Source organism: Moschus berezovskii, chromosome X (assembly GCF_049115385.1).
Source record: "Moschus berezovskii isolate FMDL1 chromosome X, NW_MosBer_1.0, whole genome shotgun sequence".
In the NCBI taxonomy this organism is placed as follows: Eukaryota; Metazoa; Chordata; class Mammalia; order Artiodactyla; family Moschidae; genus Moschus; species Moschus berezovskii.
In genome coordinates this window covers 38914181-39058359 of record NC_142488.1, presented here as the reverse complement: position 1 = coordinate 39058359, position 144179 = coordinate 38914181, and the positions used below count along the sequence as shown (strand labels likewise).

The 144179-nt window shown below is 40.6% G+C and overlaps 1 long non-coding RNA gene across 1 annotated transcript; it reads left to right on the top strand.

Moving 5' to 3' along the window:
* Window positions 1-57362: 57362 nt before the first annotated feature.
* On the top strand, window positions 57363-110672 carry LOC129535065 (uncharacterized). Its single transcript, XR_008681530.2, has 3 exons — window positions 57363-57598; window positions 99587-99714; window positions 110113-110672. It is a non-coding gene; the product is annotated as an uncharacterized LOC129535065 (long non-coding RNA).
* Window positions 110673-144179: the final 33507 nt, after the last annotated feature.

The window sequence follows — 144179 nt, the reverse complement described above, 5'->3', positions numbered from 1 at the left end:
AAAAGTACTTTGTAAGCAGTACTGTGTACTTCCTGTTGCATCATATCAGGAGGCCTGTAACATCTGGCTGTCCCATTTTTAGTGATGCTAAGATTAATCGTTGGATTCTGTTGTTGTTAGTCCCTCTTTTAAAGTTTCCATCAGCCTTTTACCTGATGGAAAACATTGCCTTGATCCATTATTTCATTAGGGCTTACACATTTGTACGATTCTAATTTTGTCATTTTTTTTACCTTAGTGGACATTTTTCTATAATAAGGGGCTTCCCTTGTGGCTCAGGTAGTAAAGAATCTGCCTGCAATGCGAGAGACCTGGGTTTGATCCCTGGGTTGGGAAGATCCCCTGGAGGAGGGAAAGGCTACCCATTCCAGTATTCTGGCCTAGCAAATTCCATGGACTGTATAGACCATGGAGTCGCAAAGAGTTGGACACGACTGAGTGACTTTCACTTTCTATAATAAAGAACTTTCTTTTATCTACTGTTTGTATACCCTGAAGTACAGTTCATATAAGAAAGGCAGAATAAATGCTTGATTCCTTACCTTTATTCATCAATATTGTCTAAAGATGATCAAAGAGCTTTTTTTCCTTTTTAAAGAAAAATCATTATGAGCCTGTGGGTTTTTAGCCTATTTGATGTATTTCATTACATTCATTTTTTAATTCCTTACTTAGTTTCATGGAGATATAATTCACATACCATGCAATTCACCATTTAAAAATGCACAATTCAATGGTTTTTAGTACATTCACAGAGTTGTGCAATCATTACCATAGTATACTTTTAGAACATTTTCATTCTGCCAAAAAGAAACCTTATATGCATTAGCAGTCATTCTTTATCCGCCTAAAGCTCCAACAACCCTACGCAACCACTGATCAACTTACTGTTTCTATTGATTTGCCTATCCTTGACATTTTGTTTAAATGGAATTGCACAACATGTGACCTCTGGCTTCTTTCCCTTAGTATAATGCTTTCAAGGTTCATCCATGTTGTAGCATGTGTCTGTACTTTTTATCACCAAAAAATATTCCATTGTATGGCTGAGCCATATTTTGTTTATTCATCAGTAGATGGATTTAAGTGGCTTAATCATTACCTTTGGAAACTTAACATCTCTAGCATTTTTCTTTAGGATAATTCATACATAAAGTTTAAATTTTCCCTTCCTTTAGGATCCTTGGTCAATGTATCGGTTAGGGTTAGACTTCACAGTCTGTAACAGAAATGCAAAGTATAGTGGCTTAAACATAATAGGGGTTAATTTTTTTCTCCCATGAAAGGAATTCAGGGTAGTTATCCAGGGCTGATATGGCAGCTCCGCACACATCTAGGGGAATCCCTGGTGGCTCAGTTGTATAGAGTCTGCCTGCAATGAAGGAGATATGGGTTTGATTCTCGTTGGGAAGATCCGCTCAAGAAGGAAATGGCAACCCACTCCAGTATTCTTGCCTGGGAAATCCCATGGACAGAGGAGACTGGTGGGCTACAGTCCATAGAGTCACAAGAGTTGGATATGACTGAGTGACTAAACCACCACCACACACATCTAAGACCCAGGATCCTTCTTTCTGCTCTCCTGTGTTTGGTGCATGGCTTTCATCATGGAGACTGCTTTGCGGTCCATGATGGCTGTTGATACTCAACCATTATATATACACATTCAAGGCAGTAGGCAGGAGGAAAAGGCAAGGACAAAAGTTTAAATCACTTGCATTAGTCAGTTTCCTTTCCAAAGCTTTCTCAGAAGTCTCAAGCAATGACTTTTGCTTTCACCTCATCAGTCATCAATATCTGCAGAGAAAGCTGGAAAAGTATTGTTTTCAAGCTGAGTGCATTGTCACCCCCAATAATATAGGGTTTCTGTTCATAACAAAGAACAGGAGAATGAGCAGTGGATAGGCAACTAGCAATCTCTGCCACAAACTAAATCTCAGTAATTGCTATTTTGTGAATTACTTGTAGCCCACTCTGAACACTGCCACTTTAAGACAACAGGACCCTTCTATAGGGTGCCCCATTGGGGAGGACTTTCCACAGCACCTTGTCAAGGGCCATCCTGCATGCATCTTACTTTTTGCTACCTTGCTTCTTGCCAGGGTTGTGACCCTATTGTCCCTTCTGTGCCAGTTCTCTTGCTTGGATTTGGTGACTCATGCACTACGACTCTAGGCTCCTGCTTGTACCACTCAGCCTGGTGACGTACCACTACCTTCCATTTCTGATCTTAACTCCCATGCAATTTCCAACTTTACTGTTCCTGGGTGGTCCCTGCCCCCCTCAAAGCATACAGTCTTTCTTAAGAAATAGGTTCTAGTCCCAATGGCTGACAGTCACCATCTCCATCTATGTGTTTATCTGTGAAATTGTAACCCCCAAATGTTATGGAATTTTTAACAACTGAGGGAAATTGCTTCTTGGAAAGAGCACCAAACTAGCAGGCAGGAAACATGGGTTCTACACCTTCATTCTTAACTCTTCAACCAATAAGTATGTTTTTTTTTTTTTGCTGAGTGGCATGAGGGATCTTAGTTCCCTGACCAGGGATCATGTCTGTTCCCCCTGCAGTGGAAGTGCAGAGTCTTAACCACTGGACCACCAGGGAAGTCCCCAAACAACAGTTTTTTGAGCACTTACTTTGTGTGAGTCACTGACCCAGCTCTGCAAATTAAATGTGTGAGCTGGGGGATGTCACTTCACATCTTAACAGACTCTTTTCCTGGACTAATGAACTTGAAGGCTATGTTAGCTTGTGTTCTTCTAGTAGCAGAGCCTGAGACAAGGATTTGGAGGAGTTGTGGTCAGGTGTTTTGTAGCATGTCCTCTAAAGGGGATGTGTTTGGTGTTTTTTCTCACAATTAGACTGGAGTTATGAATTTGGGGGAGAAAGACCACAGAGGTAAAATGAAATTCTCATCACCTCATATCAAGTACACAAACTATCAACATGATGTCACTCTCAATGTTGATCTTGACCACCTGGCTTGACCAGGGCTTCCCTGGTAGCTCAGTTGGTAAAGAATCCGCCTGCAATGCAAGAAACCCCAGTTCGATCCTTGGGTCATGAAGATCTGCTGGAGAAGGGATAGACTACCCACTCCAGTATTCTTGGACTTCCCTGGTGGCTCAGGGGGTAAAGAATCTGCCTGCAATGCAGAAGACCTGGGTTCAATCCCTGGGTTGGGAAGATCCCTTGAAGAAGGGAGAGGTTATCCACTCCAGTATTCTGACCTGGAGAATTCCATGGACTGTGGAGTCCATGGGGTCGCAAAGAGTCGGACACAACTGAGCAACTTTCACCTGGCTGAGATAGTGTTAGTCAGGTTTCTCTACTGTAAAGCTACTCCTTTCTCCCCTTTCCATACTGTTCTATTTGTAAGTACGAGACTATGTATAGCCCACACTTAAGGAGTGGGAAGATACACTCTACCTCCTACGGGATGAAGTATCTACATAAATTATTTGGAATTCTTTTGCATAGGCATGTTAGTCTCTTCTTCCCCATTTATTTATTCAGTCATTTATATTAGTATGGACTCATGAATATTTGGGTTATAATCTAATAGTACTTTCTTTATTTTGTTATTCGAATTGTTCTAGTTTTGGCTCTAGGAGCTCTTAGTTGACTCCTTGTCCTTTTGCCATACCTGCTGTGTGTGTGTGTGTGTCTGTATTTAGCACTACTTTACCTTTTGGCACTACAAGATGCTCTAGGCTTATTTTGTATATTCCCTACCCTCACTCATTTCTTCAAAGAGCCTGGGTGCCTTTTAAAAAAATTAGAAATTTGTGTTAGAAATCAATATCTAGGCACTAGGCATGCTCGTTGCTACTAGCTTATCATTGATTCTAGGCATTCTCAGATAATAGAGCAAGGAAATATACATAAGTATACTAACAAATGTATATCTACACACCTATAGATAATTCTACTTGAATTCATCTATATCTATATTAAGCTAAGTCTATCTCCATACTGATGTGTCCAACTCTAATCCAGTACCACATGGATCATCCTAGCTTTCTCCCCCTTGCTTGTCTGGAACCTCCCACTTTAATGATGAGAAATCTGGCTTCTGTGACCTGCCATCTATTTGCTTAATTGCTGATATCCAGGATACATGTACAGCAGCATTAGAATTGTTAACCTCTACCCTCCGTAGGAAGCCACTTTATCAACCAGAATGTGCTGCTTATACGCAGTTTCTTTTGATTTTAGTAGCCACTAAAATCCAGTATCCACTCTTTTCCAGTGGATAGGAAAGGGGTATCCTTTCCAGTATCTACTGGAGCTTTTCAGTATCCACTCCTTTCCAAAGTTACTTAGGAACTTACCTTTTCCCCCACCCCCTTCAGTGAAGTTATTCCATACACTTGTAATATAGTTAGATTATTTTGTCACAATCTATTCCATCCTTGAATCCCTTGACCTCCTAAATGATTTTTAAAAGAACTTTGCCCACATCAAGCTCACGCTTTATGCTATACAGTTCTCTGGGTTTTGACAACTGCATAGTGTCATGTATCTGTCATTATAGTACCACACAGGATAGTTTCTCTGATGGAAAAACCCCTTGTGCTTCACTTGTTCAACCCTCCCCCTTCCACAAACCCCTGGCAACCACTGATCTATTTACTGTCTCTATAGTTTTGCCTTTTACAGAATGTCATAGGAATAGAATCATACAGTACGTAGCCTTTTCAGACTGGGTACTTTCACTTGGCAATGTGCATTTAAGATTCATCCGTATTTTTTTGCATGGTTGATCAGTTCAGTTCAGTTCAGTCGCTCAGTCGTGTCCGACTCTTTGCGACCCCATGAATCACAGCATGCCAGGCCTCCCTGTCCATCACCAACTCCCGGAGTTCACTCAAACTCATGTCCATCGAGTCGGTGATGCCATCCAGCCATCTCATTCTCTGTCGTCCCCTTCTCCTCCCGCCCCCAATCCTTCCCAGCATCAGAGTCTTTTCCAGTGAGTCAACTCGTCACGTGAGGTGGCCAAAGTATTGGAGTTTCAGCTTTAGCATCAGTCCTTCCAATGAACACCCAGGATTGATCTCCCCAAGAATGGACTGGTTGGATCTCCTTGCAGTCCAAGGGACTCTCAAGAGTCTTCTCCAGCACCACAATTCAAAAGCATCAATTCTTCCACGATCAGCTTTCTTCACAGTCCAACTCTCACATCCATACACGACCACGGGAAAAACCATAGCCTTGACTAGAAGGACCCTGGTTGGCAAAGTAATGTCTCTGCTTTTTAATATGCTATCTAGGTTGTTCATAACTTTCCTTCCAAGGAGTAAGCGTCTTTTAATTTCCTGGCTGCAATCAGCATCCGCAGTGATTTTGGGCCCCCAAAAATAAAGTCTGACACTGTTTCCACTGTTTCCCCATCTATTTCCCATGAAGTGATGGGACCAGATGCCATGATCTTAGCTTCAAGCCAACCTTTTCACTCTCCTCTTTCACTTTCATCAAGAGGCTTTTGAGTTCCTCTTCACTTTCTGCCATAAGGGTGGTGTCATCTGCATATCTGAGGTTATTGATATTTCTCCTGGCAATCTTGATTTCAGCTTGTGCTTCTTCCAGCCCAGCGTTCCTCATGATGTACTCTGCATCTAAGTTAAATAAGCAGGGTGACGTTATACAGCCTTGACGTACTCCTTTTCCTATTTGGAACCAGTCTGTTGTTCCATATCCAGTTCTAACTGTTGCTTCCTGACCTGCATACAGGTTTCTCAAGAGGCAGGTCAGGTGGTCTGGGATTCCTATCTCTTTCAGAATGCATGGTTGATAGCACATTCGTTTTTATCACTGAATAGTACTCCACCAAATGGATGTAGCATAGTTTGTTGATCAATTCACCTATTGAAGGACATCTTGGTTGCTCCAGTTTCTGGTGATTATAAATAAAACTGCTATAAACATTGACATGCAGGTTTTTAGGTGGACAAAACTTTCAAATAAGTTGGGTAAATACCTAGGAGTACAATTGCTATATTGTATGGTAAGACTACGTTTAGCTTTGTAAGAAATTGCTAGATGGTTTTCAGAATGGCTGTAACATTTTTGCAGACTCACCAACAATGAATGGGAATTTCTGTTGTTCCACATTCTCACCAGCAATTGGCTGTGTCAGATTTGTGAATTTTAGGGTTCTCATAAGTGTTTATTGGCATCATATTGTTAAATATAATCTTTGGTGGAATCTTTGGCATTGTTTTTCCTGCTCTGACATTTTATATTTCCTTCCCCTTGAGAACTTACAATCTGGGCTTTTTGGTATCATTTATGTCATAAGTTCTTCACCTTCTTCACATTTCTCGGTGGAAAAAGAATTAGCTTGCAGCCTTGGAGACAGCTTTAAGTGCATTGCTGAGTTGGATGTTATAGCATTTCTCTAACGAAATAAGGTGTCTAAAATGAGTACTTTCTCACTCACACCCTTCAAACCGCATAGTATTGAAGGTATAATTCCAAGTTTTTGCTGGCAATTGGTTGGCCTGAGCTATGATGCTCAGAGAACAAAATTGCTCCAGGAACTAAAATATGATTAGCTGAAAACAACTTCTGAGCCCTCTTACATCCATTTCTGCCAGAAATTCCAAACTCTGCCTTGACCTAAACTCATGGTACAGTTCAGTTGCCACCTGCCCACATGTAGCTGGGCAAAAGCTTGGCGCTTCTGCACACTCTGAGGGCTCACCACTTCTCTCACCATCTTTTTTCTGACTAGCTGGTCACATCCACATGGCAGTCTGACTCCCACTTAGTTATCTTTTTATTATAAAATAAAACATAGAAGTACATACAGAACAAATATATAGATTAGTGAATTATTATAAGGTCATACCTTCATAACTACCATCCAGGTGAAGAGTAGTACTTTGTCAGCCACTCCAGAAATCTCTCCATGCCCATGATTTTGATTTTTTGTAGTAATAACTTTCCTCACGCTTCTTTACAGCTTCATTATACAAGTGTGCATCTTTACACACTCCAGTTTAGACTTGCACATTAGAAAGTTACTGATTCATCTTTTAAACCTCTTTTTTTTTTGAGGTGGGGTGTTGTGCCATATGGCATTTGGGATCTTATTTCCCCAACCAGGAATGGAACCCATGCCCCCTGCAATAGAAGTGCAGTGTTAACCACCAGCCCACCATAGAAGTCCCTCTTTTAAACCTTTTTTAATCTATAGCTCCCTTCTTTGTTGCTTTCTTTTCCCTTTATGTTACCTATTGAAGAACATGGACGATTTGACCTACAGAGTTTCCTACAATTTGAATTTTGTTGATGACACATTCATGGTGCATTTCAGCATATATCCTGTACCCAGCTTTTCTTGAAAATAGCCACCTGGATTCAAAGTTTTGACCAGATGTTTGCAAAACTATAAGCAGTGCTGAAGTCTTTCCCTAGGAGATGCCGTATCTGATTGTGTCTCTTTTACAACTTTAGCACTTGCTGATTCTCATTGTCTGGGTCAATTACTTCACTGAGAGATACAAAATGGTGATAAGCTAATTCTGTCATTTTATTTGCATTTATTAGTTGATTAGAATAACTTTATAGAGAAATGCTTCCCTGATGTTACCTCTGGTTACCTAGTGGTACAATTTCTATAGGAAAAGCAGGATATATGTTTGATTCTTCCTCTTTATTTTTCAGATGATTTTTAAATTTTTAGTTTTCAGATGATGAATTTGTTCCCTGATATCCTCTAAAATGGCTAGTTTTTAAATCATTATAAATTTAAACATACGTTATGGATTTTACTCCATTACACTTAAAAAAAGTTGTGGTCAAATATACATAACATAGGGCTTCCCAGGTGGTGCAGTGTTAAAGAATCTGCCTGCCAGTGCAGAAGCCACAGGAGACGCTGGTTCCATCCCTGGACCAGGAAAATCCACTAGAGTAGGAAATGGCAACCCACTCCAGTATTCTTGCCTGGGAAATTTCATGGACAGAGGGGGCTGGTGGTCTACAGTCCATGCTGTCGCAGAGTCAGACACGACTGAACGACTGAACACACACATATCATAAAAATTTACCATTTTAACCATATTTAAGCATGCAGTTCTGTGGCATTAAGCCTCCATTGCATTTTTGTACTTACTGAAGCTCAAATAATCTCATCTGTTCCATTTTTAAAAAATCTTTAAATATTTCTTAGTCCAGAGCCTTTTGAAGGAAATTAGGAGAACCCTAGTCTCACATTTGCTTTCCTCTTACGTCCCTACTTTCCAATCAGCCCAAGCAAACATGAACCAAAGTGAGAAGTGAAACGCCCCACTGCACAGATGCTGTCTGCAATGTCACAAGTTATGACTCACGTTTAGCCTGGAGATTGTCACCAGAGTCAGCAGGAGGAGACAGGCTCTCTAAGTGTGCTGGGTTGAGGTTTTAAAATTAATACAGTTTAAATATTGATAATGTTTAAATCTGAGCTGAATCTCTTCTATCCTGTATATATGCTTTATTAAAATTCATCATTGGATTTTTAATGTATTAAAATGTTTGAGTTGCAAATACTTGAACTTTTTTTTAAATGGAAAATATGTGCATGTAGATCTTTCTCTTTTGATCTTTAACCCAGACTTCAGCAGCTGAATAGACAGCTGCAGAAAACTTGCACAATAAAGTTGAATGGACAAGTTGTCCTAACCTTTATCCATTTCTCCCCTTTTGAGTCAATAGATCCCCTATTTTTATTTTCTCTTGTTTTCTTTTTGAGTTTACCCACTCAGTTGGACAAACAGATGGGAATCCAACTTGTAAGTGTACAAGGAAGCATTCAGTTCAGTTCAGTCGCTCAGTCGTGTCCGACTCTCCGCGACCCCATGAATCACAGCACGCCAGGCCTCCCTGTCCATCACCAACTCCCGGAGTTCACTCAAACTCATGTCCACAGAGTCGGTGATGCCATCCAGCCATCTCATTCTCGGTTGTCCCCTTCTCCTCCCGCCCCCAACCTTTCCCAGCATCAGAGTCTTTTCCAGTGAGTCATTACAAGTTTCTTAAGAGTCTTTTCTAAAGTCTGTAGGAAAATTTTTCATAAAGAAATCAGAGCTCATAATAAAATGAAATTTCAGAAAACTGTGAGTCCACGTATAACTGTTATGAATATAAGGAAACTAAATCTGCATCAGACACCACCCCAAAATGCTTTAAAAATTACAGTACACCCAAGTACCCTAATTCTGTGATACCACTGTCTTAAGAAGTACTGGAGGAGAAAGCTTACTTGGAGTAACAATGACAGGAGATCAATAACCATGTCAGATAAAATGGTATCTCCAAGTCTATTTATTGAAAATAAAGAATAAATTAAAAATGAGTAATTTTTTTATTTGACAAGTATTTCTGAAGTGCCAATTAAATAAAAACCCTGTGCCCAGCACTGGGTATATAACTGTCAAAGATACTCAAGGATCCAATGGTTGCGAGGGAGAAGCTACTGATGTCAAGAACTGTGAAGGTTCTAAAATGGATAAAGCAAATGTGGGGTATGTGTGTATGTGTGTATATATATACACATGCATAGATACTTGTGTATACACACACACACACACACAATGAAATATTATTCATCCAAAAAAAAGAGAAAGAAATATTAACATTTTTGACAAAATGGGTGGACCCTGAGGGCATTATGCTAAGTGAAACAAGTCAGGCAAAGACAAATACTCTATGATATCACTTATATGTAGATTCTAAATAAGAACAAAAGTGAAACTCATAAAAAACCCAAACTCATAGAAAAAGAGATCAGATTTGTGGTTGCTAGAAATATAGGTGGGGGAGGAGGAATTAGATGAAAGTGGTCAAAAGGTATTATACCAACTTCCAGTTAAAAGGTAAATAGGTACTAGGGATAGTTAACACTGCTGTATGTGTATTTCAAAGTTGCTGAGAGAGTAGATCCTAAATGTTCTCATCACAAGGAAAAATTTGTTTTTGTAATTATATAAGGTGATAGATATTAATTAAACTTATTGTGGTAATCATTTCACAATATATGTAAGTCAAGTCATTATGCTGTACGTAAACTTACACAGCATAGTATGTCAATTACATCTCAATAAAACAAAAAAATATAAACACTTTTCTTTTAAAAATAAACTGTGAATGGTCTTGCGAACTTGCCACAGTTTCCTGGATTCTGGCAAGAGACATGTGACTTCTTGGTCAAAGGTAAAGGATTTTATTGCTCATGGTGCAGCAAGCAGATTTGCTCCCCAAATCTGATGAGGCTGATGTGGATGGGCTCAGATGGACGCCCGCACACACAGTGGATGGCATTACAGGAGAAAAACTCAAAGGTTAGGAAACTTGAATCTTTCATAATGGATGGTAAATAAGTGTGCTTGCTTTTGCTGTGGAGGGAGATACTGTCTCTGACTTTCAAACCTGTTAGCAATACAAACATCCGTGAAAAGACAATCCAGAACAAGCCAAGGCCAGTCAAGATCAGCCAATAGGCAATTACTCACAGACGTGTGGATGAGCCTCGCAGAGACCAGCAGGGTTGCCTAGCTGGCCTCCAGCTGACCCCAGACACACGGGCAATGAACACTCTGGTATATTACTGAGGTTCTGTGGTTCTTTGTTACACAGCATTATTGTTGCAGTAAACAACTGATACCATCACCAATGGCTTCTTAATACCAAAATCTAATTTATGTTTCCCATTGTAGCAAGAGCTCTCCTTCTGAAATACAGATATTATCAGAGTACTTTCTTGTTTAAAAGCCTTCAAATACCAACTGCAACCCAGAGACGGAATTCAAATTTCTTGCTGATCTGGTTCCCATTTTCATTTTCAACTTCATCCTTCACCTCTCTCCCTACCCTCCCCCAACCATCCTCCTTCTTGCTTCTGACATTCCACTCACATAGACCACAAAATGTCTCTGCACTTAAAAAAATAAAACTCTTTCATGCGTTTTTAAGGTTATAAATTTAGTTACTCATTTTAGTAATCTGGGAAGTACAGAAAAGTACAAAGAGCAATCTTCCCCCCAAGGACTTTTTGCATATATGGTGTATGCTAATGTCAGACATTTAAAAAATTATCACAATAATAGAAGTTATTTTCTACTTAGAAAATTTGGAAAAATTTTAAAAAGCACCACCATTAATAATATTAAAAGATGAATGAAGCTTAAGTAATTACAATATCTCTGATAGACAATGAGTTAATATCTTTACCTCATAAATAATTAAAACAAATTCATTAAAAAAGTGTCTATATAGTAGTTTAAAAAGGCAAAGAGCAGGAGTAGGCAATTTCAGAGTAACTACAAATGCCAAAACTCAAACCAAAACAAAAGAAAAACATGTTCAACTTTAAAAGGTGTAAATTAAAACACTGATCCCTGATTCTTTGCTTACAAGTTTAGCCTAGTTAAAAAATAATAAATCTGATTGCTAGCAAGTACATAACTATCATTTACTCCTGGTGTATGTGTAAATTGTTAGAATCTTTCTATAGGGATTAGAGCACTGTTTCTCAGAAGAGTATAATGGTCTCACTCTTTGATCCTACAGTTCTACTTTTAGGAATTTATCATAAAAAAATAATCAAATATGTGTGTGTAGAAGTATGATCACTGCCAGGCTGTGTAATAGAAAGCAAGTAGAAACAGTGTGGTATTGGCATAAAAACACATATAGACCAATGGAACAGAATCAAGAGCCCAGAAAGAAACTTAAGAATATACGGACAACTAACTTGTGACAAGGGTGCCAAGAATATAAAATGAGAAAGGATAGTCTCTTCAATAAATAGTGTTGGAAAACCTGGATATCTTCATGCAAAAGAATGAAATTGGAACCCTATCTTACAATGTACACAATATTCAATTTAAAACTGATTAAAAACTTAAACATAAGACTTGAAACCGTAAAACTTCTAGAAGGAAAACACAGGGAGAAAGCTCCTTGACATTGGCCTTGGCAGTGATTTTTTTTTTTTTTATATGACACTAAAAGTTCAGGCAACAAAAACTAAAGTAAACAAGTGGGACTACATCAAACCAAAAACCTTCAAGGAGATAATCAACAAAATGGTACAGTCTGGAAGAAAATACTTGCCAACCATATGTCTGATAATGTGTTAATATCCAAAAACAATTATAAGAAACTCATACAATTCAGTAACAAAAAGCCAATCTGATTAAAAAATGGGCAAAGACCTAAATAGACATTTTCCTGAAGAAGACATACAAATGGCCATCAGGTACATTAAAAAGTGCTCACCATCACTAGTCATCAGGGAAATGCAAATCAAAACCACAATGAGCTATATCACCTCATACCTTTTAGGTTAACTATTATCAAAAGAACTACAGATAAGTGTTGGTGAAGATGTGGAGGAAAAAAGAACCCTTGCACACTGTTGGTGGGACTGTAAATTGTTATAGCCACCATGAAAACAGTATAATAGAGTTTCCTCAAAAAATTAAAAATGGAAGTAGTAATCCCACTACTGAGTATATATCCAAAGGAAATGAAATCAGTACCTCATAGAGATATCTGCACTCTCATGTTCATTACAGTATTATTCACAATAGCAAAATGTGGAAGCAACCTAAGTGTCCATTAATTGATAAATGGATAAAGAAGATGAAGTGTGTATATATATTTATATATGTATGTATATATATATATATATATATATACACACACACAATGGACGATCATTCGGCCTTCAAAAAGGAGATCCTGCCATTTGTGACAACAAAGATGAACCTGGAAGACATCATGCTAAGTGAAATAAGCCAGACACAGAATGAAAAGTACTGCGTGATCTCACTTAAAAGTGGAATTGAAAAAAGTTGAATTCATAGAAGCAGACAGTAGAATGGTGCTTACCAGGGACAGGAAGGTGAGGGAAATGGGGAGATGTTAGTCAAAGGGCACAAAGTCAAAATTATTTAGGATGAATAACTTCTAGAGATCTAATGTACAGCAATGGTGACTACATTTAATGATACAGTTAAACATACTGCATTATATATTAGGAATTTGCCAAGAGAGTAGATACCAGGTGTTTTCACCATACACATACACACAACATGCGCATAATATGCACATGTAACATGCACACCTAAAAGGAAATTATTTGAAAAGATGGATATGTTAACTAGTTTGGCTGTGGTATTCACTTCTCAGTGTATGTTGAACATCATGTAGATCTTAACATATACAATTTTTATTAAAAAAGAAAGGAAATAGACATGACAAAATTCCCAATAATAGGAAATTTATTAAATTAAATGTGGTATATTCAAACTATATGCTATATGATATATGCTGCTGTTGCTGCTGCTAAGTCACTTCAGTCGTGTCCGACTCTGTGTGACCCCATAGACGGAAGCCCACCAGGCTCCCCCTTCCCTGGGATTCTCCAGGCAACAACGCTGGAGTGGGTTGCCATTTCCTTCTCCAATGTGTGAAAGTGAAAAGTGAAAGTAAAGTCGCTCAGTCGTAGCGACCCCACGGACTGCAGCCTACCAGGCTCCTCCATCCATGGGATTTTCTAGGCAAGAGTACTGGAGTGGCTTGCCATTGCCTTCTCCGGATATATGCTGCTATATGATCATTAAAATGGTAAAGTAGAGCTATATTTATTTACTGACATGGAAAGATGTACAGATAAATCTTCAAGTGAGAAAAATAGGATACAGAACTGAATGTTTCATGTGGTCACCTATCAATATATCCAGGTGAATATCTTACAACATTTATTGTATATTACAATTTATGGTGTATATATATATCATTAATATGTATAATTTATTTTTCTTTTTAAAATTTTTACTTTTTAATTTGTCTAAATGAAATATGGATTACTTGTATATTTGATTAGGAAACAATGCAATGAAGGATTGATTGGTGTTTTCTCTTAGTTATTTTAAATTCTATTTTCTTACATTTATTGTATACACTTGTAGCCAACACAGTAGGAAATAAGTTCAGAACATTGTTGGTTGTGCTTTTCATGGGCTCCAGACATCAGAACATTTCATAATTACTCTTAAGTGGAAAATCTTTAGCTCTTCCTTCACTGGGTCTTTGGGTACAGCCTGGTCAGGGAATCCTGGATCTCTGTGAGGGGCTTTCAAGATTCCCAAGTGTGGTGCCTGTTCAGAGATACTTAATTTGACAAGGTTTTAGAACGATAAGTTTTTTTACTGGGGAAGAGAGAAAGGGTGGGGGATTTTTAATATGACGTGGCGTGGATGCCAAAGGCTTAAATAGGATTTGCCATGGGAAAATTAAATTTTTTGTTTCTTTAAAAACTTTTAAAACTTGTTTGCATATAGTTGATTTACAATATTGTGTTAGTTTTGGGTGCACGGCAAAGTTATTCAGTGATACATATACATATGCACACATGTGTGCTCAGTCACTTCAGTTGTCTCTGACTCTGCGGCCGTGGGGACTGTAGCCCGCCAGGCTCTTCTGTCCATAGGATTCTCCAGGCAAGAATACTGGAGTGGGTTGCCATGTCTTCCTCTAGGGGATCTTACCAACCCAGGCATCAAACCTGAGTCTCCTGTGTCTCCTGCATTGCAGGTGGATTCTTTACCCACAGAACCATTGGGGAAGCCTATATATATATATATTTTTTTTTAGATTCTTTTATCTTATAGGTTATCACAGAATATTGAATAGAGTTCCCTATATGTGCTATACAGTAGGTCCTTGTTGGTTGTCTATCTTATATATAGTAGTGTGTATATGTTCATCCCAAGTTCCTGATTTATCCCTCCTCCACCCCACATTTCCCCTTTGGTAACCATAAGTTTGTTTTTGATATATGTAAGACTGTTTCCATTTTGTAAGTTCATTTGTACTATTTTAAAAATTAGATTTCACATAATGAGTGATATCATCTGATATATGTCTTTCTCTGCCTGACTTCATCTAGTGTGGTAATCTCTAGGTCCATCCATGTTGCTGCAAATAGCGTACATTTCATTCTTTTTTTGTGGCCGAGTAATAGTCCTTTATATATATACGTACCACATCTTCTTTATCCATTCCTCTGTTGACGAATGTTTAGGTTGCTTCCATGTCTTGGCTATTGTAATAGTGCTGCAATGAACATTGGGGTGCATGTATCTTTTCAGATTATGGTTTTCTCTAGATATATGCCCAGGAGTGGGATTGCTGGATCTTATAGTAGTTCTATTTAGTTTTTTGAGAAACCACCATACTGTTCTTCATAGTGACTGCACCAATTTACATTCCCACCAACAGTGTAGGAGGATTCACTGTGGCAAAATTCTGATGTCCTTTCCTAGAAACCATGGTCTTACCCTTCTTATAGTTCCTGTGTTACCTTATCTATTACTGCATAACAAATTGCTCTAAGACTTAGTGGCTTAAAACAACAGTAGTCATTTATTATCTCTTATGGTTTCTGTGGGTCAGGGATTCAGACAGGGGACAGCAGAGATAGCTTGTCTCTGCTCCACAATGTCTGGGCCTCAGCTGAGAAGACTACATGACTGGGAGCTAGAAACCTCCAAAGGCTCACTCACTCACTCACTTATCTAGTGTCTGATGTCCATTGTCAGCCAGCATACCTACACGGTCACCTCCTCAGATGGCTCACATAGCATGGTGGGTGGATTCCAAGAGTGAGTATCCAGAGAGAGAGAGTGCAGAGCAAAGCTGTACCCTTTCTATGAGCTAGACTTGGAATTTACATTAGCATCACTTCCATTATACTCCATTGGTTGGATCTGTCATGAACCTCCACCTCGATTCCAGAGGAAGGAACACAGACCCCACTCTTGTGTATCCCGCTCTTGGTGGGGAGAGATGTCACAATGAAAAAAGAGTATTTGGGGTGGGATACATCGCTTGATACAGCCATTTTGGGCACATACCATCTGTTACACTGCCCAAATTTCTACAGAAACGCTCTTGGATCTTGGATCTATATTTGTAAAAAAAAAAAAAAGAAATCAAAACCACAGAGGACTTTCTTTTCTTCTTTCCCTCCCATCCTGCCTCCCTCCCCCTAGTCCTTCCTTCCTTTCAGTTATAAACAGCACAACCATCAGTGAGTTGTTGTTTCATGGTATGAAATCTTGCCAACAGGGTCATTTTGATGGCACTCCCCAAATAATTTTATTTTTGCTGTGCTGACATTTTATTTTCCACATTGCCCCAAGAAGGCTGTCTTTCCAGTCTTTTGATGTGTCTTACTCAATTCTTTTTGAGAAAGATTGCATGGCTTTAAAAACATTAGGATTGGAACAGTATTTTTATTTACCAAGTACTTTAACATGCTCACTATGTGTCAGGCACTGTTCCAAATGGGCCCTTTACAAATGTTAACTTGCTTAATCTTCATAACATGATTCTCAACCTGTAGATCAGGAAACTGAGGCACAGAGAAGTTAAGAAAGTTGCCTGAGGTCACAAAGCTGCACATGGCAGAGCCAGGTATCAAACCCAGGGCACCTGGCTTCCAAATCTATATTCTTTAAGAAAAAAAAATTTTTGTAGTATAGTTGTACAATGTTGTATTAATTTCTGCTGTACAGCAATGTGATTCAGTTATACATCTATACATACATGCATTCTTTTTAATATTCTTTTCCATTATGGTTTATCATGGGATATTGAATATAGTGCTCTGTACTGTACAGAAGAACCTCCTGCCCCATCCCTCTCCCAACCTCCTCTCCCTTGGCAACCACCAGTCTGTTCTCCATGTCCGTGCAAATCTGTATTCTCAATCACCATGTTATACTGCCTCTCCATCATCTTTTTTTTACTTCATCAGCCCTTATTAACTTGAACCATAAGGAACAGATAGTCTCAGGAAAACAAATACCAACTCTCAGATGTATGAAATAATGGAAAGCTAAAGAGACATGCCTGGAGCAGTATACCCCGAAGGTTGCCCTCTGGCTAGTCTTACCACCCCCAACAGTTCTCTGCCCTAGAGTGACTGACTGGCACAAAGAACGGTAGTTTGCTAGATCTAATGTGGTGAAATGGGCTTCCCTGGTGGCTCAGCAGGTAAAGAATCTGCCTGCAATGCAGGAGAGGCAGGTTCAATTCCTGGGTCGGGAAGATCACCTGGGGGAGGGCATGGTAACCCACTCCAGTATTCTTGCTTGGAAGATTCCACAGACCCAAGAGCCTGATGGGCTATAAACCATGGGGTTTTAGCTGAAGCGACTGAGCACTCTGTGGTGAAATATCCAAGAGGTGCAAAGCGTTTTGTTAATATCTTAGAATATTTTTCTCACAGAACTTCTGTGATGGGGTATTGTTGCCTCCGTATTGCAGCTGGAGAGAGAAAAAGAGATTTAGGGGGACTTGCTCACATTACCCAGTGAAAGGACTTCTGAGAAGCGAACAAAATTCTGCCTACATCAAGCCTCTGACTTTTACCGCTGCAAAATAATCTCCCCCAAACAGCCTCTACCAACAATATCAGGTTTCTTCAGCTGAGTATTTAGGAGGCTGCTGGCAAGTCTAATCACCTGGGACATCTTAACAACTGAAGTCACATTTGATGGAAAAACTCATCAAGAAGCCGTGGGTGACCGAGGGCATCTTGTCAGAAGTCTGGCTCCAAATACGCGTGATGCCACATATTTGGAATTCTGGAAGGAGAATGCAGAATTGGTTCAAGAAAAGTAGCAGAGAGGTTTATCTGATTCTCTGAATACAGTGTTTTCAAAGAAGAAACAAGTTCTCCAGGAGCTGAAAAGCACCATTTATTCAAAACAGTAAATGAAGCATTTGTTATTGGTATAAAGAAAGACATAAAATAGATCCTCAGGCAGACTTTCAGGAAACCGGGGCGGGGGGGGGCGGGCAGAAGGGAGCAAAGAAAGAAGAACCGAAAGAGAGAGAGAGAGAGCTTAGACAAATAAGCAGTTTTGTCTTGAACATTTGCCAGGAAAGCTGGGTAATGACGGATTCGAAACAAAACGAAAAGGAAACGGGGTAAGGAAAGTGCTACAAGGAATAAATGGCTGGTGATGTCCGTATAAATGAACAGATTCAAATCTCATTGGGGGTGGGGATGAGGGCATGGGAACGGTCGGACAGGATCAAACTCCCGGTTTAGAAAAAAAATTATGGCAAATGAATGAGCAGAAGGGAAAAGATGAATAAGGAGCGAGAATAGAAAGAGGAAAGGAAGCAGGTTTAACAGGAAACCAACTAAAATAGACAAGTACAGACAGTGTCATCAGAAGGGAGAGGGGGAGAAGGGGCCATTAACACTAGGCAAGCAGAAAATTCGAGGAGAGGTTTTAAATATTAAAAAATGCACGCCTTTCAAATTACCTGCCAATTCTATCTCTGAATTATAGAGGACGGAAACTCTGGATGTTGTCACAGGAACGATTAGTTCCCATGATTTGCCATCCCAGAAGTCAGCTGTTTTTCAAGGCCACTGGGCAGGGTCCTGATGGCCAGTTTTGGATGCGCTCCAAAGCTTGGGGAGTCGGGGGAGGTGGTCAGAGGGGCGGGGAAGAGGAGGGGATATGCAAGGCCTTGAGGAAGGTATGGGGAAGGATGGGTGGGTCGGGTGGCAAGAACCCCTGACCACCTGACTGCAAATGTCAGAATAGGGCGCCAAGCCTTGCCTGGTCGCAGAGAACTTCCTCCCATACTGCTGCGTGCGTGCTAAGTTGCTTCAGTGGTGTCTGACTTTTTGTTACTCCACGGACCATAGCCCGCCAGGCTCCTCTGTCCATGGGATTCTCCAGGTAAGAATAGTGGAGTGGGTTGCTATTCCCTTCTCCAGGGGATCTTCCCGATGTAGGGATGGAACCTGAGTCTCCTGCACTGGCAGGAGGATTCTTTACCACTAGCGCCACCTGGGAAGCCCTTCCCTACTGGTAGGGCTGCTCGATGTCCATCTGTTATGCAGTTTTCCCAAAGTTCAAGGACAAATTCTGGCCTCAGCCTGGACTATCTCAGGAGACTTGGCCCCATATGTCGGGACCCAGAAACAGGGAAGCCTGGCAGTTAATGCTTTCTTGACCATGAGCTTCTTTTTCCCTAACTAGAAGCCACAGTTCTACTCTCTCCTGGTCTTGGGTCTGTTTTCTGTATTGAAGGCCCTGCCATGGGCTCCTGACTGGTTGCTAAAATCCTCTTAGCTTGGGGACCTTGCCTTAGCCTTGGTTAGCTCGCTCACAGGAGCCAGCTGCTGCTGCTGCTGCTAAGTCACTTCAGTCGTGTCCGACTCTGTGTGACCCCACAGATGGAAGCCCACCAGGCTCCCCCGTCCCTGGGATTCTCCAGGCAAGAACACCGGAGTGGTCTGCCCTTTCCTTCTCCAATGTGTGAAAGTGGAAAGTGAAAGTGAAGTCGCTCAGTGTCCGACCCTTAGTTGTGCCCAAACCCCTTCCCAGGGATGGGCCCCAACTACTGGAGGAAGGTGATGACTCTCCTCCACTGCCCGTCTGTTCTCTTGTCTCCTTAAGCATCACCTATGCTTGGATTCCCATCACCTGCTCTGAGCACCTTTAGGGACATTTTGTTCACCCAAGTGTGTCCTTCCTAATGGTACCGAGATCACAGGGTCAGCTGTGCTTTGCCATGGCTGTCAGAGGTCACAGGCTCTCTTCTCTGTGGGGTTGCTCTCTTCCTAGAAGTGGGGTTGATGGCCCGTGTCCCTGCAGCTGAGACTGTCCCATTCGCCTTTGTGCCATTCCAGGGAGGGAGGGGAACCTGTGAGATGTCAGTCCTTCCCAGCCTGCCCCTCATCTTACTACAGCCAACCTGGGCATTCCCAGATGGTTTCTCAAAAAAGAAGAAAGAAAAAAGCATATATATATATATATATTAGAATATACATAGAAAATAAATAAATGAATGATTTGTTTCAGCACCCTCAAAAATATTTTACTAATAGGGCTGTGTTTTACCTACATGAGAGCCAAGAAGAGACTAGGAAAAACACATTTATTTATTTATTTATTTTAAGTAATATTTTTTCTTGAAGTATAATCGATTTACATTTTTAAATTATTTTTTAAATTTATTTATTTTAATTGGAGGCTAATTACATTATGAATGGCATTGATTTACGTTTTTGTGTTTTGCTATACAGCAAAGTGATTCAGTTATACATATATATTTATTCCTTTTAGAAATACTCTTTTCGCTTATGGTTTATCACAGGATACTGAATATATTATAGTTCCTTGTGCTGCACAGTAGGACCTTGTTGTTTATCCATTCTATATGTAATAGGCTACATCTGCAACCCCCCGAATTCCCAATCCATCCCTCCACCACCCTTCCTACCCTTGGCAACCACAGGTCTGTTCTCCATGTCTATGAGTCTGTTTCTGTTTGAACAATAGGTTCATTTGTGCCATATTTTAGATTCCACACGTAAGTGATATCGTATGTTATTTGTCCTTCTGTCTCTGACTTACTTTACTTAGTCTGATAATCTCCAGGTCCATCCGTGTTGCTACAAATGGCATTCTTTTGTTGATGTTGGGAAAAATAAGTTTAGAATCCAGAGATGTGGCAGACGCTGTCAGTGCCCCACTCACAGCCCCTTGGCACTTACTCTTCAGGACTCAGGCTCCCTCCGGTGAGCACCTGTGACTCACCCTGTGGGCAGGGCAGGCAGGAAATGCCAGAGAGTTAACACCCCTGGGAGCAGCCCTCAGCCAGAGATGAAGTTGATAAACACCCTGGCTCCCTTTCTTCACTGGGAGGAGGTGACCAAAGTGTGTCCTGTGCTGTCTCCCCAGAGTTCCCCAGCGGGAGGGCGGCTCAGTTGCCATAGCCATCATCTGCTCAACAACTTTTTGGCTCCGTCTTTCCCCCACATCACTTTCTCACTCTCCTCCTGATGTTTCCCGAGATCATCTTCCCCCTGCTTCCCAAATTTGTGCTCCAGTTCTTGTCTTGGGCTCTGTTTCTGGGGGAGTCCAAACTAAGGCAAGAGATTGCATACTCAAGCTTAAGGATTTAAGTGTTTTCCTGTGAAGCCATACCTGATTTGAACACTAGCCTAATACTGTATAGTATTAATAATGTACTTCCTTTTTTTCCCTTTTATTTTTTTTAATTGGAGGATAATAGATTTGCAATGTTAGGTTGGTTTCTGCCATACAACATCGTGAATCAGTCATAACTAAATATATATATATATATATATATTTATCCCCTCCCTTTTGAGCCTCCAGTAATATACTTTCTATAATGTATTATCTAAGGAAAAACATACTAAAGTGCCTTGTGCACAGCAATTCTTTCTATCTGGGTTGCATGAACTCTGCTGGACTTTGAGAGGCTGCTGCTACTGCTGCTAAGTCACTTCAGTCGTGTCCGACTTCGTGTGACCCCACAGACGGCAGCCCACCAGGCTCCTCCATCCCTGGGACTCTCCAGGCAAGAACACCGGAGTGGGTTGCCATTTCCTTCTCCATTTGAGAGGCTCAGTTCAGTTCAGTTCAGTTCAGTCGCTCAGTCGTGTCCGACTCTCCGCGACCCCATGAATCACAGCACGCCAGGCCTCCCTGTCCATCACCAACTCCCGGAGTACACTCAAACTCATGTCCACAGAGTCGGTGATGCCATCCAGCCATCTCATTCTCCGTCGTCCCCTTCTCCTCCCGCCCCCAACCTTTCCCAGCATCAGAGTCTTTTCCAGTGAGTCAACTCGTCTCATGAGGTGGCCAAAGTATTGGAGTTTCAGCTTTAGCATCAGTCCCTCCAATGAACATCCAGGATTGATCTCCTTTAGAATGGACTGGTTGGATCTCCTTGCAGTATAAGGGACTCTCAAGAGTCTTCTCCAACACCACAGTTCAAAAGCATCGATTCTTCGGCGATCAGCTTTCTTCACAGTCCAACTCTCACATCCATACATGACCACAGGAAAAACCATTGCCTTGACTAGACGGACCTTGGTCGGCAAAGTAATGTCTCTGCTTTTTAATATACTATTAAGGTTGGTCATAACTTTCCTTCCAAGGAGCAAGCGTCTTTTAATTTCATGGCTGCAATCAGCATCTGCAGTGATTTTGGAGCCCAAAAAAACAAAGTCTGACACTGTTTCCACTGTTTTTCCATCTATTTCCCATGAAGTGATGGGACCAGATGCCATGATCTTTGTTTTCTGAATGTTGAGCTTCAAGCCAACCTTTTCACTCTCCTCTTTCACTTTCATCAAGAGGCTTTTGAGTTCCTCTTCACTTTCTGCCATAAGGGTAGTGTCATCTGCATATCTGAGGTTATTGATATTTCTCCCAGCAATCTTGATTCAGTAGGTGTTAAAAGATTTTAGGCTCAAATATGCTTAAGTTCAACAAAATGAAGCCGGTTTCTTTACTTCAGTACTCTTGTAGTCTTTAGGAAATTAATAGACTCTGTCAGTTCCCAAAAGTGCAGGCTATATGCTTTCCAAATTCAGTTAATCTTAGAATCACTTTTCCTCAGGAAGCCTGCTTAATACCTTGCAGAGAAGGCTGGCATTTCAGGGAATAGACTTTAGGAAAGGCCTTGGTGTGCAAGCTACAGGATTAAAACATAATATTGAGCAAAAGATGAGGCAAGTTTTCCTGGGGGTGAGAATGCTGCATTGCAGGGCACCTGTGTTTTCTTTTATGTTTTAGCCTACTAGAAGGACAGTCATCTGTGGGTTGAGATCAGGTGTTAATATTTCTTTTGCACAGAAAACCAACTATTTAAATGTTTTTATTTGAACATTCACTGAGAAAAGAGGCAGAGAAACTTGTTACTCAAAGTGCGGTCGGTAGACCAGCAGCATCAGCCTCACCTAGAAGCTGGTTAGGAATTATAACATAGGTTTCAAGAGAAAATTATTCATAGTACCAAGAGCCATGAAGATTGTGAGTGTGAGTGAGTGTCAGTCCCTCAGTCGTGTCCGACTCTTGGTGATACCATGGACTGTAGCCCACCAGGCTCCTCTGTCCCTGGGATTCTCCAGGCAAGAATACTGGAGTGGGTTGCCATTTCCTTCTCCAGGGGATCTTCCCTACCCGGGGATGGAACCCATGTCTCCTGCATGGCAGGCAAATTCTTTATCATCTGAGCCACCAGAGAAGCCCCCATGAAGATCGTATATGGGTCTAAATGTGTGTAAAGGAAATATTTAAGACAATTAGATCATAAATTGGGGAGGGTAAAGGGATATAATAGGAGGTAAGTTTTCTACATTTCACTCAAGCTGGTAAAATGGTGACACAGGTAGACAGGAATAATCTGTATGTGTTTATATATATTAGTATGAGTATTACCTAAAAGAGCTAATAAGAAAACTATGTAAGGAGATAGATGCAAAAAACACTACACAATTCTAAAAAATATTCCAGAAACGCAGAGGAATGCAGGAAAAAGAAAACTGAAATGAAAAGCGGAGAATAAGCAGAACACAAAATATAAAAAGGCAGATATAAGATTTTATATATTAATAATTACATTACATTTAAATGGCCTAAATATACCAATTATGGGGGGCTTGCCAGGTGGCACTAGTGATAAACAACCTAACTGTCAGTGCAGGAGACATAAGAGATGTGGGTTCGATCCCTGGGTCAGGAAGATCCCCTGGAGTAGGAAATGGCAACCCACTCCAGTATTTTTGACTGAGAAATCCCATGGACAGAGGAGCCTGACGGTCTACGGTCCACAGGATCGCAAAGAGTTGGACATGACTGAAGTGACTTAGCACAGTTATAAGACAGAGAGTGGCAGAATAGATTTTAAAAATGACTTGGTTATATGTTGTCTATAAAAAATACACTTCACATATGGGTATTTGAATTTAATATGTATTGATATACATATAAAATATGATATGGGTTGGTTGAAAGGGAGAAGATGGGAGAGCTATATGATTCAAACAGTAATCAAAATAAAGCAGGAGTGGCTATATCAATAGAAGATAAAGTAGACTACAGAAAAAAAATTACCAGGAGGAGAGAATATTACATAATGATAAAAGAATAAATACACCAAGAAGACACAGCATTCCTAAATATGTATGCACCAAACCACAGAACAGCTAAATATGTGAATAGAAAACTGATAGAGCTGAAAAGAGAAATAGACAAATCCACAGATAAAGCTGGAGACGTCAACATTCCTCTCAGCAACTAATGAACAGCTGGACAGAAAATTGGCAAAGATATGAAAGAATGTAACACTGCCATCAACCAACATTTATAAAACACTCCACCTAACGAAGAATATACATTCCTTTCAAGTGCTCATGGAACATATATACCAAGATAGAACATATCCTGCACCATAAAACAAACCTCAACAAAATTAAAGGATGAAATCATAGAATTGTTTTCTTACTATGATGTAATCAAACTAGAAATCAATACCTGAAAGATAACAGGAAAATTTTTTAAAACCTGGAAATGAAACAAAACATTTCCAGTAATCCATGTGACAAAAAGGAAGTCTCAAGTGAAATTTTAAAAAATACATTGAACTGAAAGTGAAAGTCGCTCAGTCATGTCCGACTCTTTGTGACCCCATAGACTGTACAGTTCATGGACTTCTCCAGGCCAGAATACTGGAGTGGGTAGCCTTTCACTTCTCCAGGGGATCTTCTCAACCCAGGGATCAAACCCAGGTCTCCCGCATTGCAGGCAGATTCTTTACCAGCTGAGCCACAAGGGAAGCCCAAGAATACTGGAGTGGGTAGCCTATCCCTTCTCCAGGGGATCTTCCTGACCCAGGAATCAAACCGGGATCTCCTGCATTGCAGGTGGATTCTTTACCAACTGAGCTATCAGGGAAGCCCAACTGAAGGAAAATTAAAATGAAAACATGTTTTATCAAAATTTGTGGGACACAGCTGAAGCCATGCTGAGAGAAAAATTTGTAACACTAAATGCTTACATTAGAAAGGTGGAGGGAATTCCCTGGTGGCTGGAAAAAATAAAAGAAAAAAGAAGCAAAGTCTCAAATCAATAATCTAAGCTCCCACCTTAAGAACCTGGAAAAAGAAAAAATAAACCCAAAGGAAGTAGAAGAAAGGAAATAATAAAGGTTAGTGCAGAAATTAATGAAGTTGAAAACAAAACAAAAAAAATAGAGAAAAGTCAGTGAAACAAAAAGCTGGTTCTTTGAAAAGACTGATAAACACTGTGGTTGTCATTACACAAATCTGCATATGTAACAAAATGATGCAGGACTGTACACACATATTGTACCAATGTCAGTTTCCTGGTTTTAATATTGTGCTATAATTATGTCAGATATAATCATTAGGGAAAACTGGGTAAAGGGTTCGTGGAACCTCTCTGTACTATTAATATCTTTACAACTTCCCGTGAATCTATAATTATCTTAAAAAGTTAAACAATTTGGAAAACATCTATACAACTAAAATTTTGTTTATTTTACAATTATATAAAGTCCTCATAGGAGAACTGCAGCGTGCTTATAACAAATGGACCCTATTCCTTCATCTGGTTTTAGTACTACATGGTTCCTTGACATTCCAAAAACCTGGTTACCGTCCTCTGAATGTTGTCTGATTTGTCAGTGTTCTTAAATACTGATGCCCCAAAGGGAGTCCCTGCTTCAGATGGGATATCACCTCCCTTGTTCTAGATGCTATACTTTTGTTAATGCAGCCGCAATATTCTCTGACTTTTTAAGTAGCCATAGCATACATTCTTGCATTGTTTTTGGTCTTGTAAAGTGAAGTGAAGTGAAGTCGCTCAGTCGTGTCTGACTCTTTGCGACCCCATGGACTGTAGCCTACCAGGCTCCTCCATCCATGGGATTTTCCGGGCAAAAGTACTGGAGTGGGTTGCCATTTGGTCTTGTAATCATATAAAATTTTCAGATCTTTGCATATGAATGGAAAAATTTCACCATTAGTACTTATATAACTGGCTATCATGAACTTATATGGAAAACTTTTTTGTTTATCTCTTTTGGATTTCACTTTGTTTGATTTGGTCCAGCTTTGTCCCATCAAGAGTTTTCAAACTCAGTTACCTATCATAAGGGCTATCTTCATATTGTGATTCAGCCGCAGATATGTCGTTTCTATCTTTCTATGGCTTCATCTCAGTCACTGCTATAAAAATGTTCAAAGGACAGGGTATAATAACTATAGAGGTACACCACTTTGATGTTCAAGCAGAAAGTTACCATTCAGCTGCATGGAATGCAGATAGCCTTTAGTTAATGCTTTGAGGTTCTGCCTCAAGTTTTTCGTTGTTTTTTTTTTTTTTTTGTAGCTAAAAAAACATGTAACATGAGATTTACCCTCAACGAAATTCTTTTTTTACCCTCAACAACTTTTTTTAAGTGTAAAATATAATATTGTTAACTATAAACATATTTTGTGCAGCATATCTCTAGAACCTTTTCATCTTGCATGACTGAAACTTTATGCCCATTGAGCAGCAACCCTCCCACCCCTACTCCCTAGCAATTACCAATCTACTTTCTTCTTCAATGAGTTTGATTGCTTTAGATGCTTCATATAAGTGGAATCATATAGTATTTATACCTCTGTGACTGGCTTATTTCCTTAGCATAATGTCCTTAATGTACATCTAAGTAGTAGCAGATGACAGTATTTCCTTCTTTCTGTGGTTGAATAATATTCCCTTGAAAGCATATACCATTTTTCCTTATCAATTCATCTGTTGAAAGACATTTAGGTTGTTTTCACTTCTTGGCTGTTGTGAATAATGTTGCAATGAACACAGAAATGCAAATATCTCTTTGAGAGCCTGAGTTCAATTCTTTTGGGTAAATACCTAGAAATAGGATTGCTAGATCATATATAATCCTTTTATTAATTTTTTGAGGAACTATCACAGTATTTTCCATAGTGGCTATACCATTTTGCATTCTTTTTTCCTCCATTTTGTGTTCTTATTAATATCAACAGTGCACAAGTGTTTTAATTACTCCACATCCTCAGCAACTATTTTTTTAATCACTTCTGTACTATGTAATATTTTTTCTTTTTCTTCTAATTTTATTGACATATAAGTGACATAGAGCACTGTATAAGTTTAAGGCATACAGCATGATTTGACTTCCATACATCATGAAATAAAATTATTTCTATTTGTAGATGACATGATTTTTTATGTAGAAAACCATAAAGATTCAACAGCAAAAAATCCCGTTACAACTAATAAACAAATTCTGTAAAGTTGCAGAATACAAAATCGATATACAAATACCAGTTGCATGTCTATACAGTAAGAATGAAGTATCTGAAAAGAAATTAAGAAAAATATCTCATTAACAATAGCATCAAAAATAACAAAATACATAAGAATAAACTTAACCAAGGAATTGAAAGTCTATACTCTGAAAACTACAAAACTCTAAGTTAGTTAATGAATTGGAAGAATTAATATTGTTAGAATGTCCATGCTACTCAAAACCATCTATAGAGTCAATGCAATCTCTATCAAAATTCCAATGGTGTTTGTTTGTTTGTTTTTTAACAGAAATAGAATTGAAACAATCCTAAAATTCATATGGAATCACAAAGGACCCCAAATAGCCAAAGCAATATGGAGAAATAAGAACAAATCTGGAGGTCTGGTGTTGAGTTAGGTTGCTTATTTGAGATCTTTGTTCTTTTTTTTTTTTTTTGGTATGTTCTTTTTTTTTTAATGTAGGTGTTTATCACTGTAACATTCCTTCTTAGTACTGTTTTTTCTGAAGCCCATAAGTGTTGGTATATTGTACTTTAGTTATCATCTTTTTCAAGATATTTTAGATTTCTTTGATCCATTGATTGTTCAGGAATATGTTGTTTAATTTCCATACCTTTGTGAATTTTCAGTTTTCCTTCTGCTTTTTATTTATAGCTTCATTCCATTGTGGTCAGGAAGGATACTTGGTATGATTTCAATCTCCTTAAAATGTGTTGAGACTTGTTTTGTTGAACTAACATGTGATCTATTCTGGAGAATGTTCTGCTGCTGTTGGGTGGAATATTCTTAAATGTCTCTTAAATCCATCTGGAGTATAGCGTTGTTCAAGTGGGCATTGAAATCTACTATTGTCATGTTGCCGTTAATTTGTCCCTTCAGTTCTGTCAATGTTTGTTTCGTATAATTAGGTGTTCTAATTTAGGTGCATATATAATTGTTATATCTTCCTAATAAATTGACCCTTTTATTATTACATAATGCCTTTTTTTGGTCTCTTGTGCCAGTTTTTGACTTAAAGTCTATTTTGTCTGTTGTAAGTGTAACTACTTCTGCTCTTTTTTGGTTACCATTTGCATGGAATATTTTTTCTGTCCTTTTGTTTTCAGCCTATATGTATCCTTAACTGAGAGTGAGTCTGAACATAGCATGTAGTTGAATCTTTCGTTTTATTCATTCAGCCATTCCATGTCTTTTGATTGGGGAATTTTAATCCATTTACATTTTAAGTAATTATTGATAGGGAAGGACTCACTACTACCATTTTCATCCTTGTTTGCTGTTTGTCTTGTAGGTATTTTGTCCCTATATTTTTTTCTTGCTGTCTTCCTTTGAGTTTCATTTTTATTTATTTTATTTATTTTGTTTTTTGTAGTGACTTGTTTTGATTCCTTTCTTATTTTCTTTTACAAATCTTCTATAGGCATTTTCTTTGTGGTTACCATGGGACTCACATGAAGCATCTTATAATTGTAGCATTCTATTTTAAGCTGATAACAATTCAATCACATAAAAACTTCTACTTCTTCCCCCTCTACTCTATGTTATTTATGTCATAAATTATATCTTTTATATTGTATGTCCATTAACATATTTTATAGTTATTTAATACTTTTGTATCTTAACTTCCAAACCACAATTAAAAGTGATTCATGCATCATACAGTATGACAGTGTTCTGTATCTATCTATATATTTATCCTTAACAGTGAGCTTTATACTTTCGTATGCTTTTGTGTTACTGTTTTGTGTGTTTTCATTTCAATTTGAAGGATTCATTTTAGCATTTCTTTTAAGACTGGCCTAGTGGTGGTTAACTCTTTCAGCATTTCTTTATCTGGAAAAGTGTCTACTTCCCATTTTTGATGGACAGTTTTTGCGCTTAGAGTATTCTTGGTTAGCAGCCTTATTTTTCAGTACTTTGAATATATTCCTTCTGGCCTGCATGGTTTCTGCTAAAAAAAATCCACTTATCATCTTACATACTTTGAATGTGATGAATCAGTTTTCTCTTGCTGCTTTCAAAATTCTCTCTTTGTCTTTCACTTTTGACAATTTGATTATCATGTAGCTTGTGGGATTCTTATATCTGGATGCTATTTCCTTTCCCAGATTTGGAAAGTTTTCAGCTGTTATTTCTTTAAATAAGCTTTCTACTTTCTCTCTTAATCTTTTGGGACTATCATAATGCCTATGTTGATCTACTCAATGGTGTCCCATAAATCCCCTAAGCTTTCTTCATTGTTTTTCATTTTGTTTCTCTGATTGGAAAATTTCAAAATCAACTGTTGAGTTTGCTGATTTTTTTTTTTCCCTGCTGACCAAGTCTGATGTTGAACTCCTCTAGTGAATTTTTTAGTTCAGTTATTGCAGTCTTCATCTCCAAAATTCTATTTGGTTCCTTTTTTTATTCTCTATCTTTTTGTTGAACTCGCTGTATCCATCTATCATTTTTCTGAACTCATTGTGCATTTTTAATGGTGGTTATTTTGAATTCTTTGTCAAGTCATTCATATACCTTCATTTTTTTATGGTCAGCTTTTGCAGATTTATTTTGTCCCTTTGATTGGGCCATTTCCCCCTGTTTCTTAATGTTGTTTATAACTTTGTGTTGGTATATGTTGATATTTGCAAAAAAAAACAGCCATCTCTCTGTCTTTAGGACTGCCTTGTACAAGGGAAGACCTTCACCAAACAACTTGCCTAGAGATTCTGGGGGGCCTCTCAGACTTTTCTGTGGATGTTTCTTCTCTGGACTTGTGCAATGTAGATTTCTCATTAAAGAGATTTGCTTGTTTTTTTTTTTTTTTTCATGCAGGAACTCGTAATCTCTTGCTTACTCTGACTGGCGTCTGTCGTACTGTGCATCCTTTGAAGCAGCAGCATGGCACCATAGCTGTATGCTTTTCGGTGGCCCCCAGGCATCTAGAGTATATCAGGTCCTGTCAGCACCCCAAGTTGTGCTAGACAGAAACCAGTCCCTTGGGCAGCCGCACAACAAGCCAGGGTGTTGGGTGCTTGCTCCACTCTTTCCCCCCTCAGGGAGAGGCTGCCAACATGTATCGGCCTCTGTCCCCTGTACCATGGGCGCCCCTTAGCAGCAGCAGGCTGCACTGATCTGTCTGGGCTTTAGCAGCCCTGAGGCATTTGGAATATGCTAGCTTCCGTCCATGCTCTGAGACAGAAACCAGTCTCGTGGGCAGCCCCCTGGAAAACTAGAACATTAGACATACGCTCCGCTCTTCCCTTTCTGCTTGAGGGAGAGGCCTGTCTGCTGTACCGCAGGTCCTTAGGAGCAATAGTATGCTACCTAGGTCTTTTTTTGTTATTGTTGTTCTCAGTGGCCCCCAAGCAGTTAAAGCATGCTGGGTCCTGTCAGTGGTCTGAGACAGGCGAGACAGAAGCCAGTCCCTTGGGTAGCCTCTTCTGAAAAGTCAGAACATTGGATAAGCAGTCTAGTCTTCTCTTTCCCTCCCTCTGGAGAAGCCAGAAGCTGGGACTTTCTTCATGAGCTTATGGCACTATGCCAGGGACTATGGTAAGAGGATGCCACAAAATTTCCCACTAGCTTTAATATAGCTGGTTTCATGCTTGCCTGGTATACAGGGACCTTTTAACTGGTTTCTGGATTTGTCATAAAGGGATTTCTTATCCATGTTCTGTCGATGTCTCTGTGGGAGGAAGGAAGGTCCTGTTCTGCCATTTTGCTGACATCATTATGCCTCAGCTTTTGAGCCAAGGCCCTTCTTCCCTGGTAGCTCCCACACAGAGTCTGAGTATGGTGGGGGTATCAGGCCCTTGCCATGACTGTGCAGCATGGAACTCCTGTAATGAGCAATCTTCTCTGTGGAGCTCCCTGTAATACAACAGGCTAAGACTGTCACGTCTTTTTTGCATTCTGAAGCTGGCTTTGCCCAGTCTGCATTCTCCCCGTTTTATCTTTCACAAGCATTACCTACCAATAAACCTCCTCACGCCTAACTCTGTCTTAACATCTGTTCCTGGAAGACTCAACTCATAAACAAGTCTGAGATCAGTCTTGGACTCTGCCTCAGTCTTTATTCTTGGCTGACATTGATCACTCAGTGAATACCCTCTGGGGAAAGTTGTTGCAAGTTGTCGTTCATCCTCTGTTGCCACCAATTTACTTGTGGCAAAGACTGACTGGCTGTTTACCAATTCTCCTTGGGAACATTGCTAGACTACATTTCCCACCCTCCCTTTCTGTTGGGTGAATATCAAAGAAAATATGTTTCTTTTCTTCTCTTGGCACTTGTAGAGATTCAGACATGTTGGAAAGAGCATATGATAGACTTTGAGATGTATGATCAGTGTTTCCTTTTTCTTGGTTCTCTCATCTAGAAGAAATCATATTTCAACTGACTTGGAAAAATGGACTCTGAGAAACTAGATAGAGAGATATGCCCTCAGATGAAAAAGAAAGACAATATCGTGTTGGTTTGTAAAACCTGACTAGGAACTGTTTAATGGGTTGAATGGGGGTTAGAGTTATTGTTCATCACTGCCACCATCTGGAGGTAAAGTTAGAGTGTTCATTACCACAGGGCTCCAATAGCAGAAGGACTTGTGCTTGAGAGGCTCACCCAGAGAAACCCAACTCCCATAGTGCCTGCCTGTGAATGCTGAACCAGTTATTGTTCTGCAGTGATATTTTAGGCATTGGTTATGAAAGTTGAAAATGTTATTTGTCCTTTCTGGGAACAATTTGTAGCCCACTGTTCCAATCTGTGCCAGATTCTCAATGAAGCTTTAAATGTCCTAATTAGTAATGCTATTCCAGAGGCATTAATGTTGCAGAACAATATTTGTGCATGTCTAATACTCTGGCCACCTCATGCGATGAGTTGACTCACTGGAAAAGAGTCTGATGCTAGGAGGGATTGGGGGTGGGAGGAGACGGGGATGACAGAGAATGAGATGGCTGGATGGCATCACCGACTCGATGGACATGAGTTTGAGTGAACTTCGGGAGTTGGTGATGGACAGGGAGGCCTGGCGTGCTGTGATTCATGGGGTCGCAGAGAGTCGGACACGACTGAGCGACTGAACTGAACTGAACTGAACTGAATGATCCTCCATGTGCCCTAGATCCATGACCCTTACCCCCTAGCACTTCATCTCCTTGCTGGCATAAGCAATTTTCTATAGTATAACCTCTGTAGTAATGCTTGACAACATGACAGAGGTTAATAACCTATCTAAACTTTACTTGGAATGGCACCAGCATACTTGCCTTTGTTTTGCTATTGTCACTGCTGTTGTGCCTACGTTCATGCTAAGTCACTTCAGTCGTGTCTGACTCTTTGTGACCATATGGACTGTAGTCCACCTGGCTCCTATGTCATGGGATTCTCCAGGCAAGAATACTGGAGTGGGTTGCCATGCATTCCTCCAGGGGATCTTCCCAACCTGGGGATCGAACTCATGCCTCTTATGTCTCCTGCAATGGCAGGCTGGTTCTTTACCACTAGTGCCACCTGGGAAGTCCACTGTTACTGCTGTTAGCTCAATTTAAAATTTTGTTTTCTTTCATGAGTTAGTTTAAAAATAAGTTGCACACTGGCAAATGTTATACAGTAAAATGGATTTTTTACTTTGGTGTACATGCTATGAATTTTAAACCATATATAGATTTGTGTAACCACCACCACAATTAGGATACTGAACAGTTCTGTTACCCCTCAAAACTTTCTCATGCTGCCCCTTTATAGTCAAATCCTCACATCCTAAACACCATTGATCTGCTTTCTGTCTCTCTAATTTTTTTTGAGAATGTCATATAAGTGGAATCATATAGTATATGACCTTTAGAGACTGACTTCTTTAACTTAGCATAATTCCTTTGAGATTCATCTAGGTTGTTCTGTGTAATGATAGTTTATTCCTTTTTATTGCTGAGTAGAATTTCATTATTATTGATGTACCACATGCAGTTTGTTAATCCATTCACCAATGGAAGGACATTTGGGTGGTTTCCAGTTTGGGGCAAAGGGAATAGAGGGAATATAAAAATTATTGTGCAAGTTTTTGTGTGAACATAGCTTTTGTTTATGTAGGGCAAAGGTTGGCACACATCTTCTATAAAGGGCCAGATAGTAAATATCTTCGGCTTTATGGGCCACATATAGTCTCTGTAACATATCCTTTTTTGTTTTTTTAAAAAAACTCTTTAAAATTGTAAAAAGTGTTTTTCACCTATAGGCCATGCAAAAGCAGATCCTTGGCTTGATGTAAACTGCTTGTCTTAGTGTGATGACCTCTGTTCTAGGACAAATACCTAGAAGTGGGATTGTTGGGACACATGCTAAGTATGTGTTTTACTTTATAAGAAACTTCTGCATGGCTTTCCAGAGTGACTGTATCATTTTGCCTTCCGATCAGCAGTGTATGACATTTCCAGTTGCTCTATATCCTTGGCAGCATTTGGTATCATCAGTGTTTATTTTGTTTTGTATTATCTCAGTTCAGTTCAGTCGCTCAGTCATGTCTGACTCTTTGTAACCCCATGGACTGTAGCATGCCCTGCCTCCCTGTCCATCACCAACTCCCAGAGTCCACCCAAACCCATGTCCATTGTGTTGGTGATGCCATCCAACCATCTCATCCTCTGTCATCCCCTTCTCCTCGTGCCTTCAATCTTTCCCAGCATCAGGGTCTTTTCAAATGAGTCAGCTCTCCGCATCAGGTGGCCAAAGTGATGGAGTTTCAGCTTCAACATCAGTCCTTCCAATGAACACCCAGGACTGATTTCCTTTAGGATGGACTGGTTGGATCTCCTTGCAGTCCAAGGGACTCTCAAGAGTTTTCTCCAACACCACAGTTCAAAAGCATCAATTCTTCAGCACTCAGCTTTCTTTATAGTCCAACTCTATTGTTTAGCTAGTCTAATAGGTGTGTGGTAGTATCTCACTGGGATTTCATTTTGCATTTCCCTAACAACTGATGATGATGAGCATCTTTTCATGTGCTTATTTGCCATCTATGTGTCTTCTTTGGTTGAAAGCCTGTGTATGTCTTTTGCCCATTTTCTGATAGTTTTGTTACTGTTGAATTTCAAGAATTCTTTATATATTCTGGATACAAATGCTTGGTCAGATTTGTAGTTATCAAATTCTTTCTCCCAAGCCATCGCTTTTCTTTTCACACTCTTAACAGGGTCTCTCACAGAGAAAAAGTTTTAGTTTTGACAACATCCAATTGATCAATTTTTCCTTCTATGGATCGTGCTTTTGCTGTCAAGTTTAAGAATTCTCTGCCTCACCCTAGGTCCTATAGGTTTTGTTCTACTTTCCCCTGAATCTTTTATAGTTTTATGTTTTGCATTTAAGTTCATGATCCATTTTTAGTTAATTTTTGTACGAGATGTTTTGTTGTTGTTGTTCAGTCACTCCACTGTGTCCGACTCTTTGTGATTGCATGGACTGCAGCTTGCAAGGCCTCCCTGTCCATCACCAACTCTCAGGGCTTGCTCAAACTCATGTCTGTTGAGTCAGTGATGCCATCCAACCATCTCATCCTCTGTCATCCCCTTTTCCTTTTGCCTTCAATCTTTCCCAGCATCAGGGTCTTTTCTAATGAGTTAGCTTTTTGCATCAGGTGGCCAAAGTATTGGAGCTTCAGCATCAGTTCTTGCAATGAATATACAGAATTGATTTCCTTTAGGATTGTATAGGCTGAGATTATTTTCCCCCAAGGATGTTTAGGCTGAGATTTTTTTCCCCCAAGGATGTACAGTTGTTCCAACCCCATGTTGAAAAGGCAGTTTTTTCTCTGTTGGATTGCTTTTGCACCTTTGTTGAGAATCATTTGTACATGTTTATGTAGGTCTATTTCTCGGTTCTCTATTCTATTAATCTATGTGTCTATCCTCCTGCAAAATACCACATCATTTTGATTACTGTGAAAATGTGAAAGTGTTAGTCACTCAGTCATGTCTGGCTCTTTGTGACTCCGTGGCCTATAGCCCGCCAAGGTCCTCTGTTCATGGAATTCTCCAGGTAAGAATACTGGAGTGGGTTGCCATTTCCTTCCCCAGGGGATCTTCCTAATCCAGGCATCAAACCTCAGTTTTCTACATTGTAGGCAGATTCTTTACCATCTGAGCCACCAGGGAAGCGCCATTTCTCAGTTCTCTATTCTGTTATATTGATCTATGTGTCTCTTAATCTGTGTCTATCCTCCTGAAAAATACCACATCATTTTGATTACTATAGCTATATGCTGCTGCTGCTGCTAAGTCACTTCAGTCGTGTCCGACTCTGTGTGACCCCATAGACGGAAGCCCACCAGGCTCCCCCATCCCTGGGATTCTCCAGGCAAGAACACTGGAGTGGGTTGCCATTTCCTTCTCCAATGTGTGAAAGTGGAAAGTGAAAAGTGAAAGTGAAGTCGCTCAGTCGTGTCCGACCCTTAGCGACCCCACGGACTGCAGCCTACCAGGCTCCTCCATCCATGGGATTTCTAGGCAACAGTACTGGAGTGGCTTGCCATTGCCTTCTCCGACTATAGCTATATAGTAAGTCTCAAAATCAGCAGTGTGTTTCCTCCAACTTAATTCTTCTTTCTTAAAATCATTTTAGCTCTTCTAGGTCCTTTGGTTTTCCATATAAATTTTAGAATCAGCTTGTTTATATCTAAAAAAAATTATGCTAGGTATGTGATTGAAACTGTGCCACATTTACATATCAGTTTTGGGGAATTGTCATCTTTTCTCTGTTGAGTCCTCCAATTCATGAAGACAGTATGTCACTTCATTTATTTACATCTTTGATTTCTTCCATCAGCTTTTTACAGTTTTAGTATATAGATCCTATGAGCTTTCCAGGTTGTACTTTGGTAAAGAATCCATGTGCCAATGCAGGAGACACAGGAGACCTGGGTTTGATTCCTGGGTCAGGAAGATCCCTTGGAATAAGAAATGGCAACCTACTCCAGTATTCTTGCCTGGAAAATTCAATGGACAGAGAAGCCTGGCTGGCTACAGTCCATGGGGTCACAAAGAGTTGGATATGACTGAGCACACACACATACATATAGATCCTATACATGATTTGTTAGATTTATATCTTGATATTTCATTTTTGGAGCTATGTAAATGGTATTTTAAAAATACTTTGGAGGGACTTCTCTGGTGCTCCAGCAGCTGCGACTAGTCAAGGCTATAGTTTTTCCAGTAGTCATGTATGGATGTGAGAGTTGGACTATAAAGAAAGCTGAGCACAGAAGAATTGATGCTTTTGAACTGTGGTGTTGGAGAAGACTCTTGAGAGTCCCTTGGACTGCAAGGAGATCCAACCAGTCCATTCTAAAGGAGATCAATCCTGGGTGTTCATTGGAAGGACTGATGCTGAAGCTGAAACTCCAATACTTTCACCACCTGATGCAAAGAGCTGACTCATTGGAAAAGACCCTGATGCTAGGAAAGACTGAGGGCAGGAGAAGAAGGGGACGACAGAGGATGAGATGGCTGGATGGCATCACCGACACAATGGACATGGGTTTGGGTGGACTCCGGGAGTTGGTGATGGACAGGGAGGCCTGGCGTACCACGGTTCATGGGGTCTCAAAGAGTTGGACACGACTGAGCGACTGAACTGAACTGAACTGAACTCTGGTGCTCCAGTGGTTAAGACTTGTGCTACAACTGCAGGGGCCACAGGTTCAATCCCTGGTTAAGGAAAAAGATCCCACATGCCATGTGACTCAGCCAAAAAATTATTTTTGGTTTCCAAATTACTAATGTATAGAAAAATGATTGCCAGATTGTTAATATAACAAAATATTGTGTGTTGACCTTGTATCTGGTGACCTTGCTAAACTCCTTTATTAGTTCTAGAAAATAATTTTGTGGACTTCCTTGGGATTTTCTCCATACACAATCATGTTGCCTGTAAAGCAGGCCCGTTTCGTTTCTTCCTTTTCAATATGTGTGCCTTTAATTTCTATTTCTTACCTTACTGTACTGGCTAGGACTTCTGGTATGAAACTGAATAGGAGTGGTGAGAGTGTATTTCCTTTCCTTGTTCCCAGTCTTAGAAGGAAAGTGTTTAACTTTTCGTCATTAACACTGATGTTGTTACGTAGTTTTTTTTTTTTTTTTTTGTAGATGTCTTTTATCAGGCTGAGAAAGTTTCTTTTCTTAGTTTGCTGAGACTTTTTTTTTTTTCATCAATGGATGTTGACTTTTGTCAAATACCTTTCCTGCATTGTTTGATATGATCATGTGATTTTTTTTCTTGACTAGCCTGTTGATATGTCGGATTACACTGATTTTTGCATATTAAATGAGCCTTGCATTCTTGTGATAAACTCCATTTGGTTACAGGGTCTTATTCTTTTTATGTATTCCTAGATTTGATTTACTAATGTTTTTGGTATTGTTTGTGTCTGTGGCCCTAAGGGATATATATTCATATGCTGTTTTCTTTCCTTGTAATGTTTTTATCTGGTGTTGGTATCACAATAATGCTGCCCTCATAAAATGAATTGGGAAGTGTTCCCTTTTATTTTCTAAAATAGATTGTTTAGAAGTGGTGTTTATTTTGTTTATTTTTTAAATGTCTGGTAGAATTTGCCAGTAAAACTATCTGGACCTGGAGCTTTTCTTTTTGAAAGGTGTTTAAGCATGAATTCAGTTTCTTTTGTAGTTATTGTACCATTCAGGTTATCCATTTCATCTTGAGTGATTTTTGGTAGTTTTTGCTTTTTGAGGAATCGGTCTGTTTAACTTGTCAAATTTTTGTTTGTAGAACTATTCATAACATTCCCTTATTTTTCTTTTAATGTCTACAATGTCTCTAGTGATATTCTTGCTTTCATTCTGGATATTGGTAATTTGTGTCTTCTCTCTCCTTTTCAGTCTTGTCAGATCAATTTTACTGATCTTTTCAAAGGACCAGCTTTCTATTTCATTGGTTTTGTTCTCTTGATTTTCTGTTTTCAGTTTCATTGATTTCTCTGCTCTCATCTTTATTACCTTCCTTCCGCTTGTTTTGAGTTCCTTTTGCTCTTTTTCTAGTTTTTTTTTTCCTTAGCATTGAAGATTAGATTATTGATTTGAGATCTTTCTTCTTTTCCAATATCAACATTTGATGCTATAAATATCCATCTAAGTACTTCTTCAGCTGCATCCCACTAATTTTGAAATGTTTTGTTTTTCTTCAGTTCAAAATATTTTCTTATTTTGAGATCCATTTAGGAAATTGTTGCTTAATTTCCTATTGGAGACTTTTCAGTTATTTTTCTGTTACTGATTTGTAGTTTGATTCCATTATAGTCAGAGAACATACCCTGTGGTTTCAGTTATTTTAAATGTGTTGAGATTTGTTTTATTACCCAGGATATGGTCTATCTAGATTAATGTTTCATGTGCACTTGAAAAAAGTGTATTCAGGTCTTGTTTAGGGGGTTGTTATAATGGCTCAGAGGGTAAAGCGTCTGCCTGCCATGCGGGAGACCCAGGTTCGATCCCTCGGTCAGGAAGATCCCCTGGAGAAGGAAATGGCAACCCACTCCAGTACTCTTGCCTGAAGAATCCCATGCCTGGTGGACTGCAGTCCATGGGGTCACAAAGAGTTGGACACGACTGAGCGACTTCACTTTCACATATAAGTATCTATTATATCCAGTTGACTGATGGTGTTATTCAGCTCTATATTCTTGTTGGATTTTCTACTAATTCTGTTGATTACTGAGAACAGAGTGTTGAAGTTTCCAAATATAATTGTTGATGCCCCCTTTAGTTCTCTCAGTTTTTCTTTAATGTATTTTGAAACTTTTTCTTTTATTGGTGTGTGCAGACCATTTACATTTAATGCAGTTATTGATATGCTTGCACTATTATTTACTATTATTTATTATGTTTATTAATTCTGTTTTTTGTTCTTCTGTTTCTATTTCCTACCCTCTTTTGTATTATTTGAACATTTTCATTTCAATTTAATTTATCCTTTTTTTTTTACTATCTCTTTTTATAGTTTGTGTGTGGGGGTGTTCTTGGGATTAAAATATGCATACTTAACTTTTCACAGTCTACTTTGAGTTGATATTTTACCAGTTCAAGTAGAATATAGGAAACTTACCACCATATAGGTCCCTTTATGCACCTCCTTTAATGTCATAGTTGTCTTACATACTTAATCTACATATGACGAAAATTCCATCAAACAATGATATAATTTTTTGCTTTCAACCATCATATATATTTTAAATAATTTGAGAGAAAAAGAGTGGTCTATTTTATTTACTCAGATATTAACCATTTCTATCGCTCTTCCTTCACTCCTTCTGTTATTATTTCCCTTTTGTCTGATGAACAACTTTTAGCAATTCTTTTAGGGCAGTTATGCTGGCAATGATTTTGACTCCTAAAGGATATTTTCACTGGATATAAAACCCTGTACAGACTTTTCTTTCAACACACAAAAAATGTGCCACTTCTTTTCTCCATGGTTTCTGATAAGAAAACTGCAGTCATTCAAATACTTGTTCCCCTATAAGAATACCTTGTCTTACTCTGCTTCCAAGATTTCTTTCTTTGCCTTTAGTTTTCAGCAGTTTAATTATGATGTATCTGGGTATGGGATTGTTTTTGCTTTTGTTTTGGGGATTCATCAAGCTTTTTGAATCTGGAGGTTTAGGTCTTTCACCAATTGGTGAAGTCTTCAGTCACTATTTCTTTAATTGTTTTTTTCAGCACCACACTTTTTTCCCTCTCCTTTTAGAGCTCAGATGATATGAATGTTAACCCCTTTGCTATTGTCCTTCAGTTCTCTGGTGCTCCCATTAATCTTTTACAATCTTTGTTCTATTGGTTTTTCAGATCGAAAAATTTATCTTGGTATACATTTAAATTTAGTGACTGTTTCCTCTGTCATCATCATTCTGCTATGGAGCTCATCCTGTGGTTTTTTACTTAGATTTTCTTATACCTTGAGGTGCTCCATATTCTGAACTTCAGAAATGTTTTGCTGCTCAGAGCTCAACTTTGTCCTTTCTGCCTTCCGCAAAGAGCTGGTCTAGGAAAATCAGTCATCATTGAAATATTAGTAATAAAAGGAGCCTATATAGGAACTCTAGGAAATAGTGAAGGACAGGGAAGCCTGGCTTGCTGCACTCCATAGGGTCTCAAGGAGTTGAATACGACTGAACAACAACAGTATATAGGAACTACTCAAAAATACCTTCAAGAATAAAGGCTCATGGCCAAGAGAAGGCCAAAGAGCACACACCAGAAACATTTTTCCATGGAAAAAAATTAAAAACCATGACCAAAGATTCATACAGTAATGTAAAAACTTAATAAAAACTAAATCTGTGAATTAGGAGCTTAAACAGAGGTGAAATAATTTAAGAAAGAAATAATATAAAGATATGAAAAATGAACTGACAGAGTTCAAGAAAGAAATGAAGAAGACATAGAAGTAAAGGAGAAATGAAGGTCATATTAGGAAAAAGAAACAGAGACCTTGCTGGGAAAAAAGCCATAGGCAAGGAAGAAATACTTGGGAGGGTGAACACAATGAGTGAGAATATAACATATAGTTTTTAAAAGTATAAAAGGATTAAAGAGAAAATGACATATATAGAGAGCAAAGATCTACCACATGTATGATTGGTGTTTCTGAATAAGAGAATAGATTAAATGGAACAGCAACATCAACAGAAATGTTCAAACAAATAATTCAATTACTTCCAGAAATAAGACTTGAATTTTAGCTTGAAACAACAAAACTGTCCCAGGTAAAATTGATATAGCACAACTAAGTTAAACACATGTCCTGACAAAGTTAATGGACTGGAGAGAGAAAGAAATAATCCTATGAGAATCCCTGCAAATAAATCAAATCACTGTGAATGGGAAAAAAAACATCATTTGGCTTCCAGTCTCTCTATAGTAGCTTCCAACATTAGAAGACAGAGAAGTTAATGTCTACCAACACCTCAGGGAAGAGAATATGTGCCAAGTCAGACTGCCATCCAGGTATAATGGCACAAACAGATGTCTTTATAGTTCCCAAGAAACTTTCTTTATTTTTTAAAAATTTTATTTATTTTAATATTATTAATATTTTAATTTATTTTAATTTTGTTTATTTATTTTTGGCTGTGCTGGGTCATCATTGCTGCATGTGGGATTTCTCTAGTTGTGGCGAGTGGGGTCTGCTCTTCGTTGCAGTGCACGGGCTTCTCCTCACAGTGGCTTCTTTTGTAGCAGAGCATGGGATCTAAACGTGTGGGCTCAGGAGTTGTGGCACTCGGGCTCAGTTGCTCCATGGCGTGTGGAATCTTCCCAGACCAGGGATTGAACTTGTGTCCCCTGCATTGGCAGGCGGACTCTCAACCACTGGATCACCTGGGAAGTCCAGCCTTTCTTGAAGACACAACGGCCTGATACATTTCAGCCAACAGCTATAATAGTTAAAATTACTAGTAGTGATCAACGGGTCCATTAAAGTCTAAAGTAACTATAGAAAGAGAATATCATATGAATATTATATATACTATGGTGCTATAAATAGAGATCGTAATGTAGCCTACCAAATTCTGGAGGTCCTAGAGGGAAACACGTGGAGGTAGTATAAGTATGCCAGTTTCCTTATCTTTTGAGAATTAGTTGAGTCCAATAATAGAGACATAAGCATTTTCCTCTGTAAGTATAAGTTCACTTTAAGAAAGTTGTTATCTGTAGAAATTAAAGAACATTTATTTTTAACATTTTGTTTTAAAACAATTTTAGATTTATGGTAGAGTTGCAAAGACAGTACAGAGTATTCCTGTATAGTCTTCACCCAGTTTTGTTTAATGTTAACATTTTACATAACCATTACTATGGTATGAATGTCTGTGCCCCCTCAAAATTCAAACATTGAAATCCTAATCCCTGAAGGGGATTTGGAGGTGGGGACTTTAGGAGGTGCTTACGTCATAACCGTGGAACTCTCATGAGTGGGATTAGTGCTGTGTAAATGAAGCTTCAGAAAGTTTCCTACCTCTTTCTGCCATGTTAAGACACAGTGAGAAGACACCTAGTATAAACCTGGAAGAGGGCCCTCACTTGACCATGATGGCACCTTGATCTTGGGTTTCCAACCTCTAGAACTGTGAGACATAAACTAGCCAGTCTGTGGTATTTTGTTATAGCAGCCTGAATGGCCTAAGACATCCTTGTTGTTGTTATTAAGACAGCCTTAATTGGTACATTTATCAAAGCTAAGAAATTAACATTGGTACAATACTTTTAATTAAACTACAGACATTATTTAGATTTCCCCCTTTCTCTTTTAAGATCTGATCTAGGACACCATTTTGCATTTAGTCATTATGTCGCCTTAGTCTCTTACAGTCTGTGACAATTTCTTAGTCTTTCTTCATCTTAAGGAACATTTATTTTATTTTTTTTTTTTTCATTTACTCTCTTTTTTTTTTTCTTTTTTTTTTTTTATTGGAGGCTAATTATTTTACAATATTATATTGGTCGGTTTTGCCATACATTGACATGAATCCACCCCGGGTGTACATGAGTTCTCCCTCCCGAACCCCCCTCCCACCTCCCTCCTCCCCTTATCCTCCCTCTGGGTCATCCCCACATACCAGCCCCGAGCATCCTGTAACATGCATCGACCCTGAACTGGCGATTCGTTTCACATATGATAATATCCATGTTTCAATGCCATTCTCCCAAACCATCCACCCTCACCCTCTCCCACAGAGTCCCAAAGACTGTTCTATCCATCTGTGTCTCTTTTGCTGTCTCGTATACAGGGTTATCGTTTGCATCTTTCTAAATTCCATATATATGCATTAGTATATTGTATTGGTGTTTTTCTTTCTGGCTTACTTCATCTGTATAATAGGCTCTAGTTTCATCCACCTCGTTAGAACTGGTTCAAATGCGTTCTTTTTAATGGCTGAGTAATACTCCATTGTGTATATGTACCAAAACTTTCTTATCCATTTGTCTGCAGATGGACATCTAGGTTGCTTCCATGTCCTGGCTATTATAAACAGTGCTGCAATGAACATTGAAGTACATGTGTCTCTTTCAATTCTGGTTTCCTCGGTGTGTATGCCCAGGAGGAACATTTATTTTAAAAACATTTTTATTATGGAAAACTTAAAAATTATATATATAATATATACAATATTATATATTATGTAATATATAATATTATATATGTAACTTCAGCCATACATTTCAGTAAACATCTCCACCTAATAAGGACATTGAAAATATAAGTACCATGCCACTATTATACCTTAGAAAGTGAACAATAATTCCTTAGTATCATCTAATCCCATCAAAGTCCCCAATTCTCACAAAGATAGTTTTCAGTTAGTTTCATCAGGATTCAAGCAGGTTTCATATATCGTATTTGGTTATTATAGCTGTTAAGTTTCTTTTATTCTATATTAGCCCTTCTTCCTTTTCCTCCATATCTTTGATTTACCGGAGAAACTAGGATCATTTATCCTGTAGGATGTATTCTATTTTGGATTGGGTTGATTGCTTCTGTGGGGTGTCATGCAACTCATTCTCTGTTCCCCATGTTTCCTAATAATTGGTATTTAGACATAGAAGTCTGATTAGATTAAGGGATTTTTTTAATAGGCAAAAAATTTAATGGGTGATGCTGTGTGCTTTCCGTCACATCACGAGGTAGATAATGTGTGTTGTCTTTTTTACAGTTCAATTCAGTCGCTCAGTCGTGTCCAACTCTTTGCGACCCCACGGACTGCAGCACGCCAGGCTTCCCTGTCCATCACCAACTCCTGGAGCTTACTCAAACTCATGTCCATTGAATTGGTGATGCCATCCAACCATCTCATTCTCTGTTGTCCCCTTCTCCTCCTGCCTTTAATCTTTCCCAGCATCAGGGTCTTTTCCAATGAGTCAGTTCTTTGCATCAGGTGGCCAAAGTATTGGAGTTTCAGCTTCAGCATCAGTCCTTCCAGTGAATATTCAGGACTGATCTCCTTTAGGATGGACTGATTGGATCTCCTTGCAGTCCAAGGGACTCTCAAGAGTCTTCTCCAACACCACAGTTCAAAAGCAACAGTTCTCTGGCGCCTCAGCTTTCTTTATAGTTCAACTCTCACATCCATACATGAAGTGAAGTGAAGTGAAGTCACTTCAGTTGTGTCTGACTCTTTGTGACCCCATAGACTGTAGCCTGCCAGGCTCCTTGGTCCATGGGATTTTCCAGGCAAGAATACTGGTGTGGGTTTCCATACATACATGACTGACATACATACATGACATCCATACATGACTACTGGAAAAACCATAGCTTTGACTAGACAGACCATTGTTTGCAAAGTAATGTCTCTGCTTTTTAATATGCTGTCTAGGTTAGTCATAACTTTTCTTCCAAGGAACAAGTGTCTTTTAATTTCACGGCTGCAGTCACCATCTGCAGTGATTTTGGACCCCCCAAAATAAAGTCTGTCACTGTTTCCATTGTTTCCCCATCTATTTGCCATGAAGTGATGGGACCAGATGCCATGATCTTAGTTTTCTGAATGCTGAGTTTTAAGCCAGCTTTTTCACTCTCCTCTTTCACTTTCATCAAGAGGCTTTTTAGTTCCTCTTCACTTTCTGCCGTAAGGGTTGTGTCATTGGCATATCTGAGGTTGTTGATATTTCTCCCAGCAATCTTGATTCCAGCTTGTGCTTCACCCAGTCCAGCATTTCTCATGATGTACTCTGCATACAAGTTAAATAAGCAGGGTGACAATATACAGCCTTAATGTACTCCTTTCCCAATTTGGAACCAGTCTGTTGTTCCATGTCCAGTTTTTTTAAAAATTTATTTATTTTAATTGGAGGCTACTTACTCTAAAATACTGTAGTGGTTTTTGCCATAGATTCCCATGTCTAGTTCTAACTGTTGCTTCTTGACCTGCATACAGATTTCTCAGGAGGCAGGTCAGGTGGTCTGGTATTCCCATCTCTTTAAGAATTTTCCAGTTTGTTGTGATCCACACAGTCAAAGGTTTTGGCATAGTCAATAAAACAGAAGTCAATGTTTTTCTGGAACTCTCTTGCTTTTTTGATGATCCAGCGGATGTTGGTAATTTGATCTCCGGTTCCTCTGCCTCTACTAAATCCAGCTTGAACATCTGGAAGTTCACGGTTCACTTACTTTTGAAGCCTGACTTGGAGAATTTTGAGCATTACTTTGCTAGTGTGTAAGATGAGTGCAGTTATGAGGTAGTTTGAGCACTCTTTGTTATTGCCCTTCTTTGGGATTTGATTAGTAGGATTGGGTGGTGTCAACCTGATTCATCCATTGTGAAGTTTCCTACCAACCTTTTCCCCAAATAGTTTTAGCAGCCTTTGATGATCATTGCTAAGATCCACTATTTTATTATGACCTGAAAAAATGATGATACTCTTATTTTATCATTATTCTGCACACTAGCTAGAATTCGTCTAAAAAGAAAAACATTTTTTGTCAACTCTTTGGTTACCTAGAAATTCAATTCAGGGACTTCGCTGGCAGTTTAGTGGTTGAGGCTCCGTGCTTCCACTGTAGGGGATGAGGGTTCCATCCCTGGTAGGGGAACTCTTTAGAATCCTGCATGCCCAAGTGCCACCCCCACCCCACAAAAGAAAGGAAGAAAGAAAGAAATTCAGTTCATATACAGGAAAGACAGGATAAATTTGTTTGTTTTTTCTCTCTTTTTTTGAAAACCGATTTTCAGAAGAATGAACTGGTCTTCTAGCAACCTCCAATGACGACAAGTGAGCTTTCTGGGTTCTTGTTTCATTTTTAAAGTATCATTGTGATCTCATAATAAATTTATAATAAATTTTTAAATAAAAATTGCTGTTTATCCATTGCAATACTTATTCATTTTGATGCTCAAATGATCCCATCTTAAACCAGTGGGTGCACCAGTGTGTATTCTTTTGACACAACGCCAGTAGTCATTAATAGCTTCTTTGCTTATTTTGTACACTTCCTACTTTTGAGTGAAGCCAGCCATTTCTCTAAGGAGCCCTGTGTACTTTAAGGGAAAATGGTATTTAGAGGTCACCATTTTGGTACTAGTGTGCTTATCACTATTTAGTCACCATTGCATCTATGCCTTTTCAATATATGAAGATAAGAGATGCAACTTAAAAAAGAAAACTAAAAAACCCCACTAAATCATGAGTTTATACTGATATTTATTTCCAATTTGAATTTATGATTAAAGAGCTTATATTTCATATATTTTATTTTATACTAGCATCTCTTATCTTTTACGGAAAATCTTGATTCCTAGCAACATTAACATAATTATTAATTAGCCTTATCGTTTGTGTGTATGTGTATGAAAATAGCAATAACATCGTTACTAAGACTGCTGAAAGCAGTTTAAGATTTTTTTTGGAGTGCTTTGTCCTTGGTGTATATTCCACTAGGTTTGTGCAGTCAAAATACTGTATTTTTAAGCAGTTTGAAAAATTATTTTTCACTGTGAGACGTGCCACTGAGTCTTGAGTGCATGATTGCCTCTTGAGTGCATGATTGTCCTTGGTGCATAGTCCACTAGGTTTGTACAGTCAAAATACTGTATTTTTAAGCAGTTTGAAAAATTATTTTTCACTGTGAGACGTGCCACTGAGTCTTGAGTGCATGATTGCCTCGTGAGTGCATGATTGTCCTTGGTGCATATTCCACTAGGTTTGTGCAGTCAAAATACTGTATTTTTAAGCAGTTTGAAAAATTATTTTTCACTGTGAGACGTGCCACTGAGTCTTGAATGCATGAGTGCCTCTAATTGCCATCACCCAAATCACATCTAAAACCCCATCTACAAAGGAACCTTTTATCTTTCCAGACTCTACACACCGAAATGTGTGTTAAGCGGGTTAGTCTGCTGAATCTACCTCTACATGGTTATAGGTAAGGGATTCAAGGTCATCTGCTAAAAAGTTGGTCAGGTAGAGGATCAGAAAATGTGGTGACAATTTAGACTGCCTGCTTTGGGGAGGTGAGAAGAAAGAACTCAGAGACACATCAATTTCTAATTAGTGGTTAGGACCCGTCTGAGAAAAGAGAGCCTAAATTCTTTTTTTGTTGTTACTGTTTTTTAAAGAATTTTATTTCTTTCTTTATTTTTTGGCTGTTCTGGATCTTCACTGCTGTGTGGGCTTTTCTCTAGTTGCAGCGAGCAGAGGCTACTCTAGTTGCGATGCAGGGGTTTTCTTATTGCGGTGGCCTTTCTCGTTGTGGAGCGTGGGCTCTAGGGTGCGCGGGCTTCGGGAACTGGTGGCATATGGGCTCAGGAGTTGTGACTCCTGGGCTCTAGAGCACAGGCTCAATAGTTGTGGTGCACAGACTTAGTTGCTCTGAGGCATGTGGGATCCTCCCAGATCAGGGATCAAACCTGTATCTCCTGCCTTGGCAGGCAGATTCTTTACCACTGAGCCACCAGGAAGCCCCAAGAGCCTAAATTCTTAATGGCATTGTTTGCATCACTGCATCAGGAGCCTAGGTAAGAGGTGAGGAGAGTGGACTTGGCAATGGTGGGAGTGTAAAAGAACAAGTGACTCAGGAAGCTGGGGTGCTGGCGATAGAGGAATAGATGTGATAAGCCATGAAACTCGGGCTTCCCTGGTGGCTCAGTGGTAAAGAATCCACCTGCCAATGCAGGAGATGCAGATTTGGTCCCTGAGTCTGGAAGATCCACTGAAAAAGGAGATAGCAACCCACTCCAGTATTCTTGCCTGGAGAATCCCATGGACAGAGGAACCTGGCGGGCTATAGTCCATGGAGTCACAAAGGAGTCAGACACAACTTAGCAACTAAAAACAACAACAACAGCCATGAAGCTCTAGGCTGGAAAAGAGAGGAAGTTCAGCTAGACAGAAAACTAATGATAAGCATTTGCAATGAGCCAGATGCTGTCCTAAGTACTTTATATTTTTTAGCTGACTTAATCCTAGCATGTTGTAACATGCTAAGACAGATATTATTATTATCACCCCATTCTACAGATAAGGAAACTGAGATCCCAAGAGGTTCTTTTGACCAAGGTATACATCTAGTCAGAATCTGAGTCAGAATTTAAACCCAGCAGTCTGACTCCAGAGACAGAAGCAATGAGACATTATTTTATATGCATAATCTGGCAAAAAAATTATAAAGGCTTTAACAGCTATAGCTCATGGGGATATGGATGAAAGAGTACTCTTGCACATTGCTGGTGGACATTGAAGTATTACAGTCAATTTAGAAAGTAATCTGGTAACACCTGTTACTATTAAAAGAATTCATTTCCCCAGCATCCCTGCTCCTGGGAATCTATTCTATAGGAATGAAAGTACTAGTAAGGATATATGTAAAAGGATGTTTTATTGCAGCATCGCTCATAGTTGCAAAAAAACTGGGCACCAAGAAAAAGCTTGTCAATAGGATGATGGCTGAATAAATGATATTACATCCAGACCACAAAAATGATGCGGTCCTTAAAAAAAGGAGCTTTAGGGCTATACCAGGTGGCATGAGGGAGTTCCATGAGGAATTATGAATTGAAAAAAAACCCAAAACCAATATAAGAAAGGGAATATATTTGAATATCATTATTTTATCATCTCTATTGAATTAATGGATCTGGGTACAATCACCATAGCTACTAACATCACAAAAATTGCCAACCAGACTTCTTGTGCTTCCTGAAGGAAGAATACATCACCATCTATGAAGTAGTAATAAAAATCGGACCTGAATCTGATTAAACCTCTAGGGCCAACTACAATCTTACAGGAAGCCCAAAAGAAAGAACATCTTAAATTAGACCATGGGAACATAATCACCGAAATCTAGACTGTGGGAAATGCTACAGGACAAATGTCTTGTTTTCTTCAACAAATAAATTTCAAGAAAAAAGTGATGGAGGGGGAAGTGAGAGATTGAAAAGAGATTCAGAAGTCATATCAACCATTTTCAAGTATTAGCTCATCTGGATCTTGATTTAAGCAAACTTTTTTCAAAAGCCACATCCAATATTTATTGGACAATTGAAAATTTGACAGTGGATATTCAATGGTATTAATTACCTTATTATATTTATTATGTAAATATACATATATGTATTTATTTAATATATTTATTAAATTATTTATAATGTTTATTATATTATATATATTAATTACCTTATTCATCCTTGCTAATGGTTTTATGGTTGAAAAAGAATCCTTATTTGTTAGAGATGATATGAATGATTGACAGATGAAATGATACGATGTCTGGCATTTGCTGCAAAATAAGGGGACAGAGTGAGTGGGGATATGAGACTGGCTCTAAGTTAATAATTATTGATGGGATGATGGGTACGTGGGGTGCATCATGGTGTTGTCTCTGCTTTTTTTGAATGTTGGAAAATTTTCCATGATAAAGCTTTTCTAAAATGTAATGGGAGGGGTCCTAGATATACGGCCCTCCAGATCCACTCTCCACCCTTCCCCACCATGCTCTGTGCTGGGAAGCTGACCTCTGTGGACAGAATCAGTAGGTTCCTGTGTCCTCCTTTGGGTTTGGAAAATGTCATGGAAGGAAGGAGAGTGAGGTTGGGGGTTTTAGTTTCCCAGGCTCTCTCCGTGATGAGTCACAGTGAGCTGGCTGCTTTCTCTAATCAACCACAAGCCTTCGCTCATGCCAGGGCCCTCTCCAGCCAGCCCTCTCTGCTGTCAGTCCCTCCTCTTGCCCCAGGGTACTGCCTTATCCATAGTGAATTCTCTGTACCCTGCCCACACTTTCATAAATAACCCCTTATTAAACTCTTCTCAAATGACCCCATTTGAGTGTATCATCTGTTCCTTGCTGAGTCCTGATCTGATACCAGAAGGTGATTGGCAGCAACAGGAAGAATAAGGGGTAGTGAGGAATAAGGGGTAATAAGGAAGCCCAGGGTAGTGGGGAGGAGGTAGTAGGGTGGATTGGAGTGAGATGAGAAGCAGCTGAGGACAGAGGTGATAGCGAAAATACTTAGCAAATGATAGACTGCAGGCACCACACGATCAGAATGGATTCTGATCATTTAATACTGATCAGGTTTAATACTGATACTAGCATGGATCCATCCCAGCTGAATCTCAGTGCTGCTTGAGTTGGATTCAGTGGTGCAGGACAGGACTGCTTGGTTATTTGAACTCCAACTTTCCCAGATGGTTGGGGTTTGGTGGTTAGCCGGACGCTCAGGTTTTCACCTCCCAGGGGAATCTCAGCTGCCACCAAGCACCCTGGTGCAGGCTCAAAGCCTTGGTAGCTTCTGGAAAAACAGTCCTTAAATTTTCCCCAGGGAGCTGGAATTGGAGCTTCTACTAAAGGATAGTGTTCAGGCTGCAAAATCCAACCCAGGGGCCAGCGGGGTGAGTCTCCTTCCCATGCTGACATCTTGGTCCCACATGGCAAAGAAAACTGTGTGTGTGTGTGGCGGGGAGGTAATGTTGTAAAGTTCACATGGTTCTGTAACTCTATTGAACCAAAGCATCTTTTAAGATGTTTTAGTTTCAAAATCCATGCATTTAACATTTTATATAGCTGATACTTCAAAACGAATCAGAAATCAAAAAGTATAACCAGGACTTCCTTGGTGATCCAGTGGTTAAGAATCCACCTGCCAATGTAAGGGACATGGGATCGATCCCTGGTCCGGGAAGATCCCACATGCCTGGGGCAACTAAGTCCGTGCACCCCAACTACTGAACTTGCACGCCTAGTACCCATGCTCTGCAACAAGAGACACCATTGCAATTAGAAGCCCAGCAGCGCAACTAGAGAGTAGACCCTGCTTGCCACAACTAGAGAAAGCCTGAGTGTAGCAATGAAGACCCAGCACAGACATAAATATTTTTAAAAGTGTAACCAGATTCATAGTGAAAGGTCTCGCTCCAATGCCTGCCCCCACCTGCCTAGTCTGCATCCTCCTGAACTAGACAGTCACTATAACCTTCCAGAGATTTTTTTTTAAATGCTAGTATGAGCAAGTGTGAATATATATCCTCACTCTCCTTCTTTTAACATGATATATGCTCTGTTCTGCTTTTCCCCTTAAAAAGGTATTGGAGATCTGTATTGATACATGTAAGTCTTCCTGGCTCTTTTGTTCCAGCTTGGTGGTATTCCATTGTATAGTAATGATCCTTATTGATAAAAATTTAAGTTGTTTCCAGTCTCTTGATGTTGCTAACAATGTACATGTGTTGAATGAATGAATGAGTGAGCCAGTGAATGTTCAAATGGATAGCATTTTTGAAATTTAAATTTTAAAAAATTTTATTGGAGTACAGTTGATTTACAATGTTGTGTTAGTTTCAGGTGTATAGCAAAGTGATTCAGTTTTATACAATGTTGTGTTAGTTTCAGGTGTATAGCAAAGTGATTCAGTTTTATATATATACATACATACACATATATTCATTCTTTTTCAGCTTGTTTTCTCACATGGATTATCACAGAATAGAGTTCCCTGTGCTGCACAGTTGGTCCTTGTTTGCTATCTTATCTCATGTGTAGTGTGCATGTATTAATCCCAAGCTCCTCCCCCCACCATGTTTCCCTTTTGGTAACCATAAGTTTGTTTTTGATATCTGTAAGTCTGTCTCTGTAAATAAGTTCATTTATATCATTTAAAAAAATTAGATCCCGCATATGAGTGATATCATATATTTGTCTTTATCTGTCTGACCTACTTCAAATAGTTTGATAATCTCTAGGTCCATCCATGTTACTTCAAATGGCATTATTTAGTTCTCTTTTATGGCTGAGTAATATTCCATTGTACACATGTAAGTGCTGCTACTGCTAAGTCACTTCAGTCGTGTCCGACTCTGTGCGACCCCATGGACGGCAGCCCACTAGGCTCTGCCATCCCTGGGATTCTCCAGGCAAGAACACTGGAGTGGGTTGCCATTTCCTTCTCCAACGTGTGAAAGTGAAAAGTGAAAGTGAAGTTGCTCAGTCTTGTCTGACTAGTAGCGACCCCATGGACTGTAGCCCACCAGGCTCCTCTGTCCATGGGATTTTCTAGGCAAGAGTACTGGAGTGGCTTGCCATTGCCTTCTCCTTACTTACACATGTAAGTTCAGTTCAGTTCAGTTCAGTTCAGTCGCTCAGTCGTGTCCGACTCTCCGCGACCCCATGAATCACAGCACGCCAGGCCTCCCTGTCCATCACCAACTCCCGGAGTACACTCAAACTCATGTCCACAGAGTCGGTGATGCCATCCAGCCATCTCATTCTCCGTCGTCCCCTTCTCCTCCCGCCCCCAACCTTTCCCAGCATCAGAGTCTTTTCCAGTGAGTCAACTCGTCTCATGAGGTGGCCAAAGTATTGGAGTTTCAGCTTTAGCATCAGTCCCTCCAATGAACATCCAGGATTGATCTCCTTTAGAATGGACTGGTTGGATCTCCTTGCAGTATAAGGGACTCTCAAGAGTCTTCTCCAACACCACAGTTCAAAAGCATCGATTCTTCGGCGATCAGCTTTCTTCACAGTCCAACTCTCACATCCATACATGACCACGGGAAAAACCATTGCCTTGACTAGACGGACCTTGGTCGGCAAAGTAATGTCTCTGCTTTTTAATATACTATCAAGGTTGGTCATAACTTTCCTTCCAAGGAGCAAGCGTCCTTTAATTTCATGGCTGCAATCAGCATCTGCAGTGATTTTGGAGCCCAAAAAAACAAAGTCTGACACTGTTTCCACTGTTTTTCCATCTATTTCCCATGAAGTGATGGGACCAGATGCCATGATCTTTGTTTTCTGAATGTTGAGCTTCAAGCCAACCTTTTCACTCTCCTCTTTCACTTTCATCAAGAGGCTTTTGAGTTCCTCTTCACTTTCTGCCATAAGGGTAGTGTCATCTGCATATCTGAGGTTATTGATATTTCTCCCAGCAATCTTGATTCCAGCTTGTGCTTCTTCCAGCCCAGCGTTCCTCATGATGTACTCTGCATATAAGTTAAATAAGCAAGGTGACAATATACAACCTTGACGCACTCCTTTTCCTATTTGGAACCAGTCTGTTGTTCCATGACCGGTTCTAACTGTTGCTTCCTGACCTGCATACAGGTTTCTCAAGAGGCAGGTCAGGTGGTCTGGGATTCCCATCTCTTTCAGAATGTTCCACAGTTTATTGTGATCCACACAGTCAAAGGCTTTGGCATAGTCAATGAAGCAGAAATAGATGTTTTTCTGAAACTCTCTTGCTTTCTCCATGATCCAGCGGATGTTGGCAATTTGATCTCTGGTGCCTCTGCCTTTTCTAAAACCTGCTTGAACATCTGGGAGTTCACGGTTTACATACTGCTGAAGCCTGGCTTGGAGAATTTTGAGCATGACTTTACTAGCGTGTGAGATGAGTGCAATTGTGCGGTAGTTTGAGCATTCTTTGGCATTGCCTTTCTTTGGGATTGGAATGAAGACTGACCTCTTCCAGTCCTGTGGCCACTGCTGAGTTTTCCAAATCTGCTGGCATATTGAGTGCAGCACTTTCACAGCATCATCTTTCAAGACTTGAAATAGCTCAACTGGAATTCCATCACCACCACTAGCTTTGTTCGTAGTGATGCTTTCTAAGGCCCACTTGACTTCACATTCCAAGATGTCTGGCTCTAGGTCAGTGATCACATAAGTACACCTTCTTTATTCATTTCTCTGTCTATGTCATTGCGCTTGCCTCCATGCCTTGGCTATTGCAAATAGTGATGCAATGAGCATTGGGGCGAATATATCTTTTCATGTTGTGGTTTTCTTTGGATATACACCCAGGAGTGGGATTGTCAAATGGATAACTTTGTACATGGATCATTTCCCATGTCCACTAATATATGTGTGGGATAAATTCATGGGTCAAAGTTCATATGTTCTTGTAATTTTGACACATACTGCTAACTTGACTTTTGAGGATGTTGGGCCAATTTACACTCTTCCCTGGTGATGTCTGGAAGTGGCCAAGGCCTCTTAAAGACAGCTGTGGCAGGGCTGGAGTGTCCTCTACAGTTGCCTCAATTGAAGTTAGTGCCCCGTGGTATCCTTCTACCCAGCCAGGCACTGTCACCAGTCATATTTGATCACAACATTCCTGAATCTAAGCCAGACCTTCTATAGTAGTTCTCTATGGCTGTGTAACAAACTACCACAAACTCAGTGGCTTATACAACATGAGTTTATTGCAGTTTCATGGGTCAGGAATCCTGGCACAGGTTAGCTGGGCCCTTTGCTCAGGGTCTCACCAGGCTGCAATCAAGGTGTCAGCCTGATAGGGGTGTGATGTTGTTGAGGTTCAGGATCCTCTTCAGAATTCATTTAGATTGTTGCCAGAATTCATTTTCTTACAGTTGGGGATTGAGATTTTCATTTTCTTGCTGGCTGTTGGCAGGGGACCTCTCTCAGCATCTATAGACTGCAAAGGCAGCAGGAGAATCTCACTCCAGTCTGCTATGGCAGAATCTTGTATGGTATAACCTAACTCATGGAATGATTATCCCCCCATATTCACAGATCCTACCCACAAGGTGACCAACAATGCAGAGGGGGAGGGGAAGGGAAGGACTTGGAGGCCATCTTAGAATTTTGCCTACCGCACCTTCATTTGTTCCTCAGCCCAGCTTTGCTCAGCTGTTAGCTTCAGCCTGAATTTTGGTTTCTGCCGACTTGGCTGCTGTTCCTGATTCAGGGCTCCATGTCACCTCATCTCCTATCCCTGTATGCCCCAAAGTGAAAGAAAGTGAAAGTGAAGTCGCTCAGTCGTGTCTGACTCTTTGCGACCCCGTGGACTGTAGCCCACCAGGCTCCTCCGTCCGTGGGATTCTCCAGGCAAGAGTACTGGAGTGGGTTGCCATTTCCTTCTCAGGGATCTTCCCAATCCAGGGATCGAACCCGGGTCTCCTGCATTGGAGGCAGACGCTTTCACCTCTGAGCCACCAGGGAAGCCTTTTTATATGCCCCAGGGCCAGCAGCAGCAGCAGGGCCCCTCCTATTTGATCCTTGCTCAGACCCTGCCTCGGTCTCCTGGTTGTTGGCTGCATATCCGTACTCTTTTAAAAAGACCAAATCATTTTACCGGGTGACTCTCAGCTGCCTACCTCGAGCACTGGGAGTCCCTGCCTCAGCCAACCCATGAAGGTTGGGCAGTCCTTCTAGAGTAGGATTAGGAGCCTGGAGACAGTATGGGCCAAATGCTAAGCCCATGACCACTAACCGTTGCAGTCACCTCCTTGCCCCTCCTCTCTCTCTTCTTCCTCTGAATTCTCGATCTTGAAGGTGGCCTACATTGATACATTAATGCCACTACCTTCATGGTCATGTCTTTAACATGTATTTCTCCTGTAGATTTTGGTTCTCACAGTGACCTTTAGAATCTGAAGGATTAAATGATTAGTGCAATTCCTTCTTGTCTTAAGACGTACTTCCTAAACTTCTTAGGCTCACCTCAAAGAGATAATTGGCTCCGAGGGTCTCTCTTTAAGAATCTCTCCTGTCCATTTCCACCCCTCTGGCTCCTGCTTTTCTACTAAGCTTCCCACCAGGACACCACAACAGGACTCACACAGCCCTGGAAAAATCCTCTGGACTTGACAAAATTTGTCTGTTTAGTTTTTGCAACCCTGTTGGTAATGCTAGAGGTATTTTTTCCTCCCAAAGAAGTATTTTATGAGTCATGAGGAGATTATTTGCCTGTAACCACATCTGAGACCAGGAGTGTTTCCTCTCTAAGAAAATTTTGAGATTTTGAAATTTTATCTAGATAGGACTGACATGTTTTCAGCTGCAAATTCCTCTTTGGTGAAGATCACAAAGGTGCTGATCTTTTTCATGTAAACCACTATAATTAAACTATGTAATCACACAGAGCACCATGTAAGATTTTTAAGTCTTTTATGTCTGGAGCTAAGAGTCAAGCACAAACTCTTGTCTTGCCCTTGTTGATGACTCCAAATATGTAAGTATCTCTCTATATTAGGTACCAGAGTTGACTTTAATGAAAATGACGAAGGGGAGCATCTATCTCCTTCTTCTACTGACTCGCCAGCATGCCTGAAATCATACCATTAGTTGCTTTTCCTCTTAGTCTTACAGGTTTTCTGCTCTTTAGGAGACTCTGTTCCTCATTTGTTTTTAAATGAAATATTTTGTTTTGAAATAATTATAAATGAAGTTATAAGAAGTATTATAGAGATTCTATGTATCTTTTATCCAGTTTCTCCCAATGGTAATATCTTGCAAAACTATAGCACAATATCACAACCAGGATATTGACACTGGTGCAGTCAAGGTATACAGCAGTTCCATCATCACAAGGATCTCTCAGATGGCCACTGCCACCTCTGTCCCATGCCACCCCTCCTTGGTTCCTGGCAACCACTAATCTATTCTCCATTTTTACGATTTTATCAAGAAAGTTACATAAATGGAGTCATCCTTTATGTAGCGTTTTTAGATTAGCTTTATTCGCTTAGCATAATTCTCTGGAGGTTGTTATATGTATTGATAGCTTATTCCTTTTTTATTGCTGAGTGGTATTTCACGGTATGGATGTACTACAGTTTGTTTAACCAGCCACCTGTTGAAGGACATCCAAGTTGTTTCCAGTTTGAGGCTATTATGACTAAAGCTACCATAAACATTTATGTACAAGTTTTTTGCATGAACATAAGCTTTCACTTCTCTCATATAAATGCCTAGGAGTACCAGTGCTTGGTCATATGGTAAGCATATATTTAGTTTTTTAGGAAACTGCCAAACTATTTTCCAGGGTGACTGTATCATTTTACACACACATACACACACACACACACACACCCCACCCCAGAAGGAAGAGCGATCTGGTTTCTATGTATCTTTGCCAGCATTTGATGTTGTCACTCTTTTATTTTAGCTATTCTGATGGGTTTGCGTTTTCATAAAGGCTAAATTTAGTGTTTTAGGAAGCTGCCAAACTATTTTCCAGGGTGGCTGTATTATTTTACATGCCTCCCTCCCAGCAAGGTATGAGTGATCTAGTTTCTCTGCATCCTCGCCAGCATTTGATGTTGTCACTATTTTTATTTTAGCCATCTGATGGACTTGCATTTCCCTAAAGGCTAAGGATGTTTTACTTTTTTGTGTGTACTTATTTGCCATCTGTATATCCTCTTCGGGCTTCCCTGGTGGCTCAGTGGTAAAGAATCCGCCTGCCAACGCAGGAGACCTGGATTCAATCCCTGGGCCAGGATGATCCCCTGAGAAGGAAATGGCAACCCACTTCAGTATTCTTGCCTGGGAAATCCCGTGGACAGAGGAGCCTGATGAGCTACAGTTCATGTGTTGCAAGAGACTTAGACACGACTTAGCAACTAAACAACAACAACAAAAATATCCTCTTCGGTAAAATGTCTCATTTTAAAAAATCCATTTTCTAAGTGGATTATTTGTTTTATTTATCAATTACTGAGTTTTGAGAGTTCTTTGTATAATCTAGATACTATTCCTTTTCTGGATATATCGTTTACAAATATTTTCTCCCAGTTTTTAGCTTGTTTTTTTTCATTCGTCTAACAGGATCTTTCCCAGAGCCAATGTTTTTCATTTTGTTCAGGTCTAAATGATCAATTTTCTTATTGCTTGTGCTTTGGGTGTCAAGTCTAAAATCTCTTTGTCTAGCTCTAGGTCCTGAAAATCTTCTATGCTTTTTTTCTAAAGGTTTTATAGTTTTATATATGACATTTAAGTTGATGATCCATTTGAGTTAATTTTGTATAAGGAGTGAGACTTAGGTCAAGGTTCATCTTTTGCCTGTGGATACCCAATTACTCCAGCACCATTTGTTGAAAAGACTATATTTCCTTCATTTAATTGCACCTTGTCAAAAATAATTTCACCGTACTTGTGTGGGTCTATTTCTGGGTTCTGTATTCTATCCCATTGATCCATGTGTCTGTTCCTCCACCAATACCACACGGTCCTCATTATTGTAGCTATATGGTAACTTTTGAAATTGGGTAGAGTAATTCCTCTCATTTTATTCTTTAAATTTTGTTTTAGCTATTCTAGTTACTTTGTCTTTTCATATAAAATTTAGAATAATCTTACCTGTATCTACAAAAACTCTATTGTCATCTTGATAGTAATTATGTTAAACTGTGTATCAATTTCTGGAGAAATGGCAGACTTAGAACATGGTATGTTTCTCCATTTACTTAAATTATCTGTTTTTTCATCAACATTTTGTAGTTTTCACCATACAAGTCCTATATATCTTTTGTTTTGAACAATTGTATGGTATTTTATTTTTAATTCTGATGTCTGCATGTTCATTTCTAGTATATAGAAATATGATTGATTTTTATATGTTCTTGAATACTACAGATTTAATGAACTCAATTATTAATTCTTGGAGAGACTTTCTGGTAGATTTTTTAAGGATTTTCTACATAGATCATCATGTCATTAGCAAATAGGCACAGTTTTATTTCTTCCATTCCAATTCAGGTGTATGCCTTTTATTTTTTTCTTGCCTTATTGTGCTGGCTAAGACTTCCAGTACTAGATTTTAAAAAGTAGTGGGAACAGGTATCCTTAGCTTGTTCCTGATCTTAGGGGGAAAGCGCTCAGTCTTTTACCATTAAGTAGTATGTGTCATAAAGTTTTTGTAGATGCTCTTTACCAAGTTTAAGAAGCTCCCTTTTATTCTTAGTTTGCTGAGAGTCTTCTTATTATCATAAGTGGATATTGAATTTTGTCAAGCACCTTTTCTTCATCAATTGATATGATCGTATGATTTTTCTCTTTAGCCTGTTAATATGGTGGGTTGCATTGAATGATTTTAGAAAATTGAACCAGTCTTACATCCCTAGAATAAATCCTACTTTGTCTTGTGTAATTATTTTTATATATTGCTGAATTTTATTTGCTAATGTTTTGTTAAGAATTTTTGCATGTGTGTTCATGAGGCATATTAGTATATAGTCTCTGTTTGTACTGTCTTTATCTATTTTCTTATCAAGGTAATAATAGGTTTATAGGATAAACTGGGAACAGTTTCCTCCTCTACTATTTTCTAGAAGAGATTGTATAGAATTGATATTAATTCTTCTTTAAATATTTGGTAGACGTCTCCAGTGGAACCATCTGACTTCAAATATTTCTCTTGGGGGAGTTTTTAAAATACAAATTCAATATACTTAGTAGTTATAATTCATATTGAGTAAGTTGTTGTAGTTTGTGGTTTTTGAGTAATTGAACTGTTTCTTTTACTTTGGCAAATTTAGGTGTGTAGAGTTGTTCCTAGTATTCCTTTATTATCCTATTTTTAAAAACTTTAAAAAAATTATTTATTTTTTGGTTACTCTGGACCTTTGTTGCTGAGAATGGGTTTTCTTTTTTCTCTAGTTGTGGTGAGTGGGGCTACTCTTCATTGTGGTACAACAGGTTTTTTATTGCAATGATTTCTCTTATTGTGGAGCACCGGCTCTAGGCCCTCGGGCTTCAGTAGTTGCAGCACGTGGGTTCAGTAAGTTGCAACTTGCAGGCTCTAGAGGGCAGGCTCAGTAGTTGTGGTGCACGGGCTTTAGTTGCTTCGTGGCATGTGGAATCTTCCCAGACCAAGGATCAAACCCGTGTCCCTTTGGCAAGTGGATTCCTATCCACTATACCACCAAGGAAGTTCTTTATTATCCTTTTTATGTCTGAAAGGTCTGTAGTGATATCTTCTGTTTCATTGGTAATCTGTATCTTTTTCTTTGTCAATCTTGCTAGAAGTTTTTCAATTTTATTGATGATTTCAAAGGAAAGTCTCTGTGTTTCATTGGTTTTCTCTACTGTTTTACTGTTTTCAATGTCATTGATTTCTGCTCTTTATTATTGCATTCCTTCTGCTTGCTTTACATTTATTTGCTCTTCTTTTTCTCGTTTCTTGAGCTGTAGTCTCCTGCTGTTTAGTAGAGTATTTTTTAAATATTGGCTAGATTCTGTTGAATGAAGGTATTGTTGAGTTCTTCTATATCCTTGCTGATTTTTCATCTAGTTGTTCTATCAGTGGTTGAGACAGGAGTGTTAAGGTTTCCAACTACAATTGTGAATTTGTCTATCTCTCCTTTTAGTTCTGGGCTTCCCTGTGGCTCAGCTGATAAAGAGTCTGCCTGCAAGGCAGGAGACTTGGGCTTGATCCCTGGGTTGGGAAGATCCCCTGGAGAAGGAAAAGACTGCCCAATCCAGTATTCTGGCCTGGAGAATTCCATGGACCTTATAGTCCTTGGGATCGCAAAGGATCAGACATGACTGAGTGACTTTCACTCACTCACTGACCTTTTAGGTCTATTCGGTTTTAATTCACATATTTTATGGCTCTGTTGTTTGTTTGCATATAAATTTAGGAGTTCTATGTCCTCTTGGTGTATTGACCTTTTTGATTATTATATGATATTCTTCTCTATCTCTGATAATGTTTTCTCTACAGTCTACTTTATATAATATTAATATAATGATTCCTATACTTTATTTTGATTAATGTTTGCATTATGTATCTTCCCATCCTTTTACTTTCAGTCTGCCTTTATCATTATATTTGGAATGAATTTCTTTTAGACAGCATATAGTTGAGTCATGGTTTTTCATCCACCCTGCCAATCTCTGTCTTGTGATTGGTATATTTAGACTACTTACATTTAGTATAATTAAATCTGCCATTTTATTTCTTGTTTTCTGTTGGTTCTCTCCCTTCTTTATTTTCTGTTTTATTTTTCTACCCTCCTGGGAGTTCCTTGAACATTTAAAAAATCCATTTTGATTTGTTGTTGTTTAGTTGCTAAGTCATATCTGACTCTTTTGTGACCCCATGGATTGTAGCTCACCAGGCTCCTCTGTCCATAGGATATCCCAGCCAACAAGAATACTGGAGCGGGTTGCCATTTCCTTCTCCAGGGGATCTTCCCGACCCAGGGATCAAACCCACGTCTCCTACATTGGCAGGCGGATTCTTTACCACTGAGCCACCAGGGAAGCCCCCATTTTGATTTATCTGTAGTGTTTTTGAGTGTATCTCCTTGTGTTGTTTTCATATTGATTTTTCTAAAACTTACATTACTTATACATAATTTATGACACTCTACTTGTGTCATCACTTTACCAGTTTCAGTGTAGTGTAGATATTTAATACCTCTCTCTCTTTGTATCTATTTGCCCTCCCCCATTTATAATTGTCTTGAATATTTCCTCTAAGGCCTTTGAAACTATATCAGACACTATTATAGCTTTTGCTTCAGCTATCAAACATAATTTATACAACCCAAGAGGAGAAGGGAAGTCTATTGTATTTATCTATATTTTTGCTTACCATATTCTCTTTTCCTTCCTCATGTTCCAAGGTTTCTTCTTTTATCATTTCCTTTTGGTTTAGTAAACTTCCTTTAGTCATTCTTTAGGGTAGATCTGCCAGAAACAAATTCTTAGTTTCCTTATATCTAAGAATGTCTTGATTTTCTCTTCATTCCTGAAGAGTATTTTCACTGGATATGAGTATGGATTGACAATTATTTTCTTTTAGTATTTGAAGGATATTGTGCCATTTCCTTTGAGGCTTGCTTCCTGATAAGAAATCTTCTGTTATTCAAATTGCTTTTCTCCTGTCATATGATGTCATTTTTTTTGTTGCTTTCACAATTTTTCTTTGTCTTTAGTTTTCAAAAATTTCATTATATGTGTCTTGGTTTGTTTATCCTGTTTGAGTTTCACTCAGCTTCTTGACTCTTAGATTTATGTCTTTTGCCAAATATGTGGCATTTTCAGCCATTGTTTCTTTGAATACCTTTTTTTTTTTAGCCCTATCCACTTTCTCCTTTCCTTTTTAGACTCCAGTGATACCAATACTGAATTTCTTGTTGAAGTCCTCCATGCCCCTGAGGCCCTAATATTTATTTATTTATAGTCTACTTTCTCAGATTGGGTAATTTCTATTGTTCTACTTCCCAGTTCACTGATTCTTCCCTCTGTTGCTTCTATTCTGCTGTTGAGCTCATCTGTTGAGTTTTAAAATTTTGGTTACTATATTTTTCAATCTAAAATTTCTATGTGGTTCTTTGTCTTCTATTTCTTTATTGAGACTTTCAATATCTCAATTTATGTCAAGTGTGTTTGCTCATGAGTTATTTCATGAAGCCTACTTTAAAATCTTTGTCAAATCATTTTAACATGTGTTTTATCTCAGTGTTGGCATCTTTTTTCATTTAGTTCAAGATGTTACGCGTTCCTAGTATCACAACTGATTTTTGATTGAAACCTAGACATTTTGGGTTTTATCTTATGACTGTATCTTATTTAAATCTTTTGTTTTAGCTGGGGTTTTTTTGGACACAGCTCCATCAACAGAGCGGTGGTGTCCCCCACCATTACTACCAGTCATCATAGAAATCTACTTAGCGTCTGTTGACATCTTTTGGAGGGGATCCCCTTATTATTGCTGGGTGGGATGGGGGTTCAGGCTTCCTGCTAGGTCTCCACTGACACACTAGGGAGAGAGAGGGTGGCCTCAATATTGCTGAGCAATGGTGAAAGTCTTGACTCTGTACAAAATTTCTTCTGATACCACCTCAGCAGAAAGGGCTCTGGGTAGTTTCCTCATTACCCATGTGATTTCCTCATTATCACTGAGCAGGGATGAAAGAGTTGGCTCCATTCTTGGCCTTCTCTGATGCCACCCTGGTGGACAGGTTGAGGTACCTAGTTACAACATGGCAAAAGTGAAATTCTAGCCTCCTCATTTGCTCTTGCTGGCATGAGTGGAGGTGGGGCCACAATTTTCTTTCTGTGGTGTTTAGCTCGAGTAGAGCAGTTACTGTCTGAAAGTTTTCTCTTCCTATGTGGTTTATTTCTTGGTCCTTTGGCTAGAAAGAACAGGCTTTGGAGGGTTTTTTTTTTTTTTTTTTTTGGTCTGCCCTTTTTTGCATTTCTGGGTGTCAGCCTTCTCAGCTACAAATCTGGGATATATGACTTAAAAAGAAAATCCAGAACACTCACTACCTTTTTGTTCCTTGGATAGTGAGGTCCTTAGCAGGTCTTCCTTCTTGCTCCACTTAGTCTTCTTATGTTCATTTCATATATAATGCCCAAGAGTTTTTAGTTATACTTAGTGGGAGGAGTAAGAAAATGTCTATTCCATCTTCTTAGAAACAGACATCCTCAAGTTTTAAGAATGTTATTAAAATATATAACATACATACAGAAAAGGGCACATATCTTAAGTATACAGGTCAATGAATGTTCAATAACAATATACCTACATAAACAGAACTCAGGTCAAGAAATAGAACATAACCAACATCCCTTAGAAGCCCCCTCATGCCCCTTCTGATCACTAGCCTCACTTGAAAGTTAACCACCATTTAATTTCTGACAGTATAAAGTACTGCAGCCTGTTTCTATACCTTATAAAATGAGTCTTTTTAAAAACTGGAATTACCTGTGAGAGATTTAATGGTTTAATATGTCATTGACCAATACCTTATAATGGATTAGTTTATCATATATTTGTATTTATGTTCAACAAGAATAAATTTATTAATAATAATATTACAAAATACTTAATTTATAATAGCATTTCTCATGCTTTAGATCATTTTATCCTCACATATTTTCATGAGGAAGATTTATTATTAGCCTCATTTAAGGTGAGAAAATTGAGCCTCCAGAGAAGTTAACCGATTTGTCTAAAGTCACCCAGGTAATAGGCAGAAAGATTTAATAGCTCCAGGCGAAAGAGACGTTCTTTGTCCTTTTATCCATATATCAATTTTAGAAAAGGTCCTGATTGGCTCTGATTTGGTCATGTGACCACAAAATGCCTATTAAAGAGTGAGCATTATGATTCACTGGCCCACTAGGGCTATATGGAGTAGAGGAAGGGATCTTAAAGTGACCCAAATGAAGAAATAGGAAGCCATGCTGGACAGACAGAACTTTAGTTATCACAGTCCACATGGGACACAACCAGTTCTACCTACTTCTTGATTTTTATGGAAATCTTAAAATAATCAAAATCCCTCTTTCTGTATTCACATTTTTATGACCCATTTTAACAGTTCAGAATTACATTTTGTAAAATCTGGAATGTACTGTAGAGACCATTTATCTCATTACATAGATGAGGAAAAGGAGGCTAAAAAGAAAATACCTTGTCCGGGACTTCCCAGGTGGTCCAGTAGTTAATATTTCACCTCCCAGTGCAAGGGATGTGGGTTCGATCCCTGGTCAGGGCCCACGTGCCTCGCAACCAAAAACCAAAACATAAAACAGAAGCAATATTGTAACAAATTCAATAAAGACTTTAAAAACCAGTCCACCTCAAAAAAATTTTTTTAAAAAAGGAAATACCTTGTCCAATTTCATATAAATACTTGCTTTGTGTTCTTCCTCCATTTTCATTTATTATAAAAGTAATTTTATGGGATTAATAATTTTTATAAGCCAGTCATGTTGTTAACATTGCTTTTTATAAAGTGATTATAGAAAAAAGCATTATAGATTTAACAACAAAAAAGAGATTAACAATTTTTAATGAAAAAATCATGCAGAATTAATAAATTCTAGAGATCTGCTGTCCAACATGGTACCTACAGTTAAATATGTTAAGAGGATAGATCTCATATTAAATATTCTTTCTTAAAAAAGCACTCCCCCAAACAAAAAACACCACAAAAGAACATAAGGAAATTTTTTAAGGCGATAAATATATTTAGGATTTTGTGGTGATCATACAGTTATATGTATATATTCTAGCCTATCAAGAGGTATACTTTAAAAGCACGCAATTTTTATGTATCAATTATACATTAATAAAGCTTAAGAAAGAAAATTCCACAGTGTCAACACTCAATACAATAAATATGTTCATGTGTATTCCTTTCATTATCAAGCTATGCATATATTTAGACATAGATTGTAATCATGGTGTACACTGGCTTTCCAAAAATTTTTTCAAATGACTGTTAGCGTATTTCTATACTGCAAAACTTGCAGGTAACTGGCTTATTCCTGTCACTTGGTGAGAGGTGGAAGCACCCCTGCGCAGTGGTGGGATCTCTTGTCTTTCTCCTGGTTCCCTCAAGCTGGGGTCAGCACTTCTTCCTTCCTTGAGCAAAGCTGTGGAATAGCTGGAGGCCTCTGGAGCTCTCCATTTCTCCCTGTGAGAGCGTGTTCTTCCTCCATCTCTGTTTGAGATCCTCAGCTTCTCAGGCCGTGCCTCTTTCTGGGGTCTATTCTAGCTCTCAGAGTGCTGGTATCTAATTCCTGCTCACGGACTCGCTGATTGTTTTGATCTTGACAGAAAATCATTCAAAGTACAGCCTCTCAGGGATGTCATTCTTTTTTAAAATTGGAATATAGTTGCTGTACAATATTCTGCTGGTTTTGCTGTACAATGAAGCAGATCAGCTACAGGTATCCATATGTCCTCTCCCTCTTGGACCTCCCTCCCGCTTGCGCCCCATCCCACCCCTGTAGGTCATCACAGAGCACTGAGCTGAGCTCCCTGTGCTATACAGCAGCTTCCCACTAGCTATGAGTTTTACACATGGTAGTGTATAAATGTCAATCTTAATCTCCCAATTTGTCCACCCTCCCCTTCCCCCACTGTCTACAGGCTGTGTTTTAGAAGGATCCCTTTCCTAAAGAATGATGTTCCTGAACCTGTTTCCAAGGTAGGGACATCATTTTTTTGAGAAAGGGATCCTTCTAAGACAGCAGCGTCCCTGAATGGAAAAAAGGAGAGGAAACCTGTTTTTAGAGGGCCTCCTAGGAAGAAAAATTGGCCCTTCTGTGGGACTGGGGCTGCACAGACAATAAGGCACAGTCTCTGCCTCTGAAGAGTTCGAGTTCCCAGCTTCATTCCAGGTACCTGTAGTAACCTCCAGCGATCTGCAGGCTGCCCCACCTCTGCCTAAAATAATGAGTCCTTGGAATCGCCATCAATAGGGCCTGTCAGACAAGCCATCTGTATCATTCCAGATCCTGGCAGGAAACAGATGGCACCCTCAGATTGGGTAAAGTGAGATGAGTTTAATAGATGATTTACAAAGGCCAATCCGAGTATAGGGAAACCACAGGCCAGAAGGAGCAGAAGGAGGGAATAGTTATTGGAACCTCATGAGAGAATTCTGTGAAGAGGGCTCTAGACAAGAGAAGTGACTTGTGGTTCAGGGATGCAACCAGCCAGCCCTCAGAGACCCAGCAAGGAGGCATTTGAGGGAAATAGATACCCCGATCTCTGTCTTCCCTGCCTCCTGTCTCCTAGTGGTGCCTTCCAGGCAACTGGAAGGCAGAAGACATAGGAGCCCATCAAGGACTGTTTGCAGGGTCCAGAGTGGATGGAGAAGGGTGGAGGGGATCTGGAGGGGAGAAGGAAGCCATCTGACACACCATCTGAGTTTGGAAATACTCTGCCATCAGGGTGATTTTCATCAGCATTCCCAAGGGTCAGGGTGGAGGTGAGGGGGCTTGGGGACATCCCTCTTCTTGAGTAGCTCTAGCAGGAGATAAGACTGCCAAAATGATCCTCTCCTGCCTGGAGTTCTTGAGTTTCCTCTCTGCTCATCCTCCAGTGTCCACAAAAGGTGGTGATGCCCAGTAAGGAGAGGAGGCCAGAGAGGTGAGCAAGGGCTGGACATTGGAGGGCTCTGAATGTTACCTGACCACTTGACCCTGTTCCTGGGGCCATTGTCTCTCGAGTGTTGGTCTGGACCAGACTACATGAGAATCACCTGTCACCTGATAAAAAAAAAATACCACCAAGATAGAGTGCCCAGTCATGGGGGATTAAATATCTATTTTTTCCCCTTTTCCTTTTATATCAAATTGTGTCCCTTCAGTCTCTAGAGAGGGCTAGAAAATCCCCTAAAGGAGAATTTTTTTTTTCTTATTTTCTGAAGAATTACTTGACTTGCCTTCCTTCATTGTATAGTATGATACTCCTAGGCCCCATTGTACTGGGAAAAGGGTTTGGGGATTGTTGTTGTTTTGCGTTAAAAGTTTTTATTTAGAGAAAAATTTCCCATGTACTCAGGTTTTAGCATTTCATCAAAGTCGCAAAAGTAAATATCTGATGTTATTTTTTATTTTAATTTTATTTTGAATTGGAGGATAATTGCTTTACAATATTGTGATGGTTTCTGCCGTACGTCAGCAGGAATCAGCCATAAGTATATATACATCCCCTCCTTGTTTTGTTTTTTGATGGATAAAGAGATTTTTATTTTGTTTCAGGCCAGGCAAAACCAGAAAGACCCAGTTGGAGGTTTTTCCCATAACAGTTGAGCTCTGGGTGCTCCATTGTCCAACTAAGGGAGTGGGGATATGTGAGGCCATCTTCTCCTCAAATAACTACAGCAGTAGGACTCAGTCGAGCATCCAGAGTGGCAGCAAAATTAGAGGGGGCAGTCCCCGCTACTTCCCTACCTCTCATCCAGATTTCAAGCAAGAAGCTTCCCTCCAATGTGTCTGACCATCCTGGTCCTCCTTGCTCCAGAATCCAGTTATCTGCCATGCTGATCTTGTGAGCCGGACCCTAGAACGAGTCCCATCCCACCACACTGGGAGTGAGAGTGGGGCAAGTGCCTGATGGGTTTGGCTAAATGAGAGCCAAGAAGGACCTTAGGCCCAAGGGCCCTGGCCTAAAATGGAGAATGGGTTGTCTCTGGGGGTGGAGTCACTAAGGGAAGTGGAGGGCAGCTGTATAACCAACACAAAATGTGCAACACGTTGGGAGGATTTGTACTCTAACGCCTAGAGAAGCAGCTTATTAAGAGTGTATATGGACAGACCTTTTATTTAAATACATACATATATATATATATATATATATATATATATATATATTTGATTGCTGCTGCTGCTGCTGCTAAGTCACTTCAGTCGTGTCCGACTCTGTGTGACCCCATAGACGGCAGCCCACCAGGCTCCCCCGTCCCTGGGATTCTCCAGGCAAGAACACTGGAGTGGGTTGCCAGTTCCTTCTCCAATGTATGAAAGTGAAAAGTGAAAGTGAAGTCGCTCAGTCAATTGTGACACAGGATCTTTAGTTGTGAGATCTTACTTCCCTGACCAGGGATCAAACCTGGGCTCCCTGTTTTGGGATCACAGAGTCTTAGCCACCAGATCACAAGGGAGGTCCCCTAGAGAGACCATTTTAGTATGTTTTTGTTTTTATTATAGTATCTTAAAATAAGATTTATAAAATCATGAGGGACCTCAGATTTGCAAATGGAAAAAGTTAGGATCCCTCTAAAATCAGGTGACAGATGTGTTCAAGCTTGAGCCCAGAGGATTTAGCTGGGGGTTCAGATAGGGCAGGGGAGCTGAGGAGCTGTGAGACTGCAGAAGAGCTGTGGGAGGGAGTTGGCAGCTGTGGGAGGGAGTCTAGGTCACAGAGGAACAGCCTTGTCTGGATATGCGCGTGAGGGAGAGAAGCAGTCATTGGATGACATAGTAAGAGATGGCCCAGGAAGAGTATGGAATAAGAAGAGAGGAGAAAACCAGCAATTAAAGTGCAAGCTGAGAAAGGACAGTCCTTGGACAACAAGAAAGAATGGTTGATGATATGTACACACACACACACATATATAAATTATCTATTTTGGGCTATGCTGAGTCTTCATTGCTGTGTGTGGCCTTTCTCTAGTTGCGGCGAGTGGGGGCTACTCTCTAGTTGCGGTACACAGGCTTCTCATTGTGCTGTTTGCTCTTGTTGAGGAGCATGGGCTCTAGGTGTGCAGCTTCAGTAGTTGTGGTGCCCAGGCTTAATTTTGGCACCACGGCATGTGGGAACTTCCTGGACGAGGGATTGATCCCAGGTCCCCTGCATTGGCAGGCAGACTCTCTACCACTGGACCACCAGGGAAGTCCCATATCAATTCTTTGGCTTTTTTTTTTTTTTTGGTCACACTGTGTGTCATGTAGAATCTTAGTTCCCTTACCAGGATGGAACCTGAGTCCCCTGCAGTGGAAGCATAGAGTCTTAACCACTGGACCGCCAGGGAAGCGCCTGGATAATCCACCCTTTAATGCTTTCTCTTCTTGGACTCACTTCCCTACTCCTGTATGCATGTTGTCCTTCCCCTCTCCAATAAACTGCTCTAGCTGCTCTTGGACTCGTCTTGCAGTTAACTTCCAGAGAAATGTGGACTAAGATATAAGTGAAGACCATAGAAAAATCTGAGAATGAAAGAAGACCATAAACATTTCAATGTAAATGAAAAGCAATTGCTAAGATATAATGGTCGTTAATCACCAACTCTCTGGGCTTGACAAGAATGTATATTTAAACTTATATTGAATCTTTTAAGAGGCAAAACTCTTCCAGAGCATTAAAGGGCAAAACTCCTCCAGAATCATGAACACCATCTGGGATTTCTCTATTCTTTACCAAACATAAGAGCTCCTCCCCTTTTATTCTAGAGGGAGAAACACCCTCCAAATGTCTAGTAAAAAAATACTAGCTTTAAAAGAGTCCGACTTTGCTTTTTTAAATTCTCTGTGCTCAGACTTAGATGCATCTGTTACCTGATTTTAGAGGAATCCTCACTCTTTCCGTTTGCAAATCTGAGCTCACTAGAAAATAAGATTTTATAAATCATCTTTTAAGGGGCCATAATAAAGACTAAAATATATTAAAATGGTCTCTATCCATACTCTCTCAATAAGCTGCTTTTCTAAGCGCTGGAGAGTAGAAATGCAACAAGTACTTTTTATGTTTTATGTTAATTATGCTAATCAGACTTTAATGAAACTTTGGCTATGTTGCCATTTTAAAAATGTGTCAGACTATACCATCAGTCAACAAAAATCATATTAATTAAAAGGCCTTGTATTAAATTTTTAAAACTATGGCAATATGGCAAGACAAGAATAGGGAGAAAATTAATAAGATGACTAATTGAAATTTTGTTGGTACTTCCTAATTGTTTCCATCAGTGACCATTAATTTGCTTAAAAGGGCTTTTGTGACTCACGCCTCAGATAAAATTGCATAAGCCTTGCATTTTGTACAGGGGAACCTGGTTGAGTCAACGTCTCCAATTACCAGCTACACTGTGGGCTTTATTAAACAAATAAATACTCTTGAGACTACATAAGAGTATTTCTTGAGAAACATAAGTTATGTATTTGCTTATTGATTCCACCCGATTATAGTAAAAATGTGCAGCCCAAGATATTTGGGATAACTTACTACTTAATGGATAAATATTGTTAATAAAGCTGCCCCTGCTGTCCTGCATGAAAATGGATATGTTTAAAAAATTGTGAAAGGAGTTATGTTAAGCCTGGAAGACAGACTCTCCATCTTGAGGTCTGCAAAAGCCTTTTACTTGGAGAAAAATTCCTGCCATTGTGTTTGAATCATTGTTATGACATATGAACTACAACAAAATCACTTATTTGAAGTATTTGACACTATAACTTTGGGCTTTTATGTTCCATTCAACTCAACAGGATTAAATGTGTATGTGTCTCCTTAGCTAGTCACCGGTAAACTCATTTCATCTCTTTTGAAAAGTCCTTTTAATATGGTTTGGCTCATATATACCGTATTTGCATCATAAGAACAGCATGAGAACTGTAATAACAACAATTATAAAAGCAACAACAAGGGCTAATGTTTATTCAGTGCTTACCGTATGCTGAGTATTCTTGATACACACTCGTTTTAGTCCTATAACAACTCCATGAGGTTAAGTCTCCTTATCATCCCTATTTTAGAGACAAGAAAACAGGCACAGATTCTTCCCTGGTGGTCCAGTGGTTAAGACTTCACCTTCTGATGCAGGGGGTATGGGTTTGATTCCTGGTAGGGGAGCTAAGATTCCCACATGCCTCCTGGCCAAAAAAGCCAAAATATAAAACAGAAGCAATGTTGTAACAAATTCAATAAAGACTTTTAAAATAGTCCACATTAAAAAAAAAAAAAAAACAGGCACAGAAAGCAAAGAACTTGCCCAAGGTCAAACCATTAGGGATAGCAGAAAGGTGAAAGTGTTAGTCGCTTAGTTGTGAGTGACTCTTTGTGACCCCATGGACTTCTCCAGGCGAGAATATTGGAGTGGTTTACCATTCCCTTCCCCAGATGGTCTTTCTGACCCAGGGATCAAACCCAGGTCTTCTGCATTGCAGGCAGATTCTTTCCCATCTGAACCACCAGGGAAGCCTAAAGATGACAGAGCAGGATCCAAACCTAGCATCCTAGACAAGCCAGCCCTTGGTGCTAGTTTGTAGTTACCTACAGCTGAGTCCACAAAAAATCAGTTGTCTAAAGTAACTACCGAACCAACATGAGAGACCAAACTGAGGTTTGTGTCTATAGTTGTCAAGAGATGTTTGTAACTAACAACCTTTGTTTTACTTTCCAAATGGTTTTGCTTGTGTTGGCTTTGAAGACAATTTCATGTCAAAGGGATTAATTAATCACTCTAAGAACTAAGTCTGGGGACAGGGATCATTTAGTTTTTTTAGATTCTGAGGATGCCTGAGGTTGGTTGAGATGACTTAGGAGAGGACACAACTATATAGTTGATTAGCTCTGGTCTTGCCTGATTCTTGCAGTCCTGTCTTCCACAGCCTTCCTTTACCACCATCATAGGCTCAGTAATATTCCCCAAAGATATCAGGTCCTAAGCCCTAGAACTGTGAATGTTATCTTATTTTCAAAAAGGGTCTTTGCAGGTGTGATTTTAAGTTAAAGAATCTTTTAAAAATTATTTTTAAATTGAGATATAGTTGATGTACACAAGTTTCAGGTATATGGCATAGTGATTCACAGTTTTAAAGGTCATACTCCAGGAACTTTCCTGGTGGTCCAGTGGTTATGACTCTGCGACCCCACTGCAGGTGACGCAGGTTTGATCCCTGGTTGGGGAACTAAGATCCTGCATGCCATGTGGCGTGGCCTCCCAGAAAAGGTTATACTCCATTTATAGTTGTTATAAAATATTGGCTATATTTCCCACATTATACAATATATCCTTGTAGTTTATTTTATATCTAATAGTTTGTAATGCTTAATTCCCTATCCCTACATTGCCCGTCCCGGCTTCCCTCTCCCCACTGGTAACCACTAGTTTGTTTTCTATATCTGTAAGTCTGCTTCTTTTATATGTTCACTGCTGCTGCTACTGCTAGCTGCTGCTGAGTCACTTCAGTCGTGTCCGACTGTGTGACCCCATAGACGGAAGCCCACCAGGCTCCCCCATCCCTGGGATTCTCCAGGCAAGAACACTGGAGTGGGTTGCCATTTCCTTTTATGTTCACTAGTTAGTTGTATTTTTTAGATTCCATGTATAAGTGATATCATACAGTATTTTTTGTTCTTTATCTAACTTATTTCACAAAGAATAATGCCCTTTAAGTCTATCCACATTGCTGCAAATGGCAAAATTTTGTTCTTTTTCATGGCTGAGTAGTATTCCATTATATACATATATGTTGTTGTTCGGACCTCTTGGACTGCAGCACACCAGGCCTTCCTGTCCCTCACCATCTCCCAGAGTTTGCCCAAATTCTTGTCCACTGAATTGGTGATGCCATCCAGCCATCTTATCCTCTGATGCCCTCTTCTCCTTCTGCCCTCAATCTTTCCCAGCATCAAGGACTTTTCATATATATATATGTGTGTGTGTGTGTGTATACCACATATTCTTTATCCATTCATCTGTTTATGGACACTTACATTGTTTCAATATCTTGGTAGTTATAAACAATGCTTCTATGAACATTGGGGTGCATGTATCTTTTTAAACTAGTGGTTTTGGTTGTTTTTGAATCTATAACCGGGAATGGAATTACTGGATCACATGGGAGTTGTTTTTAGCTCTTTGAGAAGCTTCCATACTGTTTTCCAGAGTGGCTGCACCAGTTTACGTTCTCACCAACAGTGTACTGCTGCTGCTGCTAAGTCGCTTCAGTCGTGTCCAACTCTGTGCGACCCCATAGACGGCAGCCGACCAGGCTCAGCCGTCCCTGGGATTCTCCAGGCAAGAACACTGGAGTGGGTTGCCATTTCCTTCTCCAATGTGTGAAAGTGAAAAGTGAAAGTGAAGTCGCTCAGTCGTGTCCGACTAGTAGCGATCCCATGGACTGCAGCCTACCAGGCTCCTCTGTCCATGTGATTTTCTAGGCAAGAGTACTGGAGTGGCGTGCCATTGCCTTCTCCGAACAGTGTACTAGGGTTCCCTTTTCTCTGCATCTTCGCTAACATCTGTTATTTGTGGCCTTTATGATGATGGCCATTCTGACAGGTGTGAGTGATACCTCATTGCGGTTTTGATTTGCATTTCTCTGATGATTAACGATGTTGAGCATCTTTTTATGTGCCTGTTGTTCATCTGTATGTCTTCTTTGAAAAAAAATGTTTGTTCAGATCTGCTGTCCATCTTTTAACCGGGATGTTGTTTTGTTTTGTTTTTTTTAAGTTGGGTTAAGACCCTGATGCTGGGAGGGATTGGGGGCAGGAGGAGAAGGGGATGACAAAGAATGAGATGGTTGGATGGCATCACCGACTCGATGGACATGAGTTTGAGTGAACTCCGGGAGTTGGTGATGGCCAGGGAGGCCTGGCGTGCTGCAATTCATGGGGTCGCAAAGAGTTGGACATGACTGAGCAACTGAACTGAACTGAACTGATATGAGCTGTTTATATATTTTTAAATATTAACCTATTATTGGTCATATCATTTGCAAATATTTTTTCAGAATTCAGCAGGTTGTCTTTTCATTTTGTTAATGGTTTCCTTTGCTGTGTAAAAGCTAAGTTAAGGATCTGGTGATGAAGTGATTATCCTAGATTATCCAGGTGGGCCCTAAATACAATCATATCTATCCTTACAAGAGGGACGGGCAAAGGGAGATTTCATACACACACACATATATAGTGCTGTGAAGATGGAGGTAGATATTGTAGTGATGTGGCCACAAGCCAAGAAATGCTGACAGTCACAGAAGCTGGAAGAAACAGGGAATGGACTCTCCTCTAGAGCCTCTGGAGTAAATGTGGGACTGCCTCCATCTTGATTTTGGTCCAGTGGTACTGATTTCAGACTTCTGGCTTCCAGAACTATAAGAGAATAAATATGGGTGTGTGTGGGTTTTTTTGGCCATGCCATGTGGCATACAGAATTTCCCCACAGATAGTGAAAGTGAAAGTGTCAGTCCTTCAGTCGTGTCTGACTCTTTGTGACCCTATGGACTGTAGCCCCCCAGCTGCCTCTGTCCATGGGCTTCTCCAGGCAAGAATACTGGAGTGGGTTGCCATTTCCTCCTCCAGGGTATCTTCCCAACCCAGGGATCGAACCCAGGTCCCCTGCATTGCAGGCAGATTCTTTATTGTCTGAGCCACCAGGGAAACCCACAGAACTTCCCCAACCAGGGATCAAACCCATAGCCCCTGCACTGGAAGTTCAGAGTCTTAACCATTGGACCACCAGGGAAGTCCTTAAATGTGTATTGTTTTAAGGCATCAAGTATGTGACCATTTGTTATAAAAGCCACAGGAAACTAATACAACCACTAATCCTTGCTGAGACCTTTTGTTCCAACTTTGAAGAGAAAATTGAAGTCCTGTTTTAGTTTGTGGTTTATCAGGCAAATAAACATCTGATCTGCAATTTGGGATTTTCCTCTGTGACATGCAGAGTATCACTCGTGTTGTGTGTGTGTGTCAGGAGGCGCTTCCTAAGCTGCATCTGTCTTTAGCTCTCTCTTGATGTTGCTGCTGCCTTGGATGACCCCATGAGCACAAGCATCCCATGACCTTGAAAGATCAAGAAGAGAATTTCTGTGCTCTTCTAATGGATGGGAAATGCCAGATTTCAAATGTCACCGAGGCAGTGTGTAGAGAGGTCAACAACGTGGAACTGGAACTCTGTGTACATTCTGCCTAAGGCTCACTTAACAAATGAACATTTTTTTTCCATGCCTTTTGGCAGCCTGGCACCTCTGCACACCCTCCCTATGTTAGGAGGACTTTGTATATTTTGCCTCCCAAGTTGGAAGGCAGAACCTTGCTTTCTCAGACTGACTTGCAGCCAGGGTGTGGGTATACAACGATGCTCCTGTGACAGCCTTTGATTTGGAAGAGAGTGAAGTCAGAGGCATGGCACAGAATCCATTATAATAAGGATGGCAGCTCCTGAAGGAGGGATGTCCAGCCTTCCAGTGCAGCAGCGACAGAGGTCCTAGTGGGAGGGTCCCATGCCCAGCATTGGCCATGTGAACTGTGGTGCTCAGACCCCACGGCAGGAGCAGTCTCATGGCATAATTCTGCTTACAAGCCTGATTGTCTCACTGCCCTAGAGATCCTGTAAGCACCTCTAATGTCCATCAATACATTCTTTTTTTGTTTAACCAATCAGAATGGACATTGTGCAAGAGAGGACCTGCCTGATGCACCTGCTGTGTGGTTCTGTGTTACCCTGTGGGCTGTCTGTAGGACTTGGTTTTCCTGATCCCCACTTCTTGTAACTCAGCTTTCTGGAGGTAAACGGGCAAGTTGAAGGCAGACAGACATCTGGGTTGCTGAGATCCTAAGAGATCAGCTGTAAGGTTGGTGGGTTTCAGCAATGGGCTCCAAAGCACATGTTGGCCCTTAGGTCCATTTGTGGCCTGGTCAAGTGCACTGTAGAAAATGAGAGCCTCACTCTATTCAACAGCCCACAAGACTTCTCCAAACAAGACATAGAATGGCACCAGTGACACAGATCTCTTTAGCTGAACTTCCTTCTCAATCCACACAACTTAGCTTTTCTTTTTTCACCATTCCATGTGCGACAGGTAGGATCTTAGTTCCCCAACCAGTGATCGAACCCACGCCCCCTGCAGTGGAGTCACTGGAAACACAGAGTCTTAACCACTGGACTGCCAAGGTAGTCCGTACACAACTTAGCTGTTTATCAGATGCCATCTGATATCATGCTCTAGTTGTCTCATGAGGACCCAACAAGACCTAAAATTCCTTGAGAGCAGACTCCCATCTCCTCCTTCTTTGGCTCTTTCTGGCACCTGGCTCAGAGCTGAAGAGACACAGGACTCTCTCAGTCTGTGTTGCTGGACATAAGGGCATGATGGGTGGAGAAGCAGCCTGCATTTCATCCTTTTCAGTTCATTATCACCCCTCCACCTGAGGATGCAGAGGCAGCAGGAAGCTTGTGCTCACCAACGCCATCATGCTGTTCTGTGAGGGCCAACTTTTAATTGATGAGCCACTCACAGCTAGTTGTTACAGTAAAAAAAAAAAAAATAGACTTGAAAGCATCTGTCAGGGTTTCTTCTCATGATTTAAAATGTTGCACTTGTTACTTGTGTTTAGAACTCTGAGGAACTCAAACAGATGGACATTCTGGTACATGGGAATTCTTGATTTTTTAACCACTTGTTATTCACCTTGCACAAGTTGGCGGAAAGCTTGTGGTTTAGTTCCTCATTTTCCTCCTAGTGTATATATTCATATAAATACATATGAGATGTGGACAACGTTAGAAACTAAAGTCATGTTAAAGTTGTTTTAACATTGAGTAAGTATTTATTGATGCACTATTGTTAAAACAGTGGAAATCTTTGAAATGTATATGTGTTTATATGGTCTTTAGAGGTTTTCTTGGTCTTTAAAGACTCTGTGGACATGAGTTTGAGTGAACTCCGGGAGTTGGTGATGGACAGGGAGGCCTGGCGTGCTGTGATTCATGGGGTCGCGGAGAGTCGGACACGACTGAGCGACTGAACTGAACTGAACTGAAATATGTTTCTATTTTCTTCCTTTTGAAATGGCATTATAGAATTTTTAATGAAATAATTTAGTTAAGATAAATATTTTCATCTCAAAAAAAATATGTGTGATACATGTCAGGAGCTTTACTAGCTGCTAGCTATGCTGTGCTCAGTTGTGTCCGACTCTGCAACCCTATGGACTGTAGCCCCCCAGATGCCTCTGTCCATGGGATTCTCCAGGCAAGAATACTGGAGTGGGTTGCCATTTCCTCCTCCAGGGTATCTTCTCAACCCAGGGATCGAACCCATGTCTGTTCCATCTCCTGCATTGGCAGGTGGGTTCTTTACCACTGCACTGCCAGGGAAGCTCTATAAATATGTAAATTATAGAATAAATATAGTTGGAATACCATAATTATATAGAGAGTTTCATCTAGGTATGATAAAATATGGTACCTTCTTGAAGCTTTAATCTCAAAACTCTTCTTTCCTAGATTGAAAATAGTACACTTTTTCAGTTTACTTCAGCAGTCTGGACCTCATTTTCCATCTCTCTAACAAAATGAAAGTTAGGTATTGATTCTTCTGAGATGGTGTTTTTGTTTCTACATTCTAGGAACTCTGTTAGCTTAAGCCCTGAATCACCTGGCTGGTAGTTCATTGCAAATAGGCCTGGATTTCCATCCCATTTCCCACTGCATTGAATATAACTTTTATTCTTGCTTGATACCTTATTGCAGCATCCCCCCAGCCCCATTCTGAACAATTCTATTTCTTTGTATGTAGTGGCTTCCATGATAAAGCAATAAATTGTTCCAACAGAGAGGCTCTGAATTTCTTTATTAGCTGTTGAGCCAAGAACATTATAACACACAGGGTGAATAAAATAAGAGCTGCATGGGAAACTGGTAACCTGGCAAGTCCTCACGTAAGTGCAGTGAATTATTACTGCTGTCAGCTATTCAAAATGTAACTGTGTCTTCAGAGAATAACATAGCCCTTTAACCCTATTGGGTTAGGTTTTTTACTTCTCTGCCCTGTTTTCAACCACCATTCTTTTAGAATAGTGACTTTCAAGCTTTTTTGAGCCCAACTCAAATGCATTTTATGTCACACACACACACAGAGAAATATAAAACTGAGCAGCTTAACAAATCCATATCGACTCTCACTACTTGTGAAAAAATACTGATGATTTCCGCTCTGTTCTAATTAAAGAATTGACTGATACTAAATAGATTTCAAATCCTACTAATGGGTCTCAAACCATAGTCTGAAAAACACAATTTTGAAAGCTATTCCTCAGGTGTTCAAATACGAAATCAAAAAGGGATTAACTTTCTTTTTTTTTGCTATTTCTGCTGAGATTCATTTTCATATTTCTAAACAGTATGAATGAGGGCTTCCCTGGTGGCTCAGAGGTTAAAGCGTCTGCCTGCAATGTGGAGACCTGGGTTTGATCCCTGGGTTGGGAAGATCCCCTGGAGAAGGAAATGGCAACCCACTCCAGTATTCTTGCCTGGAGAATCCCATGGGATTCATTTTCATATTTCTAAATAGTATGAATACACACCTATTTCTTAAATCTTTTCACTTTTAGATAATGGGATTTAGAGCTCCCTTCCATACACCTTCTTTAAATATGCACATATTTCCCCTCCTTTTTGTTCAATCGCTCAGTCGTGTCTGACTCTTTGTGACCCCATGGATTGCAGCATGCCTGCCCTCCCTGTTCTCACCATCTCCCAGAGTTTGCCCAAGTTCATGTTCATTGCATCGGTGATGCTGTCCAACCATTTCATCCTTTGATGCCCTCTTTTCCTTCTGCCCTTGATCTTTCCTAGTATCAGAGACTTTTCCAGTGAGTCGTCTGTTAGCATCAGATGACCAAAATACTGGAGCTTCAGCTTCAGCATCAGTCCTTCCAGTGAATATTCAAGGTTGATCACCCCTAAGATTGACTGGTTTGATCTCCTCCTGTCCAAGGGACTTTCAGGAGTCTTCTCCAGGACTGCAGTTCGAAGGCTTCACTTCTTTGGCACTCTGCCTTCTTTATGGCCCAGCTCACAAACGTGACCACTGGGAAGACCATAGCCATGACTATACGGGCCTTTGTCAGCGGAGTTATGTCTCTGCTTTTCAACACACTGTCTAGGTTTGTCATTGCTTTTCTGCCAAGAAGCAATCCTCTTCTGATTTCATGGCTGCAGTCGCAGTGATTTTGGAATCCAAGAAGAAGAAATCTGTCATTACTTCCACCTTTCCCCTTCTCTTTGCCATTCAGTTATGGGACCAGATGCGATCTTAGTTTTTTTTTTTTAAATATTTAGTCTTAAGCCGACTCTTTCACTCTCCTCCTTCACCTCATCAAGAGGCTCTTTAGTTCTTCTTCACTTTCTGCCATTAGAGTAGTACTATCTGCATATTTGAGGTTGTTGATGTTTCTCCTGCCTATCTTGATTCCAGCCTGTAACTCATCCAGCCCAGCATTTCTCATGATGTGCTCAGCATATAGGTTAAACAAACAGGGTGACAGCAGACAGACACCTTTCTCAATCTTGATCCAGTCAGTTGTTCCCTACAGGGCTCTAACTGTTGCTTCTTGACCCTCATACAGGTTTCTCAGGAGACAGATAAAATTGTCTGGTATTCCCATCTCTCTAAGAGCTTTCCACAGTTTGTCATGATCCACACAGTCAAAGGCTATAGCGTAGTCAATGAAACAGAAATAGATGTTTTTCTGAAATTCCTTTGCTTTCTCCATAATCCAGTGAATGTTGGCAATTTGATCTCTGGTTCCTCTTCCTTTTCTAAACCCAGCTTGGACATCTGGAAGTTTTTGGTTCACGTAATACTGAAGCCTAGCATGCAAGATTTTAAGCTTGACCTTACTAGCATGGGACATGAGTGCAATTGTCCAATGGTTATCACATTGTTTGGTACTACCCCTCTTGGGAATTGGGATGAGGAGTGACCTTTTCCAGTCCTGTGGTCACTTCTGGGTCTTCCAGATTTGCTGACATAATGAATGCAACACCTTGATGGCATCATCCTTTAGGGATTTGAATAGTCCTGCTGGAATTTCATCACATTCACTAGCTCTATTAACATCAGTGCTTCTTAAGGCCAGCTTGACTTTGCACACCAGAATGTCTGGCTCTGGGTGACTAACCACAACTTCGTAGTAATCTGCTTCATTAAGATCTTTTTTATACAGATCTTCTGTGTATTCTTTCCATCTCATCTTGATCTCATCAGCATCTACTAGGTGTCTACCATTTTTATCCTTTATTGTGCCCATCTTTGGGCAGAATGCTCCCTTGATGTTTCCAATTTTCCTGAAGAGATCTCTAGTCTTCCCTCTTTTGTTGTTTTCTTCTATTATTAAGCACTGTTCATTGAAGAAGGCCTTCTTATCTCTTCTAGCTATTTTTCGAAACTCTGCATTTAATTGGCTATATCTTTCCCTCTTTCCCTTGCTTTTCACATCTCTTCATTTTTCTGCTATTTGTAAAGCCTCCTCAAATAACCACTTTTTCTTCTTGCTTTTCTTTTTCTTTGGGATGGTTTTGTTCACTGCCTCCTGTACAATATTATGGACCTCTATCTATAGTTCTTCAGGCACACTGTTAACTAGATCTAGTCCCTTAAATCTATTTCTTACCTCTACTGTGAATTCATATGGGATTTGATTTAAGTCATACCTGGCTGGCCTAGTGTTTTTCCCAGTTCTTTTAGTTTAAGCCTGAATTTTGCTATGAGAAGCTGATGATATGATCCACAGGCAGCTCCAGGTCTCGTTTTTGCTTACTGTATACAGCTTCTCCATCTTTGGCTATGAAGAATGTAATCAATTTGATTTCAGTATTGACCATTTGTTGATGTCCATGTGTAAAGTCATCTCTTGTGTTGTTGAAAAGGGGTATTTGCTATGACTAATGCATTATCTTGGCAGAATTCAGTAAGTCTTTGCCCTGCTTCACACTTGCCTGTTACTCCAGGTATCTCTTGACCTCCTACTTTAGAATTCTAATCCCCAGTAATGAATAGAACATCTTTTTTAGGTGTTAGTTCTAGGAGATCTTCTAGGTCTTCATGGAACTGATCAACTTCAGCTTCTTCAGCATTGGTGGTAGGGGCATAGACTTGGATTACTGTGATGTTGAATGGCTTGCCTTGGAAACGAACTGAGATTATTCTATCATTTTTGAGGTTGCACCCAAGTACTATATTTCAGACACTTTTGTTGATTATGAGGTCTACTCCATTTCTTCTATGGGATTCTTGCCCACTGTAGTAGATGGTAATGGTCATCTGAGTTAAATTCACTCATTCCCATCCATTTTAGTTTGCTAATTCCTAGGATGTCGATGTTTATTCTTACCATTTTCTGCTTGACCATGTCCAATTTTCCTTGATTCATGGACCTAACATTCCAGGTTCCTATACAATACTGTTCTTTGCAGCATTGGATTTTATTTTCATCACCAGACACACCCACAACAGACTGTACCTGCGTTGGCCCAGCTGTTTCATTGTTTATATTACCATGGTTGTATGTATTAGGCTTCTAGGAAGAAACAGATGGCACACTCAAAATTGGGTCATTTGAAAAAAGTTTAATAAAGTGCCATTAAATTTTTTTCTTATTATATGTTTTATTTTTTGTTAGACACATATATATATTTTTAATTGAAGTATAGTTGATTCATAATATTATGTTCATTTCAGATGTACAGCAAAGTGTTTCAGTTAAAGAATCAGATTTCAGATTCTTTTCCCTTATGAGTTACTACAAAATGTTGAATATAGTTCTCTGTACAGTAGGTCCTTGTCAGTTATCTATTTTATTTATAGTAGTGTGTGTACATTAGTCTCAAACTCCTAATTTAAACCCCCTCCACCTTTTCCTTTAATAAGGGACCATTTGTAAAAGTGTAGGCATGGTTATGGGACTTCCCAGGCATGGTATGGAGCTTCCCAGATGGCTCTAGTGGTAAAGAACCTGCCTGCTAATGCAGGCGATGTAAGAGACCTGGGTTAGATCCCTGAGTCAGGAAGATCCCCTGGAAGAGGGCATGGCAACCCACTCCAGTATTCTTGCCTGGAGAATCCCATGGACAGAGGAACCTGGCAGGTTATAGTCCATAGGGTCACAAAGAGTCGGACATGGCTGAAGTGACTTAGCATGCACTCACAGGCATGGTATAGGGAAACCACTAGGGATATGGCTGGTAAAACTGAGGGGGGTTCCATGACCACTCCTAGGCCCCAAAGAACCTGGGGAGTGAGGACTAGATAGAGGGAGCTGCCTGATAACAGTTGTAGCCATTGTGAAAGCATGCAGCCAGCTGGAGGTGATCATGCTAGAAAGACAGCCAGGTGTGACACATCCCCAACTGGCCCCCCTGCCTCCCTCTGCTGTCCTGCTGGGGCTCTCCAGGGGCAAAACCCTCCTGGAAGCCAGAAGGAGCCTGTTGGTGGAGTCGACAGAGGTCTGCCTGCTGGGCACAGAGCGGGTGGAGAAGGGTAGATGGATCTGGAAGGCGAGGAGAACATAGTTGGCACATTTCAGTTCAGTTCAGTTCAGTCACTCAGTCGTGTCCGACTCTTTGCAACCCCATGAATCACAGCACGCCAGGCCTCCCTGTCCATCACCAACTCCTGGAGTTCACTCAAACTCATGTCCATCAAGTAGGTGATGTCATCCAGCCATCTCATTCTCTGTCGTCCCCTTCTCCTCCCGCCCCCAATCCTTCCCAGCATCACAGTCTTTTCCAGTGAGTCAACTCGTCACATGAGGTGGCCAAAGTATTGTAGTTTCAGCTTTAGCATCAGTCCTTCCAATGAACACCCAGGATTGATCTCCTTTTGGCACATTATGTAATTAATATTCACAGCTGAGTACATTTTGTGTTCTTTTCTTGAATCACTCTTATTTGCCTTGGAGTTAATAATTGGCTTCTTAAAAAAAATCAGGGGAGAGGTTCTTAGTTTTCAATCTAGTTTTTATTTTTACTGAAGCTATTCAGGGCTTCCCTCGTAGCTCAGTAGGTAAGATTCTGCTTGCAATGCAGGAGATCTGGGTTCGATCCTTGGGTCGGGAAGTTCCTCTGGAGAAGGAAATGACAACCCACTCCAGTATTCTTGCCTGGAAAATCCCATGGACAGAGGAGCCAGGCAGGCTACAGTCCATGGGGTCGCAAGAGTCGGACACGACTTAGTGACTAAACCACCATTCAGATTCCTAAATAGTCAATCCATCCTACAAGGCTAATGATGAAAAAAGAACAGTCTCTACTCATCATCACCTCCATGTTTCACTTCCCAAAGACAGCCATTTGGTTCTCTTGTAACTTTCTTTTGGTGTTTCCCTTCATAGCACTAAATAACATGCTTATGGTGACAGCTCTTGCTTTGTGCAGTGTAGGCATTATCTCCTGATGTTTTCATTTGAAAAATATTTTTGCTCTTTCATGAAATCCCCTCTCCTTGCTTACTGTATCCAGCTACACTTTCTACCTTCAAGCCTCTCAGTATAGATATACCACAATTTGACTGAGCCAATATTCATTCTTTACATTATTATAATATGTAAATATCATTCATGGCTAAGCTCTGTAGTACCCTATGATGACTTTTCCTTGCTGGCTCAACTTTTTTCTTCCTGGAATTAATAGCTGTCTGGTTTTCTCACTTGTGTTGTTCCCTATGTACTTACGATGAATTCATCTCCTCAATCTTCCTTTATTGTCTACCTCTCCTTTCAATATGTTCAAATTCGTCAAGTATTCCATCAGTTTCATCTTCTTGAAAAACTCTTTCCTGGCGATATTTGACTCCCCCTAATCTAGAACACAGCTTTTGAACTGTGGTGTTGGAGAAGACTCTTGAGAGTCCCTTGTACTGCAAGGAGATCCAACCAGTCCATTCTAAAGGAGATCAATCCTGGGTGTTCATTGGAAGGACTGATGCTAAAGCTGAAACTCCAATACTTTGGCTACCTCATGTGATAAGTTGACTCACTGGAAAAGACTCTGATGCTGGGAAAGGTTGGGGGCTGGAGGAGAAGGGGACAACGGAGAATGAGATGGCTGGATGGCATCACCGACTCTGGACATGAGTTTGAGTGAACTCTGGGAGTTGGTGATGGACAGGGAGGCCTGGCGTGCTGTGATTCATGGGGTCGTGGAGAGTTGGACACGACTGAGCGACTAAACTGAACTGAACTGAACTGAATCTAGAACATATTTATTGTCTTCTGCCCCTGAGGCTCAGCTTCTGTCCTGGTGTTTCCTTTCAGTATCATCCTGGGAGCTCCTGTTACCCCTCTCTTGAGTTGCATCCCCTATTTCCTGGTCCCTGTGTCACTTTCTTTTTTTGATGAAGCAGTTCCAGTAGCCTCTGAGAATAGGGTGCATGGGAGGTAAACTTTTTGTGACTTTGCATGTCTGAAAAGGTCTTTAATTTATCCCCATATTAATTGATTGATTTGCAGGTATAGAATTAAAGGTATTAAAATTAATTTTCCTTGGCATTTTGAAGTTTCCATTGTGTTTAGGTTCCAAATGTTACTGTTGAGAAGTTTCAGGATTGGTAAAGTTCTTTCAAGCTTTGTGCTCTTCCAACATCATCCTAGGATGTCTCCCCACATGGTCATAAAATGGCTGCCATACACACTGCTGTTTTCTCCAGACAGTACCACATGTAGCAACAGAAGAGAATCATCTCCTTGTTTTTTGTCTTTTTAAAGATGGAAAAACCTTTCCCAGAAATTGCTCGCTGACTTTCCTTCCCACATCTTTGGCTAGAGCTGTGTCATAGCCTGCCTTTAATTCAATCTATCACTGACAAGGGGAATAGGATCACTCTGACTTACTTACACAATCATGCTGGAGATAAGGTCCCTTTTCCTGAGGAAGAGATACCTGAACAAAATAAGGATTCTGTTAGCAGGTACAGGAGAGGTGGGATGGCTTTTGGCCAGGCAATCTGCAGTGTCTATTACAGCATGGAGTCTGGCACACAGTAAGCAATAAATATGTGTTAGCTATTGTTATTAACTCTTAATAGCTGTGGGAACTTATTCAAGTCAAATACCTCCTTGGATAGTTATTCAAGTTTAAAATGGGAATAGGATTACCTCATTTGTTGGATGGTTATAAAATTAAAAGCAATGACATATATAAAGTCTTTGGTCTTTATCATTATTAATACATGATAGATATTTATTATAGTTACATATAATTATTGCCAGAGTACCTGGGCAGTAGGCTGAGGTCTCTAACAGTTTCCTGCGGTTGACCCCAGTCTGGTGTGAATAATTTTTCCCCTGCAGCTCATAGAATATTTTCTTTGTCTCCTGTGTTCTAAAATTTCATGGTTATGTGCCATACCACCCATGTGGTATAGTTGTGTTTTTTTTTCTCAACTCATACATAGTGAACCCTTTCAACCTAGAAACAGATCCTTTGACTCAGAGAAATTTTCTTGAATTATTTCTTTGCTGATTTCTACTCTTCATTTTCCATGTGTTCTCACCCTGGAACTCATATTTTTCGCATGTTGGACTTCTTGACTGACCTAATGATGTTTAAAAATCATTTATTTCCTATCTTTCATTTGTCTTTTTGTTCCACATTCTGGGAGATTTCCTCAGCTTTCACTTCCAATCCTCCTATTGAGTTTTTCATTTCTGCTATCCTATTTTTGATTTCTAAGGGTTCGTTCCTGTTCTCTGAATGTTTTCTTTTTATTTGGTCACATGATCTTCTCCGGTGGCTCAGTGGTAAAGAATCTGCCAGCCAATTCAGGAGACGCGGGTTTGATCCCTAGGTCAGGAAGATCCCCTGGAGAAGGAAATGGCAACCCACTCCAGTATTTTTGCCTGGAGAATCCCACTGACAGAGGAACCTGGCAGGCTACACAATCCATGGGGTCACAAAAGAGTTGGACCAAGTTAGCAACTAAACACGGAGAAGGCAATGGCACCCTACTCCAGAACTCTTGCCTGGAAAATCCCATGGACGGGGGAGCCTGGTAGGCTGCAGTCCATGGGGCTGCTAAGAGTCGGACACGACTGAGTGACTTCACTTTCACTTTTCACTTTCATGCACTGGAGAAGGAAATGGCAACCCACTCCAGTGTTCTTGCCTGGAAAATCCCAGGGATGGTGGGGCCTGGTGGGCTGCTGTCTATGGGGTCGCACAGAGTCGGACACAACTGAAGTGACTTAGCAGGAGCAGTGCAACTAAACATCTTCTCTAATTTTCAGAAAATATTATCTACTAAAGATGGTATCTTTCAGCAGAGTATCTGTTTCCTCCAAGTTCTTTTTTCTCCTCAATGTTTTGGCCTCTTGCACCTTAGAGAGTTTCCAAAGATGTCTGGTAGTCCTAGGCTGTCCTCTCATGTTTAAGATTATAACCTAAAAACCTGACTGGATGAGAACTTGGTTGGGCTTATTGATTGTAAATTTCACTGTAATCTAGATATCAGGATAGTTAGGTCTTTTGTTTTGGGCTGCCAGGTTTTCAGAGAAGAAGCTTCCAATCTCCTGACTGGAGAATATGTATCTATCTGACTTTTGGTGGAAGTCCTTTGGGAGAAGAGTGAGAAGAGGTCCTGATGTTCAGTAGATCCCACTCTCAACAGTGCTTAACATCTCCCATTCCAGAGACCCTCTACCCTCCAGAGAATATACTTCAGTATTCAGCTGGAATGGAGAGAGCTGCAGTTCCTTTGCTGAGGTTGAAGATCTGGGTTTAAATTTGCTTCTAATACCAGCACTTCTGGTTACTATGTTATTGTCTCCTAGCTCTAAGCCCAACCCTTCTATACTCAGCTTTGCAATGCTGGGGTTGAAACTCTGCAAACCATGGCCATTTTGCCAGCTGTTCCTTCTTAGGTTCTTCCCGTAGAGGGCAACAGAGGGAAACTAGAAGGCTGGGGGATAAAGAAGGAACAAGCTACTTCCAGTTGTCTTCCTACGGCTGTGAGCAGCACCCAGCACTGCTTCTTCACTTCAGCAGCAGTTCCTCCAGCAACAGGAAGTCAGTTTGCAATTTTTCCATCACTCACAGAACCAGCCTCATCGTGGCCCCACAACAGAGACTCCAGCACCAGCTGAGCACCAACCCCTTCTTAAGGGTCTGGGTCCCAGTCCTATGAGCCCCTCCTCCAAGCTTCTAGACTCTAATAGTGTCATCCTTTTTCCTTTTTCCCCTCCAGCCCTGGGAATGGTAGCTGCTTCCTGTAGTTACTGCTCCCATAACACCTTAGAGTTCTCTTTTTACCCTTTTAGCTACCTAGTTTATAACTTTATGACTAGTTAACAATTCTTGATATTAAATTCCTTCTGTTCAAATGAAAGAAAGTGAAAGTGTTAGTCAGTTGTGTCCAACTCCATGGACTGTAGCCTACCAGGCTCCTCTGTTCATAGAATTCTCCAGGCAAGAATACTGGAGTGGGTTGCCATTTCCTTCTCCAGGGGATCTTCCTGACCCAGGGATTGAACCCCGGGTCTCCTGCGTTGCAGGTGGATTCTTTACCATGTGATCTACCAGGGAAGCCCCTGTTCAAATACTTGGTGCCATTTCTGTCTCCTGACTAGGGCCTGACTGATACAGACACGTTCAATGAAACCTTTTGTTTTCTAGTCCGACTTACAACCCATTTTCAGAGGTATGTGTTTCCTTAAAATCCCAGATCTTTCTGGAGTTTCACAGCAGAAATGAGCTTTCTTCTTGGTCTCCCTAACCTCCTTTAGAAACTTAGGAGTCAGCCTCTTCCAGTCTGCTGGATCAGTACTTGTCCATCTGCTTTCTTGCTTCTAAAATTTTGCTGTTGCCTTCTTTCCCAAACTTTTGTCCCTATAGAGTTTTGCTTTGTAAAATGACAACAACAACCACCTGTTTATTCAAAGCAGAAACAGACTCACAGATTCAGAGAATAGGCCAGTGGTTATCAGAGGTTAAAGGGGTAGTGCTATGCTGTACTTAGTTGCTCAGTTGTGTCCGACTCTTTGCCACCACATGGACTATAGCCCACCAGGCTCCTCTGTCTATGGGATTCTCCAGGCAAGAATATTGGAGTGGGTTGCCATGCCCTCCTCCAGGTGATCTTCCCTACCCAGGAATCGAATCCAGGTCTCCCACATTGCAGGAGGAGACTTCACTGTCTGAGCCACCAGGGAAGCCCAAGAATACTGTAGTGGGTAGCCTGTCCCTTCTCCAGGGGATTTTCCTGACCCAGGAATCGAACTGGGGTCTCCTGCATTGCAGGTGGATTCTTTACCAGCTGAGCTCATAGTTAAATGGGAGAGTGGGATTGAGAGGTACAAACCAGTAGGTATAAAGTAGATGTTACAAGGTAGTAATGTACAGCACAGTAGGTATAAAGTAGATGTTACAAGGTAGTAATGTACAGCACAGGAAAAATAGCTAATATTGTGTAATAATTTCATATGGAATATAATCTAACAATATCAAATTGCTATTTTGGTTTTTTTCTATATCTGAAAAAAAGTCTTATTTATTTTCATAATGGACTTTGAGGGACAGAACTCTTTACTCAAACAATAGAACAAGAGACTAATGTTTTAAAGGAAATAACAACAACCTTGGAAAAATACCACCACAAGAAGTCTGAGTGGTTGTCTCCTCTCAGGGAGGAGAGTATAGTAGGTTCCAGGAGGAAGCTGGGGGAAATTTATTTCGCTTTACTTCTAAATCCTATATATGCACATTTCAATGGTTCTATGCATGATAAATTTCACAATTTTCGAAAAGGTTAACCAGCATACAACTATATCTGTTACCATGTATTTAGCTACATGGGATAGAAACTTGACCACAGAGGTTCAACCAAACAGGAGTATATTTTCTCCCATAATGAAGTTTAGGAGAAGGCAGTCCAGAATTAGTACAGTATCTCCATACTGCCATGGGCACCCAGACTCCTCCTTGCTTTGGGTACGAGCATGCTTGGCTTTTTGTCTTCATGCTTCTTAGGTAGTTGTTTCATCTCCAATGATCATGTCAGGCGAGTGTATGGTCCTCGGTTCTGTCTCGTCACAACAAAGGTTTGGAGTGATGGACATTAAAGCCCCCTCGGTGTGTCACAGCCCTTGGGTCTTGGACAGACCGTGTTATAGCTCTCAGGTCTCGAATGGACCGTGTTATAGCTCTTAGACAAATCAGTGTTGCAACTCTATTTTATTTAGAAGATAGCAGGAAAATCCATCTTCAAGGCGTGAGGGCACGTCGATCCAAAGACGCGAAGAGAAGAGCGGCCCAGCGTGCGGGAGAGAGAGAGAGAGCTAGCTTTGGCTCCTCTTTTTATTTGTTTTTTTTCCCCTGGGCCTGCCCTATGTAAATTGGGCCAGCCAGGAATGCTGTTTGTTTTACCTGAGGTCCTCACTCTGTCCTTGGACCTTCCTTTGTTCTATTTTCACAGGCTTTCCCCTTCCTTGTCTTTTGGCCACTGCCATTCTGGACTCCTTTTCCCTATTCTACCTACCTCACAATCACATCCATATTTTAGGAAGAATGGTGCAGGACAGAAGGCAAAAAGCCAAAGAGAAAAGCTAGCTGAGTTGGCTTCCCTTTAATAAGCTTTCCTTGTACACCTGCAGATAATATAATGTTATGTGTCAGTTATATCCCAATTTGAAAAAACAAGGAAATAATGAATTATTTTACAAAAAGCGAAACCAGGCCCTCATATGTTTAAATTGCTATTAAAATAAGTTTATGATCAAGTGAAGGCTTCCCTGGTAGCTCAAGACGGTAAAGCGTCTGCTTACAATGTGGGAGATCCGGGTTCGATCCCTGGGTCGGGAAGATCCCCTGGAGAAGGAAATGGCAACCCGCTCCAGCATCCTTGCCTGGAAAATCCCATGGACCAAGGAACCTAGTAGGCTACAGTACATGGGGTCGAAAAGAGTCAGACACGATTGAGCGACTTCACTTCACTTCATGATCAAGTGAAAAGCAAGAACTGACATCTGGGGAATGGATTTGAAAACCACGTTGTGCTTCATTAAAGGAGTTTACATTTGTGAATGACAAATGGCATACCAGCCCTTTGGCACTATTTCCAAAATGTCCTTGCTCTCAGGTTGTTTACTGTAAAGTGTCCACATTATAAAATGAAATATATGTGAGTAATTGTCTCACAAACCATGCTTGGCCCTGTGTCTTGGCTCTGAAGGGCAAGGATGCTATTTTGACCAGTATTAAATCACCTGTGCATAGAATTTTTTCTTTTAAAAAATTAATTTATTTTTAATTAAATTATAGCTAATTTGCAATGGTATGTTAGTTTGTAGTGCATAGCGATGTAATTCAGTTATTTATATATATTCTTTTTATATTCTTTTCTATTATAGTTTAATACAAGATATTGAATATAGTTTCATATGCTATACAGTAGGTCCTTCTCTATTTTATATATTGTAGTGTGTATATGTTAATCCCAAACTCCTAATTTATTTCCCCTCCCCCCTCTATCCCATCTGGTAACCGTAGTTTGTTTTGTATGTCTGTGTGTCTATTTCTGATTCATAAATAACTTTATTTATACTATTTTTTAAGATTCCACATATAAGTGATATCATATGAATGTGTCTTTGTCTGGCTTACTTTGCTTTGTATGATAATCTCTAGGTCCATCCATGTTGCTGCAAATGGCATTATTTGATTCTTCTTAATGGCTGAGTAGAATTCCATTGTGTGTATATGTACACCACATCTTCTTTATTCAGTCATCTGTCAATGGACACTTAAGTTGCTTCCATGTTTTGGCTGTTGTGAATAGTACTGCTGTGAACATTAGGGTGCATGTATGTTTTCAAATTAGAGTTTTCCAGATATATGACCAGGAGTGGGATTGCTAGATCATACTGCAACTCTATTTTTAGTTTTTTAAGCAACTTCCATACTGTTCTCCCTAGTGGCTGCACCAGAATTTGATCTGACCTATTTATTGTCAGATTTTAAAATTACTGTCAGATTTTAAAATACTTGTGAAATTTTCATATGTAAGTCTGCCGACACATATGCCCATGAAATTTGGGTAATGGAGTTCCAAACAGTCCAATTATTTCTAATAAACACAGGTCTATGTAGTGCATCCTCTCACTATGGACACTGCTAGGAGGCAAATCGGAGAAGGCAATGGCAAGCCGCTCCAGTACTCCTGCCTAGAAAATCACATGGACAGAGGAGCCTGGTCGGCTGCCGTCTATGGGGTCGCACAGAGTCGGACACGACTGAAGCGACTTAGCAGCAGCAGCAGCAGCAGGAGGCAAATACAAACATTGCATACATATTTTGATGCTTCTTGGAAAATTAAAAAAAAAAAAGGCGGCCTGAATGGCCCAAGTAGCAACCTTGCTTTCTTCTCATTGTGTAATACTCTGTCACAGGCCTCCCTGAACAAAGAAGTCTAGAAAGGTGATATGTTTTACCTGGGCACAGTATCATCCTGAACAAACCAGAGCCATACAAGGAAGGGGGATTTGTGAAGAAAATTCTTTGGAGAGGGCTGTTGCTATGCTGTGAGTATCCCTTTTCCTACCCCCTTGCCTTCTCACCCAAGCATCGTGAGAAGTATAGGAAGAAGGGCAAAATGGATGTTACCTAGGCAACTAATGGTATCTGCCACAGTTGCCATAAGGATTAAAATAAACAGTATTTACAGAGCTCCTAGCAGCGTGTGGCATGGTGATCATCCAATAAATCTAAACCTCTTTAAAAACTATTCATCCCTACCTAGATGGTTCATTAAGGAGGAAAAACAGGAAAGGAGAACCAAGCAGGTAATTTAAGTCATACTAAATATAAGAAACAGTGTTGATTGTGCTTTAATGCTCAGTGTTTTGTTTTTTCAGGTTTGAGATTGTACATTGAAAGAGCATCACTTCTGCTGTGGCAGAAGTCTAATACATAGAATATACATTCAACTTGGCATGTGAAGAGAAACATATTATACATAATTTACTTTGCTGTAGCATCCATGGGGCTTCCCTGGTAGCTCAGCTGGTAAAGAATCCACCTGCAATGCAAGAGACCCTGATTCAATTCCTGGGTCGGAAAGATCCCCTGGAGAAGGGATAGGCTACCCAGTCCAGTATTCTTGGGCCTCCCTGGTAGCTCAGATGGTAAAGAATTCGCTTGCAATGGGTGAGGCCTGGGTTTAATCCCTGGATTGGGAAGATCCCCTGGAGGAGGGGATGGCAACCCACTCCAGTATTCTTGCCTGGAGAATCCATGGACAGAGGAGCCTGGCGGGCTGTAGTCCATAGGGTCACAAAGAGTCGGACTTGACTGAACAACTAAGCACAGCACAGCACAGCACCCTTATAGCTTTCTTTTAGCTCCTTCTCCAGTCTGGTGAAGAGAATTTCCCTCCATGTTTCCATTCTTTTTTTGCCACCTATTCATTCTATTTCTAGCACCTCATTTGTCTTTTCCTGCCCTAAGGTACTGTGTTCTTTCTCCTCTAGTTGATATCTTTTGGCCACATCATCTAACAAATTAGTATTAATCACATTACAAAGAACAATATAGTACTAAACTGTTGTTTTGGTTAGAATTCTTTTGGTTGCAAGGAGAGAATACTTGGCTAAAATCGGCTTTAAAATAATGGAATTTATTAACTCATAGAATATGTCAGGCAGGTGGTTCCAGAATTGTTTAATTCAGTGGTAGAACATTATCAAGGATTCAGTTTTTTTTTTTCTTACTGTTTCCCTATCTTTATCATGTTGGACTTTCACTTTGCATTTGTGTCTCATGATCACAATATGGCTGCAGTAGCTTCAGGCATCACATCCTCACAAAATAGCATTGAGTGGAATAGCAAAAAAAAGAGGAAATGTTTCCTGTCTTGTCTTCCTTTCTTAGAGTAAAAAAAAAACTTTCCCAGAATTCTCCCCAGCAGACTTCCTCTCAGATTTCATTGGCCAAGTTTTGATCATATACCCATGCCTAAACCCACTACAGACAAAAGGAATGAAATCACCCTAATTGTCGGGAGTAGGGGGTGGTACTTTCCCTGAGTGCGTGGCCATAGAAGGTGATTCCAGAAGCAGAAATGGATTTGGATAGATACCCAACAGTGTCTGCTATATTTGGTTATTCAGAACTACCACAAATACAAAACAATGCTAGAAATGCTTTAAAAGAGCTAAATGTGGGGAGAATCTGTTGACTGGTTTTTCCTCCCTCTCCCCACTGGTACTACTTTGTTCTTTATATCTGAGAATCTTTTATTCTTATATTCACTAGTTTTTTTTTTTTTTTTAGATTCCACTTATCTCATGTACTATTTGTCTTTCTGACTTACTCTGCTTAGTATGATAATCTCTAGGGCCATCCATGTTGCTGCAAATGGCATTATTTCATTCTTTTTGATGGCTGAATAATATTCTGTTGTATATATATACACCATATATTCTTTATCCAGTCATCTGTCAATCAACATTTAGGTTCTTTCCATATCTTGGCAATTGTAAATAATACTGCTATTAATATAAACATTCGGATGGGAGCTTCTCAGGTGGCAGTGGTAAAGAGTCTACCTGCCAGTACAGGAGATGTGGGTTTGATCCCTGGGTCAGGAAGATCCCCTGGAGTAGGAAATGGCAACCCACTCCAGTATTCTTGCCTGGAAAATTCCATGGATGGAGGAGCCTGCCAGGCTATAGTCCATGAGGTCACAAAGGAGTCAGGCACTATAGAGCGACTGAGCACAGAAACATTGGGATACATGTATATTTTCAAATTAGTTTTTTCATTTTCTTTGGATAGACACTCAGGAGCAGAATAAGTAAACATAGGTAGAACACTCCTTGACATAAATCACAGCATCATTTTTTGGGATCTGTCTCCTAAGGCAAAGGAAACAAAAACAAAAACAAACAAACGGGGCCTTGTTAAACTTAAAAACTTTTGCACAGCAAAGGAAACCATCGACAAAACAAAAAGACAACTTACCAACTGTGAGAAAATATTTGCAAAGAATATGACCCATAAGAGATTAATATCCAGAAAATAAAATATATAAATATAAATTATATATAAAATATAAATATACATTTATATAAAAGTATAAATAGTTCATACAACTCAACATCAAAAAATCAAACAATCTGATTAAAAAATGGACAGACAATCTGAATAGACATTTTTCAAAAGAAGATATACAGATGAAAAGATGCTCAACATTGTTAATCAGCAAAAAAAATGCAAATCAAAACCACAACGAGATATCACTTCACACCTGTCAGAATGGCTATCATCAAAAAGACCACAAGAAGTACTATTAAGGATGTGGAGAAAAGGGAACACCCCTATACACTGTTGGTGGAATGTAAATTGGTGCAGCCACTGTGGAAAACAGTTTTTTCCTAAAAAAAAACTAAAAATAGAATTACCATATGATCCAGTAATCCCTCTCTTTGGTTAATTGTCCCTCTGCATCTAATCTTCCTTAGACTGGAGAACATTGTACAAAGGTGGAAGGGAACCAATATCTTTTCAGAGACTTGTGTTAGGTATTTTACACAGGAACCATCAGAAGTAGACTGTATCATCTGAAGTCCAGAAAAGTAAAATAACTCAAATCACGTAGTAGGCTTGTCATTCAAACCCAAGCCTGTCTCTTCCAAAGCTCACTTCTAGCACATTCCCACCTTGGCCTTCCCTCAATAGGGGTAAACAGAACAAATCTGGAGTCAGAACACCTAACCTGGGGTCTCAATGTCCTCATGTAGTACCTGTGTGACCTCAGGTGACCACACCAAATTTCTTAACTTGCTTTGGAGTTAGGTTGTTTTACCTCTCTGGACATTGGAGGATAATATCTACTTCTGATGATTCGTGTGAAAATCATAAGAGCTATGTGAAATGCCCATCATAAGGCTTTAAAAAAATATACACTGTCACTTGTAACGTGAAAGTAATGAAGACATCTGCCTCATAGGGTTGCTGTGAAAATTAAGCAAGGTAATAGATCTGAATTCTCTTTATAAACTTCAGGCACTGCGTGTCTGCAATAAGTCATTACTGTGGATGGATTTATTTTTTACCTACAGAACATGATATCAAAATGGGACCTTCCTGGTGCTGTTATGCACCAATATGGAAGACATCATAATCCAAAATGAGCGTGGACAGGCGCACAGAGGCAGACTTTACAAAAGACATGCTTCAAGAATATCAAATGCCCTCAATACTTTTGATTATAAAGACATCAAGAGAGGGGAGAGGGAAGGAGAATTTGTGAACAGGATTCTTTGGGGAAGACTGTTGCCATGCTAGAGTATCCCTCTTCTCTCCCTGCCCTGGGGGATGGGGAAAGCTACCCTCTAACTTTCAGCTTCATGAGGGGGGCATTAAGGGGACCACTTAATGAGGTTGCAGTGTGTTCCCTGTGGTTGGACTAAAGCCCGAGTTAAAGACAGCCTGCAGCTGAGGGACAAACGGGCTGTGTTGGAGTCAGCCAGTACACCTGTGTAGGGGAGCCATGGTGGATAAAGGGTCAGGCTGGAGCCTTCTTTTTTAACCGTTATGGGAATACAAGATCCATGTTCCAATGTGTACAAATAGGTTTATAACTTGATGAATTTTCACAAACTGAACATCCCCATGAAACCAGACTGACATATATACTACCATGTGTGAAGCAGATGGCTAGTGGGAACCTGCTATAAAGCACAGGGAGCTCTGCTCGGCGCTCTGTGATGACCTAGAGGGCTGAGATAGGGTGGGGCTGTGGCAGAGAGGTCCCAGAGGGAGGGGATATATGTATACATATAGCTGAGTCACTTCATTGTACAGCAGAAACCAACACAACATTGTGAAGCAATTATATTCCAATAAAAATAATGTTTTTTTTTTAAAAGAAACCAGAACATTAAATTACTAGCCTCCTATGAGTGCCCTTTTACCCCATTTTATTCTCTACCACCCCCCCCCCACCCAAAGAAAACCACCTTCCTGATCTCTGCGAGTGTAGATTAGTTTTGACTCTTTTTGTTCTTCACATAAATGGAATCATACAGTATGTGCCCTTTAGCGCCTGGCTTTATTTGCTCAACATTATGTTTACGAGATTCATCATATTGTTGTATGTAGTTAGAGATAGTTTATTCTCACTGCTGTAAAGTATCATACTCTGTAAATATTCCACAATTTAAGTGTCCATCCTACAGTCGGTAGGCATTTGAGTCGTTTCCAATTTGGGGCTATTTACAAACAGCCATGGACATGCAAATATGCCTAGGTCAGGGTCACAGGCGGTGGTATTTGTCAAATCTGGAACAGTTTGAAGTCTTGCCCAAGAAGACTTCTTGGAGAGAGGGTGGCATCAATATTGAGTCTGGGTGGAGCAGCCCCCCCACCAGCCTCTCACCTCCCTCCCAGAGTCGGGGGCCAAAAAGGGAGCGGCAGTTGGAGGAAGTATATGGTGCCCATCTGAAGAGCTGCAGTCACAGGGACCCGCAAAGGCATCTCCCAGGAATCCCATGGAGAAAGCCACATAGCTGGGAACACTTCCGCCTACAGAAACATTCGAATCTAGCACAGCACTGGGCCTGTCTTCACTTGGCTGTTGTGAAGAGGGAGCATGGGAGTCCTATTCTGGGCACTGGGTTTTTACCTAAACAAGTCCACTCTGTAACCTTGGGAAAGCCGTTTCCCCTCTCTGGGCCTTCCTTTTCTCATCTCTCCCGTGTTTGACTCTTCCCACTCTGAACTATAATACTGAGAACTGCCTATCATCTAAACTCATTGAGAACAGACACCACATCTCTTTCCTCTGTATTCCTGAAGCTCTCCGCACCTGTGGGCACAATAGGCCACTGGACAAGAAATGTCTGGCAGTTTAACTTTCTAAAGAAAATGCAGCTTTTATGGGTCCGGCGATGCACATAACGAGGATTAAATTGGGGCATTAAAATTAACAGCCTGGCGTGTGTGCCTATTCAAATACAGATGTGATAGTGCATCCCAGCTTTATGGAAAAATCCATTTCCATTCTTGTCACACAACTTATCTTCTCCAAAGGAACAGAGCAAAGACTGTCTGTGCATTGTAAATTGATTGACTCACCATTTTATCCAAGGACGTTGGGTAATTAGAAGATTCCAACATAAATGCAAAGAATTCTCTTCATTTGGGAACATGTTTTATCACTTGTTACTGCCTCCTTTCTAATGCTTAGCATTTAAAGGTTATATTGGGGGAAAAAAAAAAGACACCAGACGTTATGTAGTCACTGTCTGGAACAGCATTATATTTCAACAGGATATTATCACTCAGGCAAAGAGAAATCATTTTTACTGGGGAGGAAATGATTCCATTGTGTGGTATTATTCAAGCAATTAGGAATCACGTTGTGTGGCAAATGATCAGATCACTGGAGTTTATTGTTGTGCCATTCATGCTTAACATGTGGGGCTGTGGAGAGAAAAAGCCTTTTTTTTTTTTTTTTGGTGAAAAAGTGGATACTCTAAAGAATTCAGGGAGCTGGGCAGGTGAGCCATGATGTCCTTTTGTTTCCCAGGAAATTATTTTGGAGTTCCCCTGAAGTTCCCCTGTCTTACTTCACCCATCAGCAAGCTCGGTTCCTTGGAGTCATTCCTTTTAGCAAAGGAAAACTTCATTTGGCCCCCTAGGGCTTCACAGAGAACTGACAACTTAAAAATTGGTGTCGTTCCAAAAATTTGTTGGCGAATCTGTTTAGAATTCAGAACAGATTTTCCTCAGCTTGTTATAAATGACTTCAGTTCCCAAAGCAGGCCACTGGAGCCCATGGCACCCATAAGGATGAGGGACTCTAGTATTAATGATGATCAGGAAACCATTTATTGGAGAGTGTTATTTCCTGGTGAAAATCCACTCTAATTTGCAACTTGGGAGAACAGAAACGCAGCTGCCTTCTTTCCTCCCTTTGCAGTCAGAAATGAGCTTCCTGCTGCTTGGGGGACCGCAGTGCGCAGGACAGGAAAAGGAGTTGGACGATGTCCAGAAGCAGAGGCAGGGGCTTCCCAGCAGTGACAGAAAGAAGAAGGGAAAGGTGCGGGGGTGGGCCCAGCAGTGATGCAGTGGCGGAAGTGGGAGTATTTATAGCTTCAGCTGAAATCAGGTGGAAAGTCCCTGGATCTAGCAGTGATTTTGCTCATGGGACGCTGGTAACTTGGGTGTTCATAATTGAGAGACCGTCCCAATCAATATGCAAATCCATGGTTTAACTTTGGGCTTCCCTGGTAGCTCAGATGTTAAAGAATCCGCCTGCAATGCGGGAGACCTGGGTTGGATCCCTGGGTTGAACTTTATCCTCAAGCTCCCCTGAAGCCTAAGCTTTCTTTCTGCTTTTAAAAAAACCCTAATGGCGAACAATTCCACTTCTGGGTATATACCCCCAAAAAGGGAAAGCAAGGTCTCGAGGAGATAGTTGTATACTTGTTCATTTTGTTCATTTGTACACTTATTACTCACAAAAGCCAAAACGTAGGACCCAAGTGTCAGTAGATAGGTGAATGGATAAACAAAATGGGATAGAGCCACACACTGGGATATTATTCAGCTTTTAAAAAGGAAGGAAATCTGACATGTGCTATATGGATGAACCTTGAGGACATTATGCTAAATGAAATAAGCCAGCCACAAAAAGACAAATCCTGTATAATTTCAACTGCATGAGGGACCTAGAATAGCCCGATTCATAGATGCCGAAAATGGCTTGGTGCTTGCTGTGGGCTGGGGGAGGGGAGAATGGGGAGCTGTTATTTAATGGGTATAGGGTTTCAGTTTTGCAAGATGAGAATAGTTGGGGGAGTTGGTTGAACTATACACTTTAAAATGGTTAAGGTGGTACATTTTAAAAAAAAAACGGTAAATTTTATACCTGTGCATTTTACCACAGCTAAGGTTAAAAAATCATCATGGAATATTTCAGATATACAAAAGATATACAGAACAATATAACAAACACCTAACTTAGTATAAAATATGCCAGATATAGTTGGAGCCCTCTGTATGCCCCTTCTCACTCTCAGCCTCTCTACCCCCAAAACAACCACAAATTAGAAGTTCTCATTTCCATGTGTATTTTTATATTTTTATTACATATATATCACACATATATATTATAAATCCTATATGTTATATCCTATTATAAATAATTAGGGATATATATATTTAAACTAAATGATTTTTATATTTTTGCATGTTAAATTTTATAAATGGTAGCAAACGTGTGTATGTGCATGTATCCTCTATGTATGCTTCAGCAACTTGCTTTTTCCCTCCAAAATTAGGTTTTAAAAATGAGTCCATGTTGGGACTTCCCTGGTGGTCCTGTGGTTAAGACTGTGTACTTCCAATGCAAGGGGCACGGGTTCAATCCTTTGTCAAGGAACTGAAACCCCACATGTTGCATGGGATGGCCAAAAATAATAATAAAATAATTTTAAAAATTAAAATGAGCTCATGTTGATAGTGTGGCTCTGGGCCATCCTTTTCACTGCTGTATAGTATTTCATCTTATGAATAAACATACCTTTTCTACTAGCCAAACTCAGAACCCAGTCATGTACTCACTCCTCTTTCCTGCCTCCTTTTCACACAGGATGTTGGATTTTTTATTCACAACCAGAGCAACACCCCTTCCTAAGGGTCAAACTGTCCGGACTCCCTCATCTAAGCCTTCCTTCCTGGGCCTCAGAAGCAGCTTTGTTGGAAATGGTGGGCTGCCTGGTGAGTATGGATTCAGAGCATTATCTGACCTTTGGAGAGAGTTCTTGCCGTGGGATAAGGACTGAAGGACCACCTCCACCCTCCGCGGCAGGGTGATTCATGTGCATGCAATTTCCTAGCTCTTTTCTCCTGAATAGAGTCCAGGTCATGCTGTCAAAATGTCACTAGTTCACTCTTTAAAAGGGAAAAGGAATCCTTGGGATTTAGAATAACAGAATGTGAAATACAATGAGAAATCTAGGAGAGTAACTTACCCCTCCCTCCTTCGCAGACACCTCAGTATGAGATGAGAGATATTTGGGTGTTAGGCAAGCCAACCATCTGAGGAAGTTTCAAGACAGCAATTACTTGAGGTCTTTCTAGAAGGGGTGGGGGAGAGGCAAAGACTTGACAAGAAGCAGCAGCAGAGTGCTGGAATGGCTGAGCATCAGCCTTGGTGATTAATCAGCGGCATTTAGAGCTTTCTCTCTCTCTCTCAGCTCAACAAGGCAGGGAACCTCCTGGCAAAATGCTCTGTTCCAGGATTTCTGACACTTGGTTTTCTGGCCTGTGTCAAGCATTTCTTGAGAACTGTCTGGCCAGTCCCATGCTGGCGCCTGCCACGTTGTTCTTAGCAGGATCTTTGAAGTAGGAAAAGGGCTTCTTTAAGTTCTAACCAGTGCCTTTAACTACATGGAGACTGCTAATTCACCCTAGTTGGCTGCTTGCCCTGTTGCCCCTGTATCCCACAGGCAGGACCTGAAATGGAAGCCCAGAGTTTAGAGCTGACATGAACCATAGAGATGTTTCAGCTCAACACCTGATCCATCAAGTGGTTAATAATTAATTAATTGATGCCAAGTCCCTAGGGTGTGTCAGACTCTGTTCTGGGAATACAGTGATGACCAAAACCAGACATGGCCTCTGCCCTCTTGAAGATCACGTTATGGTGGGTCAGGTGGGGGTAGGGGGAAGAGGTGATCAATATTAATCAAGCCATCGCACAAAGGTAAAATATGCCATGTTAGGATACAGACTTGGGCAAGTCAGAGAGGGCTTCCTTGAGGTGATGCTTGGGCTGAGGTGTGAAGCGAGAGCAGGTGTTAATAAGGCAGAGGGGAGAAGGAGCTTTACAGGAGAAAGGAACAGAAGGGGTAAGAAGGTATGTAGCAAATAAAGGAGGCCATGTGAACTCTTACAGCAAATGGAGACTAGAGTTATGGGATGAAGCAGTCAAGCCAAAGCCATACCACATGGAGCCTTGAGACCTATGTTAATACTCTGCTCTCTGTCCTAAAAGTAATGGGAAACCATTGCAAGTCTTCAACTGGGGCATGGTATATGATTGAAGTGGAATGTTCAAAGAACTTTCTGATTGCTGTATGGAGACCCAGGGGCTTCCCAGGTAGCTCAATAGTAAAGAATCTGCCCCACTATATTCCCCACACTGTACATTTCATCTTGGAGACTTGTTTATTTTGTAACTGGAAGATTATACCTCTTAATCTCCCTTACCTATTTCTCTCCTTCCCCCATTGCCCTCCTCTCTGGCAACCACCTGTTTGTTCTCTTTATCTGTTACTCTGTTTTGTTTTGTTTGTTCTTTTGATTGTTTTTTTAGATTCTACATGTAAGTGAAATCATACAGTATTTATCTTTCTCTGACTTATTTCAGTCAGCATACTACCCTCTAGGTCCATCCATGTTGTTGCAAATGGCAAGATTTCATTCATTTTTGTGACTGAATAGTATTCCACTGTATAAACCACATCTCTTCTTTATCCACTTGTTTATTAATGGTCACTTAATAGCCAAGATTCGGAAGCTTATTTTAAGTGAGAGGTATTAATAGTTTAGGACTTTCCAGGTAGCTCAGTGGTAAAGAATCACCTGCCAATGAGGAGATACAAGAGACGTGGGTTCAATCCCTGGGTCAGGAAGATCCCCTGGAGGAGGAAATGGTGACCCACTCTAGTATTCTTGCCTGGAAAATTCCATGGACAGAGGAGAGCCTGGCGGGCTACAGTCCACGGGGTTGCAAAGAGTCAGACACGACTGAGTGACTGAGCATGCGTTGGTGGTTTAGGCTAGGGTGGTGCTGGTGGTTTCAGCAAAAAGAAGCAAACATATTTTGAAGATATTTAAGAGGTTAAATTAACATGGCTTGGTGATGGTTTGCATACAGGGGTGACAGCGAGGTGGGTGTCCAGGAGAGTTCCTAGGTTTCTGTTCAATGGGTGGTGCTACTTAGTGAGATGGAAGACCAGGTTTGTGATAGAGGAAGGAGTGTTGAGTTTCAGGTGACTCTGTGATATATAACAGGAGATAGGGAGCAGACCATGAACTATATATGGGTTTGGAACTGAGAAGACAGGTCTGATTTGGAGATCTGTGCAGCCTTGAGTCATCTTGCAAGAACGATTCAGTCAGGATTATAAAAGGAAACAGATGGCACAATCCAATTAGGAGAATTCAGTGAAGATTAATAAAATGAGCATATTAGGTTTCTGCTGCATAACAAACAGCACCATAACCTCATCACTTGCTTGCATGTCTAAGTTTATGGTTTGGTAGATCGGGTAACACCTAGGTCCTAAAAAAGAAAAAAACATTGAGTAGAATGATATTACATGATTTACAAAAACAGGCATGTGAATTTTTCTTTGGCTCTATTAATATTTTGTATCATAGTGATACATTTCTACACATTGAACCACCCTTGCATTCTTAGTACAAACCCTATTTGGTGACAGTAATTTATACTTTTAATATGATGCTGGTTGTTTGCCAGTATTTTATTTCAGATTTTTATTTTGGCTTTCCTCGTGGCTCAGTGGTAAGCAATCCACCTGCCAATGCAGGAGACATGAGTTCAATCTCTGGGTTGGGATGATCCCCTGGAAAGGAAATGGCAACCCACTCCAGTATTCTTGCCTGGAGAATCCCATGTACAGAAGAAACTGGTAGGCTACAGTCCTTGGGGTTGCAAAAGAGTCAGACACGACTTAGTAATTAAACAACAGCAGCAGCATATTGATATTCATTGGTGAGAAGGGTTTGCAGTTTTATTTTTTGTGTGATTTTTGCTAGGTTTGATTTCAATGTTATCTGGGCTTAATAGAATTGATATTTATCAATATCAATAGTATTGATATTTCCTTCTTTGTCTATAGCCTGGAACCCTAAAAACATTAGAATTATCTGTTCCTTAGAGATTTGCTAGAATTCACTCCTGAAATTGTGTGACCTTGCTGTTTTGTGAAGCTTTACTATCACCTACCAGTTCTGCTGAATCTCTTTGGATCAGCTCACCCTTGGTCAGGAAAGCTTTCTTTGACAGACCAAATTACCAGCCAGCAGGCCATTTGGATCAGTGATTCTCAGAGTGTGGCCTGGAATCACTTGGGATACCGGTTCGAAGGCCTTTGACCTTTTGAATGAAAATTTCCTAAAGGAGGGGCCAAGTCTGCATTTTGAATGAACTCCCTGGATAATTGTCCTGTGCACTCTAGTCTGAATTCCCTGAATTATAGAGCAGCTTCTCTGTGTTAAATCGAAGACTGTTGTGTCTTCAGGCTTCCTTGCTCCTGGATAGATGCCTGTGAGCCAGGCAAAGCCTGCCTTCCCTTGCCCTTGTATCTGTTGATGGCCTCAGGGAGGATTATGTGCCCAGCGATTCCCTCTCCTTTCCCAAGAGCATCCTCTTTGGTCCTGCTTGCCCCCACTTTACCTGTGGTGCCGATTTGGTTAGAAAGGTTCATGATGGTGGCTAGAACTTCATTGGCCAGAAGATCAGGGATGGGTGGAGTAACTAACCATCCCGATTTACTCATAACTTCCTGCTTTAGCACTGAAAGCCCCATGTCCTGGGAAACCCCTGAGACCCAGGCAAACAGGGACAGTGGGTCATCCTATATCCTGCATCAGAACTGGTATTGTGTAGCCCATTCACCTCTCACCACACTTAGCTGTCCACAGATTATTTCTGGGAAGTCTGACTAGATGAATTGGAAAGAACAACCTTCCCACCACCATCACCCTAAACTATACTTAGCGCCCTAAATTCTGGAGCTGCTCCAAACCTAAACAAGATTCACATGCACATTAAAGTTGGAGAAGTACTGCCCCAGAGCACTTGCTGTCAAGCCTGGCTACTCCCCAGAATAACCAGGGGAGTTTTTAAAAATGCTGATACCAGTGATTCTAATTAACTTGGTCTGGGTGTGACCTGGCTGTCTGAAATTTTTCCAGCTTTGTGTGTGTGTGTGTGTGCGCGTGCTCAGTTGTGTCTGACTCTTTGTGACCCCCTGGACTGTAGCCCTCCAGGCTTCTCTGTATGTGGGATTTTTCAGGCAAGAATCCTGGAGTGGGTTGCCATGCCCTCCTCGAACCTGTGTGTCTTGCATCTCCTGCATTGGCAGGTGGGTTCTTTACCACTGCACCACCTAAACACGGTATAAGTTAAAGTGTTCAATATAATGATTTAAGTATACATTGTGAAATAATTACCATATGAAGGTTAGTTAACAAATCTGTCACCTCATGATTTTTAAATTTTGCAGTGAGAACATTTAAGATCTACTCTCCTGGCAAATTTCCAGTACATAATACAGTATTGTCAACTTTAGTCACTCTGCTGTGCATTAGATCCCCAGAACTTATCTTAAACTGGAAAAGTTGTGCCCTTGGACAGATATCTCCCCATTTCTCCCACACCTCAACCCCTGGTAACCACCATTCAACTCTGTTTCTATGAGTTTGAATTTTTCAGATTCCACATATAAGTGGGATCATGCAGTATTTATCTTTCTCTATCTGACTTATTTCACTTAACATAATGCCCTCAAGTTTCATCCATATTGTTGCAAATAGTAGGCTTCCCTCCTTTTTAATGGGCTTCCCGGGTGGCACTAGTGGTAAAGAACTTACCTGCTAATGCAGGAGACATAAGAGACATGGGTTCGATCCCTGAGTCTTGAAGATCCCCTGTAGAAGACCATGGTAACCCGCTCCAGTATTCTTGCTTGGAGAATCCAATGGACAGAGGAGCCTGGTGGGCTACAGTCCATGTGGTTGCAAAGAGTCGGATACGATTGAAGTGACTTAGCACACACTCCTTTTAAATAGCTGAATAATATTCTATTGTATATATGGTATCTGGATTTTTTTAAGCTCTTCAAGTAATTCTAATGGAGAACCAAAATTGAGAACCACTGCTCTAGAGAGTAGAATGTGTTCGGCCCAGATGCTAGGGTAGACTTGGATGACTGTCTAAATCTAACAGTCTTGTACCACACTGATTTTCTACCCCCTCCATCAGCCCTCTTAATCTTCAAAAAGGATAAAGGCTAGCATTTCTGTTGGCCCACACTTCTTCCTTTCTTATGGAATATTCCTGATTCTATACCATACCACACCATATAATACCACACCATATTACTATAAGGTGCCAGCCACAGTCCTTGATGCTTCATAATTATCACAACAGGGATCACACCCAGTCCAACTCCAATTACCTCCATTAACTTCTTCCCAGCTCTTGTGCCTCTGGACTTCTATTGTCTTTGTGATCAGTACCATCCAGTGTAACACTGCATGTGAGTTGGCTTTTATTGTTCCCTAGTTATTTGGTCTTTATTTTTTTAAAGATCTTTTTTGATGTGGACCATTTTTAAAGTCTTTATTGAATTTGTTACAATATTGCTTCTGTTTTATGTTTTGGTTTTTTGGCCACAAGACATATGGGATCTTAGCTTCCTGATCAGGAATCGAACCCGCACCCACTGCACTGGAAGGTGAAGTCTTAACCACTGGGCTGCCAGGGAACTCCCTGGTCTTTATTTTATTATCCAATGCTCTTTGATGGCAAGTGACAGAAGCCTCACTCAGCTTGGTTTCCATAAAAAGTCAGTATATTGACTCATAAGAACAAATGCAGATGTATTGACTTCATTCAGGCATGATTGGGTGCAGGTCCTCACATGATGTCATCAGAAAGATGACTTTCTCTCCTTCTCTTAATGCCTATGTCCTCTCTTTAGGCTTCATTCTCAGGCAAGATCGTTTCACTTGGTAGTGAAAATGGCCATTCTAAGGTGCAGTCGGTTGAGGGTTTTTATTTTTTTATTTTTATTTTACAATATTATATTGGATGGTTTTGCCATACATTGACATGAATTCGTCCCAGGTGTACATGAGTTCCCCCTCCTGAACCCCCCCTCTCACCTCCCTCCTCCCTTTATCCTGAGGGTTTTTAATTCTCATCACACTTTGGAATCCCCATCAGATAATTGTGTTTCATATTATGCCTGGGAGCCCAGTCATTCTACTCCGCCGCCTTTTATAAAAATTTAGCCCCAGAAAGAGCAAATGCATATCAGAGAACACAGACAAGCCTTGGGAACCCAAAAGATAGGCACTAAAGACCTCATTCTGATCTCTCATTATTGCCAAACACCAAGCCAAGATGGACTGTGACAGGTCCAAAAGCATTTCACTCACTGATTAGATGTTTACTTGCTACCTACCATGTCTCAAAGAATAGCAAGGAGAGATAAGAAAGGCTTCCTCAGCGATCAATGCAAAGAAATAGAGGAAAACAATAGAATGGGAAAGACTAGAGATCTCTTCAAGAAAATTAGAGATACCAAGGGAACATTTTATGCCAAGATAGGCACAATAAAGGACAGAAATGGTATGGACCTGACAGAAGCAAAAGATATTAAGAAGAGGTGGCAAGAATACACAGAAGAACTGTACAAAAAAGATCTTCACAACCTAGATAATCACAATGGTGTGATCACTCACCTAGAGCCAGACATCCTGAAATGTGAAGTCAAGTGGGCCTTAGAAAGCATCACCACGAACAAAGCTAGTGGAGGTGATGGAATTCCAGTTGAGCTATTTCAAATCCTAAAAGATGATGCTGTGAAAGTGTTGTACTCAATATGCCAGCAAATTTGGAAAACTCAGCAGTGGCCACAGGACTGGAAAAGGTCAGTTTTTATTCCAATCCCAAAGAAAGGCAATGCCAAAGAATGTTCAAACTACTGCACAATTGCACTCATCTCACACGCTAGTAAAGTCATGCTCAAAATTCTCCAAGCTAGGCTTCAGCAATACTTGAACTGTGAACTTCCAGATGTTCAAGCTGGTTTAAGAAAAGGCAGAGGCACCAGAGATCAAATTGCCAACATCCGCTGGATCATTGAAAAAACTAAAGAGTTCCAGAAAAACATCTATTTTTGCTTTACTGACTATGCCAAAGCCTTTGACTGTGTGGATCACAATAAACTGTGGAAAATTCTTCCAGAGATGGCAATGCCAGACTACCTGACCTGCCTCTTGAGAAACCTGTATGCGGGTCAGGAAGCAAGAGTTAGAACTGGACATGGAACAACAGACTGGTTCCAAATAGGAAAAGGAGTACGTCAAGGTTGTATATTGTCACCCTGCTTATTTAACTTATATGCAGAGTACATCATGAGGAACGCTGGGCTGGAAGAAGCACAAGCTGGAATCAAGATTGCCGGGAGAAATATCAATCACCTCAGATATGCAGATGACACCACCCTTATGGCAGAAAGTGAAGAACTAAAGAGCCTCTTGATGAAAGTGAAAGAGGAGAGTGAAAAGATTGGCTTGAAGCTCAACATTCAGAAAACGAAGATCATGGCATCTGGTCCCATCACTTCATGGGAAATAGATGGGGAAACAGTGGAAACAGTGTCAGACTTTATTTTTTTGGGCTCCAAAATCACTGCAGATGGTGACTGCAGCCATGAAATTAAAAGACGCTTACTCCTTGGAAGGAAAGTTATGACCAACCTAGACAGCATATGAAAAAGCAGAGACATTACTTTGTCAACAAAGGTCCGTCTAGTCAAGGCTATGGTTTTTCTAGTGGTCATGTATGGATGTGAGAGTTGGATTATAAAGAAAACTGAGCACAGAAGAATTGATGCTTTTGAGCTGTGGTGTTGGAGAAGACTCTTGAGAGTCCCTTGGACTGCAAGGAGATCCAACCAGTCCATCCTAAAGGAGATTAGTCCTGGGTGTTCATTGGAGGAACTGATGTTGAAGCTGAAACTCCAATACTTTGGCCACCCGGTGTGAAGAGCTGACTCATTTGAAAAGACCCTGATGCTTGGAGAGACTGAGGGCAGAAGGAGAAGGGGACGACAGAGGATGAGATGGCTGGATGGCGTCACCGACTCAGTGGTCATGAGTTTGGGTAAACTCCGGGAGTTGGTGATGGACAAGGAGGCCAGGCGTACTGTGATTCATGGGGTCGCAAAGAGTCAGACATGACTGAGCAACTGAACTGAACCATGTCTCAAGTTACAGTGCTGGAGACTTGGATGTATAAGACTCAGTCCCTGCTCTGATGACCTCAGAGGATAGCAGGCAAGACAGACACCCTAGGAACCATAAGGCAACACGGCAAGGGTCACCGGGCACGTGTGGGCTGGGGAACGTACTAGAAGCCTGTGCTGCCAATCTCTCTGGGCTTCAGTTTCCTCAGGTACAATTTAAGAAAGATTGTTTTGAATATTTTCTAAATTCTCTCCCAGCTTGAATTTTCTGCTGTTTATTTCTCTACTTCCATTGTAATGGGGGCATTTATTTAGCTCAGTGGGGATGTAAGTGGACTTCAACCAAATGCACTTATGGATCCCCTTAGGGGTTCTTTTAACAACAGTAAAGGTAATTTTCAGAATGTCTGTTTAAAATGACTTATGTATGCTACAGAGGAAAATCGCTATGAATGACAGAAGCAAAGAGCTGTGACTGGTTGGGAAAATGAAAAGTGTGTGTGTTTAATAAGGATGCTTAAAAGGTCTACAAATTTCCCTTAACCTGTGGGAAAGGGAAGGAAAAAAGACTATTACCCAAGAAGTTCATCTGAATAGCCCATGTTCAAAATTTAGTGTGCAAACAGTTTAGTGTTTAATGTGCAAAATTTAGTGTGCTGTGACAAAGGAAGCACTTTCATTTTATTTTGGCTTCAAGTGGAAACCCGAATGTGGACTGGAACTTCTGTGCTAAACCTTAGGTATTGTCCCACATCAAAATTTGAAGTGTCTCTGTTTCTTTATTCTTTGTATGTTATGTTTCCTGTTCTTTCTATTAGCTGCTAGAAAGCTGTTGGTCCTTTAGAGAGAAAGACCATAGTAATGGCCACCAACTATGGAGCACTTAGCATTTGCTACTGTGTTTTTCTCCCTTCTCACATTTTTGCATACTTGCTTAATCTTCACCCCATGATTGATAGGTGGGGTACTGTCATTATCCCCATTTTACAGGTGTGGAAAGAGGATCTCACAGAAGTTGAGATAACTTGCCCAAGATCATGGAGCTAATAAGAGACACAGAAGCAAAACAGAGATTTCTGACTCCAGAGCTCATCTGATAATAGATGATAGAGATGGATGGATGGATAGGGAGGTAGGTAGATAGATAGATGGATGATGTTGATGAAAAGAACGTCCTTACTCTTAACTTTTAGGGAGTTAACTAGAATCACAGACTTACAAGAGGTCTCAGGGAGGTGGTTAAGGTGCTGGCAAATTGAAACCTGGAATTCTCACGTGGCTGCCCTCACCCAGGGCACTGAGCTACCATAGAGAGGCCCAGGGCTTAGCCCAGCTGCAGACCTTCCTTTAGCCCCCACCTTTCAGAGGAATTTCTAGGCTTCCTGAGGCAACCAAGGGTATGTTTCCTGTCTTTTGAATGAGAATCCCCTGGGGTCATTAAAAAATTCAGTTGCATGTTGCAATGATAGTATTTTGGATATACTGGGTTAAATATAATATATTATTAAAATTTATTTCACCCGTCTTTTTATACTTTTTAAAATATGGCTGTAAGAACATTAAACATTAAGTGTGTGGCTTACATTGTATTTTACAGACTGAACCGCTCTAAAGAGTGTGCCAGCCAAGAAGGGCAGTTCCGAAGGGACTGAAAATAGGCAGGAGAGATTGGGCAGGAGGTCCAGGATGCTGCTTTCTCCTCCTCCTCCTTCCCTGTCCCTTCACCTTCCTCAAAGCAAAAAGGGCAGCTTATTCGGGGATGTTCCATAGTACCCAAGGCCAGGACACAGCAAGAGAGGGATTGGAGCAGGAATGTTCTCTGTCCCTTATTTCTGCTGCTTTCTCTTTCTTTGCATCTGTTGCATTTTCTTTCTCATCTACCAGGCCCCACTTCCTAGTCCACGTGGCAGAAAATGGCCTCCACCAAGGGCCCCCAAGCTGAGAGTTCCTGACTCTTAAGACTTAAACTCATTTTGAGACAAGGCCTTTAGAGAGGTAGTTAAGGTTAAATGAAGTCATAAGGGTGGGGCCCTGATCCAATGGGACTGTGTCCCTATAAGAAGACAGATACCAGAAAGCTCTCTCTCCCCCTCTATTTACACAGACACAAGGCCATGTGTCTACTGGTTTTTCCAGTAGTCACATATGGATGTGAGAGTTGGACCATAAAGAAGGCTGAATGCTGAAGAATCGATGCTTTCTAAATGTGGTGCTGGAGAAGACTCTTGAGAGTCCCTTGGACTGCAAGGAGATCCAACCAGTCCATCCTAAAAGAAATCAACCCTGAATATTCTTTGGAAGGACTGATGCTGAAGCTGAAACTCCAATACTTTGGCCACCTGATGTGAAAAGCCGACTCATTGGAAAAGACCCTGATGCTGGGAAAGATTAGAGGCAGGAGGAGAAGGGGACGACAGAGGACAAGATGGTTAGATGGCATCAACAACTCAGTGAGTCTGAGCAAGCTCCAGGAGATGGTGAAGGACAGGGAAGCCAGGCGTGCTGCAGCCCGTGGGATCGCAAAGAGTCAGACGCAACTGAGCAACTGAACAACAACAGCAACAAGACCATGTGGAAACAGGGCAAGAAGGTGGCTGTCTACAAGCCAAGAAAAGAGGTCTCACCGGAAAAAGAAATCCTGACAACACCTTGATCTTGGCTTTCCAACCTCCAGAACTGTGAGTAAATAAATTTCTGTTGTCTAAGCCACCTATGTTGTTACGGCAACCCAAGCACACTAATATAGTATTCTTACTAAATTCTGACTTACTGCTTGCCTTCCACTGTTTGATTTCTCAGAAATTAGTAGCAGGCTTTTGTGGAATGCACTCATAGGAGAAGATCTTCAGGGTCTAGGGCTAGTGTTCTTAAAGTTGATATCAAAAGCATGAGCCATAAAAAGAAATGTTCATTAATTGGACATCATCAAAATTAAAAACTCTTGCTCTGAAAAGACAAGGTACAGCCTGTGAGAAAGTATTTGCAAACCACATATCTAAGGATTGCCATCTAGAATATATACACATATTTTTAATCTCTTTAAACCCAATAGTAAAGAAAAGAAAAAATCCATTTAGAAAATGGGCAAAAGACATAAAGAGGCACTTTACTGAAGAGGATATACAGATGGCAAATAGGCACATGAAAAGATGTAGAACATTATTGGCCATTAGGGAAATTCAACTTAAGACCACAATGAGATACTATTACACACAAATCCAACTGGCTACAAATTGAAAACAATGACAACACCAAATGCTGGAGAGGATACAGAGAAACTGGACATCTCATATGTTGCTGGTAGGAGTGTAAAAATTTATTTTTGGCCGTGCTGGGTCTTCGTTGCTGCATGGGTTTTTTCCTCTAGTTGTGATGCGTGGGGGCTACTAGTTGGGTATGCGGGCTGCTCATTGTGGTGGCTCTAGGGGGCTCAGGTTTTAGTAGCTGCAGCACATGCGCTCAGTAGTTGGGGCTCTCAGGCTCTAGAGCACAGGCTCAATAACTGTGGTGCACGGGCTTAGGTGCTCCATGGCATATGGGGTCTTCCTGGATTCGGGATCAAACCTGTGTCTCCTGCATTGGCAGGCAGATTGTTTACCACTGAGCCACCAGGGAAACCCCAGAAGTGTAAAATTGTGTAGGCACTCTGGAGAACAGTTTATCAATTTCTCAAAAAATTAAATATACAACTACCATAAAACTCAGCAGTTACACTCCTGAGCAGTATCCCAGAGAAATGAAAACATGTGTCCATACAAAAACCTGTATGTGAATGACCATAACAGCTTTGTTTGTAATAGCTAAAACTAGAATCAGCCCAGCTGTTCTTCAACTGATGAATGGTAAACAGACTGTGATATTCCATACTATGAAATTCCATACCGTGTAGTATTCCATACCATGCTAAATCTCCAGAGAATTACGCTGAATAATAAAAAGCCAGTATCAAAAGGTTACATACTGTGTGATTGCATTTATAGAACATTTTTTAAGTGACAAAATTTTAGAAATGTAGAACAAACGAACGATTCAGGGAGTCAGGGACAGGAGTGGGAGAGAGGTGGGTGTGGTTATAAAAGGGCAATCAGAGGAGGGATCCTTGCTGGGGCTCTTCAGTATCTTGACTGTGGTGGTGGATAGATGAGCCTACACAGGTGATCATATTGTATAGAACTTAAACACACTCAAGTAAAGTGAAACTGGGGAAATCGGAATAATATCAGTGGATTATATCAATATCCTAGTTGTGATATTATTATACAGTTTTCCAAAATATTGTTGATGGTGGAAATTGGGCAAAGGATACACAGGATCTCTTTGTGTGATTTGTTACAATTGCATGAGGATCCACAATTACCTCAATTAAAAAACTTCAATAAAAATGTGTTACTATGTTGAAGTTTGACAGAAAACAACAAAATTCTGTAAAGCAATTATCCTTCACTTAAAAAATAAATGTTAAAAAAACGTGTTACTTACTGTAGGATGAGACAATGGGCTTGAAAGCTACTGCAGTTCTCTGTAAAGAGCTTTAAGTTCCATTCACCACAAAATTTTTACTGTTTCTTCCTCTGAATTCCTATTACAGTGCTTACCATACTGTTTTATAATTATCTGTAGACTGTCTCTCTGACCACACTGAGCTACTTAAAGTTGAGGCCATGATTTATTCTTTGTAACCTTAGTGCCAGCTCCATTTAAGCCTCGATATGCTTTAGTTGAACTGAATTATTCAGCTCTATATACATCATGGAGTTTTGCATATAATTAATTTTGTTGATTTGAAATACACTACGGTATAGTGCATGAGATGTCTTTTTGCTTTGTTCTTCGGCAGAGATGGGGGGAGGGGTTGCTCCTCAGCTAAGTAGCATACTTCTTACCAGGATGAAAGTAATGACAGTGAGGGCGTTTTTGTGGCTTGTCTTTCCTCCACCCTAACATGCCATATCATTAGTTGACCATCAATTTAATAAGACCTTTTAAGGGGGGAGGAAAGAATTAGGTAGTATGTTTGATTCCAGAAATGTTAAAACCCAAGGCCATTGTACTCCTTTAACTCAAAGAATGATGGTAAATGAAAGAAAAGCAACTCTCCAGTCTGAAAAGCTGCCTTTCTCTCCTGGGAGATGCTGGTTGGTTTCCTGAATTAGATGCTGTATTGAAAAAAGAGAGAGAGGAGAGAAAGACAGAGTGGGAGGGAGGAAGCAGAGGAAGGGGGAGGGGGGAAAGGGAGAAGGAGAGAAAGAAAGAAATTTCCTGAAGTGTAGGAGGTGACTATTGGAGAAAGGGGCACTTCTGAAGTGAGTTATACCACATGAACATGAAAAATCTGGAGTGTTTTTTAAGCTAATATTACCCACCAAAACCACAGGGTGGAAGATTATGTGTTCCTGCCGGCTGATGCTGCTGACAGCATGCTGTTTGGACAGAGTCCCAGGAACTGCTGGCAGAAGCATAATTTCTCTTTAACTCTTTAAGTGCTAGTACATTCACTCGCCTTCTCTTTCCAAATTCAGATCTCCTTAGGACTCTGTTCAAGTCTGCAGGATACCCCTTGTTACTAGTTATAATCAAAATAAAATCACTTCCTTTTGTGGCATGATTTGGTAGGCGCCCCCCACCCTTCCCCAACAGTTTCTGGCCCCTTCAGAAAAATTCACCTCATTGGCCAGCAACAGATACTTGGAATTCCTCCCTGGCAATAGGAATTCTCCTTTTCAGCCTTTGCTTTTAAATGCAAATAATCTCAGAGTGGGGATACAGCTCGCTATAATGTAAATCAGTTTGTCAAGAGATTAACAATGAATTCTCAAGCACACAAATACAATACAAAATGAAAAATGTGTGAATAAAGGACTGTGTCGGGGACCTTGGCCCCCTGTTGACAGAGAATAGTTTTTTTGGACGCTCATTTTCTGGCATTTGTCAAGCAAAGGTGAAGTGCAGTAATTTTAAGGTAGTTCAAGTCAGCACCCACTGTGTTTCAGGCTAGGTACTGGAGATACACTTGAGAATATCAGAAGGAAGTGCAGGGGAATAAAATATGTGAAGGGCAATTATAAATGCTAAGTGCTGAAGGATAGCAGAATATGCCACTCCAAAATAATGCCACTGTGCCATAAGGATCAATTTGAGTTTAAAGCAATTGAGAAGAAGCAGATACATGAAAAGGTCTCTATTTGCCTAAAAGTAGGATATAAATTTGAAGAGCCTTTCCCCCTCCCCTCTCTTTTCTCCCCCAAGAATGAGAAAAGTTAATAACTGCGGACAACTCTAAACCCTCATCGAGTCGGATCTACATACAAAACCTAAGTAGTCCTTATCATCCACTAGTTCCCCCCAAGCATTTGTCTTCCCACAGTTTGCCACCCTAGAAACTCAAAGCCCTTCTCCTTTGTCTTGTATCTCTAGAAAGGTATTGGTCTTTTACTCTGACATTATATAAGCCAAGTTCTAACCTCCCCTTTGAGTGCTCCCAGTGTGTGCATGATACACATGCTAATAAACTTCTGCTTCTTTTTCTCTTGTTGCGTGCTCAATTGCTTCAGTCATGTCTGACTCTTTGTGACCCTGTGGACTGTATTGACTGCCAGACTGGCTCAGTAAGTAGTTGTGGCACATGGGCTTTAGTTGTCTGTGGCATGTGGAATCTTCCCAGACCAGGGATTGAACCTGTGCCCTCTGCTTTGGCAGGAGGATTCTTAACCACTGGACCATCAGGGAAGTACTAAAGACATTAATAAGAGAAAAACATAAGTTTAATAACATGTTTACCTCTTGTTACTTGGGAGATACCCAGAAAAAATGAGTAACTCTGAAATGAAGACATCACCTTAATTATTCAGTTCAGTTCAGTCGCTCAGTCGTGTCCGACTCTTTGTGACTCCATGAATCACAGCACGCCAGGCCTCCCTGTCCATCACCAACTCCCGGAGTTCACTCAAACTCATGTCCATCGAGTCGGTGATGCCATCCAGCCCAGCCATCTCATTCTCTGTCGTCCCCATCTCCTCCACGATGTTGGAGGGCAAGGGAGCCAGTTAAGGGAGGATATCAGAAAGTGCACAGTAAAAGACAGTAAGTTTGTTTACAGCTTTAAGTAGATTCCTTCTCCATTGACGAGCATTTCCTGTGATTTAGAGCTGTTATTCTTTTCCTGTTACAGAGAGGGAGACACACTCACAAATGGAAGTTTCCTTTATATATTTAAATGTCCCTTACAAAAAAATAGCTTCTAATTGTTTTTCAGAACTTCTCCTGTGTCTGCTGTTTCTTGAAAATAACCTGTCAAAATAATTCTTTTGTGCAAAGAGGCATATTTTGGGGTCTTATATTTTCCACTTCAACTGGAAGCCTTAATATTGTTAAATGTCTGTGGTTCCCAAAGCAATCTACAAATTTAGAGTAATTCCTGTCAAAATCCCATTAGCATTTTTCACAGAAATATAAAAAAATCCTAAAATTCATATGGAACCACAAAAGACTTTAAATAGCCAAAGGAATTCTGATAAAGAAGAACAAAGCCAGAAGCATAACACTTCCTGATTTCAAACTATATTACAAAGCACAGAAATTAAAACAGTATAGTATTGGCATAAAAACAGACACATAGACCAATGGGACAAAATAGAGAAACCAGAAATAAACCCATACATACATGGTCAACTAATCTTTGCTAAGGGCACCAAGAATACATAATGGAGAAGGGATAGGCTCTTCAATAAATGCTATTTGGAAATCTGGATATCTCCATACAGAAGAATGAAACTGGACTGCTATCTTACATCATATAATAAAATTATATTAGAATTAAAATATAATTAATTAATTATGATTAATTAATTACATCATAAAATAAAATCAAAATAGATTGAAGACTTAATTGTAGGACCCAAAACTAGAAAACTCCCAGAATAGTACATAGGGGAAAATTTCCTTGATGTTGGTCTTCACAATGATTTTTTTGACATGACAGCAGAAACAGGAACAGGAGCAAAGATAAAGAAGTGGGACTACATTAAACTAAACAAATAATCACTGCCTCACTTGCAAAATGTGTCTAAACATGAAAGACCTATGGGAAATTGTCTTCTACCGAAGGATTCGGTTCAGTTCAGTTCAGTCGCTCAGTTGTGTCCGACTCTTTGCGATACATACGCTTTAATTCTACTTAGATTAGTTTTTCTCATTCAGTCTTATTTAAAACATTTTTTTCATGGTATATATATATACACAACATAACAGCACTAAGATTTGTCCAAGGTGTGCAAAAGATTCTGTCCTCTTTCACACAACAGTTGCAGAGGAGTGTGAAAGGAGGGGAATTCATGGACACTATGGACAGAAACCAGGCAAAGTATTAGAAGTTTGGCTGGTTCACTTGGGAGATGAGGGAGTGAGGCTAGTAATGCTTCTCAAGGAAGAAGGCGACAGCTGTTCTGTCCTCTGATTCAGCCCCCTGGCAGAGGTCTATCATGTCTGCTTTAGATCTACTAGGAGAGGACAGTGAAAGGTCTCAGAAGTTTTTACAGTTGGTTCTGGCTCCTATAAAGGAACTTTGGGCCTCCCAGGGAGACTTCCCCCAAATAGAAAAACTACCATGGGAATCCACAGATGAGGCATTGACTAGTTTTAAGGCTCTTACTGCCTGAGATTGGGTTTAAAGTTCTGGTGAAGATGACCCACTGGAGAATGAGAAATTTACCGAATCAAAGCTAGGTAGATTCTTACAGTCAACCCTACTGCCCTGGAAAATTCCCCTCATGTTGAAACCAGGTGAGAACGTAAGAGATGTTGTCTTGGTGATGGGGCAACAGAAGCCCTGGATTAAGGTGAAATCCTCAGAGAAGGTCATTGTTGTGCAAGTCAGGCCCCTGTAATCCAGCAGGTACAAACCCATTAGCTTCAGCCAGGAAGTCACACTGGTTATAACTAGTGTGAAGGGGTCCCCAAAGTTGAAATCAATGGTGTCAGCCATAAATAACTTTGCTGCTTGATGTAAAGTGTTGGGTGGATTAAAAACAGTGAAGTTTGTTTGGTTGCATCATGAGCTGTTGCTATGCTGCTCAATCGCAAAGCCCTTTTTCTTTAATAGCATAGACCCACTCCCTCCCTCTATGTCCCAGTCTCTCCCTCCACTACCCTAAACTTGGCCACTTTTAGGAAAATAATGATTTAGAATTGGGGCCAAGATTTTACTTACCCCAAGTGGGATTGAAAACCTTATGCACCCATCGAAGGGGAATTTGGGAGAAGTGAGGGATTCAAACCATTATGGCTCTATTGGAAACAGATGCCCAGTCACTATCCTACCGGATCTGAGGAAGGAAAAGGCCCTCAGATTTAGCTAATAGTATTTAGGCGTGGTTGACAGTGGGGAAGGAAATCTAATCAATGGCGTCCATTAGGCCAATTTACGGAGAAGGCAATGGCACCCCACTCCAGTACTCTTGCCTGGGAAATCCCATGGACAGAGGAGCCTGGTAGGCTACAGTCCATGGGGTCACTAAGAGTCAGACATGACTGATCGACTTCACTTTCACTTTTCACTTTCATGCATTGGAGAAGGAAATGGCAACCCACTCCAGTGTTCTTGCCTGGAGAATCCCAGGGACAGAGGAGCCTGGTGGGCTGCCGTCTATGGGGTCACACAGAGTCGGACACGACTGACATGACGTAGCAGCAGCAGCAGGCAAATTTAATGTACTGTCATTTTTGCCACCTCATCTGAATGTATAGTAGAAATTGGTGTGTTATATCTTCATCCCATAAGTGCCAGAGATGATTTTTTACATTGGGAAGAGCAGAAACACTAGTGGGAAGTTGTCTTGGTCAGTTCAGGATGCTATAACAGAATAATACAGACTGGGTGAATTATAAACAACACAAATGAGTCTGGCAAGTCCAAGATCAAGGTGCTAACAGATTCATTGTCTGGTGAGGACCCACTTTCTGGTTCATAGATGATCATCTTCTTGCTGTGTCCTCACCTGGAAGAAGGGGCAAGGAAGCTCTCTGAGGTCTCTTTTATAAGGGCACTTATTTCATTCATGAGGGCACCATCCTCATGACCTAATCGCTTCCCAAAGGCCCTGCCTCCTAAAACTATTACCTTGGAGATTAGATTTCAACATATTAAATTTGGGAAAACACAGAAATATAGTTTATAGCAGAGGTGTAAATAGTTTTTCAGTCTACCTCTTATGATTCACCAGAAGCTAATGAACCCCCCAGGAAGAGAAAGGGAAATCACAGCCTTGATTAAAGACTTAAAGACATCAGAGATCTCAAAATGACAGCCCTTAATGACCAGTAAAAAAAGAAAAAAAGACTAACAAAATCTAAAGGCTTATAGCAGATTATTACGAACTGATTTCAGTTGTTGCTCCCAAAGCACAGGCTGCTTCGGACATAGTGACTGCAACTGAATCCATTACACAGGCTGATGACAGGTGGTATGCAGTCTTAGATGTCACAAACATGTTCTGTGCCATCTTACTGACATTTGAGGAGTAAGGTCAGTTCGTATTCAAGTAGCAAGGCCTCCTATATATGTTTATAGTATCCCCCAGGGATATATATCTAAGCTTAAGCTCCCCTGCCATTTGCCACCAGTTGGTGAGTCAGGATTTAGCATAAGTTTCTCTACCTTCCAAGTCCAAAGCTTTTACTACATGGATGATGCCTTGTTGGGAAGTCAAAAGCATCAAGCTCAGTGACCTTGATAGTTAAGCTATCATACCTTGTAGCTCACTCGGTAAAGAGTCTGCCTGCAGTACAGGAGACCAGGGTTCGATCCCTGAGTTGGGAAGATCCCCTGGAGAAGGAAATGGCAACCCACTCCAGTATCCTTGCCAGGAAAATCTCATGGACAGAGGAGCCTGGTGGGCTACAGTCCATGGGGTCGCAAAGAGTCGGGCACGACTGAGTGACTAACACAAACACACACCATGAAGGTAACCAGGAGGAATGGCTGATAAACCTGAAAAAATTCATGGGCCTTCTCACCAGACAAAATTTCTTGAGACTAAGTGAGTGGATTTGTAAAACTCAATCCCTGTGGCGATCATGGAAAACATGGCTCCCTCTTTGGCCCTCTAAACCAAACAGGAAGCCCAGCACCTCATGGGACTCTTTGGGTACTGCAGATGGTATGTGGCTGACAGAGGCATGCTATGTGGCCTTTTATATCAGCTAAACTACTAGTCAGCATCCTTTGAATGGGGCTTATGCCAACAGACCATGTTTGAAGCTGTCTTACAAGCTATGGTGTGCATTCTACCTTTGGAAGTGTAAGTAAAGTTGCTCAGTCGTGTCCGACTCTTTGCGATCCTGTGGACTGTAGCCTACCAGGCTTCCTCGTCAATGGGATTCTCCAGGCAAGAATACTGGAGTGGGTTACCTTTTCCTCCTCCAGGGAATCTTCCCGACCCAGGGATGGAACCCGTGTCTCTTAACATTTGCATTGGCAGGCAGGTTCTTTACTACTGTGTCACCTGGGAAGCCCCACTTCTTAGGTAGCCAAGGTCAACTTTTGAAAAGTTAGAACTCCATCCTGATCATCTCTAGGCATGGTGCTTCTTTTTTTCCCTAGGGGCAACCCCAAGCCAGCCTAGTTGATAGACCTCTTGGGCGGCAACTAAGTCTATTAAGGGCCAAGAGGACTGAAACAATTTTGGTTCAGCTATCTGGATTCTCTGTTGCACTGCCATGGTCTAGATCTTAAAGATAATGACCATGTGATTGAGTATATTGTTCCCTGAGCCTTCCTACAGGGACCCGCATGGGCCAAAGTAGGGGGACATAATAAGTCTAAGTTTTTTTAATTTTTTTAAAAATTATTTATTTATGTATGGCTGTGCTGGGTCTTTGTAGTTGCACACAGGCTTTCTCTAGTTGTGGCGATTGGGGGCTAATCTCTAGTTGTGGTGCGAGGGCTTCACATTGTGGTAGCTTCTCTTGTTGCAGAGTACGGGCTCGAGGGTGTGCAGGCTTCAGTGGTTGCGGCATGTGAGCTCAGTAGTTGTGACTCACGGACTTAGTTGTCCTGCAGCATCTGGAATCTTCCCAGACCAGGGGGTCTAACCCGTGTTCCCTGCCTCAGCAGGTGGATTCTCAACTACTGGACCGCCAGGGAAGTCCAGGTCTAAGTTTTATTTTTAAAAAACCCTTGTCCCTCTTGCACCTGATCTTTGTGGACCATAGGTTTGGTTATGAGTGATAGATGATCGGAAAAAGGTGAAGTTATGGCTGCTGAAATGAGCCACATCAATTTTGTGGAGACCACCACCAGCACTTGGGGAGGGAATGCCTCAGATGCCAAGATGAGCAGAGGAGGGAGGGACACTAATTACCTTTTGTCTTTTAGAACCATCTCTGGAGTCTTCCTCACGAAGGAAAATGTCCCCAGTGTGGCTCTCCTTAACTGTTTTTGCTTCATACTTTATATTTTGGCCCTAGCCCTGGTGGCTTAGATGGTAAAGAATCTTTCTGCAATGTAGGAGACCTGGGTTTGATCCCTGGGTTGGCAAGATCCCCTGGAGTAGGATATGGCAACCCATTCCAGTATGCTTGCCTGGAGAATTCTGTGGATAGAGGAGCCAGCCAGGCAGGCTACAGTCCATGGGGTTGCAAAGAGATGGACACGACTGAACGACTAACACTTAACATTTTAACTGACTGCTGGGTTTACTGTTCTCTGCTAGTCAGCTCTGGCCACAGTTTGATCACCATTGCCCTTAATCTTACTGATAAGTCTATCAAAAACAGCAGAGCGGGCCCAAGCTGCTAAACTCTCACACAAAACACCTGTCAGCACCTCAGATAGCTTTCCCCAACTTCGTCTTCATAGGCATGACTCATTCCATGGGGTGTACAAATATTCAGCTAGTGGTGTGGGCAAATGGAACAGATTGGATAACTGCCCTCAGACTGGCTTCCCCAAAATGAGGACTAGACTCGATTATTCAAACACAATTGGTGTACCTAAGATGTACCACATGTCTGGGAAGCCACGTTGGAGACATTTAATCTCTGTTCCCCTGCTGATGTAAGTCCCACTTGGGAGTGCTGACAATTGTCAGTCTTAGATTGACAAGTGTCCTCATGATGTCCCTTTGTTGGTGGGTAGAATAATGGTCCATCCTTTCACTAAGAGAGCTCCTTATCTCTTATCCCTGCCATGCTTCTTATTTGTTGAGAACAATAAATTCTCCATCAGTGCGAGCTTACCACTTTGGTTTTAGCTTTCACTTTGTTCCTTCTTCCCTTTCCAGATTTAATTATCTTATCTCAGCTCTGTGTTCTAAAGGGTATTTGTTTGATTTTATCCAGAATTCCCATGTGTGTGTAGTTGAGAGCAGATAACTAGGACAACTGGCACACCATACATGAAACAGAAATACCCTCTCTGGTTTACTTGTTTCCTCTATTCTATAGAGCTTAGTTCTATTCTGTACGCCTTTGCTTCTGCCAATGCACAGCTCCTGCTTCTTTGTAACTTGAGTTATTTTCTTCCCTGAAAGGTCCCAGAACTAATTCATGGCCTCTCTCTAGACATGTGCTCATCTTCTGTTTCCTTTGCCATTTTATTTTCATGTTTTCTAAAAAGAACTAGTATGTTAGAATCAATTTGGTGTTTGGGACCAGGCTACATCAGTGGTGCCTGGCCTGTCTATGGATTGGCTTATTGGTCAGGTGCCCACCCTGGCTCTGTCAGTTATGCCCATGACAGGTGCCCACCCTGGCTCTGTCAGTTATGCCCATGACAGGGGTGCCCTGAGTCACATGGAGCACAGTACGGGGCAAGTTTCACAATAGGAGGTGAAGGTAGGGGAGTTTCCCTTAGAAGAAACCATGGGTGGGGAAGACATTTGATATATATTGGAAGGACTGATGCTAAAACTGAAACTCCAATACTTTGGTCACCTCAGGAGACGAGTTGACTCACTGGAGAAGACTCTGATGCTGGGAGGGATTGGGGGCGGGAGGAGACGGGGACGACAGAGGATGAGATGGCTGGATGGCATCACCGACTCGATGGACATGAGTTTGAGTGAACTCCGGGAGTTGGTGATGGACAGGGAGGCCTGGCGTGCTGTGATTCATGGGGTCGCAAAGAGTCGGACACGACTGAGCGACTGAACTGAACTGAACTGAGAGGTTGTAGAGAGTAGAACAAGTGATTAATACATCTGCCTTTTTGGAACCTTCATCCCCTCTTTCTGGAGGTAGAGGAATCAAGACTACCATAGGTTGGTGAGTTAGACTAGAAAGTAAAGAAACAGAGACCACCAAGTATGACCAATCCCAGGAGTCTTTAAACCTTTTTCTAGGAATCCCTTAAACTAAACGAAAAACAAACAAACGAACAAAAAACCCAAGCCAAAGAAAACTATTTACTCCTTCACACATTCGGAAGTTATCTAATATTTTTAATCTTCATTGTGGGTTTAAACAGTTGTAAATTATGTGTTTTCGTTATGGTTAAAGGCTATGTGCTGTAAAAAAAAGAGATTGCCAGTATCTAGGAACTTAATTTTGGAGAAGGAAATGGCAACCCACTCCAGTGTTCTTGCCTGGAGAATCCCAGGGATGGGGGAGCCTGGTGGGCTGCCGTCTATGGGGTCGCACAGAGTCAGACACGACTGAAGTGATTCAGCAGTAGCAGCAGGAACTTAATTTAAAGAATAAAGTTTATTTCTTTTTTATATAGTGGTTCCAAGTTCCAGGCTGGTAGTATACTTTGGCATCTTCAACCCATGGCTTCTAAGGTCACTAGTTACTATTGCAGCTAGCAGAGAGAAAGAGAAGAATCCCAGAGTCAGAGAATTTCTTTTAGGTAAGGGAAGCTAAAGTTCCATTACTACTCACATTCCATTGGTGAAATCCTTCTCATATCACCATGGCTTCCTTTTGCTGCAAGGAAGACTGGGAAATGCAGTCCCATGCCAGGCAGCCACATCATAACTATGACTGTATTGTTTTAGAGAAAGGGGAAATGGAATTTAATGGCTGTAGCTCCCAATGGTCTCTGTAAATATAAACAAAAAAGAGTAGTTATTTGCTCCCTCCCTACCCAATAACTGATGGTGGTATGGGAAGGTAACTATAATGAAACTCTTATTTAGAAAATAAGGCTTCCCTCATAGCTCAGTGGGTAAAGAATCTGCCTGCAATGCAGGAGACCCTGGTTCAATTCCTGGGTCAGGAAGATCCCCTGGAGAAGGAAATGACAACCCACTCCAGTATTCTTGCCTGGAGAATCCCATGGACAGAGGAGCCTGGTGGGTTACAGTCCATGGGGTTGCAAGAGTCGGACACAACTTAGCAACTAAACAACCAACCGAAATAGTCATTGATCCAGTGATTGTTATGTCCACTTAGCAGATAATGCAAAGACTCCCACCCCTAACAGTACATTAAATTCCTTGACTAGCCTGATTGCCCTGATTCTACTGATGGGGAGAATTTCCATGTTTGTTATCCTCTAGGGAGTCTGGCCTTGTGCTCTGGGAGTTTCTTCTTTGTCCATTATTCCCCATGATCACACATGAAGAGGAAGTGGGAGAAATACTTCTCTTGGGAGCTGTATCACTTTCACAACCTGGTTCTTGCTATTGCAAGTTTTCCCCAAAACTTTCCCATCTTCTTTGTCATCTAGAAAGTTGGTAATGCTGCGTTAGTTAGCATTCTACTGTTGTCACTGGGATTTCTTAAGTCATAGGCACCTGTTTTGAAAGTTTTGATGCTGGTACTTCTTGATCCTAACTTAAGAATTTGAGCCTTCATTATTATCAGATTTATGCCTTGCTGTTCTATGCCTTTTGCAAATAAAATATTTTTTCATTTTAATGGCCAGTAGTGGGATAATATTTTGCAAATGTTTTAAATGGCAACTGAACTTAACAGATACAGTATCAACAGTGCATATAACACAACCCAACTAGCATACAATGCTGTTTGATAGTATTTTACCACATATGAATTACTGTGGATAAATACCAGCATGTTTCCACAGTTACAGATATATCAGGACAGATGATTGGCAAACAAATTGTAATTCGCTATCAATTGTAAGACACTTCTGATTTCTGGAATGTTAAAATGTTATTTAAAAAAAAAAAGCTTGTCTTAGAATTGATGAATCAAAGAGACACAGGCACTTCAATGTTCATAGCAGTATTATTTACAACAGCCAAGACATGGAAACAACGTAAGTATACATCAACAGGTGAATATAGAAAGAAGATGTGGTGTATGTGTGTGTGTGTGTGTGTACAATGGAGTATTACTTGGGCATAAAAAGAAGGAAATCCTGCTGTCTGTGACAGTATGGATGCACAAAAGCAGAGACATTACCTTGCCAACAAAGGTCCGTCTAGTCAAGGCTATGGTTTTTCCAATGGTCATGTATGGGTGTGAGAGTTGGACTGTGAAGAAAGCTGATCACCAAAGAATTGATGCTTTTGAACTGTGGTGCTGGAGAAGACTCTTGAGAGTCCCTTGGACTGCAGGGAAATCCAACCAGTCCATTCTAAAGGAGATCAATCCTGGGTGTTCATTGGAAGGACTGATGCTAAAGCTGAAACTCCGATACTTTGGCCGCCTCATGCAACAAGTTGACTCACTGGAAAAGACTCTGATGCTGGGAAAGGTTGGGGGCGGGAGGAGAAGGGGACGACCGAGAATGAGATGGCTGAATGGCATCACTGACTCTGTGGACATGAGTTTGAGTGAACTCTGGGAGTTGGTGATGGACAGGGAGGCCTGGCGTGCTGTGATTCACGGGGTCGCGGAGAGTCGGACACGACTGAGCGACTGAACTGAACTGAACCATACTAAGTTAAATAAATCAGACAGAGAAAGATAAATACTGCATGATTTCACTTATATGCGGAATCTAAAAAATCAAAACAAAAATATCCAAACTCAGAAAAGATCAGATTTGTGGTTATCAGATTCATGGGGTGGGGTATGGGAAAATTGGATGAAGGTGATTGACAGGTACAAACTTCCAGTTGTAAGATAGATAAGTACTGAGGATTACAAAATGATGACTACAGTTAACCCTGCTATATTGTATACTTTGAAAGTTCCTAAGAGAGTAAATCTAAAAGTTCTCATTAAAAAAAGGATTTTTTTCTTTCCTTTCTATTTATGTGATATGATGGATGTTAACTAAATTTACTATGGTAATCATCTCACAATATATATGTCAAATCATTATGCTGTACACTTTATTTTGTATTATTTTATTTATTTTTACTTATTTATTTAGGCTGCACTGGGTCTTCATTGCTGCACACAGGCTTTCCTCTAGTTGCAGGAACTTGGGGCTACTCTTTAGTTGCACTGCATGGGCTTCTCATTGCGGTGCCTTTTCTTGTTGCAGAGCACGGGCTCTAGGGCGCATGGGCTTCAGTCATTGCACTGCATGGGCTTTGTTGCCCCATGGCATGTGGAATCTTCCCGGATCAGAGATCCAACCCCTACCCCGTGCAATGGCAGGCAGATTCTTAACCACTGGACTACCTGGGAAGTCCTCTGTACACTTTAAACTTATACAGTCTGTATGTCAGTTATAAGCATGCTTCATAGACACTGTGAGTTCAGCTTGAGACCACCACAATAAATAAGTAACAGGAATTTTTTGGCTTCCCATTGCATGTAACAGTCACATTTCCTGGCAGTCCAGTGGTTAAGACTCCGCACTTCCACTGCAGGGGGCATGGGTTCTGTCCCTGGCTGGGGAGCTAAGATCTCACCCTCTGGTGGAGGATATTGTCTAGATATTGATGACTGCTGATTGATCAAGATGGTGGTAGGTAAAGATTGGGGGTGGCTATGGCAATTTCTTAAAATAAGACAACAGTGAAGTTTGTCACATTGATTGACTCTTCCTCTCATGAATGATTTCTCTCTAGCATACAATGCTGTTTGATAGTATTTTACCAACAGTAGAACTTATTTCAAAATTGGAGTCAAACCTCTCAAACCCTGGTACTGCTTTATCAACTAAGTTTATGTCACATTCTAAATCCTTTGTTGTCATCTCAACAATCTTCATAGCATCTCCGCCAGGAATAGATTCCATCTCTAGAAACCACTTTCTTTGCTCTTCATGAAAAGCAACTCCTCATCTGTTCAAGTTTTATCATGAGATTTTAGCAATTCAGTCACATCTTCAGGTTCCACTTTTTTTTTTTTTCAAAATTGAAACTTTTTATTTTGTATTGGAGTACCAGTGTTGTGATAGTTTCAGGTGAACAACAAGGGACTCAGCCATACATATACAGGTATCCATTCTCCCTCAAACCCCCCTCCCATCCAGGATGGCACATGACATTAATTAGAGTTTCATGTGCTGTGCGATAGGTCCTTGTTGGCTATCATTTTGAATATAGCAGTGTGTACATGACCCTCTTAACCCATTTTTTTAATTGGAGGATAATTGCTTTACCATTTTGTAGTGGTCTCTGCCATACATCAATGTGAATCAGTCATAATTATGTATATTTATGTGTATGTATATATCCCCTCCTTCGTGAGCCTCCCTTCCCAGGTTCCACTTCTAATTCTAGTTTTCTTTGTTATTTCCACCACATCTGCTGTTACTTCCTCCACTGAAGTCTTGAATCCTTCAAAGTCATCCATGAGGGCTGGAATCAACTTCTCCCAAATTCCTGTTAATGTGATATTTTGATCTTTTGTTCTTAATGGCATCTAGAATAGTTTTCCAGAAGATTTCCAATTGACTTTGCCTAGAGCCCATAAGAAGAATCACTATCTATGGCAACTGTAGCCTTGTGAAATGTATTTCATAAATAATAAGGTTTGAAAGTTGAAATGATTCCTTCATCCATGGGTGACAGAGTGTATGTTGTGTTAGCAGGTAAAAAACAGCATTAATATTGTTGTACATCTCCATCAGAACTCTTGAGTGGCTGGATGCATTATCAATGAGCAGTAACATTTTAAAAGAAATCTTTTTTTCTGAGCAGTAGGTCTCAACAGCGGGCTTCAAATATTTAGTAATCTGTCTCGTAAAAGATGTACTGTACTCCAGGCTTTGTTATTTCATTTATAGGGCAGAGGCCAAATAGATTTAGCATAATTTTTAAAGGCCCTAAGATTTCTGGAATGGTAAATGAACCCCAGGTGGCTAAGTGGTACAGAATAAACCTGCCAATGTAGAAGACATGGGTTCAATCCCTGAGTGGGGAAGATTCCCTGGAGAAGGAAATGGCAGCCCACTCTAGTATTCTTACCTGGGAAACTCTATGGACAGAGGAGCCTGGTGGGGTCACAAAAGAGTCGGACACCACTTAGCGACTAAACAACAGCACAAATGAGCATTGACTTCAACTTCAAGTACCAGCTTCCTAAGCCTCTAACAAGAGAGTCAGCCTGTCCTTTGAGGCTTTGAAGCCTGGCATGGACTTCTGTACTTGTGAAAATCCTAGAATGCATCTTCTTCCAACAGAAGGCTGTTTTGTCTATGCTGAATATCTGTTGTTTAACCACTTTCATTAATGATCTTAGATCTCTGGATAACTTGTTGCAGCTTCTCCATCAGCACTTGCTGCTTCACCTTGTACTTTGTTATTCTGGAGACAGCCTCCTTCCTTAAACCTCATGAATCAACCTCTGCTAGCTTTACACTTTTCTTCTGCAGCTTCCCTCACCTCTCTTAGCCTTCATAGAACTGAAGAGAGTTAGGGGCTTACTCTGGATTAAGTTTTGCCTTCAGGGAATGTTGTGGGCTGGTTTGATCTTCTATCCAGACCGCTAGAACTTTCTCAATATCAGCAATAAGCTTGTTTCACTTTCTTATCATTTGTGTGTTCCCTGGAGCCGCAGGTTAATTTTCCTCAAGCACTTGTCCTTTGCATTCACAACTGTTTGGCTCGAGAGGCCTAGTTTTTGGGCTGTCCTGGCTTTCAATGTACCTTCCTCACTAAGCTTAATTATTTCTAGATTTTGATTTAAAGTGAGAGGTGTCCTAGGGCTTCTTTTCACATGAACACTTAGAGGACACTGTAGGGTTGTTAATTGGTCTGATTTCAATATTGCTGTGAGTCGAATAGAGGCCCCCGAGGAGAGGTTGAGAGACTGGAATGGCCAGTCACTGGAGCAGTCATTTATTGATTAGGTTCACCTTCTTATATGAACACGGTTTGTGGCCCCCATAAACAATTATAATAGTAACATCAAAGATCAGGGATCACAGTTCAGTTCAGTCGCTCAGTTGTGTCTGACTCTTTGCGACCCCATGAATCACAGCACGCCAGACCTCCCTGTCCATCACCAACTCCCAGAGTTCACTCAGACTCATGTCCATTGAGTTGGTGATGCCATCCAGCCATCTCATTCTCTGTCGCCCCCTTCTCCTCTTGCCCCCAGTCCCTCCCAGTATCAGAGTCTTTTCCAGGGAGTCAACTCGTCGCATGAGGTGGCCAAAGTATTGGCGTTTCAGCTTTAGCATCAGTCCTTCCAATGAACACCCAGGACTGATCTCCTTTAGAATGGACTGGTTGGATCTCCTTGCAGTCCAAGGGTCTCTCAAGAGTCTTCTCCAACACCACAGTTCAAAAGCATCAATTCTTTGGCGATCAGCTTTCTTCACAGTCCAACTCTCACATCCATACATGATCACTGGAAAAGCCATAGCCAGGAAAGTTATGACCAACCTAGATAGCATATTAAAAAGCAGAGACATTACTTTGCCAACAAAGATCGGTCTAGTTGAGGGATCACAGATCACCATGATAAATGTAATTAAAAAAAAAAAAGTTTGAAATATTGTGAGAATTTCCAAAATGTGACAGAGACACAAAGTGAGCAAATGTTGGAAAATGGTGCTGATAGATTTGCTCCTTGCAGGCATGCCACAAAACTTCAATTTGTAAAAGATGCAATTTCTGCAAAGCACAATAAAATGAAGCACATTACAATGAGGTATCCCTGCATACAGTCAGCCCTCTGTATCCCCGGGTTTTGCATCCATGGCTTCAACCAACTAAGGGTCAAAAATATTCAGAGGAGTTCCCTGGTGGTCTGGTGGTTAGGCATTGGTGCTTTTACTGCTGTGGTCTGGGTTCAAACCCTGGTCAGGGAACTGAGATCCTGCAAGCTGTGTGGTACGACCAAAAATAAAATGGAATAAAGTTCCAAAAAGAAAAACTTGCATTTGCCACATGTAGGCAGTTTTTTACATAGCCTTTACATTGTATTTGGTATTATAATTAACCTAGAGATTATTTAAAATATATGGAATATGAATAGGTTATATGTGAATGCTATACCACTTTATGGAAGGAACTTGGAGGCTCAGATGGTAAAGAATCTACCTGCAATGCAGAAGACCCAGGTTCCATCCCTGGGTCGGGAAGATCCCCTGGAGAAGGGAGTGACTACCCACTTCAGTATTCTTGCCTGGAGAATTCCATGGGTGGAGAAGTCCATGGGGTCACAAAGAGTCAAAGACGACTGAATGACTAATACTGAACAACCACAGAATTTGCTATTCACAGGGATTCTGGAACCAATTCCTATGGATATCAAGGGACTACAGTATCTCAAAATAAAACTGAAAAAAAAAAAAGAATTGAAATATGAAAGTAGATGTCTATTCAATTTGCCTCCAATCACTTTCACATGAAGGTATCTACAATCAAAGTAATTTTCTGGACAGAATTCTTAGGCCTGCTTTATTCTTTGCTTCCTGCCCCTCTTATCTCTTAATGTATGCTAACTTGTTGCCATCTGGAACAATAGATTTGCTGAGAGGGGGAATGATGACCACAATCTGATCCTTGCCTCCCCGCTGGGTCCATTGTTTGTTTTCATGTTTGACACAGAGGTCTTGATGAATCTTAAAATAAACTTTGATGAAAAGACGGATCTCTTAGATCCAGGAGCAGTTGGATTTGCCAATCCTGTAAAGCTTTTAATATAATGACTCTCTCTGTTCCCTTCTACCTCTGCTTGCAAACTGGCTGTTTCATCTTTTTCTTGTAATTCCTTGTTAAAGCAGCAAAGAGAAACCACTACACATTAGCATTCTAGTTTTTACCCTAGAGCTATTGGCTTGGTAGGCAGACAGTGTACCTTTCAAGTTAACAGAGTAACAGCTGTGTCACCCAACCAAACTTGGATCTGCTTGCCTATGCCCAGTAAAGTCAGTCTACTGACACCAGGTTGTGGTGAAGTAAAAGTGCAGCATTTATTGCAGGGCACCCAGCAAGGATCCCAAGGCAAAGCATGTTTAAAGTCTAGGCGAGGCAGGGTATTTGATGCTGCGGTAACAGGGCCATGTCACAGGGGTTAACATTATCAATCCTTTAGACGCCAGTAGATCTGGGGACTACGAGCTGATGATCATCAAGTAAGTTAATTTCTTCCATTTGGTGGTGTTTCATAATTTTTAATTAAGCAAATTTTATTTTTACCTCACCAAGTGGCTTACAGGATCTTAGTTCCCCAGGGAGGGATTGAACCCCGGGCCCTTGGCAGTGAAAGTGCAGAGTCCCTAACAACTGGACTGCCAGGGAATTGCCTGGTGGTGATTTTAGCATCTGTAAAACAACTCAGGAGATGTGAATCAGATACTATTACCCAGAAACTTCAGAGAGGAGCTAAAGCAGAGGATGGGGGAGGGGTCTGTCCTAGGAAGGCCCCCATAGGATCCCACTGGGTTATAGTCATACCCGCTGTTTTGGGAACCCCAGCTTTCAAGCCTGCTCTATTTATTTCTTCATCATTTGCTACCTAGGCATTAAGTAAATGCTGAAAATTTGAGGTTTTTGTTATAGCGGTGCTCTGCTTTCATGGTACCAATTCCTGTATTCATTATGGGAAAAGGCCTACTGCTGTAACAAACAGAGCCTCTAAAGTTTAGAGGCTTAAAAAGCAAAGTTTATTTCTATCATGTCACATTCCGAGCTGAGGATTCACAGTCAGACAGGGACCAGTGTAACATAATAGAAACAGGTCTACACAGTCAGAGACATAATATAGAGAAGAGGTAGTACTCCAGATTGAGGAGAAAGGATGCACTTTTCCATAAACAGTTTGAGAGAACTGGATATCTGTGTATAAAAAGGAAAAAGAAGAAATCAGACTGTTATCTCACACCACACACAAAAATTAATTCCAGGTAGACTAAAGATACTAACAAACAAATTTATGAGTCTTTTTTTTCTTTTTTCTTTTGTCACAAGCCAGAGCGGGAAGTTTATGGTTGGGGGCATTCAGACCTTTTCTCATTCATTTATCTCAGAGGTGGTTTGTGCCAAAAACAAATAGGACTGTCTTGGAGACGTATTTCTCTGACTCTGCCGTGATCCCCTTGGGCTCTATAGCCTGTGGTTAAGGCTGGGGCAGCAGGCAGGAATGAAAGGGGAAATCAAGTGTTCTCCCAATGACTATACTTAGTTCTGCTTTCCCCGCGCCAACCTCAGCAGGAGAGACTAGAATCCACAAAGCCACGTCTGTGCAAGGAAAGCCCTAACAGTTATCTGGAGACAACCAGACAGAATAATTTTGATCTGTTTGATCCCACATGATCTGCAAATTCATATGGGATCAGATCTGGCTTTCTCCACAGCCCAGATTCATTCAATAAATGTCTACCTTCCCCATATCAGAGATGGTAGAAAGGGGGCAAAGTAAAAGACCACTATGGTCCAAGTTCCTGAACAGTTCAAATTTCTCTCAATAGGTTAGGGTTGCTGTACCTTCGGTGTTCCCATCTGTCACTTTTCTTTCTGTCTTTTAAATTGCTTATTTATTTCTTTTTGGCTGTGCTGGGTCTTCATTGCTGCTCACTGGCTTTCTCTAGTTGTGGTGAGCAGGGGCAAACTCTCTAGTTGCGATGCGCAGGCTTCTCATTGTGGTGGCTTCTCTTGTTGGGGAGCACAGGCTCTGGGTGTGTGGGCTTCAGCAGTTGCAGCACGCCAACTGCAGTAGTTGTGGATTGTGGGCTCAAGAGCACAGGCTCAGTAGTTGTGGCACACGGGCTTAGTTGCCCCGTGGCATGTGGAATCTTCCCAGACCAGGGATCAAACCCATGTCCCCTTCCTTGGCAGGCGGGTTCTTAACTACCTGCCACTGGGCCACCAGGGAAGCCCTTCTTTCTGTCTTTTAATTGAAGCATTTAACTTCTGAAGAAAGAGATGATGACTCATTTAGAGTCCCAGGCTCTAATAGGAGGGAGGCATCACTGACCCGGTGTTTGGACTAGGGAATTCTGCCTCTGAACCTGGCTCTGGGGAACCATGGCAAAGGTCTGGTAAGAGGATTAACTCCTCTCCTGTAGACTTTTTCCACTGCAGGGGGTGCTGTGAAATCAATATCTGTTGACCTTCAGTTTTGGACTTATTTTCCCTATTACCACCAATTGGAAAAACATAAATGTCATAAGATGAGGACGTATTTCTGAAGCCAGAGGATTTTTTTCTGAATAATCATAAGCCAGCTGCAGTTGGGGCTGCTACTTTATTAAGTGATCTACTCTTGTTCACCATAATCCATCCAGTTCTTTTAGGGACCAGTGAAGTGAAAGTGTTAGCCGCTCAGTCATGTCTGACTCTTTGCGACCCCATGGACTGTAGCCCTCCAGGCTCCTCTGTCCATGGGATTCTCCAGGCAAGGGTACTGAAGTAGGTTGCCATTTCCTCCTCCAGGGGATCTTCCTGACCCAGAGATGGAACCTTGTCTCTTACATCTCCTACATTGGCAGGTGGGTTCTTTACTGCTAGCGCCACTTGGGAAGCCCCCGTGAGGAGTTTACAAAGGCAGACTTCACTGGGAATAAAAGAAGAGATCAAGATGCATGAAAGTGTGGACGTATCTTCTCCTGGGGAAGATGGAGACAGAATCGCCTTAGGGAAAGTTTGAAGAAAGGGAGGTTGTCAATCAAGGCCAATTCCACATTTTGATCAGGACTGGCTCTGGCAACTAAGTATGGTGGAATGATCAGTGGGCTGGAAATGCCACAGAATTAATGCCCCAGGAACAGCCCCAGCCAATGGGGGATGGGAACTTGGTGATAAATACGGTATAAGTAGCATCTACCTGGGCCATCCTCCCTTGTCCTGTGAGATATCGGGGCTGCCGGCTGTGCCGCAAGTGACACATTCCTTTGCCTCCAACCCTGTTTTCTGCCAGCTTCCATGAGAATGAATCTATGGCAGGCTAACTTAATAGCTTACAAGTAGGACAAAACCTCAGACCCTTCATATATTTTTTTCTGGAATTTCTCCAGGAAGCATTTACTATTTTAAATAAATGAATGAATGGCCCTGATAACTTCTTGGCAAGACCATACCCTTTATTGGCTTCCTGCCCCTTCCTGTCTCACTTCCTCATTCCCACACTGATATTTTCTAGGTTTACCTCCCAAATAAACAACTGGCTTGGGAGATAAATAAACAAGCCAAATTCTTGCCTTGGGGGGGTCTTCTTCTTAGACAACACAAGGAAAGACAATATGTTCTTTAGATGTTTGTACAACCACCCTCCACACTCCCCACCCTAGTCTGGAAGATAGATTAATACAAGTTTGTACTACATTTAGTGGACTGGGAGACAGTGTGAGGAAGTAGAGGACGGGAAAGCCTGAGGATTTTTATGTATTTCCTGCTTGCAGGGAAAGCTGTTCTCTTCCTAAGCCTCATTGCTGTCTCCCTTCCCTCCTCACAACCTTTGGATGCCCTTTTCCTTTCTTTCCATTGATTTAATTCCCAAATAACATATTCATTTAATGACTGTGAAATAGTTTAGACCCCATGGATAATGGAGTGGAATGACTGATGTGGGATATGGTACATTTTTTCTGAACAATGAATTACAGTAATAAACATTCATCAAATACTGAATAGGGAACACTTCAAAATATTTCGTTTAAACAAGTATTCTGGTAATAGGTGCAACTAAATAAAAGACACGGTCAACTTAAAATGCAAGATAGCAACTAGCCAAAAAAAAGAAAAAGGATGGATCAGTGGGGGCCTTAAAGATAGCATGGAATTTGATTCAAAATGTTTTTCTTTCACATGCATAATAAAACATGCTATTCATATTCAAGTATTCTGCAAAATGTAATGAGGAAAACAAATCAAATTTTAAATAATGACGCTTTTAGAAGGCAGTGGGACCTTTTAAAAAATACAAAGTAAAATCAATTACTGTTTTGGGATGACCTTTTAAATTTTAGCGATCCTTTCCTTCCTACCTAAAATGTCCTCTTTTTCTTCCTCAACCCTCTGTCTGTTGAAACCCTGCACAGCTTTCATGGAACCAGCTTAAGTGCCCCGCTCCTCCAGAGACCCCTCATGGTGTTTACTATCTTTACTATTCATTTTGGCACTTAATGATAATAGCTACCCTTTAGTGAACATTTATTTTGTGCCAAGTTGTGAACTAAATCTTCTGGGATGATTCCCTCACAAAGCACAATAATCCTTAAAGTAGCCACTCTCATTATCAGAGTTTACATAAAAGGAAATGGAGGCTCTGAGATGCCGAGTTATTTGTTCAAGATCGCAAAGTGAGTTGCAGAGTTAGGAGTCTACTCTGGGCCTTTTTCATTCAGAGGGCCACTATGCTATATTGCCCCTGCCCCACATCAGAGCGCATTTTGATTTGGTGACTGTCACATGTGACACCCCTCTCCTTGGATTATATATTTCCCAGGTTAGACATTCTGGAACACTTCCCTGTGATGCTACTATGATTATGTGGCATATTTTACTTAACAGACAGTTTTTAGATAAATAATGTGACCTATCTGTTCTACTTATATGTTTAAGAATTGACAGTTATGCTCAAAATGATCCATAATATTACTGCAATTTACATCACAGAGTGTTCTGCCTCTGTTTTCCTCTAGGAGTTTTATGGTGTCAGGTATTCCATTTACGTCTTTAATTCATTTTCAGTTTATTTTTGTATATGATGTGAGAAAATGTTCTAATTTCATTCTTTTACATGTAGCTGTCCAATTTTCACAGCACCACTTATTGAAGAGACTGTCTTTTCTCCACTGTATATTCTTGCCTCGTTTGTCAAAGATTAATTGACCATGCTGCTGCTGCTGCTGCTGCTAAATCGCTTCAGTCGTGTCCGACTCTGTGCGACCCCATAGACGGCAGCCCACCAGGCTCCCCCGTCCCTGGGATTCTCCAGGCAAGAATACCGGAGTGGGTTGCCATTTCCTTCTCCAATGCGTGAAAGTGAAAAGTAAAAGTGAAGTCGCTCAGTCGTGTCCGACCATAACTGTATGCATTTATTTCTGGGCTGTCTATCCTGTTCCATTTTGTGTCTGTTTTTGTGATCATACCATACTCTTTTGATGACTAAATCTTTGTATAATGGTCTGAAATCTGAGAGTATCATTCTTCCAGCTCTGTTTTTCTGTCTCAAGATTGTTTTGGCTATTTGGGTCTTTTGTGTTTCCATATAAATTTTAAAATTATTTGTTCTAGTTCTGTGAAAAATGCCATTGGTGTTTTTATAGGAATTGCATTGAATCTGTAGATCGCTGTGGATAGTATTGTCATTTTAATAATATTGACCCTTCCAATCCAAGGGCACAGTGTATCTTTCCATCTATGTTGTCTTCAGTTTTTTTCATCAGTGTCTTAGTAGTCTTCGGAGTACAGATCTTTTGCCTCCTTAGATAGGTTTATTCCTAGGTATTATATTCTTTTTGGTGTAAATGGGATTGTTTCCTTAATTTTTCGTCCTGATATTTTGTCACTAATGTATAGAAGTGCAACAGATTTCCATACATTAATTTTGTATCCTGCAACATTACTGAATTTGTTGATGAGCTTTAATAGTTTTCCAGTGGTTTCTTTAGGATTTTCTATGTATAGTATCATATCATCTGAAAACAGTGATAGTTTTACTTCTTTCTTACCAATTTAGATTCCTTTTATTTCTTTTTTCTTTAATTGCTGTGACTAGCACTTCTAAGTCTATGCTGAATAAAATCGGCAAGCATGGGGATCCTTATCTTGTTCCTGATTTTAGAGGAAATGCTTTCAGCTTTTCACCATTCAGTATGAATATTAGCTGTGAATTTGCTGTATATGGCCTTTATTATGTTGAGGCATGTTCCCTCTATGCCCACTTTCTGGAGAGTCTTAAATGGATGTTGAATTTTATCAAAAGCTTTTTCTGCATCTATTGAGGTGATCATATGGCTTTCATTCTTCAGTTTGTTAATGCGGTTCTGCATCTATGTTCATCAGTGATATTAGCCTGTAATTTTCTTTTTAAAAAAGTATTTATCTGTTTATTTATTTATTTGGCTGCCCTGGGTCTTAGTTGCAGCACTCAGGATCTTAATTGTATCATGTGGGATATTTCTCTGTAGCACAGGACTCTCTAGTTGCAGTACATGGCTTAGTTGCTCTGTAGCACATGGGATCTTAGTTCCCCAACAACGGACTGAACCCATGTCCTGTGCATTGCAAGGTGGATTCTAACCACCGGACCACCAGGGAAGTACCTGTAATTTTCTTTTTTTGTGATATCTTTGTGTGGTTTGGGTACCAGGGTGGTGGTGGCTTCATAGGATGAGTTCAAAAGTATTCCTTCCTCTGTAATTTGTTGGAATAGTTTCAGAAGGATAGGTGTTAGCTCTTCTCTAAATGTTTAGTAGAATTCACCTGTGAAGCTATCTGGTCTTGGGCTTTTGTTCATTGGGAATCTTTTGATTACAGATTCAATTTCAGGACTGGTAATTGATAATGTTCATATTTTCTATTTCTTCCTAATTCAGCCTTGGGAGATGGTACCTTTCTAAGAATTTGTCCATTTCTTCTAGGTTGTCCATTTTGTTGGTGTTTAGTTGTTTGTAGTTGTCTCTTATGATTCTTACTATGCCTGTGGTATTGGTTATAACTTCTCCTTTTTCATTTCATCTCCATTTTGTTGATTTGGGCCCGCTCCCTTTTTTTCATGATGAGGATGGATAAAATAGGACTTTATGGATATTGCCATGACATGATTTTATACACACACACATTTTCCCAAAGGACTACATCTTACTGAATAAGGAAATGATAGAAGCTTTCATGGTAAAGTGAGAGAGGACCAAGCCAAGGAGGTCCATTGTCTCCATGAGTTTTAAACCTTGCATTGGAGGTATTAGTCCATTCAGTTAGAGAGTAAAAATCAAATAGAGGGCATAATAATGGGAAAGGAAGAGGTAAAATCTATCCTTTTGGGGGGGCAGTGGATATTATTTATCTGAAAAACCCAAAAGAGTGAAAAAAATAGAAGAAACAAGAAGAAAATTCATTTACATAGCAGGATATTAAATTAGCCTGCAGAGATCAAAAGCTTTTATATATATACACACACACAAACACACACACACTCAAGTAATAACCAGTTAGAAGAAATAATGAAAGAGAAGACACCATTAAGTAAAGTGCCTAGGCATAAACATAATGAGAAATATGAAAAATCTTTATGAAGAAACTATAAAACACTCCTAAAATATCCGAAGAGTACAAAGGCATGGCATGTTCATTGATAGGAAAATGTAAGAGCATGAAGATGTGAATTCTTTATAAGCTAATCTATAAATTCAATACAATCTCAATATAATTTCATCAGTTTTTTTCCCTAAAGCTAGCAATGTTGATTATAAAGTTCATTTGGAAGAATAAATAAGCAGGAATATATCCCTTAATAAAAAAAAGCAATGAAAAGAGCTAGCTCTAACAAATATGAAAACATATTATAAAGCTTTTATAATTAAAATAGCATGAAATCAGCACATGAGTGGACAAATACAACAGAATATTAAAAATCCAGAAACGGGCTCACATGACTAATTGGTATATGGTGGAAAGTTATGACCAGCTTAGATAGCATATTAAAAAGCAGAGGCATTACTTTGCCAACCAAGGTACATCTAGTCAAGGCTATGGTTTTTCCAGTGGTCATGTATGGATGTGAGAGTTGGACTGTGAAGAAAGCTGATCGCCGAAGAATTGATGCTTTTGAACTGTGGTGCTGGAGAAGACTCTTGAGAGTCCCTTGGACTGCAAGGAGATCCAACCAGTCTATTCTAAAGGAGATCAATCCTGGGTGTTCATTGGAAGGACTGATGCTAAAGCTGAAACTGTAATACTTTGGCCACCTCATGCGACGAGTTGACTCACTGGAAAAGACTGATGCTGGGAAAGGTTGGGGGCGGGAGGAGAAGGGGACGACAGAGAATGAGATGGCTGGATGGCATCACCAACTCTGTGGACATGAGTTTGAGTGAACTTTGGGAGTTGGTGATGGACAGGGAGGCCTGGTGTGCTGTGATTCATGGGGTCGCGGAGAGTCGGACACGACTGAGCGACTGAATTGAACTGAACTGAACTGAAAGGCTTATCTCAATCATAGGAAAAGAAACACTTTCTAATAAGTGGCATTGGAACAATTGAATAGCCATATGGGAAAAGATAAAATTTTACTTATTCCTTACACTGGATAAATTCCATATAGATAAAAGTTCTCAATGTGAAAAATGAAAGTATACAAATAATAAGAGAAAATATGGGTGAATTCCCTTACAGCCTAAGAGTGGGAAGACTTCCTAACTATGATTTTAAATTTTAGAAGCAATAAGGAAAAAGATAGATACATTTGATCAAATAAAAGTAAAAAAGTTTTGCTTGCAGGAAAAAAAACAAGTAAAAAGACAAATGACGAATTCGTAAAAAAAAAATTGCAACTGATGTTATAATCAAGGGGTAAACATCTTTAACATGTAATGAGCTTAAAACTGAGATGAAAACAATAAAACCCAACAAAAAAATTGGTAAGATATATGTACAGCTAACTCACAGAAAAAGAAAAGAAAATAGCCCTTAAACATTATAAAAAAAAATCAACTTCACTCACAGTAAGAGAAATTCAAACTGAAACTATATAGAGATAGCATTTCTAACCTAAAGACTGGCAAACATTGTAAAGTTTGACAGCATATGCTGTTGGCTACCTAATCTCCCTGAGCAGTGGTCCGTTTTGAGTGCACAGCATTGGTTTCTGCTGCTGGAAGTCTGGGTATTCAGCAGTGACAGTAGTTAGACTGGCCACAGTGAAAGGAAATCCATGTTGTTGGGGCCATGTAGAGCCTTCAACACTGCCACCATAACCACTTTGTTCATAGGCACTAGAGTGGTCGAGGAAGAAGCTGGTGACATCCAAGGGACCAGGCATCCCATGTACATAGTGGATGCTCTGTGGGGGTCATTAATGCAAGACACACAAAAATGGCACTCTGTGCCCCTCTCATGCTTTCACGTATATGCCTCTTCCCCAGAACAGGCTGTATATCTTTAGCAACCTTCTTCTAGCCCTATGTTTATAATTTTCTCAATCAAGGTTCTTAGTTATAGGCAACAGTTTTATTCTGGCTAGTTTAAGCAGAAAGAGTTTGGATAAAACTCAGTCAGAAATAAGGCAGCCATGACAATGTACTCGGTAAAAATATGCAAACACCCCATGGGAAAATTATACTTGAAACACTACCAACACTGGAATTTGTGTTAAATAAGCCAATTTACAGTATCTGCCCAACCATGAGAGTTACTATTTCTTTTTCAGGACATTTAAAGAGCATCAGTTCAGTTCAGTTCAGTCGCTCAGTTGTGTCCGACTCTTTGCGACCCCATGAATCACAGCACGCCAGGCCTCCCTGTCCAGCACCAGCTCCCGGAGATCACTCAAACTCATGTCCATCGAGTCGGTGATGCCATACAGCCATCTCATTCTCTGTCGTCCCTTTCTCCTCCTGCCCCCAATCCTTCCCAGCATCAGAGTCTTTTCCAGTGAGTCAACTCGTCGCATGAGGTGGCCAAAGTATTGCAGTTTCAGCTTTAGCATCAGTCCTTCCAATGAACACCCAGGATTAATCTCCTTTAGAATAGACTGGTTGGATCTCCTTGCAGTCCAAGGGACTCTCAAGAGTCTTCTCCAGCACCACAGTTCAAAAGCATCAATTCTTCGGCGATCAGCTTTCTTCACAGTCCAACTCTCACATCCATACATGACCACAGGAAAGACCATAGCCTTGACTAGACGGACCTTTGTTGGCAAAGTAATGTCTCTGCTTTTTAATATGCTTTCTAGGTTGGTCATCCTTCCAAGGAGTAAGCGTCTTTTAATTTCCTGGCTGCAATCAGCATCTGCAGTGATTTTGGAGCCCAAAAAAATAAAGTCTGACACTGTCTCCACTGTTTTTCCATCTATTTCCCATGAAGTGATGGGACCAGATGCCATGATCTTTGTTTTCTGAATGTTGAGCTTCAAGCCGACCTTTTCACTCTCCTCTTTCACTTTCATCAAGAGATTTTTGAGTTCCTCTTCACTTTCTGCCATAAGGGTGGTGTCATCTGCATACCTGAGGTTATTGATATTTCTCCCAGCAACCTTGATTCCAGCTTGTGCTTCTTCCAGCCCAGCGTTCCTCATGATGCACTCTGCATAGAAGTTAAATAAGCAGGGTGACAATATACAACCTTGACGTACTCCTTTTCCTATTTGGAACCAGTCTGTTGTTCCATGTCCAGTTCTAACTGTAGCTTCCTGACCTGCATACAGGTTTCTCAGGAGGCAGGACAGGTGGTCTGGTATTCCCAGCTCTTTCAGAATGTTCCACAGTTTATTGTGATCCACACAGTCAAAGGCTTTGCATAATTAACTATAAAAAACTCACTAAAGTTTCTAAATTCAAGTATAATAATTATCAACTATCCATATACAAATTTAATACTTTCAATACAATATCCAGTGTCTTTAATATATCCTAGCACTTAATGGGGCTTTCCTGGTAGCTCAGATGGTAAAGTGTCTGCCTACAATGTGGGAGACCCGGGTTCGGTCCCTGGGTTGGAAAGATCCCCTGGAGAAGGAAATGGCAACCCACTCCAGTATTCTTGCCTGGAAAATCCCATGGACCGAGGAGCCTGGTAGGCTACAGTCCATGGGGTCGCTTATGAATTCTTGTTGAAAGGCTGAATACAAACTCTTCAAGAAAAACTTTTTTTTCTGAAAACCTAGGAATTTCTCCACTGAAACAGGATGGGTGACGCAGGTAGGACCAATCCCTAGTGACCTGGCCAGACTTTACACCTAATCTCAGTAAGAATGGTACCATTTCGCAGTACTTTGAATTTAGTCTTACTCATACTTAATAAAGGAAATTGTTCATAAATTTCAATATTTGTTACATACTTCCTGACTAATCTTGGCATCTCAAGATAAGGGCAAAACTAGTTGTGAGTTCTGCCGTTTAGAGATGTAAACTAGCGTTGTAGACAATCATGTTTCTTTGTGGTTGCCTTCGTGTAGAGTCCTCCAAAACAGGACCCTGAGATAAAGATTTGGAGACAAGTAGTTTATTTGGGAGGTGACCCCAGGAAGCACAGGGAGAGTGAGGAAGTGAGATAAGAAGGAGGGAAACCGATTAAGGGTGTGTCAGTGAGCAGGCAACTGGGGCTCAATCCAGCCAGAGCCCCTTTGACACTAAGCACAACATACTTCAGAACCGCTCTGCTGAGCTTGTTAAGGAAGCTGGAGTATTTATCGATTCTCACCCCTTATTAGTTAGTTAAAGTACCAAGGATTACCCTGGGGTTGTTAATTCAAAATATCCAGACATTTTCAGTGTGCTTTCTGGTTGAGAAAATACAGAGATGCAGGAAACCATCCGTGTGCATGGGGAGTGTCCCATAGTGACCTCCGGAGTGGAAAACAGGCGTTAAGTGTGGGTCCTGACAGCGTCTGCTACATAGACTAGCCAAGCTGAAAAGATTATCTAACTAGATGGTGGGAGGTGGGAAGACTTAGAAGAATACATTGGAAAAGTACCTCTTCCTGCTTGAGCTGTACTCTGGGATGTGGTACCATGGAATTTTCTTTCTTTTCTGGCACGCGGCAGAGAATAAAGCTCCTGCCCTCCCGGTGATTAACTGTAATATTCATCCAAAAAGAAACACGCATTTGAAGGAGAGGAAGAAGTAAGTAACCCAAGGCAGCTTATACTGAGAACGATATGTTGAAGACAAACTTCTAGAAAGGGCTTTTATTGCATTGGCCAGAAAGTTCGTTTGGTTAGTGAATATGCTGTTCGCTAAAGTTCTTGGTGAAAATGAAAAATGCTTTTTATTTTTACTTAAAACCAAATGAACTTTTTGGCTGACCCAATAACTTCACTTTGGGGCTTTGTGTTGTGTCCGACTCTGTGACCCCATGGACTATAGCCCACCAGGCTCCTCTGTCCATGGAATTCTCCAGGCAAGAATACTGGAGTGCACTGGTAGCCATTTCATTTTCCAGGGGGGATCATCCCAACCCAGGAATCGAACCTGGGTCTCTTGCATTGAAGACAGATTCTTTATCTTCTGAGCCACCAGGGAAGCCCCTTGGGGCTTTGGAGTTCATTAATAAATAAAAGTTAAGCTTAACATTGGTGACAAAGTTTAGGCAACCTAGATGTTTAATGCTTTCAACATCTTACTTTATATAGAAAAAGTCTGGAAACATGAATCAATTGATAGTAGTTGCCATGGCTAAGGCACAGGGTGTATATTACATACATTTAATATATTAGTAGATGGATATGCAGTATATATATTTAAGTTTTTAAAAATAATTTATATATAGTATATAGAATCTTATATTCTTATGGCCTTCCCTGGTGGCTCAGAAGTAAAGAATCCACCTGCCAATGCAGGAGATATGAGGTTGAGCCCTGGTAAAGGAAGATCCCCTAGAAAAGGAAATGGCAACCCACTCCAGTATTCTTGCTTGGGAAATCCCATAGACAGAGGAGCCTGGTGGGCTAAAGTCCATGGGGTTGCAAAGTGTAGGACAGAACTTAGTGACTAAACAACAAAGTGTCTTGTAAGCAGCATATAGATGAATCTTGTTTTTTAAAAATCCAATCAGCTACCATATATCTTTTTAAAATTTATTTTATGGAAGTATATTTACAATGTTGCATCAATTTCTATTGTACAGCAAAGTGATTCAGTTATACATATATATGCAGTATTTTTCATATTCTTTTCTATTATGGTTTGTCATAGGATATTGAATAGTTGGACACGACTGAGCGACTGAACTGAACTGATTGAATATTGTTCCCTGTGCCATACAGGCTTTCCTCGTAGCTCAGTCGGTAAAGAATCTGCCTGCAATGTGGGAGACCTGGATTTGATTCCTGGGTCAGGAAGATCCCCTGGAGAAGGAAATGGCAACCCACTCCAGTATTCTTGCCTGGAGAATCCCATGGACAGAATTGCCTGGCAAGGCTACACAGTCCATGGGGTTGCAAGAGTCGGACACGAGTAGCTGACTAAACCACCACCATGTGCCATAGAGTAGGACCCTGTTATTTATCCATTTTACAAATAATAGTTTGCATCTACCAATCCCAAACTCCTAATCTATCCCTCCCTTACTAGCCCTCCCCCTTAGCAGCCACAAGTCTATTTTCTATGTCTGTGAGTCTGTTTTGTTCTCATAGATAAATTCATTTCTGTCATATTTTATTTTATTTATTTATTTTTTCATTCCTGTCATATCTTAGATTCCACATATAAGTGACATCATATGATATTTCCTATGTCTTTTGATTAAAGCATTTAGTCTACTGTCTTTTAAAGTGATTATTAATAGGTATGTACTTTTTCACTTGTTTTCTGCTTATTTTTGTAGTTCTATGCTCTTTTCTTCTCATTTAGATTCTTCCCTTGTGGTTTGGTGATTTTTTTAGTGGTATGCTTGTATTCCTTTTTCTCTTGTTTTTGTGTATCTATTGAAGGTTTTTGATTTGTGGTTAACACGGGGTTCATATATGTTGACCGATAACTATATCTACTTGTTTTAGATAGTCGTTTAAGTTCAAAAACATTCTAAAAGGTCTACATTTTTTATTCCTCTCACCCACATTTTGTGTTTTTTTGATGTCATATTTTATACCTTAATACTTATCCTTTTACTGTTTATTGTAATTATGGTAATTTTTTCTTTCAATCTTCATAGTAACTTATTTGAAAGAGGTTGATCCACAACCTTCCTTTATTGTATATTTGCTTTTATCAGTGGGATTTTTCCTTCCCTATAAATTCTTACTTCTTGTTGTAG